Below are 144,179 nucleotides of genomic sequence, written 5' to 3'. Positions count from 1 at the left end.
AATCCCATTAGGTGGGATGACCCAGTGAATAAAGAGGTTCTTGGACTTGACATTCTAAGAGAAATGGAGCAAGAATTTCTCAATATAAGATAGAAATTGAAGGCTTAGTAGTAAAGGAAAAAGTTCTATGTAGAAAAAAAAAGAATGCACAAAGAGTTCCACATGGGAGAACATGTGTACCTTTCAATTAGACCAAGAAAGAGCTCACTAAAAGTGGGATATTTTGTGAAATTAGCACCCAGATTTTGTTGAACATTTTAGATCATGGAAAGAGTGGAATCAATGGATTATAGATTGGCATTTCTACCCATAGTGAAAGAAAAAAATGCAATTCACATTCATTTGGTTAAGAAGTGTGTATATGGGACTAGTCCTATGGTTGATTAGTATGTGATATAGGTGGAATCCAATGGAGAATTCCAACTGGAACCATTCGGCATCCTTGACTGGATATATTCCGCACTCCAAAATCAAGTAATGGACTAAGTCAAGGTGTAATGAAGGCACTTTGGAATTGATTTAGGAACTTGGCCGATTGCAAATCAAATGAGGGTACTCTACTTGTTTTTGTTTAGTATATAAACATGATGGAAGATTTGTAAATATAGTATTAGTGTTTTATTGTTGCTTTTTATTTATAGAACATTGATGGCAATGTACCCTTAAGGGGTTGGGGTCTGTAAAAGAATTTTCAATTCACCCCATAAAAGTAAATATAACTACATAGTGCTATCGTGGGAGGCATAATTGGCTTAGACATTCTGAGTTTTAGAGCACATGAAATTTTAATATTCAAAATTAATTGGTGGGTGACTGAAGGAGTAGAAGAAACATATGCATAGTCTAATGGGAAGGCATGTTGTGTTCCTTTAAGAATTTGGAACTAGAAATATTAAATCTATAAACTCATTGATCATAAGTAAAAGTTACCCCTGACAAAAATTCAATGGCATGGGATTGAGTGATGTGAGAACAAGGGTTTTTCCCATACCTATCCCCCTCATGGATGAAGGATGGCATGTATCAACAAGGGAAACATACAACGCATGGCCAAGAAGACAAGAGGATAGAGTGGAGCTTATCAATAATGTAGAGCAAGGATATTTTTGGGGCGAATGTTCGCCCTTTGGCGAAATTAAGGGGTTTTAAATTTTTAGTGGGCGAATATTTTGTATCATAGTAAATTTTTACAAATCACCTCAAATAGCCCACCTTATTTTAAGGGAGAGGGTAAAAAAGGTAAATTTAGCCCCTGAAATTAGGACTTACAACCTTCCATTCGCCCATTTTCAAGAATAGGTTTTATTTAAGTGAATCCATTCACCCATTTTCAAGAATAGGTTTTATTTAAGTGAATCCTATGGGACAAATACCATATTTATAAAAGAGGTATGGTAAATTAATAAAAATATAAATAAATGAGAGGTATGGTAAATAAATAAAACATTTTTTATATTTACTCCATAAGTCACCTTATATACATGTAACGGTGTAAAAAAATAAAAATATAAGTAAATTGGAGGCATGGTAAATAAATAAAACGTCTTTTTATACTTACTCAAACGGTATGGTAAATAAATAAAAATATAAATAAACTAGACGTATCGTAAATAAATAAAACCTCTTTTTATATTTAGTCCATAACCCTCGTTCTATTTATGAAGGCTCAAGAAAGTGGTTTTATTTAAGTGAATCCTATGGGCCAAATACCATATTTGTAAAAGAGGTATGGTAAATTAATAAAAATATAAATAAACGAGAGGTATGGTAAACAAATAAAACATTTTTTTATATTTACTCCATAAGTCACCTTATATTTACCAACACACAAAAAATGGGTTATATTTAGGTGAAACCTATGGCCAAAATACTATGGGACAAATACCATGGACTAGATTGTTATTAATACCATGCAAAAAACCATTATTAACCCTAATATTAGAATTAATAAAAATAAAAATGGCACATGGTATTGACCCATGGTATTCACCAAAATGGCACATGGTATTGACCCATGGTATTCACCTAGAATGTAGCCTATTTAAATGGGGAATTAAACCAGCATGTAGCCTATGCTAAGATTCACTAGGACTTTACAAAGTTTTATTATTTAGTGAAAGACTCGCCAAGATCTTAGAAGATTTTATAATTGAGTAAAATATTCGCCATGCCTGGTGAGAGATTCGCCAAAAAATTATATATACATATTATATTATTGATAAAATCGCCTTCCATTTTTCCTATATACCATGGAGATTCGCCCATTTATTATATTTATAAATTTAGGAGGGGTTCTTAAAATTTTCCCTGATGTAGAGGAGGAGGTAGTGAGAAGATTACATAACATATACGAGAAATAGGAAAGAGGGATGAACAAGAGAGAACTGATGCATTATTTTGGGTGAAAATTTTCTCTTTTGTTTAGCACTAGAGATTATGTAGCAATAAAGGTGAGTCATGAACCATGTGGAGTTGTGGTGTAGCAATAGTAGCACATAGAGAAAGGGAGGAGTTGATTTCTGAGCCATATGGTTAAATTTTATTGTTGGGATTGTTGGGGTGCTATTTTCTAGAATATTGTTTTTAAGGCCATTGAACTAGGTTTCTATGCCTAATTGGTCAGCGGGTGACTTAATGGATGATCGAATAACTATTTTTATTGATATATATTAGTTGGAATTATGGCTAATGTGTTGTCCTTGATGGAAACCTACTTCATAAAGATGCCAAATGTTGGCTTGTTGGGGCTTGACCCAGGTTCAGAGTTAATTAGCCAAACAAATCCCTGTACTACTGGCCTTTCGGCAATAGTCCATGGAGCGCAGACTGAGGTCTCACCCAAAGTAGTATGGTAGGCTGCTAGAACTAGGTTTCTGCACCTTGAGATGTCTGATAGGTTTGACTTGTCTCACTATTTTTCCCTGCACGTAGGTCGTTTCGCGCACTTACCTGTCCCTCACGCCTTGATACACTGCCTTCGCGGATCCCTACCCAAGGATTGTGGAGATTTTGCACTGCTAGAGCCACACTCTGCACTATTAATCGAGATCTTAATTATCTTCCTACACTAGTTAATTACCTTTGTGTACTTGGATGTCTTATGTTATAATTAGTAAAACATTCAAATAAGTTTGCGCAACTTATAAATAGTATACTTGCAAATTATACCCAATCATATATTAAAATAGGAAAAGATGCACATAAATATGGTAAACTTTCTCTTTATTGATTCTTCCAATAGTTACAGACTCAACTAGCCCTGCACACTTAGCTACAAGGGTCCGCGCACTTAGCTGCGGACTACTAGACCTCTGCATACTCAGCTGCAGAGCCTTTCCCTACTCTACGACCCAAAGACACCCTTTACACTTCCACTCAATCACTTAGACTTCTCATGATCCTTTTATATTCTATCTTAGCTATTACTTATCCTATACACTTAGAGCCTCGCTCTATTTATACAATCCATGGTCCATGGACCATGGGTAGGTCTATCCAGCCGAAATTACATTACAAAAACTAGGGCGGACAACCTTGTGACTCTATTATAATTGCACGCCCTACACCCGTAATTCGTAGATCTTTTACAAAAGGATTCAGTCAAAACTTGGACTTTAAGCCCCAAAACCTACCTTGGGGTGTTACCGGGAATAGTGTCTATGTAGAGCTGCTAATCCCACTAAGGCTGGTAGCTACCTTAGAAACAAACAAACTTAAAACTACTTTCGTTTTCCTTTATGAGAGATAGATGAGAGAAGAATAAAGGAGACCAACCTCTGTCTTGCGCTTGGTTCCTTACTCGATTCCTCTCTTTTCTGATAGTCCTTTGCTACTTGCTTTCTTGTATACCCAGCTTCACAGAGTACCTGTAGAATCAAAGCAGCATAACACTATACGAGAACATAGATTTATTATCATAAACAATATAGGATCAAATGTATATTAACCATACAAATGCATAAAACATCAATCACACAAGTGTATGGAGGAAAACTTGAATAACTTTATTGATAATCAAGAAAGAGCCAAGAGAATTACAACCAATTGTTCTGACCCAGCATCATCCTCTCAGCAAGAAGCCCTTCTTCACCTCATGAAAAGCTCGGATCACCCAACACTATGATATTGCACCAATAAACCAGCAGCACTTCCTTACAAGATACAAAATTCCAACCCCTGGATCTCTGGGATGAATGATCCATATATAGATGTCTGCAAGGGAGGTGAGTCAGATTTTGAGATTTTATTAGTGTCTCCCCTCTGATAGTTCTTGATTCCACTTGGAGATTGATGATCTCTTACTCATCCCTGGTTGAATTCAGAGAGGCAAGTGTCACAGGAGAAGTTTCTGGAAGATTCCATGCTTCTCCACCTTGCGGATTAACCCTGGCATTTGTCTCTTCTCACCCATCGCACCCCATAGAAGGGATTTTTGACATGCAACACACCTACTGTGTGTATTTAGGTGGGATGCAACGCACTTTGCCTATGGAGTAGGTGAAATGGTCCCGTTTTGACCAGTTCTGAGTAGTTTTTCATGGAGAACTTCTGGGAGATGCTGTAATCAGTTGACCTTGTTCTTTTAGGGGTTGGAACAACACCTTTAGGGACTTAGGAGCCTTGGTTTATGGACATTTATGCTTGGGGTTGCAGTCCCCAAAAATTCCTATAATAGTTGCCCCCTAAAGCATGTGGTCGTTAATATTTTTGATGTCGGGTGAAATGCTTTATCATGAGGATTCGAAGTTCTTTCAAGCTGGAAGGAGACCTGTAATAAGATACAATAAAATACATTATCTTCATAATATTTTCATGATCTAGTTGAGGCGGGCATTCCCATGCTCAACTTTATAAATCCATTTTTCATGTACATGAGAAAGACAATCGTCTGAGTGTAGACTTATGATTCTGGTAGAGCCATCATCCCCTAGATTGGATGAATATCTGTCCAGCAATGATGTACATTTGATGTCTTTATTCTCCTGAATATATATCACAGCCCAGATGGATGAAACTAGATCTGGGGTCTTCAATATCTTTCGATCTTCACTCAAAGTACAAGTCGATCCATGTGAGAGATGTTCTGGAGTCGAACATGGAAAGACATCGCCTGATTACCAGCCAATGATGTAAGCTGTTAACAGGCGCGAGAGGAATCACTGATAATGATAATGATCCTCAAGGTACTGCAGTACAATTCACGTGGTGTGAATAAGGGACTTGGCATCAAACACCACACAAAATCTTTCGGTCGAAGGCCATTGATGTAAACCTGTCGTCGGAAGTGAGAAACTTGCCATTGAAGCATGCAAGCTTCAATGTACTGAAAGGGTTGTTCCTAGATCGACTTCTTGGATAATGAGCTGATGTCAACAAGAAGCGATCCGTCATAGGAGCGCCTTAATGAATCCCACATCAATGACATGGAACAGAGCAAATGATTTTAATGGAGGTGAAAACGATCTGGTGATATAAGGTTCAGGGTGGCGGTCATGAAAGAATGGAGCGTAAATGTATTGCAGTGGGTGAGACACAGGTGAATTCTTTGAGCGACTTCTCTTGAACATATCGGCGACACTGAAATGATGGATTGGTAGCATTAACCCCAAATGTGGATGGTGCGATGGAACCATGGTGATGTGACCAGTGAATGGAACAACCCAACCCGACTTGGATGCAAAGTGAAAGTGTCATGTTCAAGAGCGACTTGCTACCAACAAAGTTTCTTCAAGTTTTCTTCCCAATTTTTCCCCAGTCATTGCTGACCAGTACCTCTTTATTTTTGTCAAGCTTGAGGAGGATAACATATGCTTGTTCTATAATTTTCCCTTCGAGCAAACCCATCGCTATGTTTTAACGAGTCTAGCGATAGTGAAACTCGTTCTCGTCTGTTATGTACAAGTTTGTCGCTATTAGGTTTTAACGAGTTTAACGACAAAGATAACTCGGTCCTTTTCAATTTTAGAGAGTCTGAAAAGGGACGTAAAGGAAACTCCAAAAATCCTTTTTCGTCATCTAATCCCTTAAGTCCGAAAAAGTATAAAATAATACAGAAGGGATGAATTTTCGGTACTTTTAACGAGCTGAACAAAATAAGCACTCGATCTTTTTGTGTAATAATCCCTTAGGTCCAAAAAGATTAAAATATAAAGGAGGGATAACACTTCCGGTTACTTTAACGAGCTGGAGAGGCCAATGGCTCGACAATCTTTTCATATTTTACGAGTCAGTTGAAAAGAGCTTAAAGGAGACTCGTCTTTGAGGAACGAGTGATAGATTCGGGTAGCAGCTGATTCCATGTAAGGTTTGGAATTTTCCAATCACGGCAGTGTCACAAGGATGGCTAACAAGATCACTCTTCGTAGCTGTTCCTCAAAAGGGGTAAACAATCAAGTGGAGGTGAATGATCGGCCAATATAGAGTGGAGGTGATGATGAGAACACGACCAAGGCTTCAAAGGCTGAAGTACTAAATTCACGATGGTTATTTACCGGAAATTGGTTCATTTTTTATTTTAAAATGAGCTTAAACGCTGGGGGAAACACTTGCTCATTGCTTATGTTTATTTTTTAACGAGCATGATGTCCGCGTTAAAACTGCTCGATCCAGTCGTATAATAAGGATGTCTCATCTAAGATGCCATTTTTGTGGAGCTTGCACCTTACAAAGCTTTTCTCCGGATCCTTTCTTTATGCAAGTTAGGAAATGACTAATCCTACGAGTTTAAAGGGTTAGAGGACCTACAAATTTAAAAAATAAATATTCGCTCTTTGTTTGCATACCAAAAGGTTTGCATGCTCCCAGGTATAGAGAAAAATTTCTAGGTTACCGAGAAAGTTTCATCCGCGTAGCAGATAAAATTCTTTCTCGGTGATGCCTATCGAAATAGGAAAAGGGGAGTGGTGTCACCCGACATAACCTTAACGAAGGTATCTTATTCCAATATGTTCCCATTTTCTTGTGAGGAGGGGTTCACTAGATTAGTCATATATCCTTCGCGGAAATAAACCTATACCCAAGGTTCTCTTGCCGAAGCAGACCAGGGTGCATGCCCCCTGGGTTTCAGTCATGTCCCCCGAATCACTCGCGCTCATCAGGTGGACGGACTGGGGATTGATGAGACATTGCTTGCGTGAAAAGACCATTCAAGGATGGTATATGACTATTTGCTATGCGTGAACTGGGGAATGAAAGTTGGTCTACGAGCTTGACCACTCTTCCTTTGTGCGGAAAACACATTACTCTAAAGAGTGAGGAGACAATGGCTCCCATGCAATAAATATAGTCTCGTCCAAGGAGTAGATTATAATCCAGGGGTCCTTGGACTACCATTACATTCATGTGAACGGTTTTCCCTCTCAGTGTAATGGGCACATTGGGAAGGATCCCTAACGGTCAACTGGCTCCTTTGTCAAAGCCTGTTAGATTTCTCATTTCAGGCAAAAGCGATGGCAAACCAAGCGCTTTCAAAGCAGTTGAGGAAAGGATACTCACAGAAGCCCCTTCATCTATGATGGTACCGGCCATGACCATTCTATATACTTGAGCAATGATTCAGAATGGTACATTAGCCGGTAAACGGGGTCTACCTAGTAGATTCCAGTCAAAGGAAACAACTAGGTTGCTTGGAGGTGGGACCAAATAGACGGCCTGGTACGACTCTGATGAACTTCCTTCCTGCGGTAAAGGAATGGTTAAACTGCTCCCATGTTCATCGGAGTCTGTGCTTACGAAAAGAATTCGGACGGTGTCATCCTTGTTCTCTTCGGTGACTATATCATCTGAAGATGGAACCTCCGAAGGCAAGACTGGGTCAACGGCCACCTCGACCTTTTGACTTTCATCTGGTATGGATTCAGATGGTTTTTCTTCAATGATAGATACTTCGGCCGACCACAAGGGCGTGTCAGCCAGATTTTCAACTAGTGACGGACTCGGCAAGAGTTTCTTATATCCAGGAGGGAGCCGTAACGGTGAAACCGGACGGTCGTCAAAAACTCTTTTAGCCTCATCTAAGAAGGGACAACAGTGGACGACATGATTGCCTTCACACAGTTTACAAGGAAATTTGCATTTTCCTTTTTGTCCAGGGGCTTCACTTTCACTAGTTGACGGTGTGTTTTCAACATGATCATCAGAGGTTGACGACACCGGGTTGTGTAAACGAGGAGACCAGTCCCTTAAGATCCGAGGGATGCAAGGACAATCTCGATGATAGTGATCTCCTTTGCAAATGACACATGGCGATTTAGGCCTGGTCGGTGCAGTGTGTGGATTTTCGCTAGACAATGCTTGGTTGCCCCTTTTCCTCTTTGGCTCCTTATTCTTCTTTTCCTTCTTCTTCTCAGGTACTTGATTTTCGGCTTTACCAGCTTCATCAAGTGATGAGGAAGGAGGAGAGGAAGAAATGGAAGAAGTAGAGGGTTGGGGGGTAACTCTGGAATTGTTTAGTTACTGACTCGATTGTTCAGGAATCGCGGTGCTCTGAATGACGGAGGTTGAGAAAAGCCATACGGGCAGACCAATTGTCAATCCTGGAAGCGACAATGTGGCCATATGGGGTGCACCAACATCTCCCCAAGAGGAGAAGGGACTAGGATTTCCTCCAAGGGGAGCTCATTGGTTGGTGGACTCCATTTTCCTCAACCTACGACCAACGTGGGAAAGGTGATAATTATTCTATTTAAAATAAATTTTAGACGCTTTGACACAACTTGTTTTTTCAATTTTTAAGAGTCGAGAAAAAAAAAAGATGACTCTAGTCGCCTTCGATTTTTAATGAGCCTGAAGTGACAAGTGCTCAGATGGACCTTTTCTGTTAAGGAGTCTGAAAAGGAACGAAAGGGACTGCTCTGGAAATCTAGACAGAGGGATTACCAAACCAATTGCAACACTGCAGAATACTTTTTACGGTACGGAAGTCAATCTTCTCTGTGTTCAGTGCATTGCGATCGATAGGGTGCCAGACACAACTTCCTATGGATAAAGGATTAAGCCTATTGTGGTCTCCCAAAATATACTCGACGGTACGTGGGAGCACAAGTCCGTACTGGCACTTATCATCTCAAAGTGGAGGAATCACCCAACCAACAGTGAAAACAACAGTTACCAGGCTTTATGATGCCGAAATACGTCTCTAGCCTAGACTTCTAGATGTTGTGCGTTAGGTTCCAAAGCGTTTTTAGATTCATTAAATTTATTTTATAGTTGATCTTGCTTAAGAAATTTTCCTTTCAGGTTCACCGCGTGATGTAGATGTACAATTCCTAAAATGCAATCTAAGATGATAAACAGTCGTTTAATCTTCTTTTTGCAAATGAAAATCCTAGCTACTAAGGAAAGAGAGATGGCGTTCTTTCAACAAAGAGCAAAGAGCACACACTATATGCACTGTCCTAAATCAAACCGACAATCAGTCTAAATGCAAATGCACATGCATGTATTTGTTTTCAGCCTTCTTAATATGTAAATGATAAAAAGAAAACTAAGCGCAAATCTGAATTATTTTTTCAAAGCGACAATTACTAACAAGTTTCTTTTCAAGACAAAATCAGGACAATGACAACACTTTGCGATTCAAAATTGAAAACTTGCTTTCGACACTAGAAAAAACTACTAATTCAGATCAAATACAATAGTAACAGGGTAATTGACTATCAAGAACAATCAGATTCTCTTCTATGACTGAAAACGACACTTGCGACACTTTCAAATCAAGAAACGACAGTACAATTACGCTACTTCTTTGTAAAGGAGATTTGAAAATGACTCAAAAAATACATAAAAACATTTACAGTTCTTTGCACTATGGAGGTGGAATAACAACAAGGAAAGGGGTTTCAAACCGAGGTGTACTGACTACAGGCAGCAAAACTCCTGAATAGATCTGAAAAGAGTGAACATAGAAACCAAAATTTAGGAACAAGGCCTTGTCTCATCAGTGCACCTGTAACACAGTGAAACTAAAATGCAACGCACCTACTACACTCGGAAATGCATTGCATTTGAAGTCCACAGAACATATAGTGTGTTGGACCAGGGACGACACTTTGATTGGGTTTCGGGTCACAGTTTGCAGTTCAGTTCAGGGATTCTGGCCGAGCAAGTGGTAATTAGTAAATCAATCATAGGGTTAGATCTAAGGAGGTTACCAGAGCCACCACAAGGGCAATTAGAGAGCTTGTAAATCAATTGTTTAATTCATAAACAAAACTCGGAGATTGACTGAAGCAATGTTGATCTACTTTGCACTTGTATAGCAAATGTAGTTCGAAGGCTAGCTAGCTTGACTTCAGGCTCCATCTGTAAGTTTATAAAGTAAACAAATGTAGATGAACAAACAATCTACTCGCTCCCCAGCGGAGTCGCCATTTTGTTACTGAGAATAGTGTCTATGCAGAGCTGCTAATCCCACTAAGGCTGGTAGCTACCTTAGAAACAAACAAACTTAAAACTACTTTCGTTTTCCTTTATGAGAGATAGATGAGAGAAGAATAAAGGAGACCAACCTCTGTCTTGTGCTTGGTTCCTTGCTCGATTCCTGTCTCTTCTGATAGTCCTTTGCTACTTGCTTTCTTGTATACCCAGCTTCATAGAGTACCTGTAGAATCAAAGCAGCATAACACTATACGAGAACATAGATCTATTATCATAAAAAATATAGGATCAGATGTATATTAACCATACAAATGCATAAAACATCAATCACACAAGTGTATGGAGGAAAACTTGAATAGCTTTATTGATAATCAAGAAAGAGCCAAGAGAATTACAACCAATTGTTCTGACCCAGGATCATCCTCTCAGCAAGAAGCCCTTCTTCACCTCATGAAAAGCTTAGATCACCCAACACTATGATATTTCATCAATAAACCAACAACACTTCCCTACAAGATACAAAATTCCAGCCCCTGGATCTCTGGGATGAGGGATCCATATATAGATGTCTGCAAGGGAGGTGAGTCAGCTTTTGAGATTTGATTAGTGTCTCCCCTCTTATAGTTCTTGATTCCACTTGGAGATTGATGATCTCTTACTCATCCCTGGTCGAATTCAGAGAGGCAAGTGTCACAAGAGAAGTTTCTGGAAGATTCCACGCTTCTCCACCTTGCGGATTGACCCTGCCATTTGTCCCTTCTCGCCCATCGCACCCCATAGAAGGTCTTTTTGACATGCAATGCACATACTGTGTGTATTTAGGTGGGATGCAACGCACTTTGCCTATGGAGTAGGTGAAATGGTCCCGTTTTGACCAGTTCTGAGTAGTTTTTCATGGAGAACTTCTGGGAGATGTTGTAATCAGTTGACCTTGTTCTTTTAGGGGTTGGAACAACACCTTTAGGGACTTAGGAGCCTTTGGTTTATGGACATTTATGCTTGGGGTTTCAATGCCCAAAAATTCCTATAACATGGGGGGATTCCATTCCCAACATGCCCCCAACACAAACATCGTGACTCACCCTCTAGTCACTTTGTTGGCATGAAGATCTCTGCGTAGAGTCCCTCCAACTCTGCTCGAACTGCTGCAAGGTTGGTAGCGCATTGAGATGCTGCCTACTGGATCTATTGCATGTGTTGTGTTATCACCCTAAAATTTTTGTTTCTAAGATTTGGAAAGTTTTCCTTGTTTCTTGTCATAGTCTTATAGGTTTTGAGTCATCTCATCTCAACAAGTGTCATTCTCTTTTCCAAAAAGTTTCATAGCCTCATTCCATGTCCTAAAAGCCTCACCATGTGTTTTGACATCAATTTTATTCCAAATGATTCATGTTAGTCTTTGTCTAGTCTTTCCACGGTTTTTTTCGTGTCTAAGATCTATAAAAGAGTCTTGTTGGTATGGTCAAATAGGGTCAACACTCCATTCTTGCCCATCACTGGTCCCACATCACCTAAAATTCCATGTGTCAAACTTGTGTCAAGGTTTTCATAGTGGAAAGCTCACTCTAGGTGTTTTCGTAGCGCAGACAATATAAAAAACCAGTTTTGCACTACGAAATCACTGAACTAGGAGTTTTCGTAGCGCGCTACGAAACCCCTGAAGTAGCCTGTTTCAGCAGAAATACTCTTTTTGCTAGTTAAATTCCAGAAGGTTTCCTAAGAAGTGGAGAACTTAGTTTTGAAAAATGAAAGAGGATTTTATTCCTAACATGTGGATCTCCAAAAACCTCTTTCCATTTCTTCAAATTCATTTTGAGGTGGGAGGAATTTATGGTTAAACTTGCGCTATGAAACTGCTGAAAGTCAAGCTTGGTCTTTTGGTTTTAGCAGTCTTTTTCTAGATAAGTTTCTGGTCACATGAAAAGGTATTTTGGAATTATGAAGGAGGTTTCTCTTCATCAACTCTCCATCTAAAATAACCTATCTCACTTTCTTCATAAGTGTTTTCAGTTGGGAGATAATAAGATTTCTTTGAAACCCAAAATTCAGAGAACGAATTTTTCCTGTTTGACACGTGTTTTTCAAGGATAGATTCGGGACAGCTGGAGAATTATTTAAAAAAAAAAAGAAAGTTTTTTTTTCTAGACATCATGGAATAAAAAATGTCCTTCAGTTTCAAAAAATGTGTCATGGATGAGGAGATAAAGGCTCTGTCCCACGTGCCATTTTCAGGGATCCTAAACCTAAAAACAGGGAAACATGTTCCCTAATTTCTAGGGTTTGTCTTCAGCAGTGAGATGACCACGTGAGAGGCTTCATAAAATTCGACTTATTGAGGTTGAAAGTTGTCAAATAATGCTTTAAATTCTTATATAAGGTTGTAATCATGATAAGGAGTTACACTCCTAGTTGTATTAGGTCACTAGCACTCCTAGTTAACAGCTAGTTCTAATTAATGGTTTGTTTTATGGTTAGGATAGGTGTCACTGATGGAAAATTCGAATTCTCTTGATGAGGGATGATGCAATCCTAATTTTGAATGCTTTATATAGAGCAAGAGGTCGAATTAGCAAAAGGTGGGAGACTTTTTGGCTCAGTTGCTGCTCTATGTGCAGACTGTGTATATTTTTAACCTAATGCAGATTTCTACTTAGACAACTCAAGATTCATGAAGAGTTATTGTATGTTCTTGTTATGATGGAATCTTCCAATACTTACATTGCAGTGGTGTTTAGTTATGATACTCAGAACTCATGAAAGATGCTCTGACTTGCTTCATAGATAAACTATCTATGTTTCACTGTTTTGTATTTTCATTTCTGCACTTGAACTCTATAATGCCTTGACTTCCATGCTAGGTAGAATGCTTTGGCTTCAATATTCAGGATTCAAAGAGAGTTTTTAATGTCATATTGTCTCATGGCTTTCCTCTTTCACTTACTTGCAGTGGTATGAATAAATGTTACTTAGAACCCATCAATCATGCTCTAACTTCCTTCATGTATTTATAAACTGTGTTTCCTTGCATTGTATATTTGCTTTGTTGATGCATAAAAACTCTCTATGCCCTGAATTCATGTTAAGTTGATCTTTATGTGGTATTGAAACATACTTTGACTCCATAGCCCAATGGTATCCAGCTTTCATCTTTCAACTTATAAACATATACAATTACAAACCATAGAGTTAGCCATCTATTCATATCTTTAATCTAAATCATTAACCCTTTGAGAGAGCCCTCTCAAGCTGAGGAGGCTAAGCCTTAGCTAAAAGATTGGTTTGAAATAGTTACACCGAGATAGTCTGATCAGCAGCCTATAAGGGTCCTATTTTGGTGATAACATTTGTTTCGAGACCGCTGTGTCAGAAGTGCTTCTCTGCATCTGTGTGTGTATCCCATCCATGTGTGCAAGCTTGCATTCAGTTTCTGCTATGATGGTGAAGGACTCATCGATCCAAGGCGGAACACGTGCCTTCAGGACTGCTTCGTTATGTTGTGTCGTGTCCACCTGTTCTTTTAGCACTTTGGCATGTTGCATCCGAGCAAACCTCTAAGCGAGGGCCACCGTTTGTGCAGTTCCTTTGATGCTGTCATACTGTTGTTGGAGTTCTCACGCCTCTGTCTCTAAGCGCTGGATGTTGAGGTCCTCTTGTAGATTTTGAGGACCTCAAATGATTCTTCCAACATGCTGGTGCAATCTCACATTGCATTGCCAATCTTGTCTAGTCCCACTGTAATCATGCTAGCACGTTGTTCTCTGACTTCCGGAGGGGTGGATGGCTGCGCCTTTAACTGCAGCTTAGGGATCTGAAGGTTCAGCTCCAGCTGAACCTTTGTCATTTCCTCCTGCGCCTCATGCACCCCTGCTGCTAACATGTGGATGCGTGCCTCTACTGGTGTGTCTGCTAGGATGGCCAGCTCCAGGATGGTTTGACAGGATTCGTTTATTACTTGTACCAGCTGTTGATTCTGTGACACCACTTCGTCGTGCTGCAAGATCAATTGTTCCATATTGATTTTCTGCTCGCTAAGGACTTGCAAGGTGTGGCTCTCCCTGGCTCGTAGCTCTGTAGTTATCCCATCCTGCAGAAATTATAAGGTCTCCCTTAGGAGTTCAGCCATATTGATACCAAGACCCTTTAGCGTGCTAACCATAGGCTTGTCAGCCTCATTTGCTGTCACTAGTGCCCTTTCTAGCAACACTACGGTATTTGTCACCCAAGCGTGAAACATTTGTTTTGTTGTCGTTGTTTCGACTGCGAGGCTAGTTGATAGGGTACCATCCTGAGGAGGGCGTACATGCAACTCCTGCAGCTGTGCTCTGAGGGCCCCCAACACAATCTGGTTCTCCTGCATGAAATTTTGGAGGGCCTCAGAGATGACATCATGCATTGTCTCACCGATGTCATGCAGATCACCCTCGGTTAAGGTGATCGGGTCAATAGACAACTTCGATGCCTTGACCTTCTTGCGTAGCCCTGTCGGCCCAGTTGGGTGCTGACGCTTCAATTGTGTTGATGCGGTTTATGGGTCCACGCCTCCCTCTTCTTCCTTTGCTTGCTGCCCATGCGAAGGCGACGTTTGGCCCTCGCGCACCTTCGCGGCTGCCTCCTCCACTGTTGTTGTTGCTGTGGCCTTTTCCTGTTCAGTTTCTATCTGTGCAGTATCCTGCTCCACCAGCACTTCTATTGTCGCTGCCTCCTTCCTTCTTTTTTCTGCCAACTGGGAGATGCGTAGTTTGGCCTCTTCTTTCTTGCTCTGTGCCACCAAATTTTCTATCTCCGCGATGCCTGGGGTGCGCCATTCCGGTGGCCATGTCTCCAGGACGTTAAAGATGACATCATTTGTGGCTACAAAGGGTAGCTTCCTCGATTGTTTGGTCGAGTCCTTGCGCACTCTGATGTATATGCTACGGATTTCTCCTTTAAATTCTACAAAAGTCTGCAGGCTATTGTAGACAGTGGGCGACAACTGCAACTTGTGGTTGATCCCCATTCTGAGGTTCATCTCCATGAACACCTAGAATATTTTACTATCATGGATCTTATTGGCATCCTTTGTGGCCCACAGCGAACCGTACTTCGCAGCCTCTGGCAGATCCCTGTCAATTGTGGGGAATTGACTATCTTTCGGCAATTCCCATGCCACGACCACTATCGACAGTAGAAGCCATGCATAGTGGAATGTTTTTCCTTGTTCCTGAGCTTCATGACAATTCTCCAAGAATTTCTTGCAGAGGAACTCGGACCAGTTAAACTAGACCCCCTCCGCGCACTGCTCAGCCAATGGTACCACCGGCGCAGGTACCTCGTCCGCGCGGCATTTGCGCATAACCTTACTGACCAGTATTTGGGTCACTACTTTCACTGCTTTGTCATTAATGTTGGATATGGTGTAACCCCTTTGCTTCTTTGCTAGCTTATATTTCTTCTTCATGGCCTCTACGATTGCCAAGTCACTGCTCTTCCCCTCTGAGATGTCTACGGGGTCCTCTCATTTGCGCAACAACCAGGTAATAAGGTGAATCAAGTCTTTCGTGATGGGGATGGGTTTCTCCAGCCATAAACACCCATCATGCACTAGGCAGAACAACTGCCTGATGATGAAAATGGTTATTGGGGCATGGTGGAAATGCGACACCCAGAGTAGGTTAAGCAACCCAACCTTTTCCACTCCGCGCAACTACTTTCACAACTCTAATTCTGTAACCCTCGCTACAGTGTTCTGCTTGGGTTTCATGAGGTGCGAGGTCTCAAGGTAAGGTAACTTCTTGTGGTCAGCGAGGTCCTAATCTTCGAATTTTAAGCTCGATATCTGTCCCAGGTGCATGCCTTCAAAAATAATGTTGTTTGGGAGGATCGGGGTTTGGAGAAAACTCTTTGTCTTGTCAAGGTCCTTGAGCACTTTAGCCTTCCCATTCCATGGGGGGACATAGGCGGGTAGCTTTGTCAAGGGGTGCATAGGCTCAGTTTCCTCCTCCATGCCTTTGTCCTCGTCCTCTTTGATAATTAGATCCTCTAGGTCTTCTTCATCTTCATCAGTCTCTATGGTGACAACTTTCCCCTTGTCCTCCATTGATGACTTGGTGTGCAGTGGGTTCCGCAGGGACACACGTATGGGAACCATCGCTTGTTTGTCCTTCTTGGGTCTTGGTGTGCGTGGTGATTTCAGGATTTCTGCCAAAATCCCGATGCCTTCTGGAGCATCCCCATAATCAGGGCCTATGTGGCCTCTTCGATGGTCAATTTAGTTATTTCCATAACTTCCTCAGCTGATACCATTGTGTCTATCACTCGTGAACTCAGGGGCTCAATCAACACTTGGCACAAAACAAACAGGGCTCTGCTCAATCGCTCAATTCGAAAATTACCAAGCGTTGTTTGCTGGGAAGCCCATTGTAGTTTATAGTGCTTTTTGAATTTGAACTTGACCATTCCCCCCAAATCCGGTTTCATTAATGCTCCCTTGGAGGTAGTTTTTCCCAAATCTTACCCATAAATTGCATCTTAAATGCCTGTCGCCTGATCCATTTGGTCTCAAGTCGAGCATCCCATCGTGAATGGTGAATTCAATGGTCACTTTCTGACCAAACCGTGCGGTAGCACAACCCCCCCGTGCCCGGTCGCAGACCTTGTGACTCTTTGTTTATGCATACAGCTCCAACATCGTGTAGCTCTCAGGTAGAGTAATTTATAGTCTTGCGCTTCCTTTCAACTGCCTGGAGTGCTAAGACTGTACTTCCCTTGGCTAGTTAGGTGGTCGCACCACCTGTGTAAAGGTTCATCCTATAATCCATCATGTTTCCTGGAAATATCCACCTTTTATTGTTACGAGCGACATCACACACTTTATCCTTGGCAATGCGCTACCCTGGTCGACTTGCTTCGAAATGTGTGGTCCAAGCCAAGGCATCAGACTGATCAATTCGCAGCAATAGGCCTCAAATTTATCCCCGTGATTGTGCGCATCCTTCCTTATCACCCTGGCCTTTTTACCAAGAAAATCGTCCTTTATTTCATCCTCCAGCTTCTTGAATTCCACGTCTACCAGAGTGCTTTTATTCCTTAATCATACCCTTTCTTCGTCAAGTTCTTGGAGCCTAGCGTTTCCTTGTTGGATTTCTTCTTCCAAGGTTCTGCGAACCATTGTATCTACCGGAGCTATCATGCATGGTCTAAGTTGTTCATGTACTATATGGCTTGTAGCATTTGCTTTATACTCTAGCCTTGGTGGTGCCTTCGATACCAGGTTCTTGCACGTAGTTCTATAAGCTTATAGACAAGGATAATTTTAGGGGCGAATGTTCGCCCTTTGGGGAAATTAAGGGGTTTTAAATTTTTAGTGGGTGAATATTTTGTATCATAGTACATTTTTACAAATCACCTCAAATAGCCCACCTTATTTTAAGGGAGAGGGTAAAAAAGGTAAATTTAGCCCTTGAAATTAGGACTTACAACCTTCTATTCGCCCATTTTCAAGAATAGGTTTTATTTAAGTGAATCCATTCGCCCATTTTCAAGAATAGGTTTTATTTAAGTGAATCCTATGGGCCAAATACCATATTTATAAAAGAGTTATGGTAAATTAATAAAATATAAATAAATGAGAGGTGTGGTAAATAAATAAAACATTTTTTATATTTACTCCATAAGTCACCTTATATACATGTAAGGGTGTAAACAAATAAAAATATAAGTAAAGTGGAGGTATGGTAAATAAATAAAACATCTTTTTATACTTACTCAAAAGGTATGGTAAATAAATAAAAATATAAATAAACTAGACGTATCGTAAATAAATAAAACCTCTTTTTATATTTAGTCCATAACCCTCGTTCTATTTATGAAGGCTCAAGAAAGAGGTTTTATTTAAGTGAATCTTATGGGCCAAATACCATATTTGTAAAAGAGGTATGGTAAATTAATAAAAATATAAATAAACGAGAGGTATGGTAAACAAATAAAACATTTTTTACATTTACTCCATAAGTCACCTTATATTTAGGAACACTCAAAAAATGAGTTATATTTAGGTGAAACCTATGGCCAAAATACTATGGGACAAATACCATAGACTAGATTGTTATTAATACCATGCAAAAAACCATTATTAACCCTAATATTAGGATTAATAAAAATAAAAATGGCACATGGTATTGACCCATGGTATTCACCTGGAATGTAGCCTATTTAAATGGGGGAATTAAACCATCATGTAGCCTATGCTAAGATTCACTAGGACTTTACAAAGTTTTATTATTTAGTGAAAGACTCGCCAAAATCTTACAAGATTTTATAATTGAGTAAAATATTCGCCATGCCTGGTGAGAGATTGGCCAAAAAATTATATATACATATTATATTATTGATAAAATCGCCTTCCTTTTTTCCTATATACCATGGAGATTCGCCCATTTATTATATTTATAAATTTAGGGGGGGTTCTTAAAATTTTCCCTGCTTATAGAAGTGCTGGTATGTGCAGGTCCCAGTTAGTTTGCTTCGCATTGTGGACCTTGTTCAACACTTCGCGTACTTTTTTAAAGGATTTTGCGTGGATATCCTTCTATGCACTTGGTCTTTCCATACTTCGTGGTCCCAACCGGAGGGGTCATTTGTGCCATTGTATTACCTGCACCTGCTTACTGATCATGTCTCCTACCGTGAGGACTGTGTGTATTCATGCAGGTTTCGCATCATATGCCTGTATCCACCGGATAGGTAGGCACATGGGCCATTTCATCTGACCAACTTGTTTGTTAATCACATCATAGGCTTTCCATACTGCATGCGCATCATTCTTCTGCGATCGTGCTAGTCCTCAAAACTTCTTTGGTGTGTATCCCACCATCTTGCGGGCATAGTTTGCAGTACCCATTTCATAGCATCGAACCGCTGCTGCTCCGGCACTTCTCTTTCAAAATTGTTCAGGAAGTCATCAACCTCGCTTAACCTATCATACATAGGCAGATCTCTTACCTCTGTTGCTACACAGTGCAACGACTTCATCATCATGATGCAGTTTAGTGTGGTTACCTTGTGTAATCGGTTCTTCCATCGTTCTATCTCCTCGTCAGAATCTGATGTGTAGGAGCTTTCGTGCTCCCATGAGATTCAACCATCCACGGTTGGATTTACCTAGTCTTGCTCCTGTGTGGTTATCTCGTAGATGCAATCTAGATCGTTGTCACTGTCGTAGTCGCGCACTGGCTCCATGTAGTGCAATCCTTTTGTAGGGTCTAAAGGTACCACTACGCGCAGAGACTTTTTCGCAAAGATCACCTTGCGCTTCTTCAAATTTATCACTCCATTCATGTCAGTGGCCCAATCTATTCCCAATAGCATGGGGTAGGGCTTTCTATCATCAACAATCTCTATGACTTTGAAATATACTAGCGCGCTTGCTCATTCGATATCTACTTTGATTCCCTACAATCTCCCCATATGTAGCATCTTTTGCTGGTTCTCCATTCGCAGTTGGATAGGAGACCATTGCAGCGCAGGCCTGCCCATGCGCTCCCATGTCTACTTTGGTAGGACGTTCACGTCCGATCCTAGATCCAGAATCACTTGGTCCATCTCATATTCCCCAATATACACGGTCAATCTCATCTCTCTTCCTATTCGCTTTGTCTGCTTCCCGAGCTTTCGGACTACATGTGGTCCTCCTAGCACAGTCCTAGTGCATCTAGTTATGATTTCTTGCAACCACTTTATAGCCTTGCTAATGCACAACAGCTTCATGCATGTCTCCAAGAATGTAGTGAGCATCAATGGGTCCATTTCCAGCTCCAGTCTGTCTTTACTTCCTAAAGTGGAGGCATCAACGAAGCTCCTCTTAGCTTCCATGAAAGTCTCCTTAGCGCGCTCCAAATCAAATTCTGGTTCCTTCATTGGAGCCTTGCGAACCCAGGTAATTTCTTTAGGTTGCTTGCCTTTGTCATCTCCTATCATAATTCCACCTTGGAGCATGATGTTTACGTTAGGGTCTTCCTCGTGTGGCTCAGACCTCATCATTTGCAAGTTCCGAGTCGGGGGAGGTTGGATTACTCCTTTATCGCGCAACCTCGCTATCAGTGTGGGACAATCCTCTGTGTCATGATCAAACAAAATACAACACAAGCATGATGGTCGCGTTGGATTCATACAATCGCGGGCATAATGCCCTGGCCCTCCGCAATTGTAACATATCAATTGTCTGCAACCTCTTCCTGGCCCCACTTCACCTCGGCCTTGTCTGCGCCCATAAAATCTGGTGTGTGCCATTCCTGCATTTTGATCGAGGGGGCGTGTTTCGGCCTGAACTCTATAGGTAGGAGTTCAATCCATCATCAGCTCATAATGTCTACAGGTGTGCTCATCATGTCTTACTAACCTATAGCAATTATAGAACAACTACTATGAATTTTGTGTATACTTCTGTAATAGATGGTAGTTATCTATAGCATGCTTTCTTCCTATCTGAAAAATCACGCACCATAGTGTAGGCCCTGCGCTTGGTCCTGCTTGTGCTTGCGGTCTTAGTGGCATTGGCCCTCCTTCTGCAAGGTAATTCGTGAACACCGGGCAGTGGTCCTTTTCGTGCCCATGGCCCTTGCATTTTACGCACCATACCTCATCGTGCATCTTTGGGCAAGTTGTCCTGTCTTGTTTCAAACTCTACATCTCGAGGCACAAGTCTTTCAACTGCACGTGAATCTACTGAACCCCTAGGTTGGGATCTTGTATCGGGGTCTAGTGCAATCTCATTGCGACCTCCAAGGCCTCAGCTTGAGTGCTTAGCCTCTGTTGCGACAACGTATTTTGTAGATGCGGCATTAATGATGCTACAAACCATTCGCGGTGTTTCCCATATGTCAACATCATGTTCACTTTGCAAATTTTGCACTTCAATCTTTGATCCAACTCCCACGGGGTCTCACTTGGTAGCATTGTGATTTCCTTGAACCTAATGATTGACTGTGCCTCTGACTTTGGCGTGATAAATTATTTGTTTAACGCCACTTGGATATCCACGATCCCCGCATTTGGATTGTCATTTGAATGCTTAATGTACCAGTTCAGCGCGCGATCCTGAAGAGCGCTGACCAGTGTTTCCTTCTTTATATTGTCATCCGTGACTCCCTATGCTTCCCATACAACTTTTATCATGAACCAAAACTGGTCCAAATCTTAATTCCCTACTCCTTTGAACACTAGTAGCTTTATCGCGCTTGCCATACTACTTCGCGGTGGTGGCAGAGGTGGTATGGGTGAAGACGGCGGTGAATACGATGAAACTGGCGATGCTGTGGGTGGATGTGGTATGCGCGGAATTATCTGCCTTATCAGATTGATCGCACTTCTTGGCGAGACCTTCCCAAGCTCTTCTTCACCCCCTCGTGGAGGTGAAATCAAGGGGCTAGTTTCTAGTTCTGTGCTACCTTCACTTCTATAGATTCTCCCACTTTGCGTAGCCCCAAACATCAATTTATTCACATAACTTTTTTTTCATACAGTAGCATTTTAATCCAAGTGTTTAAAGATTTAACGTACTTACCTCGTGGTGATTTGAGAAAGCGTCATTCTGCCTCGTTATAATTGACTAAAGTATCTACTGTGAATTCGGTGATGAATCCTACTTTGATTTGATCAAGCCAGTGATCGACAACATGCGTGATCTTATCTTCCAATGCTTCCAGTTTGCGCATTAATTCTGGAGTCCGCACAATCGGTTTGTCGAGTTTACACCTTCCTTGGCTATTTGATAGGTTCACAATCCACTCGTACAACTCAGTGGGGAAGGATGCAAAGAAAATTTCATGCATATGTATATAAGTAGCAGTCTAACCACTCTTCCTTTGATAGTTGCAAATTCCTGTTTTCCTGTGCCGCGAACTCGTGAACCTTCCTTTCCAACCAATCTTCAATTCCTTTCTTTCTTGGATTCCAGTGATACAACATTAGACATCTCTATGCAAATCCTGATCCCAGCAACAGAACAATTTGTTGGCTTGTTGGGGCCTTACCTAGGTTTGGAGTTAATTTTCCAAACAAATCCATGTACTACTCGCCCTTTCGGCAACAGTCCGCGGAGCGCAGACTGAGGTCTCACCTGAAGTAGTATGGGATGGTGCTAGAACTAGGTTTCCACACCCTTGAGATGTTGGAGAGGTTCGACTGGTCTCACTATTTTTCCCTATGCACAGGTCATTTTGCGCACTTCCCTATTCCTCACACCCTGATACACTGCCTTCGTGCAGCCCTAACCAGGGATTGTGGAGCTTCTGCGCTGCTAGAGCCATGCTCTGCGCTATTACCTGAGATCTTACTTATCTTCCTAGACCAGTTAATTACCTTTACATACTTTGATGTCTTATGTTATAATTAATAAAACATTCAAATAAGTTCACCAAACTTATAAATAGTATACTTGCAAATTATACCCAATCATATATTAAAATAAGAAAATATGCACAGAAATATGGTAGAATTTCTTTTTAATGATTCTTACAACAGTTACAGACTTGACCTGCCCTATGCACTCATCTGTAGGGGTCCACGCACTCAGCTGCAGACTACTAGGCCTTTGCGCACTCACCTGCAGAGCCTTTCCCTACCCTATGACCCAAAGACACCCTTTACACTTCCACTCAATCACTTAGACTTCTCATGCTCCTTTTCTATTCTATCTTAGCTATTAGTTATCTTATACACTTAGAGCCTCACTCTATTTATACAATCCCATGCTCCACGGAGCATGGTAGGTCTATCCAGCCGACATTACATTACAAAAACTAGGGTGGACAACCCTATGACTATTATAATTTCACGCCCCGCACCCGCAATTTGCGGAGCTTTTACAAAATGATTTAGTCAAAACTTGGGCTTTAAGCCCCAAAACCTGCCTTGGGGGGATTCCATGCCCAACATCAACATTGTGAGAATAGGATGATTATGCATATTGATACATATGATATATGTGATATAGACAAAGGAATACAATTTTAGAGATAGATGGATGGTAAAGGTTAATTTTGAGAAAGTATACATAGGTCCTATAAAGAAGGGTCGTGTACATATGCAACTATTGTGAAGGAAAGTCACGTAAAGAATCTGCACCATGGTAATTTGAATACCAATTGTCTTTACCATGGTATTCATCCATAGTATTGGAAGTGACAATGGTTATTTGATCCCATCAAAGAATACCAACGACATTAATAAGAGATTGGGCTAAGGTATTGGCTAAGACTAACGTTATATAAAGAGATGGAGATCAAGGTGTTATGAGTGCAAGTATTAGGTTTCTATGAATTATTTCATCTGAAACAGGTGTGCAGCAGGGAGCAAGGAGAAGACTCAAATCTCAAAGTATGAAAGTATGTTGACATATATGCTTCATTTAATTACTTTTCAAAGTAGCTAATAATGATGAATCAATAATTATAATAATATTGTTATCTAAATGAATTATTCAAAAGTCTATAGTTATTATAGTAAATGCTGTGGAAAGTGAATTTTTTTTAGTAGGTGAAGATCTTTACATGGGTGTTGTGTATGGTAAGCACGTACATACATGGATATGCCTTATGGAAGTGGCATATACAAACTAGAGATTGAATTGATGCTTGATGTTTATTGTTAATGATTTTTAGCTTATTTGATGTTGTCTTTCGATGAAGTCTTGGCCATAATTATCTATATTTTCTAGGGTTGATTAGGTTGGTTGTTCATGATTGGAATATTGAATAGTAATGATGCTATAGTTTGGTGATTTGTGATTGGTTCAATGATCTCATAATAGTTCAGTTCTAGATTCAGTGGTTATTTTAGTGTTGCGGTGATTCATGATATAGTAGTCATAGAGTTACGATCTATACATAGGCCTTATGTAGAGGAAACATGTATTTACGTGGGTGTGATTTAAAACCATACCATATGCATTCTAATATATGTTCTATCAAGGTTTGCAGGAAAAACACTCTATTCCTGTGATGATGAACAACGTATGGTTTGACAAATGATTGTGAATTGGTATGATCTAATGATTTATATATGTTATGGATTGGTTTTATATTGGTGCAATAATTGATTGATATTCAATTATTGGTTTGATTGTAATACACTGACTTAGTTGGTTCAGTATTTGGTTTCAGAATAATTACATGGTATTGGGATTAATGTTGAAAGTGGGTCCAATTTGAAAATTTGATGAAAGTTGACCTACAAGTTGTGTGATGGTGGTTTGAAAGGTGGATCTAGTTTGAAACATTCTAAAAAGCGGTCCATAAGGAGCTTAGGGTTGCAACCTTCAGAAAGCGATTAGGAGATTGTAGCCTCCTACAGGTGGTTTCTGCGTACTAATAAGAGTCTACATCAATACAAATGTGATGAAGTTTTTATTTATATTATAATAAATAAGACATAGACAACAATTATAGTGGTTTTCTCCCACATTGGGTTTCCACCTACAAATCCTGGTGTTCTCATGTGTTCTTGTGTTTCTTATTTGTGATGGATTATTCTTCTGTTGACTACATATTATATGTCTGATGAAATTAATAATCCACTAGTTAAATATAAATATTTGATGGAACTTATGTATAATTGGTTAACTAAATACATTTTGTTTTCTTTTACTGAAGTCACGCACATATACTGGTTGCATAAAGAAAAATAGCGTAGATAATTAGAAATAAGAAAATGAAAAGTTAGAGTTTAAAAATATTAATTCACCCCCCTTCCCGTCAACATTTTTCCCAACAATTGGTATTAGATCAGTTCACTCCAGAAGTAGCTCAACTGTTTAAGAGTGGATTAGGGTAATTGGGAAAGAAGCAAAAGAAGAAGGCAACTCAAAGGAAGAATTCAACTCAAGAAAATTGTGGCAGTGAAAGAAATATATCAAATGCAACATCAGTGATAATGTCAGCAAATACTAAGGTTTAGGAGCACCCCATTTTCTGTTGATCAAATAATATAGTAACAAAGAATTATCAAGTACTAGTTCTTATTCTAATTCTGGTCCATTTCTATTTCTTTGTAATAATGATGATAGTGAAGATGATAGTAAATCAATTGAAATTTCTCTCATGGGTAGAACTGAAAGTAATCATTCGAAAGAGGAAATAGACATGAACAATAAAGGTATGTTTGTACTTAATGATGATAAATATTAGGAATGGAAGGAAAGGATGAAGTTTAATTTGATGGAATTTGATTTGATGTCTAGAATTTAGTATGTAATGGTTACACTAAAACTCCCCCATTTGGTCAAGAATTTCAAAAGAATAATTAGGCATTAAATGAAATCTTTGGAAACAAACCTGATTCAACACTAGAGAATGTTATGTAGTATACAATAACCAAGGAAGTATTAGATAATATGCAGGCATTCCTTGAAGAAAAACAAAAGAATAATGCTCATTAGGTAATCTTGTCTCTAATCTTGTCTCTAAAAAAAGTAATGATATTTTAAAATATGAGTATGACGATAAAACTGTTGGGTTGTTTTATATTATTTCAATGACTACCCTACGTGCAGACCTACCTATGGTTTTGGACTCTATCATAAGTGGGTGGACCTACCTATGGTTTTTTGCATGGATTTCGCACATGGTTTGGGGCATCATGGTTTTCTGTCCATGGTATTTTGTAGATCCAGTCAAGGGAACTACGGCTATGTTCTAATCTAGGGTTAATGGATGCTTCGACATGTATATATATGTATTGTAACATTGAACGTAACAAAATGAAAAATCAATCTAGTAGTTCCGGTTTTGGTATCCAGAGGAAAATCTCTATGTATATCTATTTTATGTTTTATTCTGTCGCCATTATTTATTTCCTATTTTTAGAATTTGTATGTAGATAAAAACTGTACGGGTTAAAACATACATTTGGTATTAGATTTGTTTTGGCTTCAAGGGGACTCCTTTGTTGTTGAGGGGTTTTTTCTTGGGCCTATGGCAGACTCTATTCAGTGGGAGACCTACTGGATCGATTCTTGTGGTGAAAAAGATGGCGAGAAGTGGACAGATAGAGATTGAGAAATTTAATGGTCAAAGTTTTGAGTTGTGGAAACTCAAGATGGAGGATTTGCTAGTGGATAAAGATCAGTGGATCGCAGTAGATATGAGTACTAAACCAACATCAATTTCAACTAAAGACTGGGTGAAGTTGGAACGGAAGGAAAAGAGCACAATACAATTGTGTGTCTTAGATACAGTATTGTTGAGTGTATTAAGGGAAGCTTCAGCGAAGGATTTTTGGGATAAGTTAGGGAATTTTTACAAATTTAAGTCCTTAGTGAATAAACTGTTCCTACGGAAAAATTTGTATAACCTAAGGATGAAAGATGGAGCTCGGTGATAGAGCATCTAAATGCCTTTAATATTGTGGTAAGCCAATTATTATATGTTGATATTTAAATTTCAGATGAAGATAAGTGCATTAGTTGTGTTCTCTACAAGATTCATGCGATAGTTTGGTTGTTGCAATCGGTAGTAATGAAACTGCCTTACAGTTTGATGAAATAGTCTTATCCTTGCTGTCAGAGGAGATGAGAAGGAAAAATATGGAGGGCCAGGATAGTGATGCCTTGTTGGGATGAGGATGGTCCTGCAACAGAAACAAAAATAATTCCTCGAGTGGGAGATTTATATCTAGAGGGAGATCTAAATCTCCAGGAAATCCTGTAAAGGTGTGATAGAAATGTGGAAAGGAAGGGCACTTCAAAAGGGACTGTAAATCTAAATCTCCTGAGAAAGGAAAGGGATCTGATGATTCTCCTTTTTCATAGGTGAAAATCACCTTAGATGAAGGTGGGGATGTTTAGTTGGATTCTTCTTCAAGTACACATGTAGATCATGAGGCATGGTTGATTGACTCAGGTGCATCCTTTCACTTCACTCCCCATAGAGAGTGGTTCTATGAGTATGAGATATATGATGGTGGTGATGTTTTCTTAGGGGAGGACAGGAAGGCTAGAATTTTTGGTCGTGGAAAAGTCAAGTTGAGGTTGTAAGGTGGAAGGATTAGAACACTTCCAGGTGTTCTGCATATTCCTGCATTGGCCAGAAATCTTATTTCTGTAAGTAAGCTGGATGGTGGAGGTGTACAAAAAGTGTTCGAGAAAGATACCTACAAGATGGTTCAAGGAAAACTGGTATTGATGTGGGGATTTCGGATTGGAACTTTGTACAAACTTCAATGTAGCACTATTATAGAAGGGTGCAATAGTTCTATGGTTCCTGAAAGTGGAGCAGAAAATCTAGTGGTCTCTCGAGAAAGGACCATGCTATGGCATCAAAGGCTTGGACATTTTGGAGAGAAGGGCCTTCGAATACTTCATGGTAATGTTATGATAGAAGGTATGTATAATTTCTGTCTGGATTTTGATTTATGTGAAAAATGTGTATATGGGAAGAAGAATCGGGTGAGTTTCCCCTCTGGTGCAAAGAGGGCGAAAGAAATATTAGAGCTTGTGCACAGTGATGTGTTTGGACCCATGTTGGTTCCAGCACTTGGTAAGTCTGTGTACTATGTATCATTTATAGATAAGTTATCAAGGAATACACGGATAAATTTCCTTATGAAGAAATCTGAAGTCTTTGACAGGTTTAAAGAATTTAAGGCTCTGGTAGAAAACCAAACAGAGAAGAAGATAAAGGTGTTGAGAACAGATAACGATGGAGAGTTTTGCAAGGAATTTGAAGAGTTCTTGAAGAAGTGTGGTATAGCATGGCAAAATACTACTCCATACACACCTAAGAAAAATTGAGTTGTAGAAAGAATGAACAAGACGTTGATGGAAAGGGAAAGAAGCATGCTTAGTGATGTCGGGTTAGGACAAGAATTCTGGGCAGAGGCGGTGGAGACTGCATATTACCTGATCAACAGATCACCTTCATCAACATTGGAGGATAAGACCCCCCAAGATGTATGGAATGGTAAGAAACATTCTCTTTCACATCTGAGGGTATTTAGATGTAATGCATATTTACATGTTATAAAGGAGAAAAGAACAAAGTTGGATAGTAAATTTGAAAAGTGCATCTTTATTGGATATAAGGATGGTTTAAAATGTTATAAGATTTGGAATTCAAAAATAAGGAAGGTTGTGTACAACTGAGATGTGGTGTTTAGAGAGGTGAAATATGTTATTAAACATGAAGTTCTACCAAAGGAACCTAAAAAGATAGAGTTTGAGCTAAAGGAGGAAGAATCGGACTCTACAGCAGAAGAGGAATCAGAAGATGAAGATCCACAAACTCCAGTTGTGAGAATATCAGTTCAAGAAAGAAGGCAGCCAGAAAGGTATAGTCCATCTCATTTCTATTAAAATTTTGCTTTATCTATTACTGATGATGATTCCAGAAATATGAGTGAAGTAGTAGATTTAGAGGATGGAAAACTCTGGAAAGAGGCCATGGTTGATGAAATGAGATCTTTGCACAAAAATGAGGCTTGGGACTTGGTGGAGTTGTCGGCTGGAAGGAAACCCATTGCGAGCAAATGGGTTTTTAGGAAGAAGGTGAATGCAGAAGGAAAAGTGGAGAAATAAAAATCTCGGTTGGTAGCAAAAGGTTATTCCCAAGTGCCAGGAATTGATTTTGGTGATATTTTTTCTCATGTTGCCAAGGTAGCTTCTATTAGATTACTTTTATCTATTGTTACTGCTTTTGATTTTGAGGTAGAACAGATGGATGTGAAGACAACCTTTCTTCATGGGGATCTGGAAGAAGAGATCTACATGAAGCAACCTGAAGGCTTTGTGGTGAAGGGTAAGGAAAAATTGGTATGCAAGTTTAAAAAGTCTTTGTATGGGTTAAAATAGTCACCAAGGATGTGGTATAAGAAATTTGATACATTTATACAGGGACTTGGCTTCACAATAAGAAAAGCAGATCACTATGCATATTTTAAATTAATTGGTGACCGTGTTATTTATCTGGTCATGTATGTGGATGATATGTTGTTGGTTGGAAATGACACAAAAATTATTCAGGATTTGAAGACCCAATTTTCCTCCAAATTCAACATGAAAGATCTTGGTGTTGAAAACTACATTTTGGGCATGGAAATTAAACGAGATAGAGAAAAGAGGAAGCTCTACATAAACCCGAGGAAGTATATTGATACAATACTGTAGAGGTTTAATATGTAGGATAGTAAACCGGTGAAGGTTCCTATATCTATAGGTGTAATGTTATCTATTGAACAGTGTCCCAAGACACAAGAAAAAGAAGAGGACATGTCCCGTGTTCCATATGCAAGTGTAGTCGGTAGGCTGATGCATGAAATGGTTTGTACTAGACCAAACATTACACATGCAGTGGGAGTATTGAGCAGGTTTATGTCAAAACCAAGGAAGGAGCATTGGACAACAGTGAAGTGGGTTTTACAATATTTGCGTGGCACTAGTGATTATGGTTTGTGCTACCAAGGAAGGCTAGGATTGGATAGAGTTTTGGACATTCGTGGCTTTGTTGATGCAGATTGGGATGGATATTTGGATCAGAGAAGATCTACAAGTGGGTATGTGCTTAACCTATTTGGAGGTGTAGTTAGTTGGATGAGTAAGAGATAGTCCGTAGTGGCACTTTCAACTACAGAGACAGAATACATGGAAGCCACTCATGCAAGAAAAGAAGTATTTTGGTTGCAAATATAATGTTCAAGTATGGGGTTAGTACAACAAGATATAAGTATATACTGTGACAGCTAAAGTGAAATTTTCTTGGCAAAGAAGCCTGTTTATCATTCAAGACAAAGAAAATTGATGTTCAGTATCACTTTGTGAGCGATACGGTTGAGTACAAAAAGGTGTTGCTGGTAAAAGTGGACACTTTGAAAAATACTGTATATGCATTGACAAAGTCTATGAGCACTGAGAATTTCTCTTGGTGTAGAAAAATAATGGACGTTGCAGGGTTGGATCAATGAGTAAGCTCTCATATGCCCCCTTATGGAAAGAAGAAAACAAGTGGGAGAATGCTGGGTTGGGTTATATTCTTTCCATGACTACCCCACGCATCAGGCGCTACCAGAGGATTGCAGGGACAACAACTTCCCCCCCTGTCGAACGGTATGTCACAGGGTGATAGCCCCCTTTCACGGGGTTCGTGCTAGCGCCCCAAGATATTTTTTTTGGACCCTATATTAGGTGGGCGGACCTACCTATGATTTTGTGCATGGATTTTGCACATGGTTTTGGACATGATGGTTTTCTATCCATGATATTTTGTAGATCTGGTCAAGGGAACTACGATTATGTTCTAATTCATGGTTAATGGATTGGGGCTTATGGATGCTTCGACATGTGTATATATCTATTGTAAAATTGAAAGAAACAAAATGAAAAATCAATCTGGTAGTCCCGATTTTGGGATCCAGGGGAAAATATCTGTGTATATTTGTTTTATGTTTTATTCTCTCACCATTTTTTATTTTTTGTTTTTAGAATTCGTACGCAAATAATTTTTGTACGGGATTAAATCCTACAAAAACAACCATTGCTATGTCAGATGGAGTTACTGATACATAAGACGACATATTAGAGGAAGTTATTAACCTTAGAATAAAATGTGTTTTTGCTTTGAAGAGGATTAACAATCTTAATAATAAGTTGCAAGCATATGATAAAAGGAATCATGTTAATTTGGTAAATGTTCTAGCAAAATCTAATTAATATTTTCAAGGACTTGAAGTTGAGATCGTCTCTCTAAACTCGGATATTGAAAATTCAAACAAGAAAAATGAAGAGTTACTTCAAGTATTTGAAGAACAAGAGAATCGATTGAAAGAAGAAATTATCAAATTAAAGGAACAAGTGGAAGAAGGAAGAAAGATTGAAGAAGAAATGGTGAAGCAGTTCTAGAAAAGGAAGAACAATACAAAGTAATGGAGGTTGAGGTAAAGATTATAAAAGGTAAATTAGAAGAAAACAATAAACACTTGAGATTTCGAGATAGTACTAAGATTTTGGATAACATTCTTAGTATTCAAAGGTCTCCTTCCATTAAATATAGTCTTGGTTTTCATGAACGTTACTGTAAAAGGAGAATCTAGTTCATAGTCATGTGCAATGAACTTAAATGATAATAATGAAAAATATGAAATTTTTGGTGATGAGATAAGAAATCAGGAAAATCAATATCCAAGGAAGATGAATTTTCAAAGGAATTAATTTTCTCCCAATAATCGATTCTCTCCTCTGATCAATAATATTGAATGTTTTACATGTCATAACTGTGGACATTTTGTAGCCAATTGTAGAAGCATATTGTTTGAATCTCAAGCAAATAGCCACTTCACAGGAAGGTCATCAGCTCCCAGGAACTTAGGTTTCTTTAAGGGATATTGTATTGCTTGCAACATATTTTGTCACAAAGCTATTGATTGTAATAGAAGGAATATGAAAAAGAAATACTATGATACCTCAACTTTGTTTTCTAGTCATATAAGAATTTATGCTTGCAAAAAGTTTGGGCATGTAGCAAAAGAATGCAGGAAAATATCAATGGATCTCCACAGACAACATGGCAAGGAACAAGATAAGAACATTGTTACCAAAATACCTGAGAAATATGGGTCCACCAACACTTCTCCTATTAAGAAAAAAGAACAAATAAGGTGTGGTCTTGCTCATTACTCATTTGAGGATGAAGATGAATGGTACATAGACAACGAATGCTCTGATCACATTACTAGAGAAACAATGTAAACTTTGAAATGAGAACTAATATGATTACTTGTTTCATTGAGGTAGCAAAAAGGTCAACCGATTTTGAAAAGTGGTGATGCAAAATACATATATTTTTTTTCAGAGCATATTTTTGACACTTTATATTTTCTTATGTATCAAATATAAATATTTGTTTTTAAATGTTAGTGATTTTCATGCTGATTTTGAAACATGTTGATGCAACATCAACCCCTTTTTTTAGAGGACTTAATGTATTAACCATGGATATTTTTTTAAATGTTACATTTTTTTACACTTTAAAATTTTTAATTTCCAATTATTTTTTAAATATTGATTACTTAACAAATTTTATAATTGTCTAATTTTTCATTTTTTAAATTATGATTACTTATATATATATATATAAGACCAAGAAAAACATAAAAATGTAAAAAAAAATCATCTTATAAACGATATAAAATTGTAGAATTGAGGCTTCTGTGATCCATAACAATTTTAAGAAGAGTTTTGGCATAAATCACATGTAGAAAACCTTTGTCGATGCGTTTCGAACCAAACTTGTCCTGACGATGAACCACACTGGATGGTTCAAAACGCGTCGACAAAGGTTTTCTACATGTGATTTACGCCGAAACTCTTCTTAAAATAGATATAATTTTTTTTTTAAACTATAAAAATAAATAAATAAATAAAAATACAACAATTTTAAAAAACTAAAAAAGAAACCTCATTAAAAAAATTAAAATTAAACAATTTAAAATAATTTAAAAACAAAAATAAAAACAAACTAACAAAAATTAAAAAACTATTAAAATTAAATTTTAAAATTTTAAAAAACATAAAAAAATATAATAAACAAAAAAAAAATCAAATTAAAAAAAAAAAACATAATTAATTAAAAAAATTAGTACAGTAATGTTCAAATCTATTTTTTTATTTATTAAAAAAACATAAAATCAAATGAGGGTGGGGCTGAAATCCGATTCTCAAAATAGGATTTGATTATAAGAATCGGATTTCAACCCCGCGCTCCATTTTTTTTTTTAACGTTTTTAAAATAATTTTTCTTTTTCTAAGATTTTAATATTAATGTTCTAAATTTTTTAATTAATTATGTTGTTTTTTCCAATTTGATTTTTTTGTTTTGTTTTTTGCTTTTGTTTTCGTTTTTTTGTTTGTTTTTTTTTTATGTTTATTATATATTTTTAATGTTTTTCTTTAAATTTTAAATTTAATTTTATAGTTTTTTAATTTTTGTTAATTTGTTTTTAAATGATTTCCAATTGTTTTCATTTTTCTTTGTTTAATTTTCTAGTTTTATTTTTTTTGGTTTTAATTTGTTTTTATATATTTTTTGTTTTTTTAATAGATTTTTAAAATTGTTGTAATTTTATTTATTTATTTTTGTAGTTTTTATAAAAAAAATCATTTTTTTTTATCGTTTACAAGATAATTTTTATTTATTTATTTATTTTTAAGTATTGTGGGTTTTTCGTAGTGCATTATATTAGATCTCATTTTTTTGGGATTCAACTGCGTTAAGAAAATCATTCATCTATGACCATTTCCTTGAGAGGTAGACGTAACTCACTAATTTCTCATGAGTTTTGAATAGTCCACTTAGCACTCATTGCATCGGGTGATGCTCACAGGGTGAAGAAGTGGGATTGAAACTAGTGAAATGAATCACATAGCGTCATCAATCATCATTTCCGGGGCTTGCACCCAGTAACCAGGGCTTCCCAAGAGGTCACCCATCGCAGATTGCCTCTGGCTCAAACGCACTTAACTGTGGAGTTTTCTCTACAATCAAGCCCACTTAGCTTGCTACCCCATTTGCAAAACCTTAGCGAGTATTGTGCCTCATGAACCATTCAAGTAGAGCTCCCTTCACTCTTATGTATTTAAGTATTAAGGGTCTTTCGCAGTGCATTACATTAAATATCATTTTTTTGGGATTCAACTGCGCTAAGAAAGTCATTCATATATGACCATTTCCATGAGAGATAATTTTTATTTTTATTTTTCATTTTTTATGTTTTTTTTTAAACATGTTTTTCTTATTATTTATTTGTTTGTATTTTTTTATATTTTTTAATTCTTATTTTTATAGGTTAATTTCATTTTTCTTTTTGAACAATTTTATGATTGATTTTTTTTTTTTTTGTCTTTTTTAAGTTAATTTTGTTTTTGTTATGTTTGGATTTTTTCTTTTTTTTGTCATTTTTAAAATTTTATGTTTTTTTTAATATACATTTTTATTTACTTTTTGTTATTTTTTTTAGTTTTTTTTTTTAAATTTATGTTTTCATTATTGTTTTAAAATTTTAATGTTTTTCGGAGTCATGATAAAATCTTTTATGCCATTTTTTCAAAATTTTGAAAATTTATCCTGAAAATAAAAATAAAAATAAATAAACAAATAAAATAAAGATGTTATTTCAACATCAACACATCAACACTTTTCTTTTTCAGGGTGTTTTTTGCACAAAAATTTGGTTTTCATTGGCATTTATAAACATGTTGAAAATTTACCCTGGAAAAAAAAGTGGTATTCCAACATCAACACTTTTCATTTTCGAGTTGATTTTTCATGTTTTTGGGGGATTTTTTTGCTAGAGTTCTCGTTTCAAAGTTTACATTGTTGAGATAAGAACAAGTTTGAATATCTAAAGAAGAAAAAAATCATGATAGAGTTATTCTTGGAAATAATGCTGAAGAAAAAGTTCTAGGAAAAGGTAAAGAAAAACTTGATAAGTATAAAAAAGAAGATGATGTATTCTTAGTTCAAGTTCTAAAGGTCAATTAGTTGACAAAGGACATATAATTGTGTTTACATCAACTAAATGAAAGGTTATAGTTGAAGAAATTGGAAGGTTATAGCAAGAGGATACAAAAATCCAAATAAATTATATGTGCTAGTAAAACGAATTGAGGTAGAAATAAGAGGAATAGTTCCTCTTCTTTAAATTCAGAATAAAAGAAGATGGACCTCACTGCAGCCTATTTTTCCAAATCCATTCTTCTAACAATGATTGCAGAAGGTAATGTGAGGTACATAACCTCATGAAGAACCGAAGATGATTATAAGGTCCACATGATCAGTAATGTATGATCTTGGGGGAAGTTATGCATGAGTATCTTGGTGATGGTTCCCTATTTTTGTTTGATATTCTTTTTTATGATGTTACAATATCACTGACATTACATATGATGAAGTAGAAATGAACATTAATAGATAGTATAGATTTAGGGAGAGTTGTGACTATAAAGAATCAACAATTTACTTTCTGTGCGCGGATCTTACTAAGTACAATCACATATATACACGAGTTTTACTCTAGGCAATCACATATGTTTCTCCGAGATAGGTAAAAGTGGCATTGATTCAGGGGGACCTTCTCATACGCTTCCATCATATTATTCTTGGCTTTATGGTTTTGATAATGATTTGTTGCATACTTTTGGCGATGCCTATATGATGCTTATGAATGATGAAGTTATGTGTTGTTGCAAGTCTTATACTTTTGATGCTAATGAAATAGTTCCTTGATGCATTTGTTGATCGATGAGTTGGAAATCATTAGATTTGATGATGATAAGTTGGAACAGGTTCAGGGGGAGCATCTGCTATGCCTCTAATAGTACATTGTTGGAATTATGGTTTCTTGAGCACTGCTTGCTAAATGAAATATTCAGAAGTGTGTATTATTGATAGTAAAGGTTGCAAAAAGTGAAATTATGTTTGCAATGGAACCTTTCAGATCTATATGTAGATATGTTTGTGAATAGTCTCGTACATACGCGAATCTATCTCTATGGGGTCGCGTATATATTCAGCGAAATGTTTTTTAGTATGTGAGGGTTTGTAGGCGGGTGTTGTGTATGGAAAGCACATACATATGCGGATATTCCTTGTGGAAGTGGAATTTACAAACAAAGGTTTCAACTGATGCTTAATGTTTACAGCGTATGATGTTTGGTTTATTTATTGTTGTTTATCGATGAAGTCTTGATCATTCTGATATCTATTTGAAACTATTTATTAGGTTGGTTGTTCATGATTGGGATATTGATTAGTAATGACGTAATAGTTTGGTGATTTGTGATTCATTCAGTGATCTGATTACAGTTCAATACTTGATTAAGTGGTTACTTCAGTGTTATAGTGATTCATGATGCAGTAGTGATAGATTTGAAATCTATACACATGTCTTTTTTCCGAAGAAATAGAGTTCGTAATTTCTATTAAGTAGATAACAGAGATTACATGTTGTAGATGCCGAAGCATATGCTGAAATGTGGTGTATACCACTTACAATAACCAATACTTCTGGGAAGTATGCAGATACAGCCCACAGCAGGGCCTCCAGAAGATAAGGCAGATAGGCCCTAAGACAGGGCAACCAGAAAGAGGGTGTGTAAACCCCAACAGGGGTGAAACCCCACCCATACAAGCTAATAAACAGAACAATAAAAACAGTAAATACGATAGCTCCTTCGAAGGGCAGTATTCTGCCCAACGAAGCTAAAATAAACAGCTAAAAACAATGGCTCCTGTGGAGAGCGCAGTAGATCGAAAAGTCGCCAAGAAGAGGCACGAAATAGAAAGGAGCAGCCAAGGTAGCCACACCCCCCACTCCCTCAACTCTCCATCTGTGACTGAGGAAGGTACCGCCCAAAAATCCAAAGAAACCATAAGAAAAAACCCACCAGAAACAGCCATTGTAGAGTCCGGCACGAATCGGTGCAGAGATAGGCTCCACACCACAGATCCCTCAACGCACCCAATGACTGCCAAGGTAAGCCAGCAAAGAACCAGAAAAAGAAAACCACACCTCAGCAAGGGAGCACATCAGGGCTCAACCAGGGCCAGAGGCGTTCGGGTCCGGGGGCAGAGGCGGCTAGGGCAGCCACCTCGCCCCCATGAGGCCAAAAGAAGCCCCCGCCTGCTCACCACGGTTCAGAAAAAACTGGGACGGATCACCAAAATCAGAGCCGGGGTAGAGCCGAAATCGCCGGAGACCAGAAGAGGACGGACGCACACCGCAGCCTCCCCAAGCAGAGCACAAGGCGGCGGAGCCCTGTCTATGAAGAAACTGAGCAGGCACTCCGAAACTAGGACGGCAGACGAAAATATTATATCAAATCCCCGCAGTGGAAAGCTCGCCGCAAGGGAAAGGGCCGCCGGTTAGAGAGGAACCAGAGGCCGGAAACCGCACCCCCAGTCAGCCGGAGCCAAAGCAGCAATACCCCAGCCGACGAAGCAAAACTGGCCGCACGACGGGATGGAGCACCAGGGTAAGGTGGATGGGCGGACTGAAAGCCGCACCCGGGGCAGGCCCTGCCGCCGCAGGCGCGAACAGCAGTTCAGAGCCGAGAACCCTAGCAGCAGCCGCGCTCTTCTGAGTTGATTCTGACCATCTATACACATGTCTTATTCAAAGGAAACATGTATATATATGGGTGTGCCTCAGAAAAATAATATATACAATTTCATGTATGTTTCATCAGGGTTCGCAGAAACAACACTGTGTTTCTATGATGATGAACAATATATGGCTTGGTATATGATTGTGCATTGGTATGATCTAATGATTTATATATATTATGGATTGGTTTGATCTTGGTATAATAATTGATTAAGATTTAGTGCTTGGTTTTATGGTAATACAGTGATTCGGTTTGTTCAATGATTGGTTTTTAGAATACTTACTTGGTATTGGTCTTAATGTTGGAATTGGATCCAATTTGAAAATTTTATGAAAGGCAACCTATAGGTTATGTGATGGTTGTTTGACAGGGGGAACCATTTTTGAAACATTCTGAAAAATGATCCACAAGGAGATAAGGGTTGTATTTTACAGAAAGGGAGTAGGAGCTTCCTTATAGTAGAAGCTGGTAAAACAAGATTAAGGGTTGTAGATACCTTCCTGTGGGAGATGGATAAAAGGTGGAGGTTGCAGCCTCCTCCAGGTGGGTTCCTGCATATTGATAACAGTCTACATCAATACAAATGTATTGAATTTTTTCTTTATATCATAAGAAAGAGGACAAATACAAAAGTTGTGCTACTTTTCTCCCACATTGGGTTTCCACCTAAAAAATTTCTTGTTCTCATGTGTTGTTGTGTTTCTTATGTGTGATGGCTTATTATTTTCTTTAGTTGGGTATACATTGTTTGCATTTGCTGAAGTCATGTACATACACTGGTTGAAAAGAGAACAATTACGTACATAATTCAGAATAAGAAAACAAAAATTTAAGGTGAGTTTAAAAATAATGATTCACCCCCCATCTCAGTATTTTTCCCAACAATATCTAATAAACCACTTAGACAATAAAATTTGAGTCATTGTGGTGCTTGCTACAAAGCTATTAAAATACATGGATAATGGAAACCAAATCCTTGTGGTACTCGCTAAAAAAATAGAGTTGATGAACCACCTAGAAAGTGGACCGAATCTCTTGGACTAAGAAACACCCGATTTAAACCTTGGGTGAAGCCCTGTGAATGATATTACAAGAGTGAGTGGGTTATTATCATGCTTACTACGAGAGGGAAGTCGATAAATATGATGGACAATTAACCCTATGTCTTGATTGTATGACCAATCCATTAGTGTGATTTATCCCTACATAAGCATCCCCTCAAATTTTGTATCTAGATTAGGGGTGCTACACTATAAGAAATTTGTTGTGTAGATGGCCTATGGTTGGGTGGAGAGTGAAAGTCGCACCTTCAATTTCCAACCATTTTTAAACACATAGATAAGTGTAAATTAATTATGCATATTCTACTTATAAATTGTGATGTTCCCTATTATGTTTTATGATTGATGCAATGGACTCTTATATATCTTTGAATGTTTTTAAATACATGAATGATGAAGTTCAATGTTATTCCAATGAATGGAAAAATTATTTGCATGCTTTGGTTGTATTTAAGTACTAGACAATTATATTCAATGATTTATTTCATAGTTGGGATGCCAACTTGTATAGCCATGCTCAATTAGCTCAAAATGTTCTATGAAACAATGTGTTTTTATCAGTGCATGTCTATGTGTGTTCAGTTAGTATGTACCATTTTTTCCAGTGTTATACCTATGATTGATTTATAAACCTATGTATTTCATGTTTAGATAATTTATAGTTCACATATCCTTGAATGAGTTAGACTAGCTTGAAATAGGGTTGCAAATATGGATTTACTAGTCCATCACCTAATCGATAACCTCACAAAAATATGTGAATTTTCCATTGAGGCATCACCATATATCTTGTATCAAAAACTAGTAACTTTGGAGTTGCAAGCACCTAATTCCTGTCACTATTTATCATGTAAAAAATGAGGTTTTAGAAACTTAGCCTCTTGTCCCATAAATGCACAAGAAGTTGGTGTTCAAGGAAGACACCCCTTTGCTTGTAGAACACAAAAAAATTATACTTTTGAGATAATCTTGTTTTCTTTGCAAGGCCCTAAAATGTTGGCAACAAGGGAAATTGTTGTTTTATTCATGAAAACTCTATATTGGTGTTCATTCAACCATCGAAACTAGTAACGTGAAATGATTTAAACACATACTCAGAGGAATGGCCCAATGCTGAGGGTTTGATGGAAAAGCCTCACCCCATTAAAACCATGATTTGTAGGCCCCGTTAGGTTGTTAGACTATGAGGTAGTGGCATGAGTTAATTTGTAATGAGATCTAATGCCAATGGGTCAATATCATCCATTGACCACACAACATAAATGTGCAAGGCAACAAGACCTTGATGCCAAGGTGACATAAGCCGAGATCATGATGATGTATGTTCCGGTGTAAGGTGACATGTGTTTAGGTGGGTCCTATTGATCCTTCAAGCCACTATATATCAAGGGATTTATGTAGAAAGTAGTTGATAATATATCTAATACAAGATGAGGTGTATTAGGGTGGAACCCTAGTGACTAGAACTCTTCCACTATGTTTTTGACCTCAGGAAAAAACACACGAGCCTCACATGGAGAGGCTGGTGTCCAATGGACAATATCATCCTGTGGATATTGGTCATAACACACAAACGTTGGCAAGGAGGTGACCCATGTGGGGACCTAACATGACATGCCTCTGGGGTGGAACCCACCAAGAGTTCAACCTTTAAACCATTGGAATGTGAGATAGTCATTTCGGGGAACCATGGCCGATAGCTCCGAGCCAACATAACATGGGAAGGGATAGGTTAAACCAGGTTCTCATCCTTTGGGCCATCAATTTTATGGAGTAGGTGCATGAAGAATCACAATTGGTGGAATTCCATAAATATGATGTGGGTTAGTGTTGGGAACGGGTCCCCTGGGGGTCAATTTTAGGGTTAAAACCCAAGTTTTGGGGCAAAAGGCTCGAAGTTTGTATAAAGAAATGTAAAGTCTCCACATTTTTTGGTCGTGGTGTGCAAAGATATCTAAAGTCAAAAAGGGTTTTCCGCCCTTAGTCTAGATAGGTTGTATCAGTTTTGGAGATCCTCCCTTGGTCTGCAGACCATAGGATTGTATAAAAAGGATGTCTCAGAGGAGTCTAAGAGAGTCAATAAGTGAAGTAGAAGTACTTGATGAGTCTGTAAAGGGCTAAGAGCGAGAGTATTAGTGGAGGAAGAGGCTTTGTAGCTGAATATCTAGAGGCCTAGGGTATAAGTCCTCAGTTGGGTGTGCAGACTCTTGCAGCTGTGTGTGCAGGGCAGATAGAGTTTGTATTGAGAATCTGAATCATCAATAAAGAGAAGTATTCTGAAATCACTGTGTAATTTCCATCTCTGTGTGTGTTATTTTACTTCTGCTATGAATGTTGCGATTATTCTATGCTGAATACTGTGGTTATAAATTAATGCTATATTGATGCACAAATCTATGTATTTCACTTTGTCATATGAACAAAAGTAAGAATATATGTTTAAACAAAGATAACTGTAATGCATGTTAAAGTTAACCAATACTTAAGCTAATTTGGGTAGATACAGAAGTAAGGATAATTACAGAGGCACGTAAGCACCTGATTTTTCTATTTAGGGTTCACGAAGGGTGATCGGAGAATTTTGTGGAGGCTCCAAGGACAAATAAAAAAATTACATTGGGCTTATCAATCTATGTGAAGGCAGAGTATAGGTCTAAAAACCAACATCACAACCATCTTAGGGTGTGGAAATTTGGTTCCCGCATCCCCCCATACTGCTTCGGGTGAGACTTCAGTCTGCGCTCTATGGATTGATGTCGAAAGGGCCAGTAGTGTATATATTTTTTTGGTTGCTTAACGCTGAACCTAGGTTAGGTCCCATCAATCCAATAAATGGTTCCATTGTCGAGACTGGGATCTGCATGAGGAGATGTGTGATGTCACATCATTGGAAGCCAACTAAGAAAGAGATCGAAGGTTGGTTGGATAGAAATATCCACGAATTTGCGGCGCAAGAGAACAGGAAACTATGATTAACAAAAGAACAATGGTTGGGTAGATATATGTACACATAAATACATGAAATCTTCTTATGTTCCTTCCTGGTTGAGTTATACGAGTGGATCGTGAAGTTGGCAGAAAGCCAAGGGAGGTGGAGGCTTGACAATCTAATTGTTTGGACACCGGAGTTACTGCGGAGATTGGAAGCCTCTAAAGATAAGGTCACGCGTGTTGTCGACCATTGGCTCGACTGGATCATAGGAGGATTTGTGACAGAGTTCGCGGTCGATACTTCTGTCATTTACAGTGAAGCAGAGCGCCACTTCTTCAAAGGACCACGAGGTAAGCATTTGAAGTCACTAAATACTTGAATTAAGATGCTCTTGTGTGAAAAGCGGGTCATGTAGTTACCTTGATATTCGAAGCTACGCAAAGTGGAAGGTCTTTCAGGGATGGAGGAAGGAAAGGTCCTGAGTATAGCCCGCTGATTGAGCCTCCTTTGAGCGACGACGAAAGAGCAGTGTAGTCTTCTCCACTACGATTTATTCAACTGATGAGACAAGGGTTCCCGTGAATACCTACATCACCTCCATCCTCATCCCATCCATCCACAATGCATCCATCCTCACCTCCACCACTCAGACCATGGCCCACACCACTGCCACCTCCACCACTATTCAATATGCCAAACTCCATAAAGCTACTTGTATTCAAGGGCATAGGAAATGAAGATCTGGACCAGTTTTGGTTTGTCGCGAAGGCTGTATCAGAAGCTTAGGGTAGCATGAACAACCAAATGAAGAAAGTCACGCTGGTTAGTGCTTTGCAGGACCATTCACTAACGTGGTAAATTAAGTACAGTACTGATCACCCAACGTTTGCATTGGCAGATATCTAGGTTACGCTAAATAGGGAATTCAGTAGACCTAAGTCTCAAGCGCATTCAATTGTGGGATTCAAGGAGATCATGATGAAGCTTGGCAAGTCATCCTGGGATTTGGATCAAAGATTGAAGTGTATGATCTATGAAGCAAACATGAACCTAAATGATGGGCAACATCGTGATATGTTTGTGGCCTCGCTCTTGCCCCACCTAAGGGTTGCGTTATCACAACAGAAGATTTGGAACCAGGAAAAAACTATGGAAATCACAATGAGATTTCATGAGACACCAATGCAGGATGCTAATCTGGGGGTTCAGAAGATTCATGCACAGTTGCAGAACCTTTGCCTCGAAATATAAAGTCTGAAGAAAGACAGAACAACTCGGTCGGAGGTGCGCGAAGAAGTTTGGTGCCTAAAATGTAAAGGACAGGGGCATGAAAAGGATCATTGTCCAATCTTTGCGAACTATGTTGCAGCAGGGCCAAGTGCAGGGCCCGCGCTATGGTTCACTATATGCCAAGTAGCTAGGAAACATGCGACTAACAATTTCCATTTGCTGCAGAAATTCGTAAAGACACGACAACATCTTTTCTACAATTTTTGTCAATCAGTATGTCATGATAAGCATAATTTCCATAGTTACAAATTAATGATGGACAGGACACCTGCATACAGGGTGGAGGAAGAAACATGGACTCCGAACCAAGGCGCTGGGGGAACGCGGGGTGAGTATTAGGGGCGCGGCCGAGGCCGAGGTGGAGGGGGGCCTGATAGAGGTCGAGGACAACTGATTTATTACAATTGTGGAGGACCAAGACACTACGCGAGAGACTATCCAAAACTGACGTGACTTTCATGCTGCTACTGTACTCAGTTTTACCATGCGACTAAGGATTCCCCTAGATTGTTGGCTAAGATTCACGAAAAGGGGGCGCAACCTACGCAACCGATGTAGAACCTCCAGATGATGAGGGATGAGCCTCGCGAGGAGGACACTGATATAAACATTATGCTGCAGAGCGAAACGAAGAATCGGGAGGATAAAGGGAAGCATCCTGTAGAAGTTGAATGGGTCCGCAAAGCACCAGAAAAGGAGACTGGTTTTGATTTGGAGCGTGCAAAAGAAACATTTTTGGAAGCAAAGAAAAGCTTCGCTAAGGCCTCTACCTTAGGAAGCCAGGAGAAACTAGTTGGAGAAGTGGACCCATCCATGATTACCATGTTCTTAGAGACCTGCATGAAACTGCTCTGTGATAGTAAGGCCGTGAAGGGACTGCAAGAACTGATCAATCGGTGTGCTAGAAAGGATGGCACTACTGGTGAACCGTGCGTAGTTAGAAAGATTGGTAAGCATAAGGCAAGGACTACACATGAAATGAGACTCACTGCACAGATAGGGGAATACGAAATGGACCAAGTTATCTTGGATCTAGGGTCCGATGCGAATGTTTTGACAAAACAAACATGGGAAAGAATGGGGAGACCTGGGCTCCAGTGGTCTACGATCCAGTTAAGGATGGAAAATCAATAGAAAATTATTCAAATATGTAGGCTGCAGGGGGTAATATTTGACATCGAAGGCGCGAGGGCACTAGCAAATTTTGAAGTAATAGAGATTGTGGATGACAACAATTCCTACCCTATGCTCCTGGGGATCGATTCGGCCACTGACATGAATGGGGTAATCAACCTGAAGAAGTGGAAGATGATATTTGAAAAGAAATCACTCTGCATAGTTGTGCCACTGCATCCTGCAGAAGGACTACGCTATACAGAACCGGTCCGTGATTATGAAAGTGATGACGATTTGCACCAGATTTACAAGATAACAATGCGAGACCAAGATTGGGTAAATCCAACAACAGACGAACGCATTGCATTGGATCGCGAGAGCTCCTGCACATCAAATTCGGATGAAGAGCTAGCACTAGTAGAACCGGCTGCATGAAGTATCTACGTTGCGTTGTAATATGATGACCAAGTCATTGCGCTGCGTATCATCGGAGCATGGTAAATTTTAGGTGTGAATTTTGGCCCAAGGGTGAAATTTAAGGGGTTTTTCATTTTAGAGGGGTGTAATTTTTATAAAACACCCATTTCATATGTTTAGCCCAAATTTTATTTAAAAAATAATTATTTTTTTCATTTTAGCCCAAAAAAAAACAACAAATAAAATATGAAACGACTCATTTCACCCGATTCGCCTGGTTTGGGATGTTGTATTTGGTCCCAATCACCCTGATTTCTTCTGTGAATGGCTCCCTGTTTTCAAATTTGGTTTTCATCGATGGAAAGGGTGTAAATAAATAAAAATATAAATAAAATAGAGGTATGGTAAATAAATAAAATCTCCTTTTATACTTACTCCAAAGGTATGGTGAATAAATAAATATATAAATAAACTAGAGGTATGGTAAATGAATAAAACCTCTTTTTATATTTAGTCCATAACCCTCTTTCTATTTAAGAAGACTCAAAAAAGAGGCTTTATTTAAGTGAATCCTATGGGCCAAATACCATATTTATAAAAGAGGTATGGTAAATTAATAAAAATATAAATAAACTAGAGGTATGGTAAATAAATAAAACATTTTTTTATATTTACTACATAAGTCACCTTATATTTACGAACACTCAAAAAATGTGTTATATTTAGGTGAAGCCTATGGGCCAAATACCATGGGCCAAATTATTATTAATACCATGCAAAAAGAAATATTAACCCTAATATTAGTATTAATAAAAATAAATCGGCACATGGTATTGACCCGTGATATTCACGTCGAAGTAACCTATTTAAAGGGGGGAATTAAACCAACATAGATCCATCTTTACTCTGGATCTACTAAGCAGGGAGAGGGATCAAATATTGTGATGTGAAAACTAGCATAGAGTGAAAAATATTTAATCCCTTTCGGGGCTTGGTATATCAAGAGTAAAAATGGACTTGTCATTTTATGTCACCTAAACATTTTAACTCGGTTAAAAAAAATATATTTTTTTTATCAATTTTATTAATTTTTATAAATTGCTAATAGTAATTTTTAAGCTCCAGGTTTAAAGGGGAAATTCTAATAACCCATGGTATTGACCCATGGTAATACCATGGTATTCATGTGAGCATAAACTATTTAAAGGGGAAATTCTATCAGCGTAGATCCATCTTAATTCTGGGTCCACCAAGTGCTGAGAGGGATAAATAGATTTCATCCCTCTAAGGGTTTGAGAGGGATAAATAGGTTTCATCCCTATAAGGGTTTGGTAGATGTGGAGTTAAGATGCATATAGGTTGTTTTTTATGATAATGAAGATATTAAATAGACTGAGGAATTATATTGTAAAAAACATTTTAAGGTGAATGGTTAAAGCTACATTTAGTCACTTCACAAAATTTAGTAAAAAATACCAATATCTCCATTAACATTGGTTTTTCTGATTTAATAAAAAAAAATCAAAACAGTGAAATCTTATCACTCTTTCCGGATCACCCTCGCAGAAGAGATCTTCATGAAGAAGTTAAGATACTGATGTTGGATTAGTTGTTTGAAAAATATGTTGGTTTGTACAACCTTTCATCTTCTCTGTTATTCTTAGTTTGTCATAATGATCTGTAGGGGTTGGGCCACTACACCTTATTGTCCTAAAAGGCGGAGATAGTGCACCAAAAAGGAAATTAATCCACATGTTACAACGCTATTAAAAAATGCAATACATATGAAGGTAGTGAATTATGCTAATAAGCAATCTAGATTTGGAGAGACGTAATTACATTTTATTATTTAATTGAAGATTTCCAATTAAAATAATAATAAATCTACATTTATATATTTATATATTGATTTGAAGGTTTCTGACAGTGATCACTTCTTTCCGTTAGATCTCCTTCAGGCCTTTGGGATACCTAATACTTTCTTATATTATATAGTTGGGGCTTACTACTTGTTGGCGTGTTGGGGTAAACAAACTTGATGTGTTTTTTTTTTTTTTATCTCACCATTGGAGTCTATGGAATAAGAAAGAAATTTTATTTGGATTTTCTCGTCCTGATAGATAAATGTTTGTAGATGAAGATTCCATCTTAGTAACTCTGTCACAAGGAAATTATGTATATTTTGTTGTTTCTCAGTACAAAATCAAGCAATTTTTTTTTTAAACTCAACATTAGTCGCATTTAGGAGAAAAAGAGTTTTCCCCATGTATTCTTCATGTAAGAAAGTTTTATGGTCCAACGATCTTGCCATATGACTATTGACAGCTAGCTTGCGGTACAAGGGTATCTCTGATGATGAAGCAGTAGTAGTAGCTTGGTGGTGGGAAATATTTGGAAAGTTAAATCTTCGATCAAATCCATGATTTTTATGTGGTTGGCCTTAACGAATAATATTTTGATGTGAGAGTTTCTACAAAATAGGGCAAGGTAGGGTCCTGGAATTTGTACTCTAGGAAAATGTGAAGGGGAAACAATAGACCACGTGATGGTGTTCATTTGTATTTTTTCTTACGAGTTATGGGGTGTTATTCTCCCCTTATTTGAGGAGAGGGTACTTGACATGAGGCTTCCTTGTTGGACTGTTTAATGATAGAGCACTCAAATAACATAGATAATTGCCCCTGATTACTGCTAGAGCCATTTGGACAGGAAAGAAGGAATACCAACTTTGTAGACAAGGAGATCCCTCCTTTTCAAGTACATCATCAAATAAAATACCTATATGAAAGCATAAAAATGACTCCAAAGGTTAAAGTTCCAAGGTGGGTTGTAAATCTGGAGGTTGATAAAACTTATCCATCGCCTTTCTTTGTTGGTGCTTGCCAAGATGATATTCTTGTTATATATATTATCTACGAATATGTGTGATATTCTTGTTCTATATATTATCTGCGATTCAAACCCAAGTCAGTTGCTCCTGCATGTGTGATATTATTGTTCTGTATATTATCTGTGATTCGAGTCCAAGTCAGCAACGTGTAGGAGGAAAATTCGAACTGGTGCTGCTTTTGGTGTCTTTCATGTTTACGTCTGCTAGATAATTATCCACAATACATCAATTTCTGGATTCACATGTCTCCTGATATTTGATTATTTTTCACATTTTGAAGTGGGCACAAAGGATAGCTCTTATTTCAAGTGAAAACATATTCATTGCAGGTCATAATGGGTAGTGGAGCAGTAGGGATGGGCTTGCTGGGTCAATATAATTTGAACCCAACTGCAAATTTGATGCCCAAAACATCACAACTAGTTTTGGAGGTTCCCCGGTAACAGAAAAGTAGAAAATTAGGAGGTTTGAAATTTTGAGGCCGTGCCCATCATATAAACCTTTTTGTATCACAACAAGCTTGACAATGGGAAATCCTTTGGTGTTCATGCTAGCGCAACCCTGAAACTTCCCAAGTGTGCATGTTGTTCACAATTCATGCTATGATTTATTTATTTATGTATTTTTTTTGGTTGAAATTGCTATGTGTATAGATAGCCTGTGTGACATCCTTGATAATCTTTCCATTTGAATACCAAGTGAAGAAAGCACTGATCATAGCTGAATATAGTTTAAATTGGAGGTGTTTAGAATATTCATTTGTGAATTGAGTTGCTACAAATAAGCTTCTTATCTTCATTTAATGAACTATGTCAAATACCTCGGTTTTATTTATAGTTTTGTTGAATTAATGGTTAGTGAATGGCTTGATAAAGACTTTGATCTTAATCTGGATTCCCTTTGGATTACGGCAAACCGAAATTGTAGAACTCAATAATACAATTAATGCTCCTATCAAACCGTGCCTTAGTTACTGAGGGTACAAAATTTATTGTGATTTCTTTATCTAGTTTGTAAATTACTCCATGCAGAGGGAAAGCAAAGCTTTGTAGACCCTCCTCTGAGTGAGCTTGATCCTGAAATGAATGTGATAATTGAGAAAGAAAAGCAGTCGTAATTCAATGGATTGGAACTTATTTCTTCTGAAAATTTTACATCCTAGGTGGTAATGGAAGCTCTTGGATCATGTCTAACAAACAAGTATTTAGAAGGAATCCCTAGTAAAAAGTAAGTGCCTGAAGATATAACTTGGAATGTGAAGAATGGCACCATCATGATTGTGATTTTGTCTGAGTTGCTTGGCAATTTCTTTTTTCCACTTGGTATTTTTTTCTTGTTAAACTCAGTTTCTCTTAGCTTTTGGACATGTACCTTTTAGTTTGAATGTTTGACATGTGTGTAATGGTTTTTGGGTTCATTTTTATAGTGTAGAGACCTATATTTATTGCATGAGTATTTGTTATCACAATGATGGATACAATTGTTGGACACTTTTCTATATTTATTCACTACTGTGTTGGGTTGGGATTTATGCCATGCATATAATATGCTAGCAATGAATTCATTGACTAATTTGAGAGGCTTTGCTAGAAGAGGGCACTAGAAGCATTCCATCTTGACAACAGTACATGGAGTGTTAATTTTCAACCATTATCTTGATTCCCAGTGAAATATGTTGTTTATACAACTCTCCTCCAACCACATCATCACATTATGGTGTGTATGGTTTTGAACTACGAACCTCCTTTGATAAGATTATCATTCCCATTTGGTCATGTAACATGTGAACATTTTCTTTGCAACATTTAGGGTTTGGACTTACCACATAGAGGGAATCTATCACATGGATTCATGATAGAAAAAAAGCGAGTATCTGCTATATCAATTTACTTTGAATCAATGACATATCATCTGATGAGTCCACAGGTGAGCTCGCATTTCTAGTCTAATAATAAATAGGAGGGAAATAGTTCCATCATTGACAAATATTGAACCAATCTTTTGGGGAAGTGTTCAAAATGTTAATGGTCAGGTTTGTTTTCTGGGGTTATAAGATTCATTGACTATGAGATTCTTGAGAAGAATGCAACCCTTTTTAGGATTAAGCTTGTCATTTTTGGTGCTAGTGCATATCCCCGATATGTTGATTACCCTCTCATGAGGCAGGTATTGAAGCTGGGTATTTCTACAGATCTTATAATGGCAGTCCTTTCAAAAATTTCTCTTTCTAGCAATGTTTATTCTAGCATATTTTATTAATATGTTATTATAGTATGTAATGTTGGATTTTTTTATGATTTTTAGTACTAAAACGTTTGTGGTTTGGGAATATTGCCAATACATTTGGGGCATACTTGGACATGGCACACATAAATGGTCTCATCGTTGCTTTGATAATGGCCAGTCCATTTGATTTTTGTGATGTAGTAACAACTACAATGCACAAGGTGAGTTGATGCAATTAATTTTCTCTGCACTTCACCCTTTTGATTAAAAATATGACTATATTAGATTGATATTTTTTTGTATCTATCTTAATGCTATCTATTTGTGCCATTCCCCCTTGTAGAAGAAAAATAATCCCATTAATGTTCAAGAAAAGATGATGAACTAAAACAAATATGCCATTCCCATAATAGGAGGAGTCATTATAGAGTTAAGAGGTGTAGATTTTCCTTTTGATTCCCTTACATGTGCTTTGATTCAGTTTCCTGTTTTCATTTTTTTATGTTCTTTATGTTTCTTATGACTACTAGATCAAAGCTTCAATGAAACTCATTATGTTCCTTGAATTGTTTGTCAATTGTTTCACTTTTTTCCTTTCATTTTTATTTTTCTGATATTTTTCATTCTGAAATATTTTTGGATTGGAGGGTTGTGATTTTTAGTCTTTATGAGGTCCTTGGGGAGGCATGATATTCTTCAGGAAAGAACCAGTATTGGGGGTCGACCTAAAGACAACCATAAAAAATGTAGCTTTTCCAGGGTTACAGGTCAATCCGAGTTCTCCTTCCTTTCCTCCATCATCCATATTGTTCTCCTGCTCACTAATATCATAATATTGGATCAATCAATTTTTGTATCATTTTGTTTCTAAAATATACATGAAATAATTTGTGGCTTTCTAGGGAGGACCACATAACCATACCATAGGAGGGTTGGTTGTTTGTTTAAAATAGGATGTAACTACAGAGTTCAAGGCTTATCAAGTACAGGTGTAGCACTCTCACATGTCTAAGCTTCTATAAAATTCATGCATGTGAATCATTTTTTGAATGGATTTTGTTTCTTATCAAAGGTAAAATAGGTTTATTAAGTTGTAGCAAATTGTTGAGCCCTTGCAAAGAGCCTAATGGATTTGGGTTACAATTTGGTGTCTAGAGGTAGTGAGAATCACCTAGTTCTAGTTGATTTGAGGCCCTTGGTAAGGATCCTCTGTTCATATGCTGGAGTACACAACCTACTTGTATATTGATTTCTTTTGGATTTAGTTGGTTGAATGCAACATGGTATATATTAATGGGCTTGGATAGGGCATTGATGGTGCAAGACTAGAGGATGTTTTGGATGTTGCCTCTATCACACTGAACAAGAATTTTGTACCAGGTTACATGAATTTTTTCTTTGTATATTTAGATGTAAGGGATTCATTGATTTTCATTTCTCCATCGGATGATATAGCTTACTTTAATACCTTACATTTTCAGGTGATAAAAGTGTTATGGTTCTTGGTGGTATACGCATAGGGACTCCTGCATTAACCACCTGTGGGCTTATTGAGGATGACTTTATTAAGGTTGTAGATTTTATCCATGAGGGGGTGTAGATAGCCATTAAGTTAAGGGCTCTGTGAAAAGTACAAAATTAAAAGATTTTATAGAATTTATTAAGTCGGACAATTTCCAACTATGAAATAGCATTGTTGATCTCAAAAAGTGGGTTGAATAATTTGCTAGCTAATTTCCATTGTCTGGTGTTGGCACTGAAAATCTTAGTTGGATATATGACGTTCTCACAAGATCAGAAGTGTCATTTATTAAATTTTAGGTTGGGCTTCAGTGACGATAACCACGTTGGTAATATTTGGTTCCATGTGTGTATTGTAGTGATGAATAATGTTTTAAGCTAAATTTTGTCTGAATTTATGTGCTTTCCCAACATTGGCATTGACAGATTCTATTCCGATGTGTTGGATGTTTAGTTTGCCATTTTATTTATTGGCAATTATGTACGACTCTCTTTTTTTTCATCACAATAATTTTGGGTTGAAAAATATTGATAACTTGTATGGAAGCTATTATAGCAATTATTTATGTGGTGTGACTATGGATATTTTATATAGTCTCGAAATAATATTCCATACTTCTCAAGGGCCTAGGTATTAGGCCAATTACACAGTTTCATAAAGTGTGTCGCTAAGATACTTCTACACATGTAGAGATTCCATGTATACATGACACATTTGCAATCAATTGGGCTTCTAAGATTTTATTGTTACATTCATCATCTCACATATGCATGCAAGAATTGGTCCCATTTGTAGATTATAGCAATGAACCATGTTGAGATCTGTATTTTTCTTGAATTTATGTTCTTTCCTAGTATAAGGATACAGATTCTATTTTGGTGTGATGGATGTTGAGGTTTCTATTTTGTTTATTGACAAAAATGGTCTACATAATTTGTATGGTACACCCTTTCAATCCTTCATTTTCCAAAGCAGTTATTTAGACTCCCTTCGATTGGTTAGGACTAAGTAATAGGAATAGTAGGCATAAAGAATTAGGTAGGAATAAATAGAAAGAAAGTGCTACTGTTACATTTATTGTACACACCCTTTATAGAATGAATTTACCACCCTATCGATGGTTTATATATAGAATTGACGTAGCTTCAATAGGTATTTACACAAGTTTTGATTACTGAATTGACCACTTTACACACCTTGTCTTTGTTTCATTTGACTAGTTGACTACTCTTACTCTTTTGAATTATATTAGTATTAGTTAGTATATTATATCGATTGGGAATTAAATTATTAGGAAGCTACATTCTGAGTTTATTAAGTCTATAGAATCAAGCTCTCATTTAGTCTATAGGATAGAGGAATCCAAAGTATAAAGAGACAAATTTGAGAGCCAAAAACACAAAAAAATAAGTGGAGTATTTGATCCAATTACTATTGGATTCACTTATTCCAAACAAGTGTATATATAATTTTTTATGAAGATTTATGGGGTGAAGAAAAAAGTGCTCGGATTGTTGGATTAAGGCTGTGAGATGTGATGTGATGTGCCTGAGGACTGTAAAATATAACACGACTGGGTGGTATCTATTTCTACCAAAATTGCATAGGACTTGTAAATGGTTCCATACACAATAAGCAGCCCCTTGTGGAGGTATGCCTATCCACGAGAGGTGAACATGTCACCTGGGGGAGTTGAACCCCAGTGGACATGATAACAAAACCCCTCTGTCACTCACTAGGTAAGACCCTGTTGACAACATTGTTTAGATTTTGATTTAATATTCTTCTGGTCTTAATTGTCTTAATAGGAGAGGGTATTATTCAATGGAATCATAGTATCTAAATAATGAACATGGGTTAAGTTTTGTTTCAAAATATTTGACTCTAGAATGCTCAAATTTTTGTGTGACCACCAAATGAAAGGCCTTTCAACCAACTAGATGTTCAAAGTAGCGCAAATTATAGTGAGTTCATTCTCACATTTCTAGAGATTGTTTTCAGTTGGAAGTGCCGAAAAGAATAATGGGAGTTTTCCAAACTAGGATTATGAAACATATGAGTATCTACTTCTATACCTTGGTGAACTTTCATTTGCATATACATATTGTTACACAGCAATTTGTCACCGTCCCTGCTACCCCTTGTCCCGCATCTTGGAGGACTCATTCCGGGACCTATGAGAAGTGACATGGCCTACAAACACTTGCATTGCATTCCCCTGAACATGAGCTTTGTTTTCCTTGAAGACATATCCTGCTAAAAAACCCTAAAAATAGCCCTTTTTCCATTGGCACGGTTCCATATTGCAGCCCTCGCACCAATGGGAGAAATCCTCCAAAGAGGGTGCGCCAGTTGGCGCTCTGTCACAGAGTCGCACCCGCGCCAACCATAATCAGTGGTGTTTTTTAACAAACAAACGGCGGAAGTTTCATCCTAACAAATTCCTGGACTGAATCTATCTTGAATTGGGTGGGTTGACTACGGATTTCAATAGAGAGGAAGTGGTTTTCCACCTCTCATGGAATATTCCTTGATGATATGGCCAATCCCATGATTCTTGTGGATGATCCCAACTCCCCTCCCTCCATCTATAAAATCTTGTCCATTTTCCTTGGCAAAGCTAGTTCCATAGTTCCAGAGATTGAGAATTGTCAAGTTTCCAAGAGCTTCATGCTGCAAGAGCCTTCTTAATTCCCACAAGGCCAAATCCAAGCAAGGAGATTCTTGTCCAATAACCAAAGAGAGAGAGCCTTGTCCCTATTCCCAACAAGCTTTGCAAGACATGTGCTGTTGACTACCCAGCGAAAGGAGAATCTAGGGTCAGAACTTTTGTTGTATTCTTCTTTGATGAATTGTTAATGAACGACTATTGGTTATGGTTCCACTCTTATTGTTATTTGTGATGATGATGAGTTATATCCTTTCTGACTAATATATAGTTGCATATGCTGGATTTTATGTTTGTGCTTTCATCGTTTCTTGTATGCGCAGGTGTCCATTCGGGGAGATCGTGGGGATTGTGATCTGCCGGAGCAAAGGAACGGGAGCACCACCTTTTCTACAAGCCCTAGCGTTGGAATCTAGGTAGGCCTTCCTCATTGGTCTATTAATTTGTAGTTAGGAACTTGCGCTGTAGCGTTGTATGATTGTTTCTAGACCCGGTCTGGGCTAGTAGGGATCACCTCTGTCTGCAGAGGGGATTTACCTCCACAACAATTTGGCGACTCCACTGGGGAGCTTGTCTTGCCTTTTTGGTTGTTTCTTGATTTTTACCTGCTTGGTTAGCCTTCTGGATTGAGTCCTTTTGCTGTTTCTTGCTTCTTGGTTTACCTGGTTATCGTTGGCCTAGTCTTGGATTGCTTCTTTTTTATTTTTGCATAGCAAACTCGATTGGCGTGCTTGTTTAGCATGACAGTCACGCCAATTGGTGCTAGTTGCTAATATAGAGCCCGCGCCAACCCTTAAAAGGCGCTAGTTGCAGCCTGACAATCGCGCCAGGCCTGGGAACTTTTAAAGTTTGCTTGTTTTAAGCCTTTTGAGCTTGGTCTTTATTTTGGATACGTTTTTTTGACTACTTGAGTGTGTTGGAGTCTTGTTTGACTGGTTTTAACCTTTACCCTTTGGGCGTTTGCCATTTTCTATCGATTTCACGTTTTAGCCCTAGGGCATCTAGTGGCTTTGTGTGTCGAGCCTTTCTTAGGAGTTTTTGGTCTTCTATCAGTCTAGTCAACTTTTTGATTACTCCATTGCACTTGTTTAGTGGTTGTTAAGAATTTTATTGCATTATTTGAGTGACTTACCCCCTTTTTCACTTGGATTCCGCTTAGTTTTGCTTTGGGCCTAGATTACACAGCTCATTGGTGTCTTTGGGACTTTTCTTGGTTTTGAAGGACTGCTTTGGAATTTAGGGATCTGATTGTGTTTGCATTGAGTGAAATTTGTGTTTTTACTCTTTTACTATCGTTTCGCAAAGTTTGTTTAGTGCATCTTGCCATCAATTAAAAAAAAAAAAACAATCTCTTTTGCTTTTCATTAGTTAATGTGAATTAGAGCTTTTCGTTGTTATTAGTGATTAGTGACTTTGAAGAAAAGTTTGTTAATTTCCATTAGCTGCATTAGAGATATTGTTGATTTTTCTATGATCATTTTGTTTGTGTGAAAGCTCTCAACTCTCTCATAGTTAGCATTCATCGAATGAAATGATATATTGTGGCATATAGTTTGCATTTAGGAAATTTTGAGACATTACATACGGTAAGAAAACTAAAATATAATCCAAGATCAACTTTAAAATGAACTGAATGAATCTTACAATGCATTGGAACATAACGCACACTATTTAGAGGTCTAGGCTAGAGACGTGCTCCGGCGTCATTAAACCTAGTCAATTTTGTTTCCACTCATGGTTGGGTGATTCCTCCTTTTGTGACTCAATAGTGGTCTAGTACAGAATTTTGCTCCCACGTACCATCGAGTATATGGGGAGACCCTGTTGTGGGGAAAAGTATCCGATGCGGATGACCCTATCCCTACTCTAAAGGTGACAGTCTTTAGCAACAACTGAAAGTAAAGCTTTGATATTTTCCTTTATGAAAGTACAGAGAGAAGGAAGAAAAGATTAACCAACCTGGTGTCTTTCGCTTAGTCGATCCTTATCCTCTCTCTTTGTCTCTTGTTCCCAGCTCCTTGCTCTCTTTGCCGGTCCAGCTACACACAGATCCTGCACAAAACAAGAGAGGAAACTACAAGATACATGTACTGATAACTGATGCATGGATTAGAGTGAATCAAATATACAAGTAAATACAATACATCAATGCAATACAAGTATATAGGAGAACATGCAAAACTTTATTGATAGAAGTAACAGGGTTCTGAGAAGGTTACAACCAATGATGGCTCCAATCCAGCAGCACCTCCCCAGCAGCAAGAACTCTCCTCTTCACCTCTAGTAAAACAATCACCCAATAGCTCTAACTGTAAACCAACAGCACCTCCTTGCTTTACACAAAATTCCAGCCTCCTTAGACCTCATAGAAGAGCTCTATATATAGGAGAGAAGAAGAAAGGATGAGTCAGCTTGAGACTGACATGAAGCTGCCTTGTGTCCTCTCCCTCTTCAGTTAATCTTCAGTTCTTGAGTCCACTTGGAGATCCTTGCTTACACATGGTGATCAAGTACCTCTTACTCATCACAGGGCGAATCTCATGAACCAAGTGTCAGTTTGGAAGCTTCCTGGGCAGTTGACACCTTGCAGAATGACTGTGCCACTTGGCCAATCTCGCTCAGCGCAGGTAGCCTTCATTAGATTTGACTTCCAGCGCAGGTACAAGGAGGAGCAGTTGCATTCCAGCGCAGATGCTCAGTGGAGCAGCTGACATGATCCAAAATTAGCCTGTTTTGAAGTGTTTTCAGGTGGAGAACTGATTAGAAGTGCTGTTGTTTGATGACCTTGTTCTTTTAGGGGTAAGAACAACATGTTTAGGGACTGAGGATCCCTGTAATTATTGACATTTCATGCTCCATGTCGCGAGGCACAAAAATGTCTATAACAGTTGCCCCCTAAAGTATGAGGCCGTTTATCGGGTGAAATGCTTTATCTAGAGGGTCCGAAGTTCATTCCAGTGCTGAGGAGTGCCCTGTAATACAATACAATACAATACATTATTTTTCATTCTGTTTTCATGATCTAGCTGAGGCGGGCATTCCCATGCTCAGCTTTATAAATACATTTTGGTACATAGAACAGACGATCGTCTGATGGTAGACTGATAATTTTCTGCTGAAATTATCATCCTTTGAGTAGGATGATCATCTGCTGCAATGATGTACATGACAAATGCTTTTATATTTCCTGAATATATATCGCAGCCCGGATGGATGAAACTAGATCCGGGGTCTTCAAACTCGTTCGATCTTCACTCTAAGTACAAGTCGATCCATGTGAGAATTTCGCTGAAGTCGAACATGGAAAGACATCGCTTGATTACCTGTCAATGATGAAAACCGTTAACAAGCGCGAGAGGAATCACCGATAATGATAATGACCCTCAAGGTACTGCAGTACAATTCACGTGGCGTGAATAAAGGACTTGGCGTCGAACGCCACGCAAAATCTTCTGGTCGAAGGTCATTGATGTATACCTGTCGCCGGAAGTGAGAAACTTGCCATTGAGGCATGCAAGATTCAAAGTACTGATGGGGGTGTTCCTAGATCAACTTCTTGGATAATGAGCTGAAGTCGACAAGAAGCGATCCGTCAAAGGAGGGCCTTAATGAATCCCACATCAATGACACAGAACGGAGCTAATGATTTTAGTGGAGGTGAAAACAAACTGTGACATATGATTCAGGGTGGCGATCATGAATGGATGAAGGATAATGTATGGTAGTGGATGGGACACGGTTGACACTTTCAGAATGACCCCTCTTGAACATATAACGACACTGATGCGATGGATCGGTAGCATTACCCCAAATGTGGATGGTTTGGCGAGGACCATGGTGATGAGACCGGTGAATGAAACAACCCAACCCGATGTGGTACGGAGGAAAAGTGTCATGTTCAAGAGTGACTTGCTACCATTAAACTTTGATGTTCTCCCAATTTTTCCCCAGTCATTTCTGACCAGTACCTCTTTATTTTTGTCAAGCTTGAGGAGGATAACATATGCTTGTTCTATAACCTGCCCTTCGGGCAAGCCTATCGCTATGATTTAACGAGCTTAGCGATAGGGAAACTCGTTCTCGTCTAAAGACAAGTTTGTCGCTATTTAATCATTTTAACGAGTCTAACGACAAAGAAAACTCGGTCCTTTTCATTTTTAGAGAGTCTGAAAACGTACAGAAAGTCAACTCCATAATTCCTTTTTCGTCATCTAATCCCTTGAGTCCGAAAAAGTATAAAACAATACAGAAGGGATGGGTGTTCGGTACTTTTAACGAGCCGAACAAGACAAGCGCTCGATCTTTTTGTGTAATGATCCCTCAGGTCCAAAAAGATTAAAGTCTAAATGAGGGATAGAGTTCCAGTCGTTTAACGAGCTGGAAGGCCAAAACTCGGCAAACTTTTCATATTTTACGAGTCAGTGAAAAGAGCTCAAAGAAGACTCGTCTTTTGAGGAACGAGTGATAAACAGGGATAGCAGCAGATTCCAGGTACAGGTTGGAATTTTCCAATCACGGCAGTGTCACAAGGATGGCTAGGTGAAATCACTCTTCGCAGCTGTTTCTCAAAAGAGGTAAACACACAAATGGAAGTGAATGATCGGCCAAATGAACAGTGGAGGTGATGGATGAAAACACGATCAAGGTTCTTATGGCTGATGAATTTACAATCTCAAAAGGTGATTTACCGGTTCATTTTTTCCATGAGCTTGAACTCTGGGGGAAACTTTTGCTCACACTTTTCTATTTTTTAACGAGCATAAATTCAGTCATAAAACTGCTCGAATTTTGCGTTTATTTTTTAACGAGCATGAACTATATGCTAAAACTGCTCGATATACCAGTCATAAAAAGAACGCCTCCTATGAGATAACTATTTTTTAAGGAGCTTTATCTCACAAAGCTATGCTCCAATTTTGGCAAATTTTACTTTTGCCCCACAGGCTTTCTTCATACAAGGTCGGAAACGGCTAATCCTACGAGTTTAAAGGGTTAGACCTACAGGTTTAAAGGGAGGACCTAAAAATTTAAAAAATAAATAGTCATCCCTTGCTTGCATTCCAAAAGTTTGCATGCCCCCAGGTATAGGGTAGAATTTCGAGACTGCCCCTTTATCAACGAGGTTTGCCTCTTTCTTATTATCCGAAGAGGGTTCTATTTGCTGCCGCAAATCAATCCCTTTCTTCGGCGGTGTCTATCATTGGGTTGTCCAAAGATGGTTACCCTCTGTCACAACAATATAGTCCCCTACTTTGTAGGCTGCCCCTGCTTATCCTTCAAAACATATGTTTTAATGGGCGAGGCTTGAATTCAAAGATGGTTACTATTCATCGCGATAAGGGAATTCCTACTTGGGCATTGCCCACTTTTTTAGACAAAGGTGAATGACTCTTTTGCCAAACACATAACTTTAACAAAAGAACACTATTCCAGAACAACCCCACTTCCTTCCACGGACGGGGTACGGACTAGTCATATTCTTCTGCGGAAATTCTTCCTTATACCCGGGGTTTCTTCTGCCCGAAGCAGACCAGGGTGCATGCCCCCTGGGTCCTAGTCTTTCTTTCCGAATCACTTGCACTCATCGGGAAGGAGGACTGGGGGTGGAGGCGAATCTTGAGTGAACAGACCATTTAGGAATGGTATTTGACTATTTGCGATGCGAGATCCCGGAAACGAAAGTTGGTCTACGAGCTTGACCACCCTTCCTTCGTGTGGAAAACACATTACTCTAAAGAGTGAGGAGACTATCGCTCCCATGCAATAAATATAGTCACGTCCAAGGAGTAGGTTATAATCCAAAGGTCCTTGGACGACCATCACGTTCATCTCGACGGTCTTCCCTTTCAATGTAACAGGTACATTGGGGAGGATCCCTAATGGTCGACTGGTTCCTTTATCAAAACCTGAGAGATTTCTCAACTCAGGTAAAAGCGCTGGGGAACCCAGTGCTTTCCAAGCAACAGAGGAAAGGATACTCACAGATGCCCCTTCATCAATGATAGTACCAGCCATAATCATTCTATAGATCTGGACAATGATTCTGAATGGTGTACTGGCTGGTAACCGGGGTCTGCCTAGTTGATTCCAATCAAAGGATACAACCAGGTTGCTTGGTGGTGGGACCGAATATACGGCCGGATATGACCCTGATGATGTTCCTTCCTGCGATAAAGGAATGGGCGCATTGCCCTGACGCTCATCAGAGTCGGTGCTGATGAAAAGAACCTGGATGGTGTCATCCTTATTCTCTTCAGTGAGGGTGTCGCATGAAGACGACTCTTCGGCGACGGTGTCATTTGAAGACGGGTCTTCAATGACGGAGTCATTGGACGATAGAACCTCTGAAGGAAGAACCGGGTCAACTGCCGTTTCGACCTTTAGACTTTTGTCTGGTCTGGATTCAGTTGGTTCATTCTCAATGACCGACACTTCAGCTGACCACTTGAGCGGGCCAACTGGATTTTCGACTATCGAGGGATTAGGCGCGAGTTTTCGGTATCCAGGAGGAAGTTGCAACGGTGAAACCGGGCGATCTTCCAAAACTCTCTTTGCCTCATCTAAGAATGGACATTTGTGGATGGCATGATTGCCTTCACACAATAGACAGGGTGATCTTGGTCCCCTTCTTCGTCCTTCACTCTCGCTAGTTGACGGAATGCAATCAACATGACAACCAGAGGTTGATGCTACCGGATTGTGCAACCTCGGGGACCAGTCCCTTAGTATCCGGGGAATACAAGGACAATCACGATGGAAGTGGGTCCCTTTGAAAATGACACATGGCGATTTAGGCCCGGTCGGTGCAGTGTGTGGGTTTTTGTCAGCTTTCTTCTGCTTGCCCCCAGTCGCCTTCGCCATAGGCTCCTTCTGCTTCTTTTCTCTCTTCTTCTTTTCCTTCTTCTCCTTGGGAGGCTGACTTTTGCCAGCTCTACCTTGGGAAGATGAAGGATCAGAGGAAGTATCATAAGAAGTGGAAGGCTGGTGGGTAGTTCTAGATTGTTCTGACTGTTGATTCGACTGCTCAGGATTAGTGGCGATCTGGACTACATTAGTTGAAAAGAGCCATACAGGTAGGCCAATTGTCAATCCTGGAAGTGACAATGTTGCCATATGAGGCGCACCAACATCTCCCCAAGAGGAGAAGGGATTTGGACTTCCGCCAAGGTTACCTCCTTGGTTGGTGGGCTCCATACTTTTCAACTGAAAGATCAACGTGGGAATAACAGGTGATTATGTTCCGCTTAAAATAAATTTTATTAACGACGCTTTTAGACACAAACTTGCTTTTTCATGTTTTAAGAGTCGAGAAAAAGCTAAAGATGACTCTAGTCGCCTTCGATGTTTTAACGAGCCCGAAGTGACAAATGCTCGGTTGGACTTTTTCAGTTATAGAGTTTGAAAAAGGCCAAAAGAAACTGCTCTGGAGATCTAGGCAGAGGGTGTGCCAAACCTTTCGCGAAACCACAGAATACGTTTTACGGTACGGGTGGTCGATCTTCGTGAATGCTGTGTTCACTGCATCGCGATCAGTAGGGCGGCCGACACGGTTTCCTAAGGATAAAGGATAAAAGCCTATAGGGGTCTCCCAATATACGCGACGGTACACGGGAGCACAAGTCCGTGTTAGTGCCACCGACTCTCAGGAGGAATCACCCACCTTCGTAGAGATCGACAGTCACTATGTTTAACGACGCCGGAACACGTCTCTACCTAGACCTCTAGATGTTTGTGTTATGTTACAAAGCGTTGTTATGTAAATTGGGTTTATTTTAATGTTGATCTTGCTTAACAGTTTGCCTTTCAGGGTCGCCACGAGATGTATATATACAACTTCCTATATGCAATCTAAGATGAGAAGCAAATCTTTTCAATCTTTCAACTTTGAAAACCTTAATCTACTGAGGGAAAAGAAAGACACAACTTTTTCCACAGATCATAGAACACACTCTAAAATGCACATTTTCCTAAATCGTCAAGCACACAGTCAAATGAAAAATGCACAATGCATGTATTTCTTTTCGTTATCCTTAATGTTGATGTAAGACAGAAAGGAAACTGTTGTATAATTTTGAATCTAATTTCAAGTAGAAATAAACAAGCTTGTCCAATAATCAAAAAGACACCTTATGATCATCTTGTTTAAACACAGGAAATGTATAGATCCAAACCATAAAATGAAAAACAAACAAACTCAAACAGCCATGAACAGTAATAAAACTAGCTCTTAAGATCACAAAGACACTTTTACAGTTCAGGATCTAAGAGGCCACAGCTATACTGGTTCGCTTTTCACAATGGGAAACTGTAACTGAAACAAGAAATACTGAAAGAACATTCATAGCTTCATCACACAACTGAGGCGGAATAATGTCAAGGAGAATGGTTTACAGCAAATACAATGACCAGCAAGCAATCAGCAAAAAATCAGTGAAAACAGGGCCAAGACACAATGGGAAAACTGAGCAAGACAATGGCTAACTGGACCAGCGCAAGCTCTGGTCTGTCAGTTTGACTCTCAGCGCAGTTCCCAAAGGGAGCACCTGCGCTGTAATGCAGACTGCCTGTGGACAGCCTGCTCTGGGACACGAGAGTTACGTCTACAAAGTTTTCCGGGTCATAAAAAGCTCAAAAATGCACTGTTTTTGCTGAAATAAAAAGCTATAGGTCAAGTACAGGCTAAGGGATGATCAAGAGGATGAAGATCTATCACAAAGAGTAAAGAGTCTTTTGTAGATAAGCTCTTTAAATCTTGAATTTGCTCAGCAAATGAGCAAGAGTATCAGTCCCTCTACTTCGCTTTTGATATAGTTAAAAGCTTTTCGATTTGGTACTCTTTTCTTCAAGAAATGAATGGCAAAATCCTACAAACACCAACAAGATACTAGGCTCCCCAGCGGAGTCGCCAGTTTGTTGTGGGGAAAAGTATCCGATGCGGATGACCCTATCCCTACTCTAAAGGTGACAGTCTTTAGCAACAACTGAAAGTAAAGCTTTGATATTTTCCTTTATGAAAGTACAGAGAGAAGGAAGAAAAGATTAACCAACCTGGTGTCTTTCGCTTAGTCGATCCTTATCCTCTCTCTTTGTCTCTTGTTCCCAGCTCCTTGCTCTCTTTGCCGGTCCAGCTACACACAGATCCTGCACAAAACAAGAGAGGAAACTACAAGATACATGTACTGATAACTGATGCATGGATTAGAGTGAATCAAATATACAAGTAAATACAATACATCAATGCAATACAAGTATATAGGAGAACATGCAAAACTTTATTGATAGAAGTAACAGGGTTCTGAGAAGGTTACAACCAATGATGGCTCCAATCCAGCAGCACCTCCCCAGCAGCAAGAACTCTCCTCTTCACCTCTAGTAAAACAATCACCCAATAGCTCTAACTGTAAACCAACAGCACCTCCTTGCTTTACACAAAATTCCAGCCTCCTTAGACCTCATAGAAGAGCTCTATATATAGGAGAGAAGAAGAAAGGATGAGTCAGCTTGAGACTGACATGAAGCTGCCTTGTGTCCTCTCCCTCTTCAGTTAATCTTCAGTTCTTGAGTCCACTTGGAGATCCTTGCTTACACATGGTGATCAAGTACCTCTTACTCATCACAGGGTGAATCTCATGAACCAAGTGTCAGTTTGGAAGCTTCCTGGGCAGTTGACACCTTGCAGAATGACTGTGCCACTTGGCCAATCTCGCCCAGCGCAGGTAGCCTTCATTAGATTTGACTTCCAGCGCAGGTACAAGGAGGAGCAGTTGCATTCCAGCGCAGATGCTCAGTGGAGCAGCTGACATGATCCAAAATTAGCCTGTTTTGAAGTGTTTTCAGGTGGAGAACTGATTGGAAGTGCTGTTGTTTGATGACCTTGTTCTTTTAGGGGTAAGAACAACATGTTTAGGGACTGAGGATCCCTGTAATTATTGACATTTCATGCTCCATGTCGCGAGGCACAAAAATGTCTATAACAGACCCCACTAGGTTATCATCCTTTATCCATAGGAAGCCGTGTCTGCCGCCCTATACCCGTGATACATCGAACACAGCGTTCGGGGAGATTGCGTGCATGTACGGAAAGTCCTTGGTTGATTTCTCTTTCATTTCTAAAACCAAGGTGTATATTGCAGTTCATAGTTATTTGGTACACCCTCTTTGCCTAGTATCCCTGAGAAGTCATTCGATCTTTTCTGACTCCCTAAATTTGAAAAGATCACCAAGCGCTTTTCCTTTCACGCTTGCTTCAAATCTGAAAGTGATAGAGTCACCTTTTATCCGTTTCTTGACTCTTAAAATATGAAACGGTGAAAGTCTCTTAATTTAAATGTGGTAAAAATTAAATCACGCGCGCTCACACACCCTATTAGATTCTGTTTGTTGGCGATTTGATTGTGTGTCTTGACTCTTTTTCAGCCCTGTGTGCGATTTTCAATTTTTGATGGCAACTTTTCCAGAGTTCACCAACCCAGGAATCCCCTCTAATGGGAATCCTAGTCATTTTCCTCCTTTTGGGAATGTTGGTGCTCCTTACATGGCAACATTGTCCCTTCCTGGGTTAACTATTGGGTTGCCTGTTTGGTTGTTCTCAACCTCTCTGGTCCCTAATGTCTTAACTACTAGTCAATCGGATCCTCCACCCGAACAACATCATGTTGATTCCAAGGTGGACCTCTCCCCTTCTTCGCATATTTCTACGTCCTCATCTTCTACTTCGCCTGGTGAAAGTCTGGATTCAAGTAACCAGGTGACTAAGAAGAAGAAGAAGAAGATGAATAAGAAGAAGAAGTCTGATAAATGTGAGGCCACCTGTGCAGTTACTGCTCCGAGCACATCTCAAGTTGGAACTCCTTCTGCTCCTCCGCGGAAGGTTAAGTTTCCTTGTAAATTGTGCAAGGGAGACCATCATCTTCTTGATTGTCCTGGCATTCCTAGGGTCTTAGAATCATGGTCTCATGATCCGGCTTGCCCCTCATCGTCCTTTGAAGCTCATGGCGATGCCACCCTCTCAACTGACAACATTCAAAAGAAAGGGAAGATTCAAATTCCTTGTAGACTATGTGAAGGAAATCATCCCCTTCACCTTTGTCTACTCATGGATAAAGTTTCAACTGTTTTGGAAAGTATTATAGCTTCCTCACCCCAACCTCCCATTGGTTATCAAAGTCTCTCTTTAGATCGTCTCCCTGTCAACAGAGAGATTGACTTAGATTCTTCTCTTGTTCGGGCTCCTCTTCCTGAACCTGGCTGTGCTAAGCCTGGTCCAGACCAATCGTTGGTCGATGAGAGTGTCAACTTGGGTTCCCCACCCATTGATCACTCTGTTTTGGAAGAGCATCATGCTCATGTCCTTCTCATCTCATCATATTCTCCAGAGTCCAAAAACGACTCTCCTGTTTCAGCTGATCCAAAGAGTCCTTCTTCGGTTCCTATAGAGCATGAGGGCAATCATACAATTCCCCCACCAAGTAGTTTGGCCGTCACCTTCGACTGGAGTCACTTGTCTACTTTCCGCCTCCCCACCTATGTGCCTTTCAAGATCACGGTACACGCCTACGATAAAGCAGTACTTGGCACTGTTTTGGATGAGGGTGCGTCGGTCAATCTTATGCCGTCCACTACTTGGCAATCTTTGGGTTCCCCACAACTTGTGTCGGTCACGTAGAATCTGTTGGCCTTCGACGGAGGAGCCTGTGAATTTGTAGGAGTCCTCCCCAAGCTTCCTGTTACTTTGGGGGGCAAAACCGTCTATATCAACGTCATGTTTGTCCAAGGTGCGAATTTCAGTTTTCTCCTTGGCTGTGACTACATTTATGCCATGGGGGCCCTCGTTTCTTCCTTTTTCCGTGTGTTATGCTTTCCACACGCTGGAAGAATCGTGACCATTGTTCAGTTATTGTTCTTTTGTCCCTCGGTGCCTCTTGCGCAACTCTCATCCCCTCCTGGTTTTTCTCCACTGGTTGTATCTACCCCACCGTAGGTCAAATACGTGGCTACTTATCCTGTGCCTGTATCTAGTGATGATGCCGTCATGCATAGTGTCCTGGGGGCATTGGGCCCCAACTTCCAAGATGTTGTCCTTCCACCGGGAGGGGCACTCTTGGAAGCAACGACTTCTTGTTCATTATGATGAAGCTCGTTCGGAGCATAGTTCGCTTTCCTATGTCAAGCTCCTTAAAAAATGAAACTGGGTCTGGTCGGAGCATAGTTCGCTTTCCTATGTCAAGCTCCTTAAAAAATGAAATTGTGTCTAGTCAGAGCATAGTTCCTTTCCTGTGTCAAGCTCCTTAACAAATGAAACTAGGTGTCACGAGGATAGTTCTTTTAAGTGTGTCAACCGCGTTAAAATAATGAAACATGAGCTCGTACAATTCGAGTGCGATCACAATATTGTCAACCTTCACTCCATTTTCAATGGACTAAAGCTTGGGGGGCATGTACCTTGGATTGAGACATCATGCTGGGGGGCATGCCCATTTCCCTTGTTTTCAAGCATAGTTTGCATGTGTATGCTTTTAAGTTTGCATAAAATATAAAATTCATTTCCAAGCATAGTTTGCATATGTGTTGTCATGTGTTCTTTTAAGCTTGCGTAAAAATAAAATATGTGACTAAATACATTTCACATTGGGTCGCTTGTTATGCAACTGATACATTAGATTACATTTGTGTTAGACATCTGCATGGCATATAAAAAACATCATCACATGTAAAAGATCCATCCAACCATAAGCATATGTATATATATGTGTTGAAATGTTTGCACAACATGCATCACATAGATAAAAAATATACATGTTCGTCTTAAATACATCCGGAGACGACATGTCTCTCAAAAAATATGCATAAAAATAAACCTAGGTGTCTAATCCCTGTGGTTCTCATGATAGCACGTCACTGCATGCACTAGGCGTCTCAAGAGATGGTGGATGCGACTGGGCACTCCCACTATATGCCTCTGATATGCTAGTGGAACATCTGCCAACCGGGCATAATCCGGAATCCCCCGGGTGATTCCCTCGAGGTTCTGGATCAGCTCCCCTCCCTCGGCACCCTCTTCCTAAGGGTCAGATGCAGGCTGGTTTCTCCACGAAATAGGGGACATGCCGGTTGGTCTCTCTGGGCCAACATCTGCATACACATATGACTGTTGTTAGAACGAGCATATATTAACAAAAAAATCATAAAACATAAAATCAAAAAGAGATCATACCCAGCTCCTCATCCCACTCATCTCCCTCTGGAAGTGGGAGATCTGGTTCACCCGTGAAGTCAGTCCCTGCATACGGCCAATCCTCGACCATGATCAACTGGCAACAGAGCCACCCAAAGAACTCTGGCCTCCAAGACATCTGTTGGCCTCCTCCCCCTCTGGGCATCAACACTGCCCAACGAGCCATTCTTGGCTCTCGTGGCACTAGATCAGCTACGATGGCCCCCTGGCCCTGGAAGATTGGTAATCATTCCAGAATGAACGATACCAGAATAGAACCGTAGCCAAACTGCTTCAGTTTGCCTCGCTTACATTTTGTAAGCTGTCTCTTCATGTTTGCAGTCACTGCTATGGCCCAATCAAAAATAGTGGGATTCAGACACTCTGGGGCCAATAGCAGTTGGTTTTTTTGTTGCCTCGTGGGGTGCGTGCACCCCCACAACTCGTGTGATGGTAAATAACACCGCCTTGAGTGTTAGATCCTGAATGGTTGCAATATCCACCTTTTCACTCTCGGATCGGAACTGTGCCCCTGGGTACACCCGTTCCATCACCTCACCCATCTTCTCACCAGATGGTCTACTCCCTATCAATATGGGCACCAACCCTCTGCGTGACAATCCCGTGATGAAATAGATGTTAGAAACATCCAGTTCCAATACTTGGTCTCGTAATCAGAACACTTTCTCGTTTTTGTCCCAAAGATTGATCAAGTACTATAAGAGCTTAGGTTGAGCTCGTAAGTAAGACGTTAGGAAGAATTTTTTCAGCCTGCAATTCTTGAGGGCATCCATGCAAGCTTCATCTTCCATGGCCAATTCATCCACACTATCATGCTCCCTTTCTTTCCATTGGACCACCATTTTGTTCAATTGCCTACATCCACATGGTCAAACAAACCTTGATTAGATCTCTGGTAGGCTCAAAATGCATTTAAATCACATGCAAATTTGAAATTCAAAAGAAAAAACGTGCTTTAGCTATTAGCGTGACTGTTTTTAAAACATTCGCGCCCATTGACGCAGGCCTTTGGGGTATAAAGGCCCATTGGCATGGGTCTGTGCCTGATACCCACGCCAATGGGTGTGGCCCTAATTTTTCAAAGTCCTCCCACATAGATCGAATGAGGACAAGAAAACCATTAAAAAATGGACTAAAATGGAATATGAGGAAGCGCCTCTTACCTGGAACTAACGAAGCTCTAAATGGTCGCACAGATCTGTCACAATCACCGCTCGAAGTTCTCCACCAAATGGACCACTGCTGCTCTTCAATGAGGTAAAAAGTAAAAAGTAATTTTGTTTTTACCATTTTGACATACTTATAGCTTTTTCAACTCAAAATAGGTTTTAAAAGTCATTTTTTATGAATATTTTAATATATTTTTGTTGAAAATGGGTTTTACAATTGTTTTTGTGCAGCGACAGGTTTTTATGCAACTTAGACAGTGAAACGAGTTGTATTTTATACTTTTTCAGACTCGGTAAATACACGAAAAAGTCATTCTGGAGTCATCTTTCAGCTCTTTTCTGACTCTCTAAATGTGAAAAGATCGCCGAGTTATTCCTCTTGACTCACTAATCGTAAACAAGAGGTGGTCGTCTTTAAACTCTTTTCCGACCGTGTAAAGACAAAAATATTGTCGGGCCCTTGTCGTTTCAGGCTCGTTAACGGTTACGAAATGACATGATTTCAATCACTTTTTTACTTTTTCAGGTCGAAGTCACTAATCATGAAAAGTGCTCCTCAATCGTAATGGTCAGGTGGTTCTTTCGAGCATTGTTTTCTACTTTTTCAGGCTCGAGAGACATAACTTTACGAAAAAGGACACCCCTGGAGTTTACTTTTCTGCTACCTTTTCAAACTTTCTAAACATGAAAAGACGCCGGGTTCTTCCTCTGTCAGACTCGTTAAAACTTGATTACATTGGATTCTGTCAAAATGACGCTTTACAAGCATATGCTATCCCAGTCAAGCTTGTTGATAAAAATAACTGGGGTACTCGCCAGAAATGGTGGGGAAAATAGAACCACAATCATTGTCGTGTCGGCAGTATGTCGCTCTTGAACATGGCACTTGTCTGCATTTGTGTCTGGGTGGGGACATGTCATGTTGTTTTCACTTGCCTCCATGGGTTTGGGTGATCCCGTTTGACCTCTCATCTGCTCTTTTCCTTGTCGCCATGACCTATGATCGATTGATGTCAAATACTGCCAAGTCCACTGTCGTGCCGCAGATATGTTCAAGAGAAGTTGACCTCTGCGAAATAACAACCTCCCTCTGATAAATCACATAATACTGATTCACAACAACCTTATCTTCCTCTATCTCGTGTAGATGATGTGGGAAACACTATGGCCCACCTTCGATCAAGGTCACTTCCTGTCAACTTCAGCTCATTATCCAAGAAGTTGATCTAGAGACTCCCTTCTGGTGCCTTGGAGCCTGCATGCCTCAATGGTAGGTTCTTCGCGTTCGACGCGAGGTTTTCATCATTGGCCTCTACTTGAATGATTCTACAGGTGTTCGACGCCGGCTCACTGATTCGCATGCCATAGATTGTACCTATAGTACCTTGAGGGCCATTGTCATTATTGGTGGTACATCTCACATCTGTTAACAACTTTCACCATTGGCTGGTAATCAGACGATGTTCCTGCATGTTCAACTTCGACTCCTATATTCGCATGCTTGAACTTGTACTTTGTTTGGATCGAGATGGAGCACAAGACCCTGGATTTTGTCTGGTTGGGTCCAGGCTGCGATTTTGTGGATTATTATGATTATTACATGACTCATTCACTAGATGGCTGCGACCATGCCTGAGTCTATTTATCGATCCTCACTGGATGGCTGCGCCCATACCTTGGATCTAGATTATTGTGTACTCTGCTATGGATGGCTGCACCCATACCACATATATCATGTATTTGAGATATCAGTTGTACTTCTCCACACAAATTTTCCGGCGGCAGTGTTTTCAGTTGGACATGTTCTTGTAAAGCATTTCACCCCTCTCTCTCTCTCGGGCCTCATGCTTTAGGGGGCATCTATTACACAGCAATTTGTCACCGTCCCTGCTACCCCTTGTCCCGCATCTTGGAGGACTCATTTCGGGACCTATGAGAAGTGACATGGCCTACAAACACTTGCATTGCATTCCTCTGAACATGAGCTTTGTTTGCCTTGAAGACATCTCCTGCTAAAAAACCCTAAAAATAGCCCTTTTTCCATTGGCGCGGTTCCATATTGTAGCCCTCGCGCCAATGGGGGAAATCCTCCAAAGAGGGTGTGCCAGTTGGCACTCTGTCATAGAGTCACACCCGCGCCAACCATAATCAGTGGTGTTTTTAACAAACAAATGGCGGAAGTTTCATCCTAACAAATTCCTGGACTGAATCTATCTTGAATTGGGTGGGTTGGCTATGGATTTCCATAGAGAGGAAGTGGTTTTCCACCTCTCATGGAAGCTTCCTTGATGATATGGCCAATCCCATGATTCTTGTGGATGATCCCAACTCCCCTTCCTCCATCTATAAAAGCTTGTCCATTTTCCTTGGCAAAGCTAGTTCCATAGTTCCAGAGATTGAGAATTGTCAAGTTTCCAAGAGCTTCATGCTGCAAGAGCCTTCTTAATTCCCACAAGGCCAAATCCAAGCAAGGAGATTCTTTTCCAATAACCAAAGAGAGAGAGGCTTGTTCCTATTCCCAACAAGTTTTGCAAGACATGTGCTGCTGACTATCCAGCCAAAGGAGAATCTAGCGTCAGAACTTTGGTTGTATTCTTCTTTGATGAATTGTTAATGAATGACTATTGGTTATGGTTCCACTCTTATTGCTATTTGTGATGATGATGAGTTATATACTTTCTAACTGATATATAGTTGCATATGCTGGATTTTCTGTTTTTGTTTGCGTCATTTCTTGTATGTGCAAGTCTCCATTCGTGAAGATCGTGGGGATTGTGATCTACCGGAGCAAAGGAACGAGAGCACCACCTTTTCTACAAGCACTAGCGTTGGAATCTAGGTAGGCCTTCATCACTGGTCTATTAATTTGCAATTAAGAACTTGCGTTGTAGCGTTGTATGATTGTTGCTAGACCCGGTCTGGGATAGTAGGGATCACCTCTGTCTGCAGAGGGGATTTACCTCCACAACACATATATTGCAACTAATCTCTCCTTGAATTAGCAGGATATAAAAGCTTTTGTGAATGGTGGGAATGGTGTATTGGGATGTTTCCATTTACTCAGGTTCTGAACATCATGATTGAGTGTTAGGTTATAGGTAAAAACATGGCATGTTTTGAATTAGTAATAATTTATTTCTCAATGAAAAATTTTCATCTGCATATACATCGTAGCTAGGCTCTCTCGAAAATGGCAGAATATAAAACTTTTGTTGTTGTGTTATGGATGGCATAAAGTAATATGATTTATTAGATCAGGTTTTCATTAGGTCAGATTGTTAGTGTCAGTATATGCATACTTCCATCAGGGATCAAATCTGCTCTTTGCATTTCCATTTTAGGTGTCTCATACTGAAATTTTGGTCATTCCACTAGGTCATGCCAAAATGGTCCATTGATGGTTGTCTTCTTCTAAGAAAATCAAACTTTCCCTCATGAGGTACATTTGCTGACCCGTCTCCATGTTGCATTCAGTTATGTTATTTTTAGAGTCAAGGAAGGTATGTTTCCATTAGGTCTTAGGGTTCATTTCTAAGGTCTTTCCAATAGGTCTTAGGGTCCATTTCCAAGGTCAAAGCATAGTTTCAAGTGTAAATAAAGGGCAAAAAAGGTATGAGGAAGACCAATAAAAAAAGAGTGAAGTCATGGTTATTGTACAAAGATATTATTTCACTGATGTAATTTTCATCTCAAAAACTTGTTTTTGAGATGAAAACAAAGCATTTTAGTTGATTCATATTTTTTTATGTAATTCAAACCATTTCATGTAATAAGTGTTACCATAAGCTGCCCAAGCATTTCTCCTTGCTGCAAGAAATGAAACCATTGAAGAAATGAGTTCAATCAAAGCATCATCCACCTGAAAAGAGAAAAAGAAAGAAAAGCATTAAACACAGATATGAAGACAAAGAAAGTTCCAAAAAACATTATAAAGTGGGTTTTTTCTAAAGAAAAATCAAAATCGCCCTCTATATAATATTTCAAAATCCTTTTTCAAATTCATCATATTCATTTGAAAAAGAGAAAGAAGAGAGTTGAAGGAGAGAAGGGAGTTGAAGCCAATTGGTGGCTAAGCAAAGAGGAGGCGTTGCGCATAGAACAAGAGGCGCTGCGTGTTAGAGTCGGTATTCTCATCCTTTCATCAAAGATCAGATTCTCTTGTTGCATTTCATATTAGGTGTCCTGCCAAGTCATTTGCATTCCATTAGGCGCATAGATCATCTGACGGTAGTGGTATTCCTTCAGTTTTCCTCATGTTATCTACCTGCTGGCTCATATTTTCTCATTAAAAAAAGCATATACAATCTTCTTTTCATCTTGAAAATTGCAAAGGTTGTCTTTAGGGTTTCATGGTCAATTAGGTCTAGGGTTTCATTAGGGTTTCGTCAAAAAATGTGTCAAAATGTCCAATAATTGCTAGAAGGCCATGAGGAGGTTGTAACATTGATAAATTTCATCGCCAAGTGTTCAAAAATGTGTTTTTCCTTAAAACTCTGTTTTGAGGAAAAAACAGAGTATTTAGCCTTTATTGTAAAAAATTCATGAAAATTTTGTTTTGCTCATTGTAAATTTCTTCATCTGTAATCCTGGTTTCCTTCCTTAGCCCCAAAAACTCCATTACCTACAAGACAAGCAAAGCTCAGGTCATTTAGCTCATTACAAAACTCAAATGAAGTGAAATAGTGCAAAAAACAGAGTTTGAAGATAAAGTCATTTGCAAAACATTATGAAAGTGGGTTTTGGAAAAATAAATTTAAAATTTCCATGTATAAATCATTCTTCCAAGTGTTTGAAGTTCATTTGTACTCCAAGAGCAAAGAGAAGCAATAAAAAACGATTTTGGTGGGTGAGTGACAAGTTTGGGTGAAAATCAATCAACACGACGCATTGGGCAGGAGGCGCAGCGTACTCACAGGGTGCGGCACATTGGGCCTCGTTTTGCAGTGTAAAACAACACGGGTGTGGCGCATACGGAGGGCACGGCGCATTGGGTTGGATGTGCGGCGCATACAGCCAGAGAGCCTGAAACTAGTAGCATTTGCTCCAAATCGCCAAAAATCGCACGGATTTGCTAGGTAGAGCCTCCATCATCAGTCTCTATCCAAGTTTGTGCTTATATCATGGTGGTTGATGAATGGTATTGGTTTTAAAAAAACCATCAAACCCTACCATTTGAAATTCCAAGAAACTTGTTGCCTAGGGTTTGATTAACCATTTTGCTACCAAGTATATCATCCCTCCATCACTCCCTTATGCCATTTTCCCCTTAATTTCATTGTTCCCTAAATTCCACTACCCCCTAAATTCACTAATCACCTATCCCAAGTTCCCTTTCCCAAATTTCCAAATGTAAATCCCAAACCCTAATCCTATACAAAAACTCCCAAAACATCCCATATTTCCCTAACTAAATCTATCCCAACAGTCCCAAAATCCCCACTATTTTTCCCTCCCCTTATACTCCCTCATTTCATTGTTTTCCCTTGGTGACAGAGGTCAAGGACATCCCCAAAAAGCAGTCCAGCGTAGTTTGAAACATCAGCACCTATTTCTCCTAGGCAATTTGTCTACCAATAGCTATGGCATCTGATCCTTCATATGATTATGAAGAGGAGACCCAAAGTGACTCACCCATGGAGGGACATGCACCCAGGAGGCCTCATAGAGGTGGTAGACATATTAGAGAAGAACCAACCAATCTTGCTGAATTACATGCCTGCCCTCTTGCCATCTTTTGTTTCCAACATCAGTCATATTATGAGTTTTGTGAGAAGGTTGCTAATATTCAGTTCCATCATGAGTTGGCCCGCTTATTTGTGTTGCACTTGCATGGTGATCAAGCCACTCTTGCTGGTGTCATTTTCACATTAACACCAGAATCCATTTCATTAGCAATCGGCATACCAAACATTGGAGAGCCATGGAACAAGAGGCAGAAAATTAACCGGTAGCACTATGAACTGTACATCCAACCCGGTTTTTTGAGACAACTCTAGAGTGTGTTTCCTTTTCGGTACCTCAAGGATGAATATGCTCCTTTAAAGAAACTCATCATGAAGTATTTCACCTGTGAGGGATGGTTCTCCTGCCTGTATTCCTATCACATCAGGCTGCTGATGCATTTTACTCAGGTACAAATGATGAACATTCCTTATTTTATATGCCCAAACATAGGGAAGATGACCACTCTTGTGTAGAACAAGACCCCTCAGCAGCAGTTCAACACTATTCATCATTTTGTTCTCATCAAAATTGTGGTCGTTCATCAGCTTGGATTACAGGGCATCACTTGGGATGACTTCATCTCTCGTGAGTTTTTTAGAGCTCAACAGGGACCTTTAGAGGCTGGACATGAGACAGGTGGACCTTCTTATCAGCATGAGGGCCATGAGACCGCTAGTGTGCCGGTGTTCATTTCCTATCAGAGGGGCACTAGATGGTTGTTTGCAGCAGCAAAGCGAGTGTTATCTCCACCCAGGGTGGAAGGGGCCTCACTTCCATCATCAGTACATCAGGTTCAGGACTGAGGCAAGAGGCCTCTACAGGAGGAAGGACCATCACATGAGCAAGAGACTGATTTCATCCTCATTGAGGGTGATGATACCAATATGGGCCCGCAAAGCGCAAATCTTAGAGAGATCATTAAGGACCAGCAGGTGGACATTGATGCTTTGTCTACCAACTTGGATAGAGCCCAATGGACTATACAATACTTGGAGCAAAGGAATAAGCAACATGAGGATCAGCAGGTGGTTATGGAGTTGTGAAACATTCGGCAACCGCCAAGATACCCGAAGGGGGAGGGTGGAGTTCACTTCATTGGAGCAAGAGATCAATGAAGATAGGGAGTCATGGCTTGAAAGAGCCAACATCCACTTGGAGAGGAAGCTAGAGAAGGCCATCAATGAAAAGAATATGCTTAGAAATTTTTCATATCATTACTTGTCCCGGAACTTGGTGTGCAAAGCGAGAATCAGGAGTTTGAAAGTAAAGGCGAAAAGAGCATCAAGGAGGCAAAAAGAGGATGAAGGACTTTAGATCTTGGCTAAGGCTTCCTTGGCCCATCACAACACTTGATAGAGAAGACTCAGCCCAAATTTCAAGAAAATTGGAGCAATTTTTGTAGTTTTGCAAAATTTTGGCACAAAAAACAGGTTTTTCTGCTGTACGTGCCATGCCACGTGGCGCTCGCTTTTGCTAGAGGCCTCAAAATCTCAAAACCTCAGCATTTTTGGTTTTTTCATGCAAAATTACACTTGTATACCTATGGCCAAGAAATTTGGGCAGGTTTTGAGCCCTCAAAAAGGTCGAAAACACTCAAAAAATGACCTCACTGCCCCTATTTTGACACACAGGAAGCAGTGTTGGGGGAATGGACTTTTGTATGGGAAAATGGAGGCCAAATTGAAAAATTCCACTTGGGTTGGAAAGTAGACAGATAGACCTTTCCAGCAAGCACATCAGAAGCTCATTTGGACATCCATAAGGCGTCCAAAAGTGGGTCCAAACAGGCGCTATGTATAGAGAATCAGGCGCGGTGCATAGAGGAAAAATTGCCAGTTTGACCAAGTTTTGCTCTATTTTTCGCCCAGCTTTGCCTAGTTTGACTTTTTCACTTTCCTAATGGAAAATTTATGATGTAATTTGATGAAAATTGATGGATTATGATGTAAATATGTTAGATTTTCACTTGTAGAGGTAGATTCGTCAGTTTAGAGGTTGTTTGAAATTGAATGAATCAGTTCCCTCGTTTCTAGAGGCATGCTGTTATGTTGCCTATTTTCTAGATCTCAGTTTAGAATCAGTTGGATCAGCTCCTAAACTTGTGAGCTCGACCCCTAGAGGCAAGGATGAGCTATGTTTTTCTCTATTATGTTATTTTTCAGTCATTAGCATGGTTGGACTCTTGAGAAAGCATTGAGCTTCATTGTACACTCATATTTTCATTTTGGCTAAGGAATTGAGACCAGGATTTGCAGCACTCTTTGGGATTCATGTGGCAATGTGTCTTGGTACAATGATTCTCTTATAATTGTGATTTTTTTTATGTGATTACATGCCATTATCTATCTTATTTCTTCTGAACTAAACAAACACGAGTGTAATTAGAATTCATTGAAAGTGCAATGCTCTACTTGAAGTTTGCTTTAGTTATTTGATGTTTTAAGCTGTTTGGGGAGGATTCATGATTTCTCTTGCCCTCTTCAACACCTCACTTGTCTTTTTCTTCCATATCACTAAAATTTAAGTGCCAAAACGATTGCCTACCTTTCCCCATCGAGATCTCTGCAGAACTGAGCCTCAATCCCTGCACCCCAAAACGTGCCTTTCCCTCTGAGCCAACAAAATTCCATTTTATCAAATCAATTCTTTTGCACATATACCTAGCCTAAAATTAGAAGATATTTCATTCATCTCAAGCCCCATGGATCATCATTTGCTAAGATTGATCCGGAGAGAGTCCTCTCCTGACCTGGTAGGGCTAGCTACCAGGCTAAGCGTGGTTTGATGTTGGCCCTGGATCCCACCTTTTCAGCCTGAGGTAAATCTAGGCTCTAACATAGTGGTGACCACACTAGGGAAATAAATTTTTTGTTTGTTAGCGTTCTTTGTTTTATAGAGTACAGACAGAGCTTGAAGATTAGCCAGGTAGCCTTCGAAACGCTTTTGCTTTGCATTAGTGCAAGTAGATAAATGCTACTTCAGTCAATCTCCGGTCTAGTCTTATAAATGGAGTATCTAGCTTACAGATCACCCATGTACACCTGAGAATTCTAAGCTTTTAGATGATAAGTTTAGGATTTGTTAGGCTGAACAAGTTTTTAATGTCCATTTGATTTCCTGGAAATAGTAACACACTGGATTCTAGAAGACATACTAGAGGAAATCTGGATCCTGATCCCCCTCCTATCTATGAAAATTCCAATCTTATTCCAAGAATCGTTCGCCAAGGAAGTTCGATCATTCCCGTGTTCAAAGATCAATCGTGGCCTGTTGGTTTTGAGTATCTTGAGGATCAAGATTTTGATGAGCGGTTTGAGTTGTCTTTGTTTGAAACCAAATCTGAAAGCGCTGTCACTTCAATTGCCTTAAATCCTGAGTTTGTTCAAAATATTGAAACTGAAAGGGCCAATAAATCCATTGATGATTATATCCTGAATCGGCTCTAGACTTCAATTGTGGCTTCTAATATCACTAATTTTTTAGAGACTGCTTCTGCAACCCTTGGGTCATCGGCAATTGTGTCTAGTTCAAGGATTCCCACCGAACCTCCTTTTATTCCTACTATTCCTGTGCATCTTACTATTCCTGATCAAAAATCTGCAGTAGTATCGCCTCCATCTACTCCTTCTACTCCTAAAATAGCCAAGATTGCTTCACCTCTACATACACCTCCTCATACCCCTCATACATCAGCTCCACCCACTCCCCCAACATCCCCAAGATTGATTGCAAATCCACCAAGAGCAATGGCTGCTCGTTTTGAACCTCTTATACTGCCTCAAAATTCCTTTGTTTGATGGCACTCCTCATGGTGTCACAGCTCAGAAACATGTGGACAGAATGACAGATTTCTTCGATCTCCATGAGATCGATGCAGAAAATGTAACCATGAGACTTTTTGTACAAACTTTTGGTGGTGAAGTAAGGAAATGGTTCAGGGCCTTGTCGGCTACAAGCATCACTACATTGGCCAATCTACAGAGACAATTCTTAGACCGCTGGGAAGTGAAGAAAAATCCCCTTCAGATCCTTTCTGAGTATGAGCACATCAAGCGAAATGCTGGTGAGTCTGTTCAAGATTATTGTATTAGATTCAATTCAGTTTACAATGCAATCCCTGATCATATAAATCCACCCATGGGGCTAGCCTTGATCAAGTTTCCGGACGGTTTTGATACTGATATGGCTTATCAATTAAGAGAGAGAGATCCGGCTACTTTGGAAGACATGCAGAAGATTGTGGTCAATGTTGAAGCAAATATGCTGGACAAAAGAGCTAGAGCAAGAGCTGAAAAGAAAGTCACAATAAAATAAGAGGCTTCCTCGTCAGATCAAGTGCTTTGAAAGGTGGAACAGATGCTTGATATATTGAAACTTGACAAGTCTGAACCACAAATCAGAAATCCTAACTTCCGCGGCTAGCAGCAGCGCCAATATAGGATCAAGCAAAGAGAGCAGCGAACCCAAGATCAAGTAGCGCAACAGCAAGTGCAGACACCTCTACAATAGAATGTTGTACTTGGTCCAGAATCAGAAGAGGAGGAGAATGTGATTGGAGAAGAAATTCATTTCTTTACGCCCGATGACATGCCAATTTTCATCACTGAAGATGAGGAGTACTCTGAGAATCCAGCTAAACAAAGGGATGAGAATTTTATTTTGGCAAATGAGACAGTTCTTGAGGAAGAGTTCAATGATTACCAAAGAGGATACATGAATGCTTTGTCAGCTCATCAGTGACAATATTCACTTCGAAATAGAGATGTGCCTGTAAATCCAATTCAAAAAAGGAAGGAGGCAGCAACGTCAAAGAATGATCCTCCTAATGTGCAGAAAAAGGGAAAAGAGACACTTGATCCTAGCACCAGCAAAACGACATCAGCAAGTGAAAGAACAAATCTGCAAAATGTGTCAAAGCAAAAAACGGAAAAGAAGGATGTTGCAGTGAAAGAGGTAGAAAAATTTTCAGTTTTTAACTTAGAAAATGAATTACTAAGTTGAAAATATCCATTCCTTTGACCGAGCTGATGAAGAACAACAATTATAAAAGTCAGGTGTCTAAAATTTTGAGTTTAGATTCCCTCATCAGACATGGTAAATGTGGAGGATGACAGTCCCGAGCTGATCTTTGGGCCAACTTTGGAAGGTTAGTCCCAATATAGTGATGTTGCTCCTTTCTATATCAGTCTCAAGGTGCATGACTTTATTTTACATAATGCTATGTTTGATTCCGGAGCCTCTCATAATCTCATGCCGAAAGCCATCATGGAGAAATTGGGATTGGACATCACTAGGAAATACCATGACCTTTACTCTTTTGATTCCGGTAGAGTAAGGTGCATTGGGCTTATCAAGGATTTGGTGGTCAGTTTGGATCAGATTCTAGCTAAAAATGTTTTGATGGACGTGGTGGTGGCGGATATACCTCCTAGATTTGGCATGCTTCTTTCCAGATCTTGGGGAGCAAAGATTAAAGGGACAATGCAACTTGATTTATCCTATGCTACAATTCCCGTGTTCGGTCAGATGAGGAAACTATACTGGGAACAGAAAATGAAGTACATGATCACTAGCAAGGAGAAACCAATAAATCATCCAATCAACTATGTAAATACTGATCTAGAGTCATTTGTTTTGTATTCAGATAGTTTTAATGATGTAAATAGTCAACTAGTGGAAGTAGAAGACATTCCCAAGATTACTGAAAATTTTAGAGAAGTCTTGAGACAAGAACGACAAGGACTTAAGGGTACCGTTGAACAATCAGTAGTCCGACAGCAGCAACATATTGATGGACAGCAAGGAAAAGAAAAAGAGATTCAGCATTTGGAAGAGGATGAAACAGGCCTATGGAGTATGGACTTTGATGGCACTATAGGAAGGGAAGCTGCTGGAATTGGTATTTGGATACGCAGCCCTATTTTCGCCCCAAACAAAGTGCCAAGCAATGTAAGGGTCTACTCTTATAAACTAGCTTTTGACTGTTCAAACAATGAGGCTGAATATGAAGCTTTGATTGTTGGTTTGAAAGTTCTTAGAAAATTAAATTCTAAGAGGATTTCAGTGTATGGCGACTTTGAGTTAGTCATCAAGCAGGTGAAAGGCGAGTACCAAGCTAAGAATCCTCGAATGAGGGCCTACCACAATGCGGTGTTGGATATTTTGAAGGTGTTTTCTAACTACACTATAACTTGTGTGCCCCGTGCTCAGAATGTCATTACAGATTCACTTGCAATAGCAGCAAGCAATTTGAAAATTCCAATGAATTCAAATAACAAGTTTGAGATTCACGTGAAGCATCGCCCGGCTTTCCCCGACAATCAAAGGTATTGGCAAGTGTTCGAAGATGATGATGAGATCGATGATTTTCTGCAAAATAAAGGTAAATTCAAGGACATTTCTATTGATATGGAGTGTGATGATGGTGATGAGGATATGGAAGTCAATCAGATGGAAGTTTTGTAGATCAAAGACAACATCATTCCTAAGGGTCTAATACCTTTATAGGAGCTCTTCGATCAGGACGATGTGGCTAAGAAACCGACCTCGCTGCCAACCGGAAGGGGAGTTGAAGACGTGAACATTGGATCAGCTGAAAATCCCAAGATGGTGAAATTATCAAAGGCTCTGCCCCCATAGGTAAAAGCAAAGTATATCAGTTTGTTGTCCTCTTTTACTGATGTATTCACTTGGGATTATTCAGATTTGAAGGCATATGACACGAGCATAATTCAGCATGTGATCCCGATCAAGCCAAATCAAAAGCCTTTTCGCCAAAAGCTAAGAAGAATAAATCCAAAGCTGCTGCCCTCAATTGAGAAGGAAGTGAATAGGTTGTATAAAGCTGGTATCATAGTCCCCATCAGATTTTCAAATTGGATTTCAAACTTGGTGCCTATCCGGAAGAAAACAGGTGAGATCCAGTTATGCATTGATTTTAGAAATCTGAACAAATTTTCCTTGAAAGACAATTATCCATTGCCCAAGATGGATCACATACTTCAGCGAGTAGTTGGAGCATCACGGATGTCACTACTCGATGGTTATTCGGGTTATAACCAAATTTTGGTCCATGAGGATGATCGCGACAAAACAACGTTCACCACTCCGTGGGGAACTTTTCATTATGCAAAGATGCCATTTGGATTGAAAAATGCTGGTGAAACCTTTCAACGGAAGATGGATATAGCATTTGCCAATGAAAAATATGTTTTTATAGTTGTTTATCTTGATGACTTAACATTTTTCTCTAATACAGATGAAGAACACCTCTATCATTTGAAAGTTGTTTTTCAGCAGTGTAGGAAGTATGGCATCTTGCTCAATCCAAAGAAAAGCTTGTTTGCCATGGATGAAGGCAAGCTTCTAGGGCATATCATTCAAAGGAGGGCATTTGAATCGATCCAGCTCGAGTGGAGGCCATTAAAAATATTGATTTCCCACAAAGTAAGAAAGAAATCCAATCCTTCAATGGTAAGATCAATTTCTTATGTCGCTTTGTGCCCAATCTTGTAGAACACTTAAGATAAATCACAAACATGTTGAAAAAGGATAGTGCAGTAAGGTGGACTGAAGAAGCAGTTAAGTCCTTTAATTTGGTGAAATTATCTCTTTTTTTCAGCTCCGGTTTTGATCAGCTCGGACTATACTCAGGATTTTTTTTTGTTTTCCTTTGCCTCGGATCATACTATGGCAGCAGTCCTGATGCAGAAGAGAGACCAGCTCGAAAAACCAATTGCATTCTTCAGCAGGACCATAAGGGATGTGGCATTGAAGTATAATATTATTGAAAAACAGGCCCTTGCATTGGTTAAAGCATTGAAAGATTTTCGAGTTTATATTTTGCATTCTCACATCCTCGCTTATGTTCCTAATGTTGTTGTTAAAGATATTCTAGTACAAACAGATTCGGAGGGAAGGAGAGGCAAATGGATCGCTGCCTTGTTGGAATATGATGTGGAAATCAAACCGACAAAGATCATTAAAGGATAGGGGCTGGAAAAACTCATGGCTGAGTCAAATCTACACGCCTTGGACATTAATCTAATTGCTACTATGTCCGAGGAAGATGAAGAAAATCTGCCCACTCAGGTATCAGAAATTTTCATCCCTTCTCCTTAGTATTTGGACATCGTTTATGTACTCCAAAATCTGTCATCACCTCTCGGAATGGCCAAGAACAAAAGTAGGACACTGAAGTTGAAGGCTGCAAGATTTTGTATCATGAATGGTGCACTTTATTGGAAAGATCCCGGTGGTGTTCTGCTGAATTGTTGAGTAGAAGAAGAGGTGAAACAAGTTATGGCATATTTTCACAAGGGAGATTGCGGAGGCCATCTTTTCTGGAAAACAACAGCCAATAAAATCTTGAGAGCGGGGTACTATTGTCCAAGTCTATTTGCTGATGTGTACAAAACAGTGGCCAATTGTCACGAATGTCAAATTTTCTAAGGTAAGCGGAAGTTGCAGCCTTTACCACTCAAACCCATTGAAGTAAGTGCTCCATTTCAGCAGTGGGGCTTGGATTTTATTGGTGAGATTCATCCTTCTTCTTCAACACAACATAAATGGATCCTCACAGTGACGAATTATTTCACCAAATGGATAGAGGCAATTCCTACAAGGCAGGCCACCGATTAAGTAATTATCTCATTTCTTGAAAACAACATTTTGTCTCGTTTTGGATGTCCAAATAAGTTGATCACTGACAATGCAACAACCTTTAAATCGAAAAGAATGATTGAATTTTGTCATAAGTATCAAATCACTTTGGGGAATTCGACTTCCTATTACCCACAAGGCAATGGTTTGGCGGAATCCTCAAACAAATCTCTTGTCAACATCATCAAAAAGCTGTTGGAAACTAACAAGAAGAGCTAGCACAAAAAGCTGGTCAATGCACTTTGGGCAGACAAGGTAAGTCAAAAGAAATCCATTGGCATGTCTCCTTTTGAGCTGGTGTACGGTGTGGACACAGTCTTCCCGACCTCTTTGGCTGCCCCGGTGGTAAAACTGTTACAAGAAGCTAGTAGCGAGGATGATAGTTTGCAGCGGAGAATTAGTCAAATGATACATTTGTAGAAAACTAGAGAGGAGGTATTTCAGCACACTTCCGAGCTGCAGGAAAGAATTAAGAGGATATATGATCGGAAAGCAAAGGTGGACAGGTTTGAAATCGGATACATAGTGTTGAAATGGGATGCTAGGAATGAAGAAAAAGGTAAGCACGGAAAATTTGAAAATCTTTGGAAAGGACCATACAAGATTGTTGCACATCGGGGCCAGAATGGTTTCCTTTTGCAAGAGCTGAATGGTGAAGACTATCCTGGTGGGTCGGTCAATGGTCGGCTCCTCAAACGATATATTGTGTGAACTATTTTCTGAATCCTATTCATCATTGTATATATCGGTTTGTTTAAATTCCATTGCAAGAGTGTGTTGTTTTCATTCTTCAGCTTGGGGCCCGAGGTGAAGGCTATAAAGCTGAGGTTTGATTTCAGCTTTGGTTTGGTTTGTTAGAGTCAAGTCTTTCAGTCAATTTCAGTCTTGAAAATGAGTCAGTTTGAGTCACGTTCAGTCCTGAAATTGAGTCTTTCAGTCAAGAGTTCAGTTTTGTTGTGTCGAAATTATTGACTCCATAGCCCAATGGATGAAGGCATTGCCTGCTTTCCCAGAGATCTGTAGTTCTTGGCACCTCCAAGGAGCTACCATCCCCATTGGAGCCAATGTTAGAGTCAGTATTCTCATCCCTCTGTCAGAGATCAAATTCTCTTGTTGCATTTCATATTAGGTGTCTCGCCAAGTCATTTTCATTCCATTAGGCACATAGATCATCTGATGGTAGTGGCATTCCTTCAGTTTCCCTCATGTTATCTACCTGCTGGCTCATATTTGCTCATAAAAAAAGCATATACAATCTTCTTTTTATCTTGAAAATTGCAAAGGTTGTCTTTAGGGTTTCATTAGGGTTTCATCAAAAAATGTGTCAAAATGTCCAATAATTTCCAGAAGGCCATGAGGAGGCTGCAACATCAATAAATTTCATCGCCAAGTGTTTGAAAATGTGTTTTTTCCAAAAACAGAGTATTTAGCCTTTATTGTAAAAAATCATGAAAATTTTGTTTTCCTCATTGTAAATTTCTTCATCTGTAATCTTGGTTTCCTTCCTTAGCCCCAGAAGCTCCATTACCTACAAGACAAGCAAAGCTCAAGTCATTTAGCTCATTACAAAACTCAAATGAAGTGAAATAGTGCAAAAAAACAGAGTTTGAAGATAAAGTCATTTGCAAAACATTATGAAAGTGGGTTTTGGCAAAATAAATTTAAAATTTCCATGTATAAATCATTCTTCCAAGTGTTTGAAGTTCATTTGTACTCCAAGAGCAAAGAGAAGCAAGAAAAAACAATTTTGGCGAGTGAGTGACGAGTTTGGGTGAAAATCGACCAGCGCGATGCACTGGGCAGGAGGCGCGGAGCACTCACCGGGCGCGGCACATTGGGCCTCGTTTGTAGTGTAAAAAAACATGGGCACGACGCATTGGGCTAGATGCGCGGCGCATAACCAAAGAGCCTGAAACTGCTAGCATTTGCTCCAAATCACAAAAAATCGCACGGATTTGCTAGATAGAGCCTCCATCATTAGTCTCTATCCAATTTTGCGCTTACATCATGGTGGTTGATGAATGGTAATGGCTTTAAAAAAAACATCAAACCCTAGCATTTGAAATTATAAGAAACTTGCTGCCTAGGGTATTATTAACCATTTTTCTACCAAGTTTATCATCCCTCCATCACTCCCTTATCCCATTTTCCCCTTAATTTCATTGTTCCCTAAATTCCCCTACCCGCTAAATTCACTAATCCCCTATCCCAAGTTCCCTTTCCCAAATTTAAAAAATGTAAATCCCAAACCCTAATCCTATACAAAAACTCCCAAAACATCCCATATTTCCATAACTAAATCTATCCCAACAGTCCCAAAATTCCCACTATTTTTTCCTCCCCTTATACTCCCTCATTTCACTGTTTTCCCTTGGTGGCAGAGGTCAAGCACATCCCCAAAAAGCAGTCCAGCACAGTTTGACACATCAACACCTATTTCTCCAAGGCAATTTGTCTACCAGCAGCTATGGCATCTGATCCTTCATATGATTATGAAGAGGAGACCCAAAGTGACTCACCCACGGAGGGACATGCACCCAGGAGGCCTCATAGAGGTGACAGACATATCAGAGAAGAACCAACCACTCTTGCTGAATTACAGGCCTGCCCTCTTGCCATATTTTGTTTCCAGCATCAGTCATGTTATGAGTTTTGTGAGAAGGTTGCTAATATTCAGTTCCATCATGAGTTGGCCCACTTATTTGTGTTGCATTTGCATGGTGATCAAACCACTCTTGTTGGTGTCATTTTCACATTAACACTAGAATCCATTTCATTAGCAACCGTCATGCCAAATGTTGGAGAACCATGGAACAAGAGGCATAAAATTGACCGGCGGCACTATGAACCGTACATAAAACCCGGTTTTTTGAGACAGCTCAAGAGAGTGTTTCCTTTTTGGTACCTCAAGGATGAATATGCTCCTTTAATGAAACTCATCATGAAGTATTTCACCTGTGAGGGCCGGTTCTCCCGCTTGTATGCTTATCACATCAGGCTACCGATGCATTTTAATCGGGTATGCATGATGAACATTCCTTATTTTATATGCCGAAACATAGAGAAGATGACCACTCTTGTGCAGCACAAGAGCCCTCAGCAACAGTTCAAAAGTATTTATCATTTTGCTCTAATCAAAATTGTGGTCGTTCATCAGCTTGGATTACAGGGCATCACTTGGTATGACTTCATCTCTCGTGAGTTTTTCAGAGCTCAACAGGGACCTTTAGAGGCTGGACATGAGACAGGTGGACCTTCTTATCAACATGAGGGCCATGAGACCGCTAGTGTGCCGGTGTTCATTTCCTATCAGAGGGGCACTAGACGGTTGTTTGCAGTAGCAAAGTGAGTGTTATCTCCACCCGGGGTGGAAGGGGCCTCACTTCCATCATCAGTACAGCAAGTTAAGGATAGGGCAAGAGGCTCTATAGGAGGAAGGACCATTAGGTGAGCGAGAGATTGATTTCATCCTCATTAAGGGTGATGATATCGATATGGGCCCGCAAAGCGCAAATCTTAGAGAGATCATTAAGGAGTAGCAGGCAGACATTGATGCCTTGTCTACCAACTTGGATAGAGCCCAATGGACTATACAATACTTGGAGCATGGGAATAAGCAACTTGAGGATCAACAGGTGGTTATGGAGTTGCGAAACATTCGACAAAACCGTCAAGCTGCCCGAAGGAGGAGGGTGGAGTTCACTTCATTGGAGCAAGAGATCAATGAAGATAGGGAGTCATGGCTTGAAAGAGCCAACATCCACTTGGAGAGGAAGTTAGAGAAGTCCATCAATGAAAAGAATATGGTTAGAAATTTGTCATATCATTACTTGTCCTGGAACTTGGTGTGCAAAGCGAGAATCAGGAGTTTGAAAGCAAAGGTGAAAAGAGCATCAAGGAGGCAAAAAGAGGATGAAGGACTTTAGATCTTGGCTAAGGCTTCCTTGGACCATCACAACACTTGATAGAGAAGAATCAGCCCAAATTTCAAGAAATTTGGAGCAATTTTTGAATTTTTGCAAATTTTTGGCACAAAAAACAAGTTTTTCTGCCCTATGTGCCGTGCCACGTGGCACTCGCTTTTGCTAGAGGCCTCCAAATCTCAAAAACTCATCATTTTTGGATTTTTCATGCAAAATTACACTTTTATACCTATGGCCAATAAATTTAAGCAGGTTTTGAGCCCTCAAAAAGGTCAAAAACACTCAAAAAAATGACCTCACTGCCCCTATTTTGACACAAGAAGCAGTGTGGGAGAATGGAGTTTTGGAGGGGTAAATGGAGGCCAAATTGAAACATTCCACTTGGGTTGGAAAGTAGATAGACAGACCTTTCTAGCAAGCACATCGGGCACCCATTTGGACATATATAAGGCCTCAAAAAGTGGGTCCAAACAGGCGCCACGCATAGAGAATCAAGCGCGACGCATAGAGGAAAAATTGCCAGTTTGACCAAGTTTTGCTCTGTTTTTTGCCCAGCTTCGCCTAGTTTGACTTTTTCACTTTCCTAATGGAAAATTTATGATGTAATTTGATTAAAATTGATGGATTATGATGCAAATATGTTATATTTTCACTTGTAGAGGTAGATTCATTAGTTGAGAGGTTGTTTGAAACTGAATGAATCAGTTCCCTTGTTTCTAGAGGCATGCTGTTATGTTGCCTATTTTCTAGATCTCAGTTTAGAATCAGTTGGTTCAGCTCCTAGACTTGTGAGCTCGACCCCTAGAGGCAAGGATGAGCTATGTTTGTCTATATTATGTTATTTTTCAGTCATTAGCATGGTTGGACTCTTGAGAAAGCATTGAGCTTCATTGTAGACTCATATTTTCATTTTGGCTAAGGAATTGAGACCAGGATTTGCAACACTCTTTGGGATTCATGTGGCAATGTGCCTTGGTACAATGCTTCTCTTGTAATTGTGAATTTGTTTATGTGATTACATGCCATTATCTATCTTATTTCTTCTGAACTAAACAAACAAGTGTAAGTATAATTCATTGAAAGTGCAATGCTCTACTTGAAGTTTGCTTTATTTATTTGATGTTTTCAGCTGTTTGGGGAGGATTCATGATTGCTCTTGCCCTCTTCAACACCTCACCTATCTTTTCCTTCCATATCACTAAAATTTAAGTGCCAAAACGATTTCCTACCTTGCCCCATCTAGATCTCTCTAGAACTGAGCCTCAATCCCCACACCCCAAAATGTGCCTTTCCCTCTGAGCCAACAAAACTCCATTTTATCAAATCAATTCTTTTTCACATATACGTAGCCTAAAATGAGAAGATATTTAAGTCATCTCAAGCCCCATAGATCATCATTTTCTGAGATTGACTCGGAGAGATCCCTCTCCTGACCTGGTAGGGCTAGCTACCAGGCTGAGCATGGTTTGATGTTGGCCCTGGATCCTATCTTTTCAGCCTAAGGTAAATCGACGCTCTAACACTATGCATAGAGCAGGAGGCACTGCGCATAGAGTAGGGAGTGCTTCGCACTTGGAAGATTGTGGAGGTGTTGCACATAGAGGAGGGAGCGTTGCACATATAGACAGAGAGTTGCGCATAGAGCATGTTTTCCAGTGCATTTTTACACGGCACTGCACATACAACTGGACCGCTGCGCACCAATACAAGGAACTGTGCATAGGGCTAGAAAACACCAAGACCACCCTATAAACCATCTAAATCACTCTTTTTCTATCTAGAGCCTCTAAACAAGTAAGTACACTCCTTGAGCTATCCTCTCGACACTCATTTCATGATTTTGAAGTTTGTTTGCTATTTAAATTTTCAAACCCTAGGTTGCCTAAAAAACCCTCCCTACTTACCATATCCCTTATTCCCACATTCTGTTGTCAAATCCCTCCACCTATCCCCTATATCCTAATCCCCCAAAAAAAATCCCTACACCTATCCCCTATACCCTAATCCCCCAGACAAAATCCCTACACCTATACCCTATACCATAATCCCAAAAACAAAATCCTTAAACCCCTATTTACTAAACATTCCCTACCAAAAAATACCCTGCTTCTCACTCTCACATCATACATATCTCATCCTACATCTCACAAACTCCTCTCCCCTTCCACTATCCCTATTCACGATAACTCACTGCTTTATTACCTTCTCTAGGGTTTCAAAATTTCAAATTAAAAAGACATGGATAAAGAGGATAGAGATTATTAGGAGGAAAACAATGGCAGTGAAAGCATGGGAGATGAGCCTCAGCATTAGGGAAAATGACATAAGGGAGGCAAAATTATCATAGAGGAACCATCAAACATCAGAGAGTTACATGCTTCTCATATAACTGTGTCTTGTTTCAGGCATCTAGGGTGCATGAGTTTTGTGAGCAGGTACAAATAGTTCAACATCATCCTGAGCTGACCAGGCTTTTTGTAGCCAATCTCCGTGATAACAAGGTAACTATTTCTGGGGTGACATTCACAGTTTCATCCTCCATCATTGTTGATGCTACAAGGATTCTGGATATGGGGGAAAAATGGTATAAAGCACAAGATTTGGATGAGCACTACTATGAGCCATACATTAAACCCAGGTACAGGAATGAAAAGAAGAGGAACTTTCCCTTCAGGTTCCTTGATGACAAGTATGCCCCTATGATGAGGATCATTATGAAGTATTTTATATGTGAGGGAAGATTTTCCAGATTGTACACCTATCATATTAGGCTTCTTATGCACTTCACAAGAGTGAAAATGATGAACATACCGTATTTCTTATTCAGGAACATTGAGAAAATGGCCTGCATTGTACAGAAAAAGCCATACCCCCAACAGATGAGTAGTATCTATCACTATTCCTTGATTAAGATGATTGTGATACATCATCTCAACCTCCTCAGCATCTCCTGGGATACATTTATTGCCAATGACATCTTCAATGGTCCTCAGATTCCTCCACTGGTGCCTCAAGAAGCAGAAATGCCTTCCAGCAGTGCCAAAGTAAAGAAAAGTGAGAAGGCTAAAGAGACTAACATTGCTGAGAAGCTAGAAACCTACAAAACATATCAGAGAGGGGTTAGAAAAGTGTTTGCAACATATAGGCAAGTGTTTACTCCACTTTATGTGGAAGGGGCCTTGCCTTCTTCATCAGCTCATAGGCAAATGCTTGCTCCACAAACTGTGGAAGGGGCTTTGCCTTCTTCATCAACACAACAGGTACAACAGGTGCAACAAGTGCATAAAGGGAAAGAAAAGATGCTGGAGGAAAGCCTCAATGATGAAGAGGAAAGGGAATTTGATTTTATGGAACATGATGGACTAGAACAACCACACATTCATCATGGCATTGAGATAGTTGACTTGGAGGCTCAAGATGAGGCAACAAATGAAAATATAACCATAAGGGAAAAATATGCACGGATCCAAGCACTGATGGATAACTTGGCGAGAGATAAGTATGTCATTACATACCTTGAGCAAGAGAACAAGCAGCTAAGTGACAAACAAGTCCTCATGGAGTTGGAACTTCTCAAAGCAAAGAGGCAAGGTGACAAAGGCAAGTTAGTAATGCAAGAGGAAGAAACCCCAACCATCTTGACTACAAAACAAAGGCTTGGAAAGTAGATTGAGGAGGATATAGAAACATGTCTTGACAGGGTCAATTTGCATTTGGAGAAGCTGCTACAAAGGGCTAACAGGGACAATCAAATCATTAGGCACATGGCTTACCATTACAAGACCTGGAACAAGATTTGCAACATAAGAGTCAAGCAAATGAAGACAAGGCTAAAACAAGCACTCAAAGGAAAAAAAGAGGGTGATAGGCTTAGTTTTCTTGCTTAAGCTTCCTTGGCTAACCAAGATACTTGATGGTGGTGTTCTCAACAAATTTTGAGTAGGATTTGAGGATTTTTTCCTTTCTGAAGAATTTTGCAATTTTTGATTCAGAAAAATTTGCTCTAACTTTTCCTAGGGGCATCCAAACAGGAAATGGTCACTATTTTTGGATTCAAAATTATGAGTACATGCACCTTGTTCATTTTCTAAGCTTTTGGAGAAAAACGATTCAACCAAAAGGTCAAAAAACACCAAAAAAATGACCTTTCTGCCCTCTTTTTGAGCCCTAGAAGCAGTCTTGGGAGAATCCACCTTTTAGGGGTGAAAGCAACTCCAAATGGGAAACTAAAGGTAGATGTGGAAATTAGACAGGATAGGCTTTCGAATGAGCTATCATGATCTCAATTTGGACCCTATGAAGACCTTCGAAATCATCCTGCAAAATGTTTTGCGCATAGAGCTTGGGCGCCACGCATAGGATAGTTTTGTACTGAGTTTACTGTGCCATGACTGTAATTTTGGATTTTATCTCATGGATGATGTTTTTAATGATGTAAATGGTGAATAGGAATGTAAATAGGATGGATATTAGTTAGTGGAGGGTAGATTCATTAGATCAAAATTTATCTTGAGGACAAATGAATCAGTTTCCTCTCTTTTATAGGCAAGTTGTTAGGTTGCCTAGATTCCAGTTTCTTATTCAGTTTTTGATGGATTGGTTCCTCATCTCAAGGATTCGACACCTAAGGATGGGAGGAGGTTGAATCAATGTCTATATCTTCTTCTTCTTTCCCATTGTAAAGGGTTTGACTTAGTTGGATTCTTAGGTTTTTAGTAGACATCATTTTGTATCAGTTCTCAAGAGGAGATTAATGAAAAGTTGCATCTATTTCTTTGGGATCCATGTTGTATGATGTTCAGTTTAGTTTTCTCTATTGTGATCATATGTTAAAATATTTTTTGTACTTCATCAATAATTTCATTTCTTTTAAGTGGATTTTTCAATTTGATATGCAGAACCCATAATATTTATGCTCAATTTGGGGAAAATATTCACAGTCTATGTTTTCTTCAGTTTAGGAAGAATCCATGTTTCTTACATGCTCTTTCTAGCTCCTCACCTATCTTGAATCACCTCACCCATCAAAACCTAGAGTGCTGAGCCTTGTGCCTACCTTTCCCCATCAAACGCCCTGCAATTTTGACCTAATTTCCTTTCCCTAACTGTTTGGCTCTTCCTTATCCAGCAAAACCCTTCAAAATAAAATCAAACCTTGTGCTACTATACCTAGCCTAATATCATTTTCTTGATCTAGTCATCTTGGTTGAGATCCTTATGGAGAGATCCATCTCTTGACCTAGTAGGGATAGCTACATGGCTAAGCGTGGTTTGTGGTTACCCTGGAATTTCCTTCCTTCAGCCTGAGGTTCAATCTAGGTGATAACACAGGTGTCAAAGATCAGGATTGAAATTTGTCTATAACCATGGTGGTTTATCAAATAGTAATGGTGTTTTAATGACAAACCTTCATCTGCATGTAAATTCCAACTCAACTCTTTTAGAAATGGTAGAATGTACTTTTGTGTTTTGAGTTTTATTGGTTGAATAAGTTAACATTATTTAGGAAACTCGGTTATTGCATAGCAGCCATGATTTTCCTATGTCTAGTCATCATCTCAAATTCTTGTGCTTGTTTTTTTGGTGCAGACTGCAAAATTGAGAGTTTTTTGCCTTTGATCAGCTACTCTAATTTTTCAATGGGAATTTATTTCTGATAATGTGGTGACTGTGCATGATTTGTTTTAATTCCTACATAGCTATTGTGATATGTCATTCATCAGAAGATAACATTTTTTTCAGTCTAGATTATTTTTCATTACTCCACTACCAAAACCAGAAGTCCTTGCTAGATTATGCATGTATTTGATTCTTGGGATTTTATGTTGGCAATTCCTCTATTGTTCATTGTAATACATTTGAAATTAAACATGAGATTTTGTTTTTGGTGTAATAATACATTTGAAATTAAACATGAGGTTTTGTTTGTGGGGTAATACATTATTCTTAAGAAACACCTCTTGTTTATCAATTCTTTGAATCTTTTTGTATTTCATGTCATGATCCCCATTCGTTCCTGTTGTAATGGAGATTGTTCTCGCAAGCATTATTGCATGCTTAATCTATTGTCCTAATACAATGACCTAATTATGTTTTTTTTATTGTTGCAACTCCATTGATATTATTGTCAAGTTCTCATTGTTTCTATTCAATTGTAATCAATGCCTCATGAGTTTCTGATTCTGGAGTAGGTGATAAAATAGGGGAGGGAATCAGTAGTGGAATGGGGAAAAATAGTGTAGATAGAACCTAACCTCTGAAGCTATAAAAAATCAGAACACAACACACCGATAACACATTATAAAAGTGGTTTTAAAATAAGGAAGAATGCTCACAGGTTTAAAAATAGTTCATAAACTCGCTAGGCATATAATTGTCTAGAAAGTGACTCTTAGTTCACTACCATAAAAAACATCATGTCCAAACACATCTTTAAATTATCTAACATAAAGACACTTCAAATTCTTAGACATTAAGAACCATAAAATGTTCAGTCCAACAGGTTCAGTTTTGATGTACAGATTACCTATCACATCTAACAGAGAGGTTGATTGTTGGAGAATGTCTGCAGTAAATGATGTCCAATATGTATAACCTCAAGTTCATGTAGAGCCCAATGCTTCTTTCCCCTTATGCATTTGATCAGACATGAATAGGTAATGCTGATCATTCAATGCTTTCCATGACCCACCCCTAAGTTTTCAATCTATAATGCAAAGGAGTAAGTTATTCAACTATTTCAAAATGACCATTAATCAAATCAATCTGCCAGGGCTATTAGCCATTTTAGAAGCACTAGCATTGGATAGGAGAAACTAAGAGCCCCTAGATCATAATAAAACAAATCCTAGACACGGATATCATCATTATGCATATGCAATCCATGTCGATGACCATTCACCACTGAACTTTCCAATGGAATGTTATACATTTAATCTATAATTCATGGAAGCACCATTGCGGCAACTTAGTTTACAATACATCTCTCTAGATCACTATCATAATTTCATACAATGTATCTTTATTCTTGGGACTCATCAATCAAGATTTCCAATGGAGCATTATAAATCTAAACCATCATTAATGGAAGCACCATTTCTTCAACTCAGTTTAGAATACTGCTCTATAGGTCACTGCAAACATTTCTCTCACTGTGAATATCTAGTTAGGGATCAACACTATTGCATAAACTCTCTCCTTTTAAAGTTTTGTTTCTTTTCACCTATGTTTACCTTAAAGTTTTTTGTTTCCTTGTTGCTATGCACTGCATCAACCTCTATTATTATACAATATTTGTTTGTTTAATGTTATTTTGTCATGCACGAGGAAATATTATTTCTATTGTGAGGGTAAGAATGAAAGTAACAAGGGTTGATCATCTACAAAACTCTTCCTCAAATGAGGAGTTAAATCCGGTAGGTTTTGAAGAGCATAATGATATAAATGCTGAAGAGCATATGATGTAGATGTTGAAGGTGGTTCTTCTACATGAATTATAGTGCAAAGTGTAAGTTTAACCAGGAATATTAGTGTTAACAGAGGCCAAAGTAAAAAGGATATGCTGAAGGAAATTGATGATGTTGACTTCAATGGATTCTTAATAAGAGTTGCAGTGAGAAAATATGGAACTCACCAACATCAATACATTATTGGCTAAATACCTCATGCAATGAAGAAGAAGAAATGGGTTACTATAGTGTTAATTGAACAAAATGAGGAAATAGTTGATTGGTGTAACGAGATACTTGAAATTGGCCATGACATAGAGTTGATACAACTTAAGGCTAGCATTTCTCCACTTTGAGTCCATTCAAAGATAGATTTTGGGGAACTCAGGGTGTGCAGGAGTTAAGAAAATATATCAAGAGTTGGCATTATGAACAATTGAAATCCCAAATAGAGACAAATCTATGGATTTACACCCTACAATTATGACCAAGTTCTATTACACTCTATCCAAGGCATAGAAAGATCATTCATAGAGTTTACAAAAAATATATGCAATTGTGACGAGTTTCATTTCCAAGTTGGAAGGAATGGTGGCATGTGGATAAATGCCAAGAGAATGAGTGAAAATGTGCCAAATTTTTCCCTGACAATAGCATGGATAACTATATTTTGTTGTGCAGTTACAATTGGTTTATCAATGTCTAGGCTACATTTGTTTTAGGGAGATAAATGTATGAAGAACCATGTCAAGAATTGTCAGCAAGGAATATCCATGGTTGCACATCCTAATGCATGGATGACTAAATAATTGTGTATCATTTGGCTATACCATTTTGTCATTTTTTACCTAGAGGCGTCTATCATACAAACATATACTTGTTAATTTTTTATGGGCATCACAACAACACAGTTTTAAAAACCACAGAGGCAAACATGATAGGCATACATAGTGTTGGCACTTCTTAGACATTACTCATAAGTTGCAACCCCTAGAAGTGTGTTTGGGCCTTTCAATAATTATTTAAGGGTTGAGAGAATAAATTGGATGTAAAAGAACCCATGGAGAGAGGTAAAAAGGTTTGAAACAATTGAAATTGCTAGCATATCTATTGAAAGGACCTTGACACTATCTAATATTAATGTGGAATGTAGGTGCAATGGAATTTGGCTAGTTAATTATGATGCTCTTACCAATGATGAGGCTTGTAGCCAAGTTTTTGAAATACCTGGTGATAAAGATGAAAAAGTTGTTATAAACGTGTTGAGTCTACCTCAAGGATGTTATCATCTATTAGGTGATGATGATGAACATGGCAATGCTACTTAAGAATATGATGAAGCAATTCAAGAAAAAATAGTAGTTGTTGATGACAAAAGCCACATACAAATTTTAAAAATGCTAATCAAAATGAAATTGTTGAAATGAATAAGATTGAAGGTGGTCGAGTGATGGGAATCATTAATTAGAAATTTACATTACCAAGCCAAGTGACGCTACATGAGTGATTAGTGGAAGCCATGATGAATATGAATTGAAATGATCTTTACAAAGACTAAATAAGAAATCCTTAACATGCCTTCATTCGTGCTGTGCCATAAGGTGTTTAGGTGGTGGGGACCAGAGTTACATAAATCTCTTATTGTTGGTCTATTAAACTCCCACATTCAAGGTAGGAACCATTTGTTGGTTGGGTAAGATACAACTATTCAGGTAAGAGAAAGGAAGTTCGGTAAGTAAGGATGCCCTGTTTGATTTTCCTACTTTCATAAAGATTGCTTGAAGGGGAGGGACTTTAAAACAATGACTCAAAATAGAATATTGCATTGTAAGACCACAGGTAAGGTTCATGGGTATGGGATTCCCTCGATTCAACACTTCATGAAATGGTAGAATGACTTTCATAACTTATATATTTCTTGAAAAACAGCGTAATGACCAAATATCATATGGAAAGATGAACTACATGAATTTTGATGCCTTAAAAAACTACCCGGAGAGCGAATGAAAGTGTTTATAAATTTTCCCTACAAATATAACAACTTCTCCTTACAATGAGGCTGCAAATTTGTAGAAGCAAGAAAGTCCTTTGTCACAGTTAGGCTGGCATTTGAGAAATTGGTTTGATATGGGGAATCAACAAGGTAGTGATGGAAACACTCAAGGAAACAAAAGTTGGGGGAAAGGTAAAAGAAAATTTGTACAAACATTAATCTCTTATAGATTGAAAAAAGTGGTAGAGAAAAGATTAATATCTCCTACCTTGACCAAACTGGTGGACAAGATCAACACATACAAGAACTTTGTTGTGGAATATTATCAAAACTAATAGAAGGATATGAAAGAGTGTATAGCAAGAACCTTGAGAAACATGACCACTGAAACTTGCAATATTATTTGTAGGAAGAGAAAAATATGTTTATTTTCTCCAAACATGTATGTTAGTATATTACAGTTTAATGAATATGTTTTCCTATTATCATATATGGTTTCATAATTTAACAAAACATTCGCCAATACTTCACAATCTTTTATTATTCAGTGAAAGATTTGCCAAGATCTTACAAGATTTTATAATTCAGTGAAAGATTCGCCATGACTTTACAATATAATATAATCTAGTGAGAGATTCGCCAAAACAATTATATATACATATTATATAATTGATAAAATCGCCTCCCATTTTTCCTATGTATCATGGGGATTCGTCCATTTATTATATATATAAATTTAGGCTGGTCCTTAAAATTTCCCTGCATCAGAGGTAAGGAATCTGCGTCACTATGATGGGCTAATTGAAGTTGATCATTTTTTGGATGCATTTGAAAGAGTGGTGCCGGAGAAGCATCGATTCCAAGCCTTGGATTGGGCACGACGCACTACGTGTGGAAGATGGTGGGGTATGCACAAGGATAATTTCGGTGATTGGCGCGAATATAGGAGGATGATGAGAATACATTTTGGATAGCCGAAAGTATGGATGATAGACAAGTATGATGGAAGGGATGATCTGCGCAATCACCTAGAAAAATGGACTAAGGCTTATGGAGTGGAGCTCTAGTCTGAATGGGTGCATCTGTATTTTCATACCCTAGATGTCATATCGATAAATCGGTACTTGGAAACAAAGCTCCACCATAGCACTGAAGAATGGGATATCTTGAACCAAGGGTTTATAATGACTTTCAACTTTGAGGATGGGTTTGACTATATTGACGTGGCGATACAAGAGGTTAAAGTAGCGATCATTAGGATATCACGGGATCTTTGGAACTGGCTCAATATGATTGGACTACCCAGCTGAGCCACGTGTTGGAATGCTATAACATGACCGCTGAAGAAGAAGATGAGGATATTAGAAGGATTAATATTCCGAAAATCGAGGGTCACTGTGAGGTTGAAGGACCACAGGTAGAGGATCCATACATAACAGTGCCTCTAAAAACTAGACAGGTCAACATTGGCATAGAGGCGAAGCCAAAATTTGCGAAGATTAGGGACTATTGGGATGACGCGACAGTAGATAAGGTCACTGAGCTCCTCCATGAATATCAAGATTTGTTCCCCACGAAGTTTTCTAACCTGAAGGGAATAATAGGAGACCTGGGTGTCATGGAGATCACCTTGAAACAGGATGCGAAACCTGTGAAACAAAGACTTTATTGCCTTAATCCGAAGTATAAGGAAAGAGTCCACGCTGAGTTAGATAAGATGCTCGTGGCAGGTATTATTGAACCAGTGGAAGAATCTAATTGGGTAAGCCCAATAGTGGTTCACGAAAAGAAACAGAAAGAAGAAATAAGCATATGCGTAGATCTCCAGAAGTTGAATGACGCTTGCCTGCATGATCCTTTCCCGACCCCATTCACTGCCAAGGTCCTGGATAATGTGGGTGGCCAAGAAGCATATTCTTTCACTGATGGGTTCTCTAGGTACCATTAGAACAAAATCGCACTTGAGGATAGAAGCAATATGACCTTCGTGACTGAATGGGGATGTTTTCAATACAATGTAATGCCTTTTGGGCTGAAGAATGCGCCAGTGATATTTTCGTGCGTAGTCATTGCAGCATTCAAAGACTTCATTCATAATTTTTTGGAGGTATACTTTGACGATTACAATGTTTGGATTGGTAAAGAACCATGTGGTGAGTCTGCACTTGATGCTAGATACATGTAGGAGATATCAGATTGCGCTCAATCTGAAGAAGTGTCTGTTTCATGTCCCTTTTGGGATCATGCTAGGTCATGTGGTATGCAAACAAGGATTGATGGTAGAACCTGTGAAGATCGTGGTGATAATCAACTTGGAGATGCCGAGGAATGTGAAACAGCTGTGCACAACTCTAGGGCATAATGGATACTATAGGAAGTTCATCAAGAGTTATGCCTAGATAATTGCGGCTATGGAGAAATTTTTGAAAAAGGATGCTACATTTTGTTGGAATGATGAATGTCAGAAGATCTTGGATGTGCTGGAAGAGAAAATGGTCACTGCGTTGATCCTAGTCTTCCCAGTTGGAAGAAGGAATTTCATGTGCAAATGGACTCATTATGTATTGCACTGGGGGCTGTGCGTACATAGGCTAGTGAGGTAGAATTGGATCAGCCTATAGTGTTCGCAAGTAGGAAGCTGTCTAAAGCGGAGAAAAATTATTCCATGACAGAGCATGAAGGATTAGCTATTATGCATGTGCTCCAGAAGTTCAGGCACTATTTGTTGTGTAGACACATTAATTTGTATACAGGTCATTTCGCGTTGAAGTACCTGGTCAACAAGCCTATTTTGGGGGGCAAATATGTAGGTGGCTGCTATTGTTCCAGGAGTATGACTTTGAAGTTATTGTGAAGGCAATATGACTGAATGCAGGACCTGATCATCTATCGTGCATTGAAGCAGTAGAGGAACCTACTAATTTGGAGGAAGAACTGCCTAACACACAGCTCTTTGCAGTGCATGTTACAGACAATCACTTTGAAGATATTATCCACTTCCTGACAACATGATTGGCTCCAGAAGGTCATACAATCCAACATAAGAAGGAACTAGTAGTGCATGCGACAAACTTTTCTATCATTGCAGGGAACATGTACAAAATGGAGTTAGACGAAATCTTGCAATGTTATGTGCCCGAATTTGAATGGAGTAGCATCTGCACTGAGGCTCACGGAGGAGCTGCAGGAGGACATTATGCAAGGAAAGCAACAACGTAGAAGATTTTACGCATTGGGTTGTGGTGGCCAAACCTACATAAAGATTCAAAAGCATATTGCAGGGCATGTGATGCATGTCATATTACTGGAAGGCCGTCGTGAAGGGATGAGCTACCTCTGATGCCACAAGTAACGTTACAACCATTCGAGAAATGGGAAATTGACTTTGTGGGTCTAAATCAGCCTCAAGGAAAGATGATAGGTGCATGGTACATCATCACCACGACGGAGTACTTGACCAGGTGGATAGAGGCGTAGCACGTGAAGGACTATACAGGCGTGACAACAACAAATTTTATTTTTGAATTTGTGTTGACAAGATTTGGTTGTCCAATGATCTTGATGAGCGATCATGGTACGCACTTCTTTAACGAAACAATCAGTGCTTTGATGGAATAATTTTAGGTGTATCATTAGAAAAGTATGCCTTACCATCCGTTGGCTAATGGGACTATGGAAGCATTCAATAAGATACTGGAGAGCAAGTTGAAAAAGGTCTACAATTCTCAGAGAAATTAATGGGATGTGAGCATACCCGCAGTGCTATCGGCCTACAAAAAGACTTGCAAGAAGGTGACTAGGAAAACGTCTTTCAGACTCGTGTATGGCGTAGAAGCTATGATTCCAAGGGAATAGATTGTACCTAGTCTATGCATAGTGGAACTAAGAGGAATGGCAGATGGCAGAGCCCTGGAAGAGAGGCTCGTGCAGCTAGCAGAGCTTGAGGAGGACTGATTTCTAGCTAGATTTCATTAACAAGTTCAAAAGGAGCATGAAGAAGCATGGCATGATCGACACATCAAATTGTGCACCTTCAAGGAAAATGACCTAGTCTTGTTATATGATATTAAATTTGATAAATTTCCAAGGAAATTTAGGATGCACTAGCTAGGGTCATATGTCATCAAGGAGATTATTGATGGGGGAGCAGTTCAGCTGGTTAAATTGAATGGAGAGCCCTTCCCAGGGAATGTGAAGGGCAGCCGATTGAAGCCATATACCATGATTAAGCTAGGTGGCTATATGAGGGAAGCACAGTCTTAGCACTCTAGGTAGCTTAAAGGAAGCACGGGACTATAAAATACACTGCCCAGGTCAGAAAGCTGCGCGATTGGGGTACTGCGCGGAACAAAGATATGTCACAGAGCCCGCAGAAGCACACATGAAGTTGTTCTACCAAAGGAAAAACTGCGCAGGATAGTTGGAAAGTGACCGTTAAAGTCATTGTTCATGATATGACAATGAAAAAATGGCCAAAGGGAGTGGGTGGGCAGCATTTAAGTCATAATTTATGGACCAGATATTTGAAAATCTGCCACCAATCTAGCATTAATGAATTGATTTTGGGGAGAATTCTCGGATTTGAATTTGAAAATGCCTATAAATTACAGGTGGCTTCCCAACGAAAAACACTTGGCATTTTGAGAATTGAGTTGTTGACCTCTCAAGCGCACATGAACCGTGACACCTTTGAAGTTTTGTTGGCAAGTTTAGTATTTGAGACATTGCCACAGGAGAGACAGGAGTTGTTGCATAGCATCATGTCGACGTTCACAAAAGCTATGAGTGCCAAAGTAGTGGTAGACGAGGGAGTTGTTCCAGAGGTGGCTATGGCAGTAGAGGGAGCTACCCTGGAAGTTACGCCTGTGAAAGTACCAGCAGAAGTGCCTAAATCCCCTAGGGCACCTCGACCAAGGCCTACGCCTACCTAGGAGGGTCCAAAGCTGAAGAAGGACAAGCAAAAAATGTTGTCGCTGGTGCGTGCATCACTTAGGAGGCACCCACAATCGGGAAAGCCCACCGCGCAAGAAAATCCAAAATGATTGACCTAGAGCTAGAAGAATAGGTCGAATAAATCCCCATGGATGATGAGGATATTGTAGTGGAAACAGGGGCCATTGAAATTGAGGGGTTGGACCCCATATCTAAGTTGCATGAATACATTCCTCCTCACAAGGGCAAGACGAAGGTGCCCAAAGATATTGATGTGAGTAAGGTCACCCTGCACACACCCCTCACGCCAGACCAAATCGTCTTTGAGGGACCACACTTGGGGCGTGTCCCCCTTTTGAAGTTGGAGGACTAGGACTTAGCAGAAATGGAGTGCTTCCCTCATTTAGCGACAAACCAAGTTATGCACCAGGTCTTCCACAAAAATATTGGAGTGACCACGTTGGAGCTGAGGAAGAGGCTAAAAGGCGTGGACAAGGCAGGCCTGCTAAACCTGCTATGGGTGCCACATTATAACTGCACACCTATCATGCTGGTAGTGATCAAGAAGGTGATGTGCTTGGTGCACGATGGGTGTCTGTGGCTAGGGGATCCAATACCCATCACGGACATGCTGATCCATAGGATCACATCGCTGCCATATACCAGAGAAAATTCACCCATGGTGTTTGGTGGAAAGCTTGGTGAGAATGCACTTGTCAAGGTGATGAAGGAAAAATTAAAGCTTGTAAAGAAGTCACGCGACTATGCCATTTTGAGTATTTGTGACCCTGCGGTCAAAGTGGCAATGAAAATCTTGGTAGGGAAGGTCGTGAGGAAGTGTCACGCAGATGAAGTTCTTGCATCAATGATAGCTTTGGCAGCCCAATGCGCAGAGGGAGTCCACTTTAACTAGGCGCGCTACCTCTGCGGTGAGTTCCTCGCGAACTGTCGCAAGGCACAAGATTATAGTAAGACTTTCCACTATGCATGGTTATTGTTGTCCATAGTGCTGGTTGCATGGGAGCTACCTGAAGATAGCCAGTTTCCTCTAGTTGCATCGAACCTACCAGAGGCAGCGAAGTTCGCTTTGTTGTGGGCGACGAAGGATCCTCAACAGATAAAGGATAGAAAGATCTTATGGATCTTGATGGAAATGAGCATAAATATGGCCATCAACCGCAAGCCATGGTTGACACCTACAAATTTTGAGAAGTTGCAGGAATATGTGGAATTCAAGATTGAATTCCATCATGTCTCCATATGGGCACAACAATACCCTGAGCAGAAATGGCACAACCTGCCATACGTTGCCACAGATGATGCAATTATAGAAGTCCTCAACTGTTGGCCAGTAGATTGGTGCAATCCCACAGACTCAACATCAAGGCCTAGCAAGACTACCATGCAGCAGAAGAAGGAATAAGCCAAGCTGAAGATGGAACAATTGGCCACGAAGAGGAGAACGGAGGCCGATGACAAGGCTAAGGCAGAGTGTGTTGTCACGCAGCAGTTAGGTAGACAGGTAGGCGAAGAAGAGCATGACTCTAATCGGAGTCAGAAGTCATCTTCCCCGGAGACTAAAGGAGAAGATGATCAGAGAGAGAAAGGAGGAGCGGACTTGGAGACGACTCCGTTCTGCACCAAGCGCACTAGAGATCTAGAGAATGTAGGGCCACGAAATAAATCCAAGGCTAGCAAGATGTTTATGGACCCGATCACCATAATAGAGGGGACTTAAGCGACATTGGTGATATGGTGCGGGATTCCATCGTGGAACTGCTGTAGCTGTTCAAGCAGCAATAATAGCAAGCGTTGGGAGCCATACCAACAGGTTGCGTGAGCTGCAAATCCATGAATCCTAGGTACAAACCAATGCGGCTTCAACCAGCTTGGTGCCTGGAAGCTTAGAAGCCACAGGGATGCTGCACAGAAGGGATCCTCGAGTAATAGTGTTGCCAGATGGAGCACTGAAAATAGAGACTAAAGCTGACATACCCGCTATTAGCACACTCAAGAGAGTTGGACTCAACCTGGTCGCGCTTCTGAATGAGACATTTTACCTTTTGCAGGATGGTGTGATCGCGGAACTTTGGGCCCATGAACATCATGCGTTACAGGTAATCAATGAACAAAAGGTCAACAACGCCCAGCTAACCGTGCATAGAGACTCTGCCCTTAACCTTGTCAAATACATTACATACAAGAACCAACAGATTACCACCGTCGTGACTAAGGCATGCAGGACTGTCCCATAGTTGGGCATTCCCGAGCCTGAGCCGATCGATGTCAGGGTTCGGAAGCTCACTCCTGGAGTGCGCGATGCACGAACTGAATTGGCAAAGGTTTAGCTAGAGCTGAACCTCAAAATTGCAGAGTTGTAGTTGAAAGCCCAGCCTTTGACTCCACTAGAGATCATAGAGCAGCGCGAGACCGCTCTGAAAGACACAGTAGCAACAGTAGAGAGTGCAGTGAAGGACTGTACCATTCTCTTTGAGTAGCTGCTCAAGGTAATCACTTGCATGGAAGAAGATCCTATTGTACAGTGGCTAGAAACAGAAGCACGAGAGCTGCAGTAGTGCTACGATGAATTCAAAGTGACAATGTGCACTGTCACCATCACGTAGAGGTTAGCTAAGCTACAAGAGGCTAAGGCATTGAAAGAGCAGGTAGATGTAGCTCAACACAAGGAAGTTGTGATGAAGGCTCACTTACAACCTTGGTTGGACGAGGCCTACTTGATCACGGCCACCATTGAAGTCAAGCTAGCTAGTCTGCAAGAGACTCAATAGGAGATTAAGTCAGACAGCACAAGGTCAGCGACAGAGTAGTTAGTCGAGGACATGAAGCAGGTGACAATACAGTGTGCCACCAAGGTAGCAGTTGCCAAGTCGAGCTGGGAGGTCTTCGCAACAATATCCCTGATCAGCCGAGTGAATTGAGGGCGAGTCACCATGTTTGTGTTGGGGGCCTGTTGGGAACGGGTCCCCTGGCAGTCAATTTTAGGGTTAAAAACCCAAGTTTTGGGGCAGAAGGAATGAAGTTTGTATAAAGAAATGTAAAGTCTCCACATTTTTTGGTCTCGGAGAGTGAAGATATTTAAAGTCAAAAATGGTTTTCTGCCCTTAGTCTAGATAGGTTGTGTCGGTTTTGGAGATCTGCCCTTGGTCCATGGACAATGGGATTGAATAAAAAGGAGGTGTTAAAGGATTCTAAGAGAGTCAGTAAATGAAGTAGAAGTACCCGATGAGTTTGTAAAGGGCCAAGAGTGATAGTAATAGTGTAGGATGAGGCTCTGCAGCTGAGTGCGTAGAGGCCTAGGGTAGAAGTCTGCAGCTGGGTGCACGGACCCCTGTAGCTGTGTGCGCAGGGCAGATCGAGTCTGTATGGAGAATATGAATCGTCAATAAAGAGAATTATTTTGAAATCACTGTGTACTTTCCATATCTATGTGTGTTATTTTACTTTTGCTATGAATGTTGCAATTATGCTATGTTGAATACTGGGGTTATGAATTAATGTTATAGTTATGCGCAAATCTATGTATTTCACTTTGTCATATGAACGCAAGTAAGAATATATGTTTACGCGAAGATAACTGTAATGCATGTTAAATTTAACCAATCATTAAGCTAATCTAGGTAGACATAGAAGTAAGTATAATTAAAGAGGTGCGTAATCACCTGATATGTCTATTTATGGTTCGCGAAGGGTGATCATAAACTTTTGCAGAGGCTCCAAGGATGAATAAGAAAAGTATATTGATAAGCCCTAAAGGGATTATCTATCTGCACGAATACAGAGTAAAGGTCCAAAAACCAATATCACAACCATCTCAGGGTGCAGAAACTTTGTTCTTGCATCCCCCCATACTGCTTTAGGTGAGACTTTAGTCTGCGCTCTATGTATTGATGTCGAAAGGACCAGTATTGTAGGGATTCTCTTGGCTTCTTAATGTTGAACCTAGGTCAGGGCCCATCAAGCCAACAGTTAGGGTTTTCCCCTTTCGACTTGTATTCATTTTGGTGATCTGATTGACCATACTCTTAGGAAATATTACTGGAGTTGAGAGAGGAAAGTTTGGTATGACATGGATTAGTGGCCTCCATATCGGGCGACATGTCTTAGCTAGTGGCAAGTTCTTGTGATGGAATTTCAATGAACAAAGTGACCCAAACCATAGTAGCATGGGAGATTATGGACTTGTCGATGATAGCATGGTCATGCCAAATGGAGCTACATTAATGATGTAGTCCTTTTTAATGGGCCAACCTATAGATGAGTGTAAATTTTAATCGGAGATTCGTATGGAGACAAAAATCATATTGTCTAAAATCTTTCAATGAGTTGAACATAACAATGGTATCATTTTTTAGTTATGAAAAAATAAGAAAAGGAGCCTATGTGAACCCATCTCCTAACACATCTTGGATATTAGGTATAAACAAGTAGGTATGATCTATTGAACATAATGAGGGTATCACTTTTTAGTTATAAAAAAATTCAGAAAAGGAGGTTGTGTGATCCCATCTTCTAACACACCTTGGAGATTAGGTCTAAACAAGAAGGTAATCTCCCACAACATGAGATAGATCGAGGGGATAAAGGTTGGTTAGAGAGGGAATCTATGGAAGTTTCCTAAGATAGTAATTCAGATAGTTTATTCCTATTTGGTAGGGTGCATATTCAATTGGGTGATATCAAGTGGAGCACTACAATAAGGCTACAAAAACTTTTTATTGTGTTTATTTAAAATATGCTAAAAGAAACATATTTGCAATTGAAGCAAATATGAAAAGAATAGTTGTGTAGTGCTAAGCAAACTTATTTCTTTTTTAGTATTTATAAAAAATGATTAGATGGAATAAATCCTTTTCTTTTACAATTTTAGACCCCAAGAAGGGGCCCTGCATGCGATATCATAGAATCGATTCAAAATTTAGACCCTAAAACCTACCAAAATAACCTTCATTATGGGAATTTAGAGGTAAAAATAGGCCTCAAATAAAAAAATGTAAAAAATTAACATAAAAAGAACCAATATGATTCAAGATGATGATGTCATCTTAGGGGAAAATATTTTGGAGGGAAAGAAGAAAACCATTTATTTTTAATTGTATTTTCGACTTATCTCCTAATAGGTTTACTCAAATTTCATGTGTAGACACCCATTGGAAGAATAAATAAATTCCACATCCAACGAGTAACTACTTTGCATACTTTTGAATATATCTACATAAAAAAAAATTTGAAAATACATGAAAAAAGTGCATTTGACCCATTTTTTGATGTATTTTAATTTTTTTTCAATGTTGGTCTACACAGAAGTATGCATAATGGGTTATCGTTGGATGTATAATTTAATTTTGCATCCAACGGGTGTATACATTTGAAATTAGAGTAAACGTATAATGAGATCAGCTAAAAATAATAGTTTTATTTCTTTTTTCTTTGAAAAATCATAACTCTTATTTTATCTTTTTAAATGTTATTTTGTTATTTTCATTAGGAGGTCTATTTTAGACCTAAAAATTCCCCAAATGAATATTTTCCGACAAAAACAAAATGAAACAATAAAGTAGTGAGAAAAATAGTTCGAAACTTATAACAACTTTTGATATAATAGACTACTTTTACTCTGGACCTATTTGTATTTTCATGATGTATTATTTATGAACACTATGCATACTATCGCATTTCAAAGTAGATAGGTAGAATTATCTATATAAAACACTTAATGAATTATGTTTTTTTTCATTAAATATCTAATATATCATTTAATTCCAACATCGCCACATTTCCACATCACATCTCCAACCCACAGGAGAATAGTAAAATCACACAAATCAAAGATGTTTAGGACTAGATTAGAAATAGATTTTAGGTTATATATATATATATATATATATATATATATATATGCCTTATGAATGGATTAGAGTTCCCCACAAACGCCATCTCATATTTTCCTTTTAAACAAATAATATTCTTATAAAGATATCTAAGATGAGGTTTTAGTACCAGGGTCTACAATAGGTTGCCTCTTGGAGTGATCATCATAACCACAAACAACAATTGATTGAGATTTTAGCATTTGGGTAGGTAGATAATGAAGCTCTTCACAACATAATTTATGCATAGAATTAAAAAATACAATGCAAAGAACATGGCTTTTATGCTGTTGAAATGCAATGAAAAATGAAAGAACAAACACCACAATGTAAATGACCACTAAATGAAATGTAATGAAAGGTGATGCAGGAAGATGAATCCAAAATAAATTCATAATGAAATGAAGTGAATAAATCTGCATGTAATAAAGAAAAAATTTCAAAGGAATGAGGCTTCAATGATGTTTGGAATGAAAGAAAATATTCATGTAATATAAATGCAATGTAAGAAAACTAAACTAGATGAAAAATAACTATTTCATGCAATGCAACGAAATGAAAGCAAAAGCAGGTAAATGATTTTGAATGAAAAATAAATGCTTAATGTTATGAAGCAAACAAAATCTACCTGTAATGAAGGAAAATCAATGTACAAGGATAAGGATTAAATGAGGGAATGAATGTGAATGCAATGCAAAGAAACTAAGCTAAAGGAAAACTAAGATATTCCTGCAATGAAATTTAAACCATTGTTAATGAAATGAAGAGTAATGTAGGAGAACAATTTTAAACATAAAAAAAAGGTAATACAATCAAATAAACTAGATTCAAAGATTAACTAGAGTTGTATGCAATGCAAACAAAAGTAATGTGGAGAAATGAAATTAAATTCATAGTATGTTAGTAATGTAATCGAACCAGTGAAAAGTAAATTTAATGAAACTGTTATCCCCTACAATGTCCTAGGCTGAGGAGGAGATCGAAAGAGGTAACCTCGAACCACTTTCAATTCAGTAGCTAGTCCTATTGAACTAGAGAGGGATCTCTCTAAATATTTCTCAATGAGTAACTGGAAAAGAAATGGATTTTGGGCTAGATGTATAGGTTCTGTTTGAATGTTTGGAAATTTAAGGTTTTTAGGTTACTGGACCAGGGAATGAGAGAAAGTAATTAGGTCAAGGTATCAAGTTTGCAGTAGCAGGCATGAAGAGGAGCTAGATAACAATGTGTTGTGGTGAAACTAAGATTTAGTCAATGTAGTATAGGTTTGAAAGTTTAAGAATTTCTAATGAGCATGTATTAGCATGTATTCAATAATTTAGAACAAAAGATACATAAACATGATTTTTCACATAAATAGAGCTTTAAATCTAAGAATTCTGCCTATATGACTATAAGGAAAACCATAAGAAGAAAAAAAATCATTTTAAGAGAGATGAATTCATCAATAAGAAACTTATATGAAAGGAAAACAACACCACAGACTCACTTAACAAGTATTACTGAAAAATAGTTGCAAATGCTCCTTGATTAACTGTATGAAAGCATAGAGTACAAGTCTCTCCTCAAAAGTCCAACCTTTCTCTCTTAATGAGAAATGATACATATAGACTCAATCAAACAACTTCCGCACCTTTAGGAGTCAAATTCCTAAGTGGTGGAACTGTTTCCAAGATTCTCTCAACCAACAAGTGAGAGTGAGAAGGTCAAAAACAAACTTTTGTCTTAGACTTTGATTTGAGTTTTGCTTCCTTTATGAGGCCTAATAAACCATGAAAACAACCTATCATGCCTATTTATTCATTATTACATCATATAAACCTCTAACTACTGAAGTTACATCATGGGTTTAACTTTGACTAAGCCAAACTAAAAACCTAGGAAATTACACAATGCAATGTTTAAATAAAAATTCAGACATTTGCATAAGCACCAACTTTGAGGCCACTTTTGGGTGCCCTCCTGAGGTAAAATTTGAGATCTGAGAGAATCATCAACTCGCCCTACCTATCTAATTTCCATAACACCTTGAATTTTTTAAAATGACCCATGGGAAGGCCTTCAAAAGTTGATTCTCCTATGGTGTCTCCAAAAGTGTAGCGCCTATCAAAAAGAGTGGCAGAATGATGATTTTTTACCCCTCTTTCTCCTTTTTCTCAACATCTCAGCCTTTTCTGAAAAATATAATGAAGTGGGTTTTGAGAGGAGGTCATAAGCTTTCTCAAAATGTAAGTCAATTTTCATTTGGAGCCCTGAGGAAAAAGAGCAGCGGCAAGGCGCTGTGCTTCTGTGACTAGCCCAATTTCTGAATTTGGCACCAAAATTCTCAAAAAACAAAAAATACTCAGAAAACCTCCAAAAATTGTCATTAAGTGAAAAATTAGGTATGTCATGCTCTCATGGATGCTTCAGCAAACATCTCCAAGCTATCCCTTTGATTTTTATCCTTTAGGGTTTCCTTTAGCTTGTTTTTGAATTGCTTGAGCTTGATGTTGAGGTGTGGTGAAAGAGGCTAGGGTGATGCTATTTGCCTTTCATTTGTACCTTATCAGACATTTTGATAAGGCTTCTACATAAATAATTACACATGTTGAGAGGTTTTAGAGCTGTGAAATGCATTAGCGGCCTAATGTGGTATGCATATAATCTGGAAAATCTTCCCTCACAGGTGAAAATCTTCATTACAACCTTCATCAACGGTGCATACTTTTCCAAAAGATACCTTAAAGGGATGATGTGTGAATGGGCTTCTCTATAGGGTGATTTCAAGAAAGTTCGATAGTGTTCAAGGTCTAAGCTTATGTCTTTGAACCAATACTCCCCATGATTAGGTATCCATGTGGCAAGAGAAATGGTAGCTACTGAAAATGTAAATTCAACCCCTGCTATGATGGCCCTTTCCCCTTTTAGATTGGTGGCAATCCAATCAGTTAGTTGCTCATGGAAACCCACTTCACCTACCCTTTGACAAAACCCTAGACAATTGACATCTTCAAAGCACTGCTTGATGAAACGTGGTGAGTTGATTTCATTGCAGTTGGTAGGCTCATCTGTCAAGATCTTCCCTCGTTTATGATGTTTTCTTCTTTATGATGGTGAAGAGCCAACCTCCATTTTGATAAAAGCCCTAAATAACAAGAAAATGGAAAAACAATGAGGAATGAGTGAAATTATGAAATGAGGGAGTAAGGGAAGGGAAATGGCGGTAGGGGAATTGTTGGAGGTGGATAGGGGCTCTAGGAAACTTAGGAATTTTGAATTGAGTGAAATGAGAGGGAGAGATGAGTAGGAGAATTTGAAAAACAGTCTTGCTAGGAAATTGTCCAAAATGATAGGTATGAGCTAGGGTTTCTGTAAAGGTGAGGTAATCTGGGGGTAAATGAGTTGATTAGTGAATGATAGGGTGATTTATACATGTACAGAGGTATGAGGTGACAAATTTAAAAGTTTGCAATGTCATAACTAACAAAACCCATAATTTTCACTAGCCTTGTAGCATGAAATTTCTCATTAACCCTAAATGAAGAAAACTCACACTTGCACTTACATTGCCAAAGGAAAAAGGTGAGTTAGATGATGATACTTACTTATGGATCAGCTTAGGAGAAAAAAAAGTAGGAATGCAAGCTAAAATTTGAAGTTTGGGTGAGTTTTGGTAGTTTTCGAGCTACTCTGTCAAAAGTGCAGCGCCATTGGTAGAAGCACAACACAGTTCATGGAAGTGCAGTGCCACCTCCAGAAGCACAACACAGTTCATAGAAGTGCAGCGCTGAGAGAGTTTTTCCAAATTTAGCTAAAAACCCCATGTTTCTTCACCAAAGGAGGGGATATCTCGATGAAAAAGGGATGTAAGGATGCAAATAAAACATGTTTGGGGCTTTTTGGGCTTTTATAAGCACAATATGATCTTCTTTTAAATAAAAATGGGCCCCACATACCTTTTCAAAACATGACTTTCACCTTTTTAAAATTGGCCACTTTGGAGACTTGAAATCTAAACTTCTCTTTATCTTTATGAATAGTGAAACTTCTTCTTTTTTGAACCTTGAGATTGTAACCATGAAGCACTTATGAAATTTCATAAAAAATTATTGCAAACAGATGCTTATCACAACTCATCCATTGTCAGATTTTATGTGTAAAATGAAGACAGACCTTGAAACCCTAATGACCTAATGAATCCATCATACTAAGTGAAATGGTAATGATGATCACTAATATGATGAAGACATTCTCTTTATTATGTTTCACTCATCTGAGTGATGTAAGTGACCGGCATGTGAGATTTTTGAAGAGAATAAAGACATTCCTAGATAACTAACCAGTGACCAAAATAGTGACATGATGAAATTTGACCTTGAGACCCCTAAAAAACTTGGTAAAAGAATATTTGATCATTGGTGACAGGCAGACAAGACTGACACTAACATTGGCTCCAGTTGGGGATGGCAGCTCCTTGGATGTGTCGAGAACACCGTAGACTAGGTAGCCTTATTCATTGGGAAATGGAGTCTGTTGTTGGGAAAAGTATCCAATACGGAATGCCCCTATCCCACTCTAAGAGGTGATAGTGCCTTAGCAACAAACAGGTAAACTTATTCGAGTATTCTTCTTTATGAAATGCAAGTGAGGAAGAAGGATCTAACTAACCTGTATCTTCCGCTAGTTTGTCGATCCAAATCACTCCTCTCTTCAGTAGCTCCCAGCTTCTTGCTCCTTCACCGGCCCAGCTTCGCCGAATTCTTGCAAGATCACAAGAGAGAGAAACTACATAAAGATACAGATATACATTCATAAAAAGCTCAAGATCAGATTAAGCTAAACATGTAAGCATAACAAAACATCATTGGTATACAACATGTAGGAGAAACTCAAATAGTTTATTGATAAGATAATAAAGTCTGAGAGGAGATACAACCAAGTGAGTTCTGATCCAGCATCTACCTCCCAGCAAGGGAATCCCTTCCTCTCCTCCAACAAAGCATAAATCACCCAATGTGCTAATATCAATCTCAAACCAACAACAATTCTTCTGCAAAGTAAAAAATTCCAGCCCCCTGAACCTCTGGGTGAGAGATCCATATATAGATGTGAGCAGAGAGGATGAGTCAGCTCATGTTTTGACTTGTGGCTTCTCTCTGTCAGTTCTTGCTTCCACTTGGAGGTTGAGAACCTCTTACTCATCACTAGTCGAATTCATTGAGGCAAGTGTCATTGGAGAAGATTTTGGAAGCTTCCAGGGTCTTTCCACCTCGTTGGATGAACTTGCCATTTGTCATTTCCTGCTCAACGCACCCTGGTAGTGCTTCTACCTGTGTTGCAGTGCACCTAGCCAGTGTAATCTCTGCATTTCAGCGCAGACAGCTAGTGGAGCCTCTGAATTGATCCTGAATTGACTGTTTCTGAGTGGTTTTTGGTGGAGAACTTCTGGGAGAAGCTGTCTTTGGTTGACCTTGTTCCTTTAGGGGTAGGAACAACTCATTTAGGGACTTTGGATCCCTTGGATTATGGACATTTCATGCTCAATGCTGTAAGGCACAAAAATGTCTATAACAGTTGCCCCCTAAAGTATGAGGCCGTTTATCGGGTGAAATGATTTATTAGGAGGATCCGAAGTTCTTCCAATGCTGGGAGGAGACCTATAATAAGATACAATACAATAAATTATTTTTCATACTGCTTTCATGATCTAGCTAAGGCGGGCATTCCCATGCTCAGCTTTATAAATTCATTTTTCTGTACATAGAACAGACAATCGTCTGATGGTAGACTGATAATTTTGATGAAATTATCATCGTTTGGGTAGGATGATTATCTGCTGCAATGATGTACATGTCAATGTCTTTATCTTTCCTGAATATATATCGCAGCCCAGATGGATGAAACTAGATCCGGGGTCTTCAAACTCGTTCGATCTTCACTCTAAGTACAAGTCGATCCATGTGAGAGATGTTTTGAAGTCGAACATGGAAGGACATCGCTTGATTACCAGTCAATGAGGTAAACCGTTAACAAGCGCGAGAGGAATCACCGATAATGATAATGACCCTCAAGGTACTGCAGTACAATTCACGTGGTGTGAATAAAGGAATTGGCGTCGAACACCACGCAAAATCTTTCGGTCGAAGGTCATTGATGTATACCTGTCGCCGGAAGTGAGAAACTTGCCATTGAGGCATGCAAGCTTCAAAGTACTGAAGGGGTTGTTCCTAGATCAACTTCTTGGATAATGAGCTGATGTCGACAAGAAGCGATCCGTCAAAGGAGGGCCTTAATGTATCCCACATCAGTGACACGGAACGGAGCAAATGATTTTGATGGAGGTGAAAACGATCTGATGATATATGGTTCAGGGTGGCGATCATGAAAGAATGAAGGATAATGTATGGTACTGGATGGGACACGGTTGACTTCTCTGGATGACTTCTCTTGAACATATCGGTGACACTTATGTGATGGATTGGTAGCATTTACCCCAAAGATGGATGGTATGGCGAGACCATGGCGATGTGACCGGTGAATGAAACAACCCAACCCGACTCAGGCACGGAGTGGAAGTGTCATGTTCAAGAGCGACTTGCTACCAATAAAAGTTCTTTGAGTTTCTCCCAATTTTTCCCCAGTCATTGATGACCAGTACCTCTTTATTTTTGTCAATCTTGAGGAGGATAATATATGCTTGTTCTATAATTTGCCCTTCGGGCAAACCCATCGCTATGTTTTAACGAGCCTAGCGATAGTGAAACTCGTTCTCGTCTAAAGACAAGTTTGTCGCTATTTAATGTTTTTAACGAGTCTAACGACAAAGATAACTCGGTCCTTTTCATTTTTAGAGAGTCTAAAAAGGTACGTAAAGTCAACTCCGAAAGTCCTTTTTCGTCATCTAATCCCTTAAGTCCGAAAAAGTATAAAACAATCCAGAAGGGATGAATTTTCGATAGTTTTAACGAGCCGAACAAAACAAGCGCTCGATCTTTTTGTGCAATAATCCCTCAGGTCCAAAAAGATTAAAATCTAGAGGAGGGATAGCACTTCCGGTCGGTTTAACGAGCTAGAAGGTCAAAACTCGGAAATCTTTTCATATTTTACGAGTCAGATGAAAAGAGATTAAAGAAGACTCGTCTTTTGAAGAACGAGTGATAAAACGGGTTAGCAGCTGATTCCAGGTAAGGGTTGGAATTTTCCAAGCACGGCAGTGTCACAAGGATGGCTAGTGAAATCACTCTTCGTAGCTGTTCCTCAAAATGGTTAAACAACCATATGGAGGTGAACGATCGGCCAATGGAAAAGTGGAGGTGACGGTGCAAACACGACCAAGGCTTTAATGGCTAATAATGTTACATTCACGGTGGTTATTTACCGGAAGATAGTTCATTTTTTAACGAGCTTAAACACGGAAAAACACTGCTCAATCTTATGTTTATTTTTTAACGAGCATGAACTATGTGCTAAAACTGCTCGATAATCCAGTCATATGATAAGAATGTCTCATGTAAGATGCCATTTTTTATGGAGCTTGCGCCTTACCAAAGCTATGCCCCGTATCCTTTCATTATGCAAGTTCGGAAACGACTAATCCTACGAGTTTAAAGGGTTAGACCTACAGGTTTAAAGGGAGGACCTAAAAATTTAAAAAATAAATATCCGCCCCTTGCTTGCACTCAAAAAGGTTTGCATGCCCCCAGGCATAAAGTACGATTTCAAGGTTACCCCTTCTTAGTCCAATAAAACATTTGTTTTACCGGGAGAGGCCTACCTCTTTCAGGTTACCCAAAGGTTATTTCATCAATGCAGCGAACAAAACACTTCTTCGGCGGTGTCTACCGAGATAGACAAAGGCGAGTGACAACGAGCGCCAAACACATAACTTTAACAAAAGAATATTATTCTAGAATAACCCCTCTTCCAAGATGGACGGGGTACAGACTAGTCATATTCTCCCGCGGAAACCTACCCTATACCCAAAGTTTTCCTGCCGAAGCAAACCAGGATGCATGCCCCCTGGGTTCCAGTCATATCCCTCTGAATTACTCGCGCTCATCGGGAGGACGAACCGTGGGTTGAGACATTTCTTGCGTGAAGAGACCATTTAGGGATGATATATGACTATTTGCGATGCGTGATCCGGGAAATGAAAGTTGGTCCACGAGCTTGACCACTCTTCCTTCGTGCGGAAAACACATTACTCTAAAGAGTGAGGAGACGATGGCTCCCATGCAATATAGATAGTCTCGTCCAAGGAGTAGGTTATAATCCAAGGGTCCTTGAACGACCATCACGTTCATTTGAACGGTCTTCCCTTTCAATGTGATAGGCACATCGGGGAGGATCCCTAAAGGTCGACTGGTTCCTTTATCAAAGCCTGTCAGATTTCTCATTTCAGGAAAAAGCGCTGGCGAACCAAGCGCTTTCCAAGCAGTGGAGGAAAGGATACTCACAGATGCCCCTTCATCAATGATGGTGCCAGCCATGACCATTCTGTATATTTGGATGATAATTCTGAATGGTATGCTTGCCGGCAAACGGGGTCTGCCTAGTTGGTTCCAGTCGAAGGAGACAACTAGGTTGCTTGGAGGTGGGACCGAGTAAACGGCCGGGTATCGCTCTGACGAACTTCCTTCCTGCGATAAAGGAATGGGGGGAGTGCCCCCGTGCTCGTTGGAGTCTGTGTTAATGAAGAGAATTTGGATGGTGTCATCTCTATTCTCTTCAGTGACGGTATCATTCGAAGATAAATCCTCTGAAGGCAAGACCGGGTCAACTGCCGCCTCGACCTTTTGACTTTCGTCGGGTATGGATTCAGCTGGTTCATCTTCAATGACTGGCACTTCAGCTGACCACTTGAGCGGGCCAGCTGGATTTTCAACTAACGAAGGACTCGGCAAGAGTTTTTTATATCCAGGAGGAAGTCGTAACGGTGAAACCGGACGATCATCCAAAACTATTTTCGCTTCGTCTAAGAAGGGACAACAGTGGATGGCGTGGTTGCCTTCGCACAGTCTACAGGGAGATGTAGCTCTCCCTTTTTGTCCAAGGACTTCACTCTTGCTAGTTGATGGTATGCATTCAACATGGCTATCAGAGGTTGATGCCACCAGATTGTGCAAACGGGGAGACCAGTCCCTTAGTATCCGAGGGATACAGGGACAATCTCTGTGGAAGTGGTCTCCCTTGCATATGACACATGGCGATTTAGGCCTAGTCAGTGCTGTTTGTGGATTTTTGTCAGACGACACTTGTTTGCCCCCAGTCGCTTTTGGCTCCTTCTTCTTCTTCTCTTTTTTCTTCTTTTCCTTCTTCTCCTTAGGAACCTGGTTTTTTGTTTTACCAGTTCCGTCAAGCAAAGAGGAAGGAGGAGAGGAAGAATTAGAGGAAGTAGAAGGCTGGTGGGAAACTCTGGACTAGTCTAACTATTGATTCGACTGTTCAGGAATAGTGGTGTTCTGAATGACATTGGTTGAGAAGAGCCAGACCGGCAAGCCAATTGTCGGTCCTGGAAGCGACAATGTGGCCATATGGGGCGCACCAACATCTCCCCAAGAGGAGAAGGGACTAGGATTTCCACCAAGGGGAATTCCTTGGTTGGTGGGTTCCATTTTCTCAACTTAAAGATCAATGCAGGAAAAAGGGGTGATTGTTCCGTTTAAAATAAATTTTAACGACGCTTTAGACACAACTTGCTTTTTCAATTTTAAAGAGTCGAGAAAAAGCTAAAGATGACTCTAGTCTCCTTCGATGTTTAATGAGCCCGAAGTGACAAATGCTCGGATGGAATTTTTCCATTATAGAGTCTGAAAAAGGCCAAAAGGAACTGCTTTGGAGTTCTAGGTAGAGGGTGTGCCAAAATTTTCGCAAAACCGCAGAATACTTTTTAAGGTACGGGCGGTCAATCTTCCCGAATGTTGTGTTCAGTGCATTACGATCAGTAGGGCGGCCGACACGGTTTCCTAAGGATAAAGGTTTTATGCCTATAGGGGTCTCCCAATATATACTCGACGGTACGTGGGAGCACAATCCGTACTGGCGCTATCGTCCCTCAGGAGGAATCACCCAACCATCAGCGAGATCGACAGTCACCAGGTTTTACGATGCCGGAACACGTCTCTAGCCTAGACCTCTATGTTGTGCGTTATGTTACAAAGCGTTGTTAAGTTCATTCAATTTATTTTAGGTTGATCTTTCTTAGAAGTTTTCCTTTTTGGATCACCACGAGATGTATGATACAATTCCTAAATGTAGTCTAAAGATGATAAGCAAGCTTTTATATCTTTTCAACAATGAAAATCCTAGCTACAAGGGGAAAAGGAAGATACAACTTTTCTCAAAGAGCATAGAGCACACTGTAATGCACTTTTCCCTAAATCAAAGCATGCAAACTATCAAAATGCAAATGCACAAATGCATGTATTTGTTTTCGCTTTCTTAATATTGATGCCTAAAAAGAAAGCTGTTGTACAAATTTGAATTCAATTTCAAGTGAAAACATAAACAAGTTCCTTTTTCAAAATCAAAAAGACGATTACGACACCTTATGATTTACTTGTTTCGACACTAGAAATGCATAAATTCAAACCAAACGACAAAATTAAAAGCTAAATCAACTGTGAACAGCAAACAAACTCACTCCTAAGATCAAAATGACACTTACGACAGGTCTAGATCTAAGGGTGATAGTATGACTAGTTTACTTTTGTAATGGGAAACTGCAAATGATGTAACAAATACACAAAGAACAAATATAGTTTCTTTATACAACTGAGGTGGAATTGAGGCAAAGAAAAGGGGTTTCAGATAGGTACACTGACTGATAACAGGCTGCAAAAAACAGAGATAAAACTGAGCAAAAGGAAGCAGGGAACTACAATTGCACAAGGCAAAGATTGATCAGCGCACTCCCAACACAGAGGTTTTGACATTCAGCGCAGGTAGCCTTCACGGGACCTATGTTGAAATGCAGAACCTCTTCACAGAGTCTGCACTGAAGCAGAAACGAGAGTTGTTTCTGGGTTCTGGGTTACGGTTTGCAGTTAAATCAACAGTTTTTGGCCAGATCAAAGCTATCAATTAGGTACAATTAGGAGGATGATTTATAGGAGGACTAAGATCTATCACAAAGGGCTGTTAGAGCACTTTTGGATCAGTTTGTTCAGATCATAAAAACAGGCCCAGTGAGTGGACTAGAGTGGCAGATCTCTACTTTGCACTTGAAAATGGCAAGTGCATTTCGATTCAGCACTCCTGAGTTTATGAGAAGAACAACAATAGAAACACAAATAAACTAAAAAGATACTTTCCCCAGCGGAGTCGCCAATTTGTTGTTGGGAAAAGTATCCAATACGGAATGCCCCTATCCCACTCTAAGAGGTGATAGTGCCTTAGCAACAAACAGGTAAACTTATTCGAGTGTTCTTCTTTATGAAATGTAAGTGAGGAAGAAGGATCTAACTAACCTGTATCTTCCGCTAGTTTGTCGATCCAAATCACTCCTCTCTTCAGTAGCTCCCAGCTTCTTGCTCCTTCACCAGCCCAGCTTCACCGAATTCCTACAAGATCACAAGAGAGAGAAACTACACAAAGATACAGATATACATTCATAAAAAGCTCAAGATCAGATTAAGCTAAACATGTAAGCATAACAAAACATCATTGGTATACAACATGTAGGAGAAACTCAAATAGTTTATTGATAAGATAATAAAGTCTGAGAGGAGATACAACCAAGTGAGTTCCGATCCAGCATCTACCTCCCAGCAAGGGAATCCCTTCCTCTCCTCCAACAAAGCATAAATCACCCAATGTGCTAATATCAATCTCAAACCAACAGCAATTCTCTGCAAAGTACAAAATTCCAGCCCCCTGAACCTCTGGGTGAGAGATCCATATATAGATGTGAGCAGAGAGGATGAGTCAGCTCATGTTTTGACTTGTGGCTTCTCTCTGTCAGTTCTTTCTTCCACTTGGAGGTTGAGAACCTCTTACTCATCACTAGTCGAATTCATTGAGGCAAGTGTCATTGGAGAAGATTATGGAAGCTTCCAGGGTCTTTCCACCTCGTTGGATGAACTTGCCATTTGTCATTTCCCGCTCAGCGCACCCTGGTAGTGCTTCTACCTGCATTGCAGTGCACCTAGCCAGTGTAATCTCTGCATTTCAGCGCAGACAGCTAGTGGAGCCTCTGAATTGATCCTGAATTGACTGTTTCTGAGTGGGTTTTGGTGGAGAACTTCTGGGAGAAGCTGTCTTTGGTTGACCTTGTTCCTTTAGGGGTAGGAAAAATTCATTTAGGGACTTTGGATCCCTTGGATTATGGACATTTCATGCTCAATGATGTAAGGCACAAAAATGTCTATAACAGAGTCAAAATGCAGAAAACTAAACTGAAACTGAAAATGTACTAACTATTTGACATGACAAGATTGTAAAAATAAAATAAAAGCAACAGCTAATCAAAGAATCCTTATGTCCTTCTCCTTGGGCTTCAAACTCCTATGATAGCCACTTGGACACTTAAACATAAAAAATAAACTGGTATATACAATGGCGGTGAGAATTTGCAGAAATTTCTTCAAGTATGTTAGTGCTTGAGAATCCTATCATTGATCGCTCCTCTTGAATAATCTTCTCCATTCAATTCCTCCTATAGAAACTCATTCTTTTCTATGAGAGCTGAAATTCTATATTGTCCTTTCCATAAATTTTCAAACTTGCCATGTTTTCCTTTTTCTTCATTCCGTGCATCCCAATGAAGAACCACATCTCCCAAATTGAAATTGCCTTCTTTTGTCTTGCGATCATAGATTTTCTTGATCCTTTCCTGAAGTTTAGAAGTGTTTTGAAAAACTTCTTCTCTAGTTTGTTGTAAATGAATCATATGATTTCTCCTTCGCTTCATATCATTTGTTTCATTGTCCAATTCCTGCAAAATTTTCATGACCGAGATAGCAAGAGATGAAGGAAAAACAGTGTCAATCCCATACACCCACTGAAAAGGAGACATACCTATTGATTTATCAGTACTGATTATATCCGCCCATAAAGAATTAATGAGACTTTTTTGTGCCAGTTCTTCTTATTGACTACTAAAACTTTCTTGATGATGTTGAAGAAAGATTTGTTGGATGATTCGGCCAAACCATTCCCTTGTGGATGATAAGCAGTGGAATGCCCCAATACAATATGATACTTTTCACAAAACTCCACCATCCTCTTTCACTTGAAAGCATCAGCACTATCAGTGATTATCTTCTATGGGCAACCAAATCTAGACAAGATATTAGATTCAATAAGCTGAATGATAACAGAATCAGTAGCTTTCCTGGTTGGGATTTCTTCAATCCATTTTGTAAAATAGCCTGTGGCTGTCAGGATCCATTTATGTTGTGCTAATTATGAAGGATGGATCTCACCAATGAAATCAAGACCCCATTGCTGGAAAGGGGTTGTGATTGAAATGGGTTGCAAGGGTAATGGTAAAAAAAAAAAAAAAAAAACTTTGGAAAATCTAACATTCATGACAACTCATCATTGTTTTATATACATCAGAAAAAAGAGTAGGCCAATTGAAACCGACTCTCAAATTTGTTTTTGCTTTAGTCTTCTAGAAGTGATGGTCACCACAATCTCCTTTATCAAAATCTCTCATTACATCTTTTGCTTTATTTTCTACCAAACAGTTTAGCAACACACCACCAGGGTCTTTCCAAAATAAAACACCACCAAGAATACAATATTTTGAAGCTTTCAACTTTAAAGATCTAGATTTACCTTTGGGTACTTCTGGTGGAGGATTTAAATGCTCTAACACATAAACCATGTTGAAATACCATGGATATGAAGTGAACATATCAGACACTTGTAACTGTGAGTCTTCTTCTTCTTCGTCTGGAAAGTGTAGCATTCAATTTGATATCTAATGCATGCAAATTAGATTCAGCCATGAGCTTAGCCAAACATTGTCCCTTGATGAGCTTTGTGGGATTTATCTCCAGATCATACTCTAGCATCACTATGATCCATTTTCCCTGCCTGCCTTCTGGATCTATCTGCATAAGAATTTCTTTTACAGTTGTTGTGGGAACATAAGCAATGGTATGAGAATGCACAATATAAACTCGAAAATATTTGAGAGCTTTCACCAATGCCAAATCCTACTTCTCAATTATGTTGTATTTCAGTGCTGCATCCCTTATTGTTTGACTGAAAAATGCTATAGGTTGTTCATTTTTCTGATCTTTCTTTTGTATTAGGACTGCTACTAATGTATGCTCTGAGGTGAATGAAAATATGATGAAATCTAAAGTATAATCTGGACTAATCAGAGTAGGAGTGGTAGATAATGAAAATTTGATTGCATGGAAAGATTCATTAGCATCTAAAGACCATTTTACCTCATTTTCCTTTTTTAGCATGTCTATCATCTCCTTCAAATGTTCCGCAAGGTTGGGGATGAATCTTCTCAAAAAGTTGATTTTCCCATTAAAAGAGTGAATTTCTTTTTTGTTCCTTGGGAAATCTAATTGTTGAATAGATTGAAATATTGCAAGGTCATTTTGAATGATGTCCTAGGAGATAATATGTCCCAACATCTTACCTTCTTCCATGGCAAATAAGCTCTTCTTTGGATTAAGTGATATACCAAATTTTCTACATTTCTGAAAGACAATTCTTTAATGATGTAAATGATCTTCATCAAATTAAAAAAAACTGTGAGATCATCTAATCAAATAACTAGAAATACATCCTTTTAATTGGAGAAATACATGTACATATCCCACTGAAAATTCGCTCCTCCATTATTTAATCCAAATGGCATCTTGGTTTTACATGAATGTACCCCATGGTGTTGTGAAGGTTGCTTTCAGTTGATCATCTTTATGTACCAAAATTTAATTGTACCTAGAATATCCATCAAGCAATGACATCCTGGAAGACCCAACTACCCTTTGAAGAATATGATCCATCTTTGGTAGGGGATACTTGTCCTTCAAGGACACTTTGTTTAAATTTCCGAAATCAATGCAAAGACGAATCTACCCGGTCTTCTTTCTTACTGACACTAGATTTGACATCCATTCCAAAAATCATATAGGAACTATGATACTAGACTTATAAATCATATTTACCTATTTTTAATTTGATGGCAGCAGCTTAGGATTAATCCTCCTTAGTTTCTAGTGAAATTTCTTTTCATCAAGCTTGACTGGAATAGTGTGTTGAATGATGTTCTTGTCATATACCTTCAAATCTGAATAGTCCCAACCAAATACATCTGAAAATTCTACCATCAATGTAATGTACTTACTTTTCATCTCAGGAGACAAGGACTTTGATAATTTGACCATCTTAGGTTTGTCAGCTGCACCAATGTTCACATCCTCGACACCTTTCTCTGTGGGAACCATGGTGGGATTTTTGGCAACATCATCTCAATCAAACGACTCTTCCAAAGGTACAAGACCTCTTGGAATGTTATTTTCCTTCAACTGCAATATTTCAATCTCAGTTGCTTCCATTTCTAGATAATTCATATTAGATGCATCATCAATGCGGGAATTCATGAATTCACCTTTCATTTGCAGAAAATTATTGATTTGTTTGTCATCCCAGAACACCTGCCAAAATCTGATATTATCAGGAACAATTGGGAAATTTTTAACATGAACTGAATACTTCTGATTGGAGTGAATGGGAATCTTCACCATACTAGATGTAGTAGCAAGAGAATCGTCTATAACAATCTAAGTTCTAGGAATAAGAGACAAATTATATTCTGAAAAAGTTTTGAGGATGTCAAGGAAATTATTGCAATAAACTCTCATTATTGGATTCTTGGCCTGGTATTCCCCTTTCACTTGTTTGATTACCAACTCGGAGTCACCATAAACATAAATTTCCTTTGCTCCCAACTTTTTCAGAATTTTGAGGCCAGCAATCAGTACTTCATATTTCACCTCATTGTTTGAGCAATCAAAATCTAACTTATAAGAACTCATTCTTACATTGCATGGAATTTTACATGAATGATGCAATGGGCCATGAATCCAGACACCAATCCCAGCTCCTTCTTTTCCCAATGCACCATCAAATTCTATGGTCCAATGACCATTTTCTTCATCTGGAAAATGAACTTCTGAAGGCTGAACTGTTTGACCTTTTGCAGGATGACTTGTGGTCTCAACACACTCTGTTTTCTGCACTAACTCATCAATCCTCTCAAGATAATTTACTGGTTTCAAACATTATTCATTCTTCTCTTTTCCTTCAGAAATCACAACTTTCTACACACTACTTATAACATCCGAAAATTCTGAAATTTCTACAAGATGACTGTTTGTTACACAAAATTTTGTCACTGTCCCTATGATCCCCATTCCATGATCTTGGAGGACCTCTACAATGAACCCTACATATTGTCCCATCATGAAGAGACTCCCATTATATCCCTCTCCATGAGCAGAACAATTCCATTTTGCATCATTTCCCAAGAATCTTCCTTTTACCCGAGTTTACAAGATCGGTGCTAATGACCCATTCGCTCCTCACACCGATTTGCAGAGATTGAAACTAGGACTAGCATAGTACTGTGCAAATGAGAATTTTCTCAGTCGCACTGATCCTCTTTTGGCAAGTTTTTTTAAATATTCAATCGAAGCTTCCAGGTCTAGAATCTTCGTAATGGAATTCTGGTAAATGGTTGGGCTTGATAGAGCCAAGGAATTTAGTTTGGGCTCCTCCCCTATTGAGATGGAACAAACCCAAGAGATAAGGCCTCTCCCATAATAAGAGGAACCATCTCCCATCCATCAAAGCTATATAAACTCCTCCTTTTCCAAGCTAAACTAGTCTTAGTATTTTTGGAGCTTGAATAATCAGCACGATATCATAGCTTGTAGCCTTCTAGTTTATGTTTGTGGAGGGAGAATAGTGTGTTTGGTTTGGTTTGGAACTAAAGGGAAGAAGCCTTAAAATTTTTATTGTTGGGGTTATCCATGAGATGCTAGCGGAGGTTTGGGAACCCAGATATGTCGGAGGAGACCTGCAAAGTCAAGGAATTGGTTGTAATATTTTTCTGAACTTATATGAATACAACTATTGATTGATTTCCTACATTATGTGTTATCTCACATTTGATGGCTTAAGATTCCTTGACCTTGTAAGTAGGTTGAATGCACTTTGAATGCTAACACATTTGTTGTTGTCGTTTATTTTCTTGTTTCAGATGTTGGAAGGAAAGAAACGAAAGGTAGCTGGAGTAAGGAAGCAGGATCATCACCAAGAAGAATAGCATTCTAAAAGGTAGGCCCTCTTATTTGATTCTATCCTAAGGAAGTCTTCACTAGATTGTTTTTTTATGGCTAGACCCACTCTCTTAGGCTAGAGGAATTGTCCTTGTCCACATCGAGAATTTACTTGTACCACAAATTGGTGACTCCACCGGGGAGCCAATCCTCTTATTTGATTGATTTTCATTTCATGGTTTCATGTTAACTTTTGTAGTTTCACCTTTTCCCTTTGGTTCTCTCTGCTTTACTTGGTTTACTACTCTGAGTCTGAAATTTACAGTGGCAGGTCTAGTTTTGGCCTTTGAAATTTGTATTTTTTCTTGAAATCCTGGGTCAGCGCGTTTAATTTTATAACAGTAGCATCGATGAACACAAGTTACTCTAAAACAGTCACATCATCCCCCCTTTTGGAACTTGTTGTTAGTTAGGCAGTCACATTGATTCTTATAGGTGAAGATCAGGGTTTCCCCTAGATCATAACCAGTGTGTCTTGCCCTCTTAACTTATGCATCTTAGCTTGTTTTGCATGTGTTCTCCCTGAGTGGAAAGCTTCATTAGATTGGTTTGTGTGCTTGTTCGGTTTGCCTTCTATTTACTTGATTTTTGAGTGTTTGGACGGTTAGTGGCCCTAAGGCATCTATGTCATTTCCCATTCAATTGTTTGTGTGCTTAACAAGTCAAGTGGTTGGTTAGCTTCTCCTTGCATTTCGTTTTTAGTCCTTTTATCGCTTTTATTTCAATTAACCAAGTTTGAAAATTTTCGTTTGTTGATTAAGAGTCTCTTTTCGGGCATAGATTACATTTATCGTCTTTTTCTTGATTGAATCATTGCATTATTTCTTTGGAAGGAATTCTATTTTGTGCTTTGCATTTGATTGAGAATGATTTTTTTGAAAAAAATTCATTGAAGTGTTTGTGAAAGATTCATTTTATCATTTCATTGAAAAATACATAATTCTAGTTTCTGAATCAATATGTTACATTAGCTAGTGTCATTGAAGACTACAGTTGCATCATCATTTGCATTCGAAAAGAAATGAATTTTCTTTATTGTTGAAAGGACTACTTGAAGTGCATTTGACAGGAAAGATAGGAATTGGAAAGAATTTTTCATTATTTTGTTTTCGAAAAGCGAAGTATTGAGAAGCACATCTTTCTTTCAGTTGCTTGTTTGTTGCATTGATTGTGTTCTTTACTCTAATTAGTGTAAGCATTCATCGAATTGAAATGGTTTTGTCTCATTTAGTTGCATATATGAGTTTTTTCAAGTTACATTGATAAGGCTTGAAAACTAAAAATTAATTTCAAGATAAAATTTAAAATGTATTTAATTAACCTAAGGCGCATTTGAAACCTAACGATCACATTTAGAATATCTAGGCTAGAGACATGTTCTGGCATCTTTAAACCTAGCAGTTGTCATTTTTGTTAGAAAATTATATATTACGGAGCAATGGAACACATAAAATATTGCAGAAATATAAAGACAGAAAACGCATAAAACAAGAGAGACACAGATATACGTGGTTCACCCTGTTTGGGCTACGTCCACGGAGAAACAACCAGTCCTTCCTTTTATTATATTATGTAGCAAACTGAAGAGATACAACCTACAACAGATCTGCTGTAGAACCCTCTTCACTCTCAATCTCCTCTCTCTTCCTCACTCAGAATACAGATCTACAAAGACGCGATACAATTCCCTCATATATAGTAAGGGGTTGCCTTCTAGAGAAAAAACCCTAAACTAAATATAACTTCTACAATTAGATCATCTTCCTAATGAACGGCCCAAATTGACTAGAAATTACTAGACTTTTACAAGGCAATTTTACATCTATTTTTAGCTTCAGGGGCACTACCCCCAAACCCCCGTCGAGGGATCGCTGGCCCCCAGACCCACCAAATGGGGGGGATTAGCCCCCCCAGACCCTCCTGAGGGGGAAAAGTCCCCCCTGCACCCCCCTGCATGGAGGGGTGTATAGTCTTCCTGGGGTATACATCTGGCTGAAACCTTTGAATATAGAAGATAATCAAGCTCCACAACCAACAATCTCCCACTTGGAGACTAATTATAGCAACTCCACCGCTGCTTCATTTGCTAGAAAATAACTCCACTTTGGACCTAGTTGTTTCTCATCTTCTTCATCATACTTGAAGACCAATTGAAACTGAGAAGATTCTCAGTTTCTCCCTGGTTACAACTTTTGTTAACATATTTGTAGGATTCTGGCTAGTGTGTATCTTTTCCAGCTTCAACTGTCCATCTTCTAATGCTGAACGTATGAAATGGTACTTGAGCTATATATGTTTAGTCTTGGAATGAAATGTAGAGTTCTTTGCAAGATGTATGGCACTCTGGTTGTCACTGTATAACCTGCTCAACTCCTGCTTCTTGCCCAATTCATCCAGAAACCTTTGTAACCAAATCATTTCTTTACTAGCCTCTGTAGCAACAACATACCCTACTTATGTTGTTGAAAGTGCAACAACACTTTGGATTTTTGAAACCCAACTGACAGTTGTTCCACCTACGGTAAACACATACCCTGTTGTGCTCCTCCTGTTATCTCTATCACCTGCCATATCTGCATCAACATATCTCTGTAAAGTAATGTTTAAACCACCAAAGCATAATGCTTGATTTGTGGTACCTCTCAAATACCTGAGAATCCACTTCACTTCCATCCAATGTTCTTTTCCTGGATTGTTCATGTGCCTGCTTACAACTCCCACTGCATGTGCAATATTAGGCCTTTTGCAGACCATTGCATACATTAAGCTTCCAACTGCTGATGCATATGGAACTTTAGACATATGAGCCATTTCTTCCTGAGTCTTGGGACACTCCTCCTTACTTAATTTGAAATGGATAGCCAAAGGTATACTAACTGGTTCTGCATTCTGCATATTAAACCTTTTCAACACCTTTTCTATGTACTCACTTTGAGACAATGTTAATTTGCGATTCTTCCTGTCTCTAGCTATTCTCATACCAAGGATTTGTTTTGCAGCACCCAAATCCTTCTTTGCAAATGAGTTTGCCAATTTCCTTTTGAGCACATTTATTTCCTGCATGTTAGAACGTGTAACAAGCATATCATCTACATACAATAACAATATAATATAACTGCCATCATTTTTCCTTTTGAGATAAACACAATGATCAGAGTGACATTTAGAATAACCTTGTTCAAACATAAACCTGTCAAATTTTAGATACCACTAACTTGGAGCCTGTTTTAAGCCATACAAGCTCTTCTTCAACCTGCACACTAGTTTCTCCTTCCCTTTTACCTCATATCCTTGTGGTTGTTGCATATATATCTCTTCCTCCAAATCCCCATGGAGAAAGGGTGTCTTTACATCTAACTGCTCAAGATGGAAATCTTCAGCTGCTACTAGACTGAAAATAGTTCTGATTGAAGTCATTTTAACAACAGGAGAAAATATTTCATCAAAATCAATACCTTTCTTCTGTGCAAACCCCTTCACCACAAGTCTAGCTTTGTACCTCTTTCTTCCTCCATTTTCTTCCTTCAGCCTATAAACCCATTTATTCTACAATGTTGTTTTACCTGCACGCAACCTGACTAAGTCCCAAGTCTAGTTATGTGCTAAGGAGTCCATCTCTTCTTTCATGGCTTGCTCCCACTTCTTCCTAATCTCTACCTGCACTGCTTCTTCATAACGTTTTGGTTCACCACAATCAGTCAACAATACATAATATAATGAATGAGAGTATCGTTCAGGGGGTCTACTTATCCTGGTAGATCTTCTAACACCACTTTCAGGTGTTTGAAGTGCTTGTTGCTGTTGTGGTTGTTGTTCTGGTTGTTGATCATTATGATTTTCAGGCACCATCACTTTTCCTGTGATATCTTCAAGCACTGTGTATTCTCTGTTTTCTTTTTCTTGTTTCTTTTCCTGCAACTGATTCTTATACAAGACCTTTTCATTGAATATTACATCTCTGCTCCTAATGATTTTGTGATTTTCATAATCATATAAGCGATAACCAAAATGATTAACACCATATCCAATAAAGGTACATTTCTTTGATTTTGCCTCAAGCTTTATTCTATTTTCTTTGTTAATGTGGACATTGGCTTCACAACCAAAAGTCTTCAAAAAGGAGTAGTTTACCTTTTTACCTGTCCATGCCTCCTCTGGAATACCACCATCCAAGGAACTTGAAGACCCTCTTTTTATTAGATAAACAACAGTATCTACAACATCTGCCCAAAATTGTAAAGGCAATCCTACATGCAATCTCATGCACCTTGCATGCTCCATGATAGTCCTGTTCATCCTTTCTAACCTTGTGGTGTTCCTGGAACTGTCTTCTCTCTGCGAATTCCATTCTATAAACAATACATATCAAACTCTTTGCTGTAATATTCACCTCCATTATCTGATCTAAGACATTTCAACCTTTTTCCTGTCTCATTTTCAACCAAAGCTTTCCATTTCTTGAAAGTATCAAATACATCAGATTTATTTTGAATACAATAAATCCAGGTTTTTCTGGTTGCATCATCAATAAAAGTAACATAATAAAAAGAGCCACCAAGAGATGATACCTGAGCAGGTCCCCATACATCTGTATGCACAAGCTCTATTTTTTCGCTCTTCTTTTCTTTCCCAACTCTAAGGAATCTGACTCTCTTCTGTTTTCCATAAACACAATTCTCACAGAATTTTAAATCAACATGCTTCAAACCTGGAAACAAATTTCTTGAGTGAAGAATCTGCATCCCCTTCTCACTCATGTGCCCGAACCTATGATGCCACAATGCCATATCTTCTCCTGTAGAGGTTAAAGCATTAATAGAATTAGAAATACCATTGCATAAATACAATGTACCAACCTTTTCTCCTTTCGCTATTACCAGGGATCCTTTAGTGACCTTCCAGATTTTATCTATGAAAGTACTTACACAACCTTCACATCCCAACTGCCCTGTTGAAATCAGATTTTTCTTCAGATCTGGAACATGCCTTACCTTCTTCAATAGCCACTGATTTCCATTTTGCTGTTTTATGAAAACTATACCCATTCCAACGATTTTACAGGGTTTATCATCACCCAACCGAACCTGTCCAAAATCTCCTTGAACATAATCATGAAAATGTTTCCTATCAGGTGTGGCATGGAATGAGGCCCCTGAATCTAACACCCAGGCATCAATAACATTTTCTAATGAAAGAATCAAAGCATCTTGCAACACATCACCTGTTACATTCACTTCATGATTGTTTTCTTGCTGCACATCTCCTTCTTTTCCCTTCCGAGACTTGCAATCTTTCTTCAGGTGTCCTTTCTTCCCACATTTCCAGCACACAATCCCCAATCTAGACTTGGATCTGTCTTTTCTTGACTTACTATGATATCCTGAGCTCTTTCCTATTTCCATTTTTCTTCCCCTAGTCTTTGTAGTCAAAGCATTACCTGATGTCTCACCGAAGCTTTTTCGTTGCATTTCCTCGCTACGGATTGTACCAACAACATCATCAAACTTTAAAGTACTAGATCCAGAGACAGAGTTACTAATGGCCATAACTAAACCATTCCAACTTTCTGGCAATGAGCACAGAAATAACAGTGCCCTAACTTCATAATCAAAATTTACCCCTACAGAACTTAACTGACTTGTAACTGTATTAAAATCAATTAAATGGTCCGTAAAAGATCCACCTTCTGACATCTTCATATTAAATAAACGCTTCATAATAAATACCTTATTTCAGGCCGAGGGTTTTTCATATAGTTTGGCCAATGCTGACATTAAACCCTGTGTTGTCGTTTCCTTTGAAATATTAAACGCTACCAACGCCGCTAGGTATAGCCGTATTGTTCCAAGTGCCTTTCTGTCGAGAAGGTTCCATTCTTCATCTATCATACCCGTCGGCATCTTTGTTTTTCTACCCAATGGTAGGTACAGATCTTTTTGATACAGATAATCTTCCATATGCATCTTCCACAGCGAGAAGTTTTGGCCATTGAAGTTTTTGACCCTAAATCTACCATCTTCTGCCATTGTTCCCACTCGAACCAGGAACCCTTCTCTCCTGCGAGTTTATCAGCCAAACAGACCTTCGTCTCTGATACCAGTTGTTATAAAATTATATATTACAGAGCGTTGGAACACATAAAATATAAAGAAATATAAAGAAAAAAAATTCATAAAACAAGAGAGACACAGATATACGTGGTTCACCCAGTTTGGGCTATGTCCACGAAGAAACAATTTTCTTCGGCACTAGACAATGCTAGTATGGACTTGTGCTCCCCGTACCATCATGTATATAAAGGGATACCCCACTAGGCTTCAATCCTTTATCCATTGGAAGCCAAGTCTGCCAACTTGTAAACGTGATACACCGAACACAACATTTGGGGAGATTGTCTACTCTACTTCTAGGTTCGCTGGGAGGTATTATGCAGTTCACGGTTACCTGGTAATCCTTTTTCCTAGATTATCCTGAGTAGTGATCATTTTTGTCTTTTTGACTCCCTAAATATAAAATATCACTGAGTGCTTGTCCTTTCAAGCTTGTTTCAAACTGAAAGTGATAGAGTCATCTTTTCTTTTTTATTGACTCTTAAAACATGAAAAAGCACCAGTTTGTTTCAGTGTCTTAAAAAATTATTGCCCACAATCACATAACATTCATGTTTGTATTTTTCTAGACCATATCATGAGTACACCTTTAAATACATTTTAAAATCCCTGAAATTAATCTCTCTTGTCTTGTTAATTGAGACAAAGTCATCGTGGATGAACCATGAGGTTCACCTAGTTCCTCTTCCTCTCCTCTATCTGAAAGATCATCTGAGGAGCCTTTTCCTGAACTCTTGCAGTCACTCGAGGATCAAGGTGTTGAACTTGGAATTGTTCTAAGTATTCAAGCTTTGTCGTCCCGTACACCTCCTTCATCAGATATTGGGTCACTTCCTGAATCTGGCCGAGAATCTTCAGATAATCCTATCCAGGCTCCCGAGAGTCCTCTGAATCCTAAGGTCAGTTAGGACTGGTTGTTTATCCTCTGAATCCTTTGTTCGATCCTATTGTGATATCATCACAGCGTCTATATAGTCCGTAAAATCAACCAGGTATTCCTTTGGAATTATCCCCTCGAACATCTTCAGTTGTCCATTGTTGTTTGTTTCCATCCATGGAATCAGAAGGCGAGATCCAGTCTCCTCTCTGGGTCACTTGAAGGTTTTTGTTGCACACACTCCTCACGTTGGCAATAAGCAGGGATATCCATTCCCTCCTGAAGGTTTCCCTTACACGGGAAGCATTCCGATTAGTGTTTACCTTGAGTTACCACGTGATTATGTCTTTAGCTCAGTTGGTTTCAAGTACTCCTAGTGCCTCATCATTATATTACAACCCTATTTGGTTGTCTGGCACTATGCTTACCTTAGGTTCATTTGTTTTGAACCCAACCTCTCAGCTGACTATACATTCTACAGTTACTTCAGTTCTTGTGCAACCCACCATTCCAAATCCGTTTGTTTCATCAGTTCATGTTACCCATCCAATTCAACCGACAATTTCGAGTCATGTGAGTTCTTCGACCCCTCCAGTAAGTGGATAGGCTATGCCACCACCTGGGGGGCAAAAATCGAATGCTTTTATGATGTCTGGAACAAAAAATATGAGTGGCTCACAAAATCACACGATTGGGATGAACCAACCCTCTTCTGGTGCCATTCCAAACCTTGTTGGTCCTGCTAGATCGAGCAATGCCCAGTACCAACAGCCAAACCGTGTTGGGCCGTCTAGGTCAAGTAACGTCTAATACCAGTAGCCCTATGTGGATCAGGTTCAATACCAACCTCTTTTTGTTCCATATGGTTCACAAGCGATGGTAAATTTCCTTACGTCCCTCAAGCTAGACCTTATGTTGAACATGGTTCGTTTGTCGCGCCTGGTGAATATGGCTAGATCCAGTTCCGGAGTTTTCAAGGTGTCACTATGGGAACTATCCAAGTACCCTTGCAGCAGCAAGGACAACTTTTGCAGCAACAAAGGTAACCTTCGCAGCAGCAACGACAATTGCAACAACTGTAGGGGAAACCCTTGCAACAATCACAAAAAACCTTGTAGCCGCAGATGCAGTATGTTCAACAATCTTCCCAGCCTATGTCCTCGCAAGGTCAACCTCTGTAGCCACAAGGATAACCTTTACAGCCACAAGTTCAGCCCTTGCAGCAACAAGGTCAACCCGGGTAGCAGAAACCCTTATACTCATATCAACAGGGTCAACCTTTGCAAGGGCATAGTGATGAAGGAGCATCTGGACTTAGCCAGCAATGTGATTGTATGTTCACATGTTGTGGCTAACATGAGATGAATTTCATTGACCTGAGTGGTCAAAATCAGTTTTTAATAGAGAGAGTTGGATCTCTCGAATTGACCTTTATTTAAATTATTGTAATAATTAAACCATTGTATTATTTTATAATAGGAGATAATTTGTTAGGATAGGTGTGTATCAGAGCTTAAGAATAGGGATTTAATAGTTGAGCCGATAAAAATAGAGATTGAGTTGTCAATGTTGTTAAGATAGGGTTCAATCCATAAAAGAAAGGGAAAAAATGTAAGGATAGATTGAAATGGAATAGGAGAGGGAGTAAGCGAAAGATTGAGAGAGAGATAGGGTTTGCAAGGAAACAGAGGTCAAACAAATTGTTGTAATCGAGCTGAGAGGACCAAGACTTTGTAATTTCTATATTATTGAATAATTGATTAAATGTGGTGTTGTGTGTTATTCTTGGTGTAGAGTTTCTCTTGAATCTGCGTATCGGTTGTTTGTACCCTAATTGGGTATTATTTCCATTTATGTGTTTATTGTTAGTTACAGTCAATTAGCGTTAAGGGTTAATACCAAGATTAGGTGCTAAATCTTATCAAGCACATTTATCGAAGGTTCTGTGTTAAACACGTGGGTAGTATTGGAAAGTAGTAAGTGGTATATTGTGTGGATACATCGCACAGGAAAACCACTTTTCTCGTGCCCTCTCAACCTGATATATTTCGTGCAAGAATTCATGTGAGATGGTGTGATAATCGTTGGATCGAATGGGACAGATCGATATTGGAGATCGTTCGGCTAGTTGGTGCACGATACGACACGATATTCATTGGATCTGAAGAAGCCAGATCAACAATGGAGATTGAAGTGCTCGGGGAGTAGGAAGTCAAAGTAGGACCGGCGGTGATTCGTCAGCTTATCGAGCCCCTCGGGAGAAAATACATGTATATAATCTTATTAGCACATAGTCTGATGGTTTTTAAGTGAACCGTTAGTCTAATTCTAGACTACCACTTCAATTTTGGTAACCAGCCACATCATTTTGTATCGGAGCCCAAGGACTAAGTCTGTTACAGTAAACATGCCACCTATGAGAGGAGCTGGCATAGGTCAGGGGAGACCTGTAGTGAATGTAGTTCTGCTGGAAGAGATTCGAAACTTGCGTAGAAGGATGGAGACAATGGAAATTTCTCAAAGGAGAGCACCCTATGAAGAATATTCCAGTGCTACAGAGGAATCTTCTGAGGAAGAAGAAGACGATGAAGGTGAAGCTGCCAAATCTCTCAAAATGTTGGCCAAAGTAAGTGAAAGACCAAAGGTGGAAATACCTTTGTATGACATGAATCTCAATGTAGAAGAGTTGATGGACTGGATCAGTTCATTGGACAAGTATTTCAACTATGGGGAGGTTGATGACAAAATGAACGTGAAATTTATAGTTACCAGATTGAAGGGTCATGCAACTATCTGGTGGGATGGACTAAAAACATCCAGAGCAAGAAAGGGGAAACCCAAGATCAAACAATGGAATAAAATGATGAGTAGTTGAAAGGTAAATTCATGCCAAAAGATCATCAGTTAAATCTTTTTAGACAGTTACAAAATTTGAGACAAAAAGGAATGACTATCAATGAATATACAAAAGAGTTTTATAAGCTGAGCATTAGATAAAGACATGCAAAGGATGATGTAGAAAAGGTAGCCAGGTACATCAATGGCTTGAGATATGATATACATGATGAAATAAGCTTGTTGAGTCTGAAGTAAATTGAAGATGCCTATCAAGTAGTTTTGAAAGAAGAGGAGAAGATGTTGAGAAAACAAAATAAGAGGAACTGAGGGAAAACTTTAGCAAGAGGTAGAGGAATTACCAGATCAAGATTTCAGCACCCTCAGGGTGAAGCAAGAGGTTCAAGTAGTAGACCACCACAGAGAGGAGACTTTATTAGAGGAAGATTTTCACCCAAAGGAAGAGGCCAAGGAAGAGAAATTCAGTGTTATACATGTGGAGAATGGGGACATGGATCATGGGACTTTCCTCATAATAAAGAAACAAATCAAAAAAATGCGAATGTGGCTGAGGCAAAGGAAGAAAAACCTCAAATTTCAAATAAGGAAGAATCACCAAAAGTAGGAGAATCCTTGTTATTGAAAAGAGTATTGCTTGAAACACAGAAAGGGGCAGGAGAACCAGCTCAGTGAAAGAGTTTATTTAGGACTACATGCAAGTCCAAAGGAAAATGTTGTAAAGTGATAATTGACAGTGGAAGTACTGATAACCTTATTTCTACAGAAATGGTGGACAAGTTAGGATTAGTGAAAACAATACACCCTACTCCCTACAAAGTATCATGGTTGCGAAAAGGACACCAGCTTATTGTAACAAAACAATGCAAAGTAGAAATCTAGATTGGTACTTACAAGGATGTGGTATTATGTCATGTAATGCCAATGGATGTATGCCATGTATTGTTGGGAAGACTTTGGCAATTTGATTGGAAAGTTATACATGATGGGAGAAGAAACACCTATACCTTGGAGAAGGACGGAGTGAAGCATACATTGCTACCATTAAAGGATGAAGCAAACAAAGGAATGGCCAAAAATAGTGTTATGCTGATGAGTGGAAAGGAGTTGTTGCAAGAAGTTGGAAAAAGTGAAGAAATGCATTTTGCTATCATAGGAAGACCTAAGGTAATTTTTACTTCTACAAACTTAGATGATTTATCTAAAGAAATCAAAACTCTATTGAATGATTTTTCTGATATTATTGTGGATGATCTACCAAATGCATTGCCACCAATTAGGAGTATTAGTCATCAAATTGACCTGATACCTGGAGCAAGTTTTCCAAACAAAGCAGCATATAAATTGACTCCTCAAGAAAATGCAAAAGTTGGGAGACAAGTGCAAGAACTAATGGATAAGGGATTAATTAGAGAGAGTCCTCGTCCATGTGTTGTACCAACAGTACTCAGTCCAAAGAAAGGAGGTGAATGGCGCATGTGTACTGATTCCAGAGCCATAAACAAGATTACTATCACGTATAGATTTCCTTTACCAAGTATTGTAGCATTTTTTTGGTTCTGATTAAATAGAATATTTAATCATGTTTCTATGCTCATAAGGCAATTATACAAGGCAAATGAAGGTCTACATATCGATTATTTAACTTCCCATTCATCTATTTACTACTTTCCCTTTCATATATCCATAATCATCCATTTTCCATTAAAAAACCCTTTTCCTATGGGAAAAACCCTTTTTACCTAAGAAAAGTAAAAACACCATGTAAAATCCCTTTTTACATGAAAAACTGATAAAAATACCTTTACCCTAAGTATAAATGCTTTACGAAAAGTCAAAAATTCATAAAAAGCATTATATTTAGTGTTATTCCTCTTTTCCGCTATATTCCATATTAACAATGACATAATGTATTAAATCCTTGAAATAATCCCTTTCCCATATATATTAATTCCCTCATTAAAATAGCACAAAACCCTTAAGTTTCATTAGAAACTATGTATTTAATAACTTTAAAATATGCATATATCATAGTTGTATTTTAAAAAACTATGTATTTTACATATATCGCATCGGCGGGATCAATGAACCCTTTTCATATGAATGCACCCCCCACATTGTGATTGCGATGGGCCGGACCCGACCACATATATACCATAATACATTACCCATATCGCAAAGTCCCGGTCCAATGCATACAAGCCTCCACCTCTTGCGATTCCCGACAATGATAAGGATACAGACCCGATGCTGCATATATTATAACCTATCCCCATATCGCATCCGCCCTTCCATCGCATCCCGCTCAAAGCACTAACCCTTAGCGCATTTCGATCCCCGACTGCGATATCAAAGCCTGAACCTGACATAGTTATATGTCATATATTATTTCATGTCGCATCCACTCATAAGCCTCCCACCTGCCAACTCCGATTGCGATGAGCGATATCTATCCGGACCCGATGTCTTTTTCCGCCAGCGTTAATATAATTTCAAATCTGCCATATATGATTTTGCAATGGTTTCCTATGTTAAATTGTTTTTTGATTTAAACGCAGAAATGACCCAAAGCCTCCATTTCACCCCTAATCTAGGTTTTAACCATTATTATGCCATTCCCGCCTTTATTAATCCCTCCGTACTCTCTCTGCCACTATTCATTTTTTCGCCTGATGGTTAAAAAGAAGACTGTTTTTTCCATTTAACAAATAAAAGGCCATTTTTCCCTATTCTGCCTGTTTCACACAGCGCAACCTCCACTTTTCCTCTGCGGCCATTTAAGCCATCATTATTTGCTTCGATATGCCCCAGACTCCTCTGATATCCTTTAAGAACTTAGCAGAGCCATCACGACCTCCTCTGTCGCCATATTTTCTTAATGAGTGTTGTGTTTTGAAGGTAAGAAGATCGTTGTTCTAGGTTTATAAATAGCAAGCCTGCATAAATTTTTGAAGACCAGATATGAAGATTTACTGTAAAAATAATAGTAAAACTGGAATGTGATGTCAAAATCACTTAGCAGGGTTAAAAAAAATTCACATAGGTTAAAGAATATCAGTAAAAGGATTCAAATGAGGAAATCTGCTAGTTTAGAGGACACACCAGCTAAAGGGGCAAAATATCAGACAATAAATCCAGCACAACCTGAATAAAAGGGGACAACAAGAAGCAGTTCAATAGCTGCCCCAATCTTCTTGCCAAGAAGATCTTCTCCATTCCTTAAATAAAGTTTAAACAATTTTTAGATATTTGTAGTTTTATTATTGTATAAATAACTCTCTTTTAGAGATGTTATGGGTTCAAAGTTGAAGATTCATAAGCATTGCTGTAAAGTTGTGACTATTGGTTCCACTTTGAACCTGGAAGTCACCTTTGAAGGAAGCTTTTGTAGATACTTGTTGTACTTAGTCTTTCTAGGGCCTTAATACTAAATAGAGGATTCTGAATCTGGTTTTACACAGTTTTGTGTTATCCTATAAGTTTTTCCAATTTTCAATCATTATGTGTTTTCTTCATATACTTATGACTTGTAGAGATATCTAAGTTGGAAAAATTAGAGTATCAATTGATTCCTATAAGCTCCTGAATTGATCATCTATTAATAGAATGGATTAATGCAACTGTCTGTGCCTCTAAATCCCCTCTAATCGTAAACCTTCAGCATCTTGTGTAAGCTTAAGTATACTGCCTTGAATCTTTTGAATGTAATTCAGAAGGTTTTCTAACTTATGATTGTTCTATTTTACAGTATGGAAACTCTGATAATCATATTTTTTGTTGTCTTCTACTCACCACTATTTTGATCTATATCACTGTGTAAATTCTTATAGCATCCATCTACTGATGTAATTAATATATCCCAAAGGATTAATTACTTCAATCCTACATCTGCCTTCTTTCATTGGTCTTCCAAAATTAAAACCAAAAACCCCCAAAACAATTATTTTAGATGCTCTGGCATTGGTAGCTTGACCAACTACTATCTCAGAGGTACAACACCAAGCATGGATGATTTGATGGATTTTTTAAGTGGGTCAAAGTATTTTACTAAAATAGAATTGAAGAGTGGATGCCATCAAATAAGGATTAAAAAAGGAGATGAATGGAAGACTGCATTTAAAACAAACAGTGGGTTGTATGAGTGGTTAGTGATGCCTTTTGGGCTCACTAATCGACCCAAAACATTCATGAGATTGATGAATGAACTCTTGAAGGAATATGAAAGCAAGTTTGTCATTGTTTATCTTGATGATATTCTAGATTCCAGTAGAAGCAAATAAGAACATATGGGGCATCTTAAGTTGGTTCTAAGAACTCTGCAGAAAGAGAAACTACTGATAAATATGAAGAAATGTAGTTTCATGAAAAAAGAATTAATCTATTTAGGATTTGTATTTTCTAAAGAAGGCCTAAAAATGGATCTAGAGAAAGTCCAAGCAATTTCGAATTGGCCTATTCCAAGAAACATATTTGAGGTAAGAAGTTTTCATGGTCTTGCAAGTTTTTATAGAAAATTTATTAGAAGTTTTAGTCAGATTTGTGCATCAATTATTGAAACAATCAAAGAGACTAATCAGCCATTCAAGTGGACAGAAGTAGCAGACCGAAATTTTAAATTGTTGAAGAAGAAAATTATAGAAAAACCAGTTTTAGCTTTGCCTGATTTTGGAAAAGCTTTTCAAGTTGAAACTGATGCTAGTGGAGTTGCAATTGGAGAAATTTTAAGTCAGAAAAAGAGACCAATAGCATACTATAGTGAGAAGCTAAATGAACCTAGAAGAAATATTCTTCTTATGATAAATAATTTTATGCTATTGTGCAAGGTTTTAAAAAATGGAGACAATATTTGCTACCAAAGGAGTTTGTATTGTACTCTGATAATCATGCATTGCAATTTATAGAAAATCAAACAAAATTGAATCAAAAGCATGCCAAGTGGGTAGCGTTTTTACAGAATATTACTTTTGTGATCAAACATACAAGTGGTAAGTTGAACAAAGTTGTTGATGCTTTAAGCAGGGTAAATTTCATTGTGCAAGAATTAAGAGTTGGTGTTGTAGGATTTGAAGAAATGGTTGATATGTATAAAGATGATGCAGAATTTAAAGATATTTATGCAGTTGTACAAAATCCAATAGTACATAATATAATCCAGTGGTTATATTATCTTATCCAAGGAGGCTTATTGTTTAAAGGTAACAAACTGTGCATTCCCAAATGTTATATGAGGGAAAACATAATCAAGGAGAAACACAGTGGAGGGTTATCTGGGCACTTTTGACAAGACAAAACCTTTGCTCAGGTAAATGCTTTTTACTACTGGCCAAATATGCAAACTGATGTTAAGATATTTGTTGAAAAGTGCAAGATATGTCAGCATGCTTAGGGAAGAAGCCAAAATACAGGATTGTACCAACCATTACCAATACCAGGCCGACCATGGGATGTAGTTAGTATGGATTTTGTTTTTGGATTACCTAGAACTCAAAGAGGAAATGATTCCATTTATGTTGTGGTATATAGATTTTCTAAAATGGCACATTTCATTGCATGTAAAAAGACTAGTGATGCAACACATATTGCTAATTTATTTTTTTTAGAAGTTGTAAGGTTGAATGGATTACCTATAAGTATTGTGTTTGATAGGGATACAAAGTTTGTTGGGTATTTCTGGAGAACTCTTTGGAAGAAACTAGGTGCCAACCTTAGTTTCAGTTCAGCATATCACCCTCAAACAGATGGACAGATCGAAGTGGTAAACAGAAGCTTGGGAAACATATAGAGAAGTTTAGTGTATCAAAATCCTAAGTAGTGGGATTTAGCATTTGCTCAAGCTGAGTTTTCTTATAATGACAATCCAAACCGAAGTACTAGGATGAGTCCATGTCAGATTATTTTTGGAATGAATCCAAGAGGTGTGTATGAGCTCATAAATTTGGGCAAACAAGAGACAAGAAGTGAAAAGGCTGAAGAGTTTGTAGAGTAGGTGTAGATACTACAAGAAGATGTCAAAGATAGATTGCATGAAAGCAGTGGAAAATACAAACGGAGAGTTGATATGAGGAGGAAAGAAAAATAATTCCAAGTGGGTGATCTAGTGATGGTGTACTTGAGGAAAGAAAGATTTCCTATTGGGACTTATAATAAACTAAAGATGAAAAATATAGGGCCATGCAGAATTGTGAGGAAGTTTTCAACCAATGCTTATGAAATTGAGGTTCCAGAAGGGATTGGAATATCACCTATCTTCAATGTTGCAGATTTATATCCATACAAGGAGACAGAGGTAGAGTTACAGAAGGAGTCTGCATAAGATGAATAATAGACTCTACATTGGGAACAACAAATGCCTAAAACAATCCAAAAAGAGGTGGAAGCTATTTTGGAGAAAATAGTATCCAAAAGAACCAGAGGACATGTTTATTTTCAGTATCTAGTCAAATGGAGGGGACAACCAATGGAGGATGCCAGTTGGTTGACCGCAGCAGAGTTGCAGAAGTATGGAGTAAACCCTGAAAGTCTGATGGATGATTCTTTTCTTCCTTGGGAGTCTGATGCACGAGCATCTGGACTTAGCCAGCAATGTGATTGTATGTTCATATGTTGTGGATAACATGAGATGAATTTCATTGACCTGAGTGGTCAAAATCAGTTTCTAATAGAGAGAGTTGGATCTCTCGAATTGATCTTTATTTCAATTATTGTAATAATTAAACCATTCTATTATTTTTACAATAGGAGATAAGTTGTTAGGATAGGTGTGTATCAAAGCTTGAAAATAGGGATTTAATAGTTGAGCTGATTAAAATAGAGATTGAGTTGTCAATGTTGTTAGGATAGGATTCGATCCATAAAAGAAAGGGAAAAAATGTAAGGATAGATTGGAATGGAATAGGAGAGGGAGTAAGCGATATATTGAGAGAGAGATAGGGTTTGCGAGGAAACGTAGGTTAGAAAAATCGTTGTAATAGAGCTGAGAGGACCAAGACTCAGTAATTTCTATATTATTGAATAATTTATTAAGTGTGGTGTTGCATGTTATTCCTGGTGTAGAGTTTCTCTTGAATCCACGTATTGGTGGTTTGTACCCTAATCGAGTATTATTTCCATTTATGTGTTTATTGTTAATTACAGTAAATTGGAATTAAGGTTTAATACCGAGATTAGGCACTAAATCTTATTAAGCACATTTATCAAAGGTGTTGTATTAAACACGTGGGTAGTATTGGAAAGCAGTAAGTGGTATATCGCGTGGAAAATAAATGGGAAATGGTATTTCTCCAAATTGCGTGATTAACGTAACCTGGTGACACGTCGCACAGGAAAACCAATTTTATCACACGCTCTCAACTTGATATCGTTCGTACAAGAATTCACGTGAGCTGGTGTGATAATCATTGGATCGAATGGGACAGATCGATGATGGAGATCGTTTGGGTAGTTGGCGTGTGATACAACGTGATATTCGTGAGATCTGAAGAATCCAGATCAATGGTGGAGATTGAAGCGCTCGGGGAGTAAGAAGTCAAAGTAGGAACGATGGTGATTGGTCAGCTTAATAGGACCCTCGAGAGGAAAAACACGTACATAATCTTATTAACGCACAGTATGATGGTTTTTAAGTGAACAATTAGTCTAATTCTTGACTACCACTTCAATTTTGGTAACCAGCCACATCACAAGGCCACAGTCAAGTCTTGTAGCAGCAAGCGCAAAATCCTTATGTCTAAGGGCAGCAAGTTCATAATCCTTATGTCTAAGGGCAGCAGGTTCAAAACCTTTTTGTTCAGGGGAAACAAGTTCAAAACCCTTATGCCCAGCGACAGTAGGTGTAAAATCCATATGTCCAAGCTCAACAGGCTCAGCAGCCTTTTAATCTGTATGTTTCTTATCATCAGCCTATGGCTGGACAGTTTCAAGGTTTTCAAGGTCAGAATCCTCCCTACAGGCAAGGTAACCTACAATGGGGGAAAAATCAAATGCCATATGGACAAAACCTTCCACTATGGGGACAAAATCCTTACCAACTGGGATGGGTTCTGTAGCCTGGGCCCGTTTATAGGCCTCAAATGCCTTTCAATACCCAATTGTTGTTCTTGGCCACATTGGAGTTGCTAGATGTGTCTAGACTCACGAATGTTCCTATTCTTCATTTGCCATATTGGCCTTTGGTTCCATCCAATATTCCGAGTGATCGTCTGAAGTTTGAAGGAAAAGCGAAAGAGGATCCACAAGCCCACGTGATGACATATCACCTCTGGTGCTCCTCAAATTCATATGTTGATGATTCCATTCGTCTCCGACTTTTCCAACAAACTCTGATAGGTGCTACAGTGAAGTGGTACATCAAGCTTCCTCGAAGTACCTGTCATGACTTTAACACTCTCGCTATGGCCTTTCTCACACATTTCCAGCTGTCGGTTCACTATGAAACTGACACCCATCTGCTAATGTCACTAAAGAAAGACACTATGACCCACATCTCTGATCACATCCATGAATGGAGACGTCAGTGTCGCCTCATCAAATTTGAGATTATTGATTAGTTGTTAACTAAATGGTTCACCAAATCATTCATTAGAAAAATTGTTGAGGACATTGCTATGGGTGGATGCGTCACTGAGGAACAAGCCATCACGCATGCCTAGTATCTAGACCTTGTCTATTCACAATATGGCATGTTATATGATATGTTACCCAATGCGCCAAGACCATCATCTAATCTGGCGACATCCAAGTCTCCGGCTGCACCTCCTATTGATGGATTAATTGGTTTAGCGTCCCAGATCCTCGCAAAATCTTTTTCCAAATAGAAGTTGGTCTCCAACACTACTTCCAATGATTCCTCTCACAATTCACCTGGTCTTGTTAAAACCTCAGAGGTTCACACTGTCCATTCCACTGAAAAAGATAAATCCTATAAAGGTAAGAATAAAGGCAAAGGCAAGGGTAAAGTCGATGCCCCGAAACAAGGCCCTCCTAAGTCGTCTTTTTGTGATGCTTCTCAATAGAAGCCTAAGTATCCATGCCTCATCTATGAGGAATATCACTATATTAAAGATTGTGCTAGATGATCTAAAATTAGTCGTTTGCTCAAAGGGACCCTAGCTATCCTAAAAGAGCCCTTTCCATCCTACTAGACCCAAATGGTAGGCCAACCCTAGTCGTCCACTTCCTCAGGTTCCTAAGTGTTCATGATGAATACACCTATCAATGTGGCCACCAGATCAAGAGATTATCAAACACCTACCCTGACAGTAGGGAAAGAGAAGAAAGGTACCCCTTCCTCTTCTATCCCATCAAGTTCTGGTCCTCTCCATATAGAGTGACCTAATCCTAATTCCTCCATTTGACCACCTTCTTGAGGTGTGTTGCGAAATTCCTCATACAATCCAAACACTTGAGCTACTCAGCATTATAACATTATTGATGATTTGGCTCAAGTGCCATCAACTATGTCTCCTCTCTAGGTCCTTCAAAGTTTTCCTTCTTAGTGGAAATCATTAATGTTGGCTATTGGAGGTAGTGATCCAACTGAATCTAATCTCATTTGTTTTGATCTAGAAAACCATGTTCCTGGTTTACCTCATCAAATTTCCTTTCTCATTTAGGTCATCATAAATGAGAAAACCATTCATATGACCGTCATCAATGAAGGTGCTTCTACTTGTATCATGTCTATCACTTGTTGGAAGGAAATTTTTTCTCCTACTCTGAACCAATCCCCTAACATGTTGGAAGTTTTTGACAAATGTGATTCGCGACCATTCGGTGTTCTCCCTAACCTTGCCATTACTTTGGAGGGAAAGATTGTTCACATTGAAGTAGAGACTGTTGATGCTAATCTGAACTATAATATTCTACTCAGATGGAGTTAGACCCTTCCATGCATGTTGTAACCTCCTCCCTTTTTCGTGTGATTCATTTTCCCCATCAAGGGAAGATTATCATGGTCGACCAACTATCCTTATTTTCCTCTTCCTCCTCGGATGGCAATGTTCCTTATGTCGAGCACATGGGTGCTCCTTATGAGAGTGTGGGGGTAGGAATTTTTAAAGATTCTGCCTTGATGGGTATTTTTCCGCTCCCACCTCCGCATGTTGCCTCTGTCAACATGATCTCGATCAAGTTAGATCCTTGGGTCATTCCCTCACCAGATCTTGTTCATACATGGGGCGAGGTTCTACCGCTAAGCCCTACCGAAATTAATTATGTGGAGATTGTTTCGGCTTCGCCTTCAGTCTCCTCTGATCATTCTGTTTCGAGTGCACCTCTCGACATGTATTATCAATCCCCATGGATTGGTTCTTTGGAATCTTCTAATCCCTTAGCTAAGAATTTTATTTCTGACAAGAGTATCATGGAAGTTATGTCTTTGGAGGAAGTACCTTAGAATGACACTCATCATTATTCATCATTCTTGCCTGGCCCAATAGTCATGTCTACT

This window comes from Pinus tabuliformis, chromosome 4_2 (assembly GCF_031772625.1).
Source record: "Pinus tabuliformis cultivar Carrire ecotype Pingquan chromosome 4_2, CPIR1, whole genome shotgun sequence".
In the NCBI taxonomy this organism is placed as follows: Eukaryota; Viridiplantae; Streptophyta; class Pinopsida; order Pinales; family Pinaceae; genus Pinus; species Pinus tabuliformis.
The sequence above is the reverse complement of the archived record's forward strand: the minus strand, read 5'-3'. Positions refer to the sequence as shown.